This window comes from Dryobates pubescens, chromosome Z, assembly GCF_014839835.1.
Source record: "Dryobates pubescens isolate bDryPub1 chromosome Z, bDryPub1.pri, whole genome shotgun sequence".
NCBI classification, from domain to species: Eukaryota; Metazoa; Chordata; class Aves; order Piciformes; family Picidae; genus Dryobates; species Dryobates pubescens.
In genome coordinates this window covers 11,497,705-11,619,871 of record NC_071657.1, presented here as the reverse complement: position 1 = coordinate 11,619,871, position 122,167 = coordinate 11,497,705, and the positions used below count along the sequence as shown (strand labels likewise).

The following is a 122,167-nucleotide window of genomic DNA, read 5'->3' as shown; positions in this document are numbered from 1 at the left end:
ACAGAGCACTGTTGACATTCCCTCATTTTACATGATGTGTTCATAAAGGTTCCTTTCAGTTTATAAATATATCAATCTCACACAAGAAAATGCTGAAAGTATTTGTAATGCCATGCTGTGTTGTTTTGTTTTGGTTTTTTGTTTTTGTTTTTTTAACATGGCAAAAGGTGGTTTGGGGAACAAATGGCAGGATAAAATGTTTTTTTCTATAAAAAACCAACTGTCCTGTGTATTTTAATAACAGCTGTTGTTTGAAAAGCATCTTGCTTGTGGCATTGCAGAAAGGATTCCAAGTGTGCTCAGATATCTAGCATTACAGCTTTCAAGTTAAGTTTATTTTCTGTCTGTGTAGTTCACAGATGATTATAATTTTTTTTTTTTAAAATGCTGCAATAGATTTTGTTTCTTTTTGGTTAGTCTGCTGGAGGTATTTACATTTATCTTTTTTTCCTGACTGTAGTTGTTGTAGGACGTCTCTTAACAAATATCGTTAGAGCTCTGCTGTCTTAGGTTTTCCTGTGTTCTTGTTCATGGTTTCAGGTTTTCTCTTGTCTTTGATAATTGCCTGGCTAGTAATGTCTTACCTTTTTTTTTTTTTTTTTCAGCATATATGGCTATCTAAGCAAAAGCTTTTTATATCAAAAGTAGTTTAAGAGGATGCTATGGTTTAACTCTAGCCAGCAACTAAGCACCACACAGCAGCTTCCTTACTTACCACCCTCCTTCCAGTGGACTGTGAAGGAGAATCTGGGGGAATAAAAACTCCATGGGCTGAGATAGAGACAGTTGAAGGAATGGTGGAAAGATAGAAGAAACAACAGTAGTAACTCTAATGAAGTCATATACCACCATTGTGGTAGCAGGTGGCACCTTGTGTGTTCTTCAGCTCTCATCAATGCCACCACAGAAGGGTGCTTGAAGAGACTAGGTAAGGCGGACAGCTGTTTAGTTCCTTCTATCTCCAAGGCAGCTATTACCAAAGGCCAACTTGTATCCTTCTGGGTCCTTGAAAAACCTTCTTCTGAGATAATCTATACCAAGGATGCCTGGGGCCTCTGAGCAAGTCACAGTGGGTTGTTTATGCCACTCATTCCTGGTTAGACTCATTTCAGATCCCAGTACACATAGCTGCTGTCATCTCTCTGTCACCCCAGAAATATAGATGTGTTCAACCCCTCTATTACTTGATGGTATTAAGGTGCAACTGTACACCAGTATCTACTAGGAACGTTCCTCCTGTACTGGTGGCAGGGCCCCTCTGACCATGATCAGAATTACTCACTGTGAAAATGACTTGGAGTCATTTTCCCCTTCTTTCAAGAGGATCAGAAGTAAAATCAGTCCTTTTACTCTGTTTTGGGAATTTCCACTGGAAACTGGAGCATTGCTCCTCATGGAGGAGTCTCCCTTTTTGCTAGAATCAAAGTGGGTTTTCCATTCCATTTCCTTATGTTATCTCAGTAGTCATACAGGTAAAAAACACATGGCATCCCTCCATATTCTCTCCCTTGAGCAGGGAATCATCCATTCCTAATAACTAAGATATGGGACTGTACAGGTGGGGAGTAGGCCAAATCCTCTTTGAATTGCTGGAACTCCTGGGGCAGCTGCTCCATAGCTGAAATGCAGGGGTATACAGAGGAAGAAAGTCTTCCCTTGTATTGCCAGAGCTGGCTGGCCAATTCATCCACCCTTTGTGCCTGGCTGTTCTTCCAACAAACTGCTGCCAATGAGTTGGCATATGACAGTGGTGCACTTTGTAGAAACTTCTAGCACATGGGTAATGTGCATTGGACTTCATCTGTATGTGTAAGCAACTGCTTGGCATCCTGATTGTTACAAATCACCTCCAGCACAGCTAATTCCTGCAGGTGGTCCACGGTAGTCTACTTGCTTAGCTGACATGTAGCATCTTCCTTGAAAGGATGCCTTTCCTTCACACTTGACAGAAGTCACCCCTGGAGGTTGAGGGCTTGTGTTCATTTTCCAATCTCTTTGTCAGTGTCCCCTTCCCTAGACAGGGATTCCAGCTGCTTGGCTTCCCTGCCCTCTAATTCCAAACTATTGGCCCCATTATCCCAGCATCAGAGCAGCCAGGGGATAACGGGCTTCCCTGGATGGCAACTGAAATCCTTTCACATGTCTTGCAGCTCACCCAGGCATGGGGATCACGTAATTACTTCTGCCTCTTATTCCTGTTCTTGTGATAGCCCTAGTTCATCATCATCCCTCATGAGGCAGATTGATCTTCCTGTGTATTTATTTTTCTGGATAGGAGCAACTGCTGCCAGCAGAGACTGTGGCTGCAGTGCCTGCTGCTGGGGCTTGAGAAGCTACAGCACCTGCCAGCCTGTCTTAGGCCCAGAAACCTCATCCCAATGTCTTCTCTTCCCCTTGAGGGCATTGAATAGTGTTGAAAAGCACTCTGTAGATGTGAGACCCAAGCACACTGCAGTCATTTTTCTTTCTCAGGAACTGCTGGATTGACAATATCCTTTTCCAAATATTTTACTAGAGTATCAATATCCTGCACTTATTCAAGGTGAAATTCCAAAACACTGGAGGTGACCTCTGTCCTAGGCACTTGTCTGTACTCTCACACATACCTTGCCACTCATAACTATCCAGCCTTGGGACAGATCTCTGGGTGGTATTCTTGAAAAAAAATCTTGTGTGGGCCTGAACAAGACCTGAGACACAGTCAGGAGACAGAGCATCATGAGTATGCTGGCTTGGAGACACTCCAAGGATATCCAAAATTCTCAAAAGCAGAGAAAGTCTCCTCCCATCTCACTATAGTTTGGGTGAGATTATTAATAAATGACAATGCCACATAAAAACACTGGCTTAACTCCTTTTACAACAAGATGACTCACCTAGTGGATGAAGGAGTTGCCATGCCCCTTGTCTACCTGGACTTTAGTAAAGCCTTTGACACTGTCTCCCACAGCATTCTCCTTCAGAAACTCTTGGCACAAGGCTTGGATAAGTGCACCCTGCATTGGATTAAAAACTGGCTATATGGCTGGGCCCAAAGAGTGGTGGTGAATGGAGTTAAGCCTGGCTGGCACCCTGTCACTAGCTGTGTCCCCCAGGGTTCAGTACTGTGGCCTGTCCTCTTTGGTATCTTTATCAATGATCTGGATGAGGGGATTGAGTGCACCCTCAACAAGTTTGCAGATGACACGAGGCTGGGTGATTGTCAAAATGCTAGAGGGTAGGGAAGCTTTACAGAGAGACTTGGACAGGTTAGACTGATGGGCCAAGGCTAACTGTATGAAGTTCAACAAGGCCAAGTACCAGGTCCTGCACCTGGGTCACAGCAACCCCATGGTAAGCTACTTGGGGATGTGTGGTTGGAAAACTGTGGCTCAGATTGGGACTTAGGGGTGCTGGTTGACAGTTGATTAAATATGAGTCATCAGTGCCCAGGTGGTCAAGAAAGCCAATGGCATCCTGGCTTGTATTATTAACACTGGGCAGCAGGATCAGGGAAGTGGTCATCCCTCTATACTCAGCACTGGTGAGGCCACACCTCGAGTACTGTGTTCACTTCAGGGCCCCTCAATATAGGAAGGACACTGAGGTGCCTTGAGGAGCACATGGCCTGCAAGGACCATCTGAGGGACCTGGGGTTCTTCAGTCTGGAGAGGAGGAAGCTGAGGGGGAGGCCTCATTGCTCTGCTCAACTACCTGAAGGGAGGTTGGAGCAAGGAGGGGGTCAGCCTCTTCTCCATGGTGGCAAGCAGCAGCACCAGAGGAAGTGGTTACAAGCTGCACCATGGGGGGGTTAGGCTGGATATTAGGAAATATTTCTTCACTGAAAGGGATATCAAACATTGGAATGGTCTGCCCAGGGCAGTGGTGGAGTCACCATCTCTAGAGGTATTCAGGTGGTCTACAGACATGCAGCTTAGGGGCATGGTTTAGTGTTGATTTAGGCTGTTTTTTCTTATTCTGTTACTTGTTACCTAGAAGAGACCAACACCTACCTCCCTACAAACTCCTTTCAGGTAGTGGTACAGAGCACTAAAGTCTCCTCTCAGCCTTATCCAGATCAAACTATTCCAGTTTCGTCAGCTGATCCTCATAAGATGTATTCTCCAGACCCTTCACCAGCTTCACTAGCACCCCCAGGTCCTTTTCTACTGGGCAGCTTTTCAGCCACTCTGCCCCAAGCCTGGAGTGTTGCATAGAATAAACCAGGTTGGAAGAGACCTTCAAGATCATCACGTCCAACCCATCAACCAATCCAACACCGCCCAAGCAACTAACCCACAGCACCAAGCACCCTGTCAAGTCTCCTCCTAAAAACCTCCAGCGATGGCGACTCCACCACCTCCCCAGGCAGCCCATTCCAATGTGCAATCACTCTTTCTGTATAGAACTTTTTTCTAACATCCAGCCTGAATCTCCCCTGGCGCAGCCTGAGACTGTGTCCTCTTGTTCTGGTACTGCTTGCCTGGGAGAAGAGACCAACATCCGTCTGTCTACAACCTCCCTTCAGGTAGTTGTAGAGAGCAATAAGGTCACCCCTGAGTCTCCTCTTCTCCAGGCTAAGCAACCCCAGCTCCCTCAGCCTCTCCTCGTAGGGCTTATGTTCCAAACCCCTCACCAACTTTGTTGCTCTTCTCTGGACTCGTTCCAGCAAGTCAACATCCTTCCTAAACTGAGGGGCCCAGAACTGGACACAGTACTCGAGGTGCGGCCTAACCAGTGCAGTGTACAGGGGCAGAATGACCTCCCTGTTTCTGCTGGCCACACTGTTCCTGATGCAGGCCAGGATGCCATTGGCCCTCTTAGCTGCCTGGGCACACGAATGGGGTTGTTGTGACCCACAACACTTGGCGCAGTACTTGTCCTTGTTGAACCTCATACTGTTGGCCTCAGCCCATGAATCCAGCCTGTCCAGATCCCTCTGTAGAGACTTCTTAAACTCGAGCAGAACAACACTTCCACTCAATTCACTGTCATCTGCATACTTACTGAGGGTGCACACAATCCTCTTATACAGATCATCAATAAAGACAGAACTGACTCCAGAATTAAGCCTTGAGGAATACTCCTCCTGATGAGTCACCAGCTGGATTTAACTCCGTTCCCCACCACTTTCAAGTGGTGCAAGTGAGTACAAGGATATCTATACAGAATATAGGAATGGGTGTAGTAGCATACATAGGTGAAACAAAGCACGGGAGGTAGAGGCAGAGGGGAAAAGAGACTTCAGAGAATTGAATCCTCCAAAAGACAAACACATTTGTTGTCAATCATAAACCCAGCTCAGGCACTGAAAAATATGATAGAAATTGTAGACTGACAATGAGGGCAAACCATGTAGGGAAAACATCGTGAGCTGCTTGACCCCAGGAGAGCTCATCTATGGAGTGTAATACTTTAGTCACAAGTTAGAGATAATTCCCACTCCTTAATATTTGATGCTTAATCTAAGTCACTGTATCAGGGTCATGGGTTTAGGTCCTGGATTTTTTAAAAGTGTTTGGGGTTTGTTTGTTTGTTTGTTTATTTGTTTGTTTTGTTTTGTTTTGTTTTTTAATTTCCAGTCTACCCCAAGTACAGTTATTCAGTGCCTGTCTGAGAGGATCTTAGCTTTTAATTAAAGCATTGAAAGTTTGCATTATGTTGTTGAAAAGCAAAGGCGTATCTTCTGTAGTACCTGCATTAAATGTGCACAACTACAGCACATTTTTTCCAAGTTCTGGTTTAACTATTTCTCTTGTGTGTGCATATTACTTGTATGATGAAGGGTCTCTAATCAGTTTTTCTTAAGGGTTTGCTATGTTGGATGTTTTTTTTTTTCCTTTCTAGATCTTGGTCTGGAAAGCCACGTTATTCCATGCCTGAAATCTGTTTTAGAGAGGATCTTATAAAAGGCTATAAATATCTGAGGGGTGGGTGTCAAGATGAAGGTGACAATGTCTCTTCAGTGGTGCCCAGTGATGGGACAGGGAACAATGGGTGCAGCCTAAAATACATGAGGTTCCACCACACTTCTTTATGGTGAGGGTGACAGAGCACTGCAACAGGCAGCCCAGAGAGGTTGTGGAGTCTGGTTGTATGGAGACTTTTAAAACCCTCCAGGATGTGTTCCTGTGGGGCCTGCCTAGGTGATCCTGCTTTGGCAGGGTAGTTGGACTTGATGAACTTTGGAGCTCCCTTCCAACCCCTTATATTCTGTGATCTCTGGAGGTCCCTTGCAACCCCTAACACTCTGTGATTCCATCATTTTGTGACTGACTGCAGCATATTGCATAACGCTGCAGGCTTGCACCAGTGTAGTTTGAAACAGTTTCTATTTCTATGCTACCGTTGCAACTGTAGTACCTAGCACATACCTACAGAATACACTTGCAAGCACTGCTTGGTGAGTTATCACTGCCTGTAAAAATAAAAATTAACCTACTTTTAAAATAACAAGCAAACAACCAACCTAGGACTGTAACACAAAATTACACTGAGGGCTACCTCAACAGCAGGAGAAATTAGGATAATTCTTCTGTTAAGTACTACAAATTCTCCTAATGATCTGGAAAGAACTGTCTGTAGCTCCATAAACTATTTCAGCCACTCGAGTGTAGGTAGGTGCTTAGAGGGAGGGTTGTGGGTGCTTTCTGACTTAAAAATGTTTAATTAATTGACACAAAATTTAAATTGTCATAAATCTGACGATGTCACTGGCTGGATTTTCAACATTTCCAACTTGTTCTCCTCTTCCCTCTTATTTCCAGTTCTCTCATAAGGAAAGTTACCCCAAAGAAGTATGAGATTTAACAGCAGCAATACGGTGTCTTCAGCAAAATATCATTGCTGCACATGCAGAATTTGGCTCATCTGCTCAACCGATGTGGAAATAGCTTGTGAATTGTGTAACTGAGGTTCCTTGTTTTACAAAGATGTGAAAGTAGTTTTTATCTTTTTAAGAGCACACCAAGTTTCAGACAAGAGTTGGCTACTTAAGTACTCTCTTCTCTCACATCTATTAACTGGAAGCTGTTTCTACATGTTCATACACGAAGCCTGGTTGTGCTACACATTGTTTTCCTTCTTGTACATGTTCTCAGAGTGACTGGACAGCTTCAAATTCTCTCTTGCAAAGGCTCCCACTACCTTTTCAAAAGCATAAAGTGCTCACACTCCTCCTGTATATGCTTCAACAATCTCTCTTAGAACCTGCATTTGTCTATTGTATACTGAACTAGGTAAATATTTGGTAGGAGATCTAGCCCACTTGTTGAGTGCTTTCTGTTTCAACAGTAACCAACCATGCATTACACCATTTGATTTCCTGAGTTTAAGCACTTCCCAGGATAAGATCCTTCAATGTTATTTCAACCACAGGGATAGAAAAGTGAATATACAATGGATACTGATGCTAAGACTTCTTGTAGTATAAATGCGTTTTACTCTCTCTGCTCTGGGTTGGCACTGTTGCTTACTCAAGATGACCTGGGCTAGTATTTCCTGCAGGGCATCATGTATACACTTGTAAAATTCCCAAAGAACTTCCTGAAGCTCTGTATTCATCACTCAGAACAGGACTGGGATTGCTGTTTGTGTAAATCGTTTTTCTTTGAAGAAGGTGTTACATTATTGTGTATCTTTTGTCTTTGGTTGCTTGCTCTGTGGGTTTTAGATTCCCCTAACTGCATTACTTTTCACTTTCCCCCCCCCTTCATTTATTTTTATTTTGATACAGCAGATTTTAGTCAAGGCCCTAGACAAGTATTTTCACAGACATTATTGTCACTCATGAGCAGGAAAACAGATAAAGAAGAAATTACTTCTGGAGGGTCTAACACAACTGTAAGATGTCAGCAAAAACATCCTGTCTTGCCTGGGACATCTTGGTCACTTACTGTCTCATGTAATCTAACAGGAAAATAGCTGATAACTTTGCAGATCAATTGCATGGAAGCAGAGCTTGATTAAGAAGCTGAACGCAAGCTGAGAAATCCTGTTGACCAATCTTTTATATTTTTTTTCTCTTTTAAAGTCTAGGACCCAACCTAAATAAATACATCAGTAAACTGAAATACATGTAACTTTTCACTTACTCTCCCAGTGATGGGTCTGCACCTTCAGCTTAAATGTAAAACATCCCCATGTGTTTTAAAGACTGCTAGGAATTGTAAAATGACTTGCCTGGATCTTAATGCTATGTTAATGCACAGTGTTACATTATTGAGACAATTATAAATTGGAGTGTTTGATTTATGTGGCTGTAGAATAGAATAGAATAGAATAGAATAGAATAGAATAGAATAGAATAGAATAGAATAGAATAGACTGGGTTGGAAGAGACCTTCAAGATCATTGTGTCCAACCCATCAACCAATCCAACACCACCTAAACAACTAACCCGTGGCACCAAGCACCCCATAAAGTCTCCTCCTGAACCCCTCCAATGACAGCGACTCCACCACCTCCCCAGGCAGCCCATTCCAATGGGCAATCATTCTCTCTGTATAGAACTTCTTCCTAAATGTCTTCCTAATGTCACAGGTGAAATACTTGTGCTTCAGATGGATATGAAATATAAAATTCTGTAATTGTAATTAGACAGTGACTTGATGTACTACATAGAAAGGAAAAAAAAAATACTCAGCCTAGTGCAGGACTATTGCTCTCTACAACTACCTGAAAGGTGGTTGTAGCCAGGAAGGGGTTGGTCTCTTCTCCCAGGAAACCAGCACCAGAACAAGGGGACAGAGTCTCAAGCTGTGCCAGGGGAAGTTTAGGCTCGAGGTGAGGAGAAAGTTCTTCACTGAGAGAGTAATTCGTCGTTGGAATGTGCTGCCCAGGGAGGTGGTGGAGTCACCGTCCCTGGAGGTGTTCAAGAGGGGATTGGACGTGGCACTTGGTGCCATGGTCTAGTCATGAGGTCTGTGGTGACAGGTTGGACTCGATGATCTTTGAGGTCTCTTCCAACCTTAGTGATACTGTGATACTGTGATAAACATGCAGTCTTCATTCCTTTCCCACAGACTTACATTATTTGAATCTCAGGTTTTTCTGCTGTATAGAAAATTCCCCAAGAAGGAAAAACGAGGATTAAGTGTGGCAGTAGCTCATTAACTACCCATTAGAGATACATATTAGCCATATATTGCCAACATCAAGGTTTCTTGTGGGAAGAAAGGAAGGGAGGTTTTATTTGTTTGCTTCCTGTACATTTTTCTAAGTAAAGATTATGGTTTTGTACAAAGTCATTTTGCCTACAGATTTAAAGGTCACAACTGGCAGTGCGACATAGGACAAACTTTGATTTTTTTGCCTAATTTATGGGTATTTTATGGATTTAGACAGGTTCTATTTTTCTGTTTCCTTCTTAGAAATAATATCATGGGAGTTCTGAGAGGCATATTGCACATGCCGATTGCAATGCCTCTTTTGCAACTCTGAATTGTAACTGAATCACAAGGCCAGAAGGGTAGGTTAGAAAAAGCTGCTACTGGTGCATCATATGCTTATTAACTGAGTTGTCAAGGTTAGTTTTGGAGGAATATTCTAGAATCCAATTTGGCAATGCATTCCTCAGAAAGAGAAGCTACAACAATAGCTCTGTGTCTTAAATACTTATTAGAGGTCCAAGTGTTCCCTTTATAGTATCATAGAATCATTTTGGTTGAAAAAGACCTTAAAGATCATCAAGTCCAACCATTACCAGTCTCTATTAAGTCTGGTATTAAACAACATCCCTTAGCACCACATTTATGCATCTTCTAAACACTTGCAGGGATGGGGATTCAACCAGTCCCCTAGGCAGCCTGTTCCAGTGTTTAAGAACCCCTTCAGTGAAGAAGTTTCTTCTATTATCCAATCTAAACCTCCCCTGATGCAACTTGAGGCCATTGCCTCCTATCCTATCGCTAGTTACTTAGATAAACGCCTACAACCTCCTTTCAGGGAGCTGTAGAGAGCAATGTGGTCTCCCATCAGTCTGGTCCTCTCCAGACTAAACAACCCCAGTTCCCTCCAGCTTCTCCACATAAGAACTGTTCTCCAGGCCCTTCACTTAGTTTCATTGCCCTTCTCTGGACACACTCCAGCAGCTCAAGGTCTTTCTTGAACTGAAACTGAGGGGCTCAAACCTGAACACAGTACTCAAGGTGTGGCCTTGTGGAATGAGCTTGCTACAAAATATAGTGAAGCTAACATCAAAAGAAGGATAATACAGTTGGTGGATTTAGGTTTCTTTCTGTACCCATCAAAGCATTTATCATTAATTGTTGCCTTAGATGTAAATTTTTACTACATTTTGTGCAGATGTGCTAGTGAGGCCAGCACCCCTGTGGATGAGCTTGAGAAGCCTGGCAGAGAGGGAAGCACTAAGCTTGTTGCTCAGTTCTTTCTCTTCTGATTTTAGCAGATAAGAAAGAAAAAGCTGTCTGCTCATCTCTCTGGAGTTAAGAAAATCACACACTAATTTTTGGTTGTAAATACCACATTAAGGGGGAAGTGTTACTCTTCTTTTTTTTCTTTGCTTTTCATCTGTGACTCTCTGCCTCTCTCCTTTTAACTATTTCTTTCAGTCAGCATAGCCCTCACAATAATGACACAGCTTGTATAGAACAGCATGGCATGGAACAGTCAGAAGCAATGACTGGTCAGCAGTCTTCTTGTATGATAATCCATGATCCAGCAACATTAGGACACTGCTTCATAAAGTGACTGACACAAGTCCTTGAAAATTGGAGCAGACTGGGAGTGACAACAAAGCCTCTGTCACGGAGGTTTGCATTCCATCATCTCAGATCCATTTCTGTAGTACAAATCCTCAACACATCTACCTAAGAATACTATCCCTGTTCCACAACTAAGTGGGAGCGAGAAGCAGAAGGAGGCAGAATGGTGTTATCTTATCAAAGGTCACAGTGAGTCTGCGGCAAAGCTCACTTTGGGCTCCTACTCTATGCTAAAGCTAACAGATAGCAGCCCTTTTGCTCTGTTGAACTGCTTTTCTGATTAGCAGCAACTGTCAGCAGGCTTTATCACCCACCATGCTCCTGCTATGAGATGTACATGGCGTGCTCTGGTGTCTGTTTCATCCAAGGCATATCCTCCAGGGAAACTGCATAGAAGCATTCTGTATTAAAAGTTTAGTTTCAGGTTTCTCTCACTCTAATTCTTTTGGAGAAACTCCCATTGTCTGGAGTTGAGCTGGTGGCAGAGGGGAACCTGAGAGTACAGACAGAAATGCAACAAACAACTTGAGTGTTAATACTTTGTGGCAAAATTCCCTACAAGAGAATGCTTTTCTTCTGTGCAGTATTTACTGAAGCATTTTCATTAGAAGCTGAAAAGGGTCAACCAAATTATCAGTTATTTCTAGTTCAACAATTGCTGCTGCTTATTCTGGAAATTAAGTGGAAAACCAGCAACCAGTTATTAATCTGATTAATTTCTAAATAAGCAAGAGAGGCAGAATGTAGATGGAAGGATCCTTCCATCAAGTCGCAGTCACTCTTTTCACTGCCAGCTGGAAAGAAGTGTTTGCTTGATTGATACTGTTGGAAAATGCAACTGCACTACATTTATTCACTCTGGATGAAGATGTTTGCTGTGCGTCTAAAAATCTGTTTGCTGGAGGAGCCACTAGTATCAAATATGTTGTCTTTCTGTATAAGTAGTGTAATCTGTGCCAAACATCCTTACACAAAGAATGTGGTTTAGACAACACAGTGACACTCCCTCCTCAGATGGCTGAGGAGAAGTTTATCCTGCTTGCCTTTCTGATTTTCAGTTACCTCTCTGTAGACATCTCCAAGGAAAAACTGCACAGGAAACTTAGAAGTGACTGTGGATTAAATCAGTTATTTTGACCATCACAACTGTATTCTTATCACCAAGAAGAGAAATGCTACAGATGCCTTCTAGGTAGTGATATTTAATGCTATTAGAGACAAAGGAAACACTGTAATTACAAACTAGGCCCTTTGACAATGAAAAGATTGAAAACTTTATCCTATCCAGACCAGAAAAGCTATGTGGACATTACTATGCATTTCCATTAGACAGATTTTTGCATGAAATAAGATGCATTTGCCTAAGCTGTAAGGATCAGCATCTTGGGACACTGGCCTGTTTTACCCTTCTGATAGTTTAATTGTCTTTCTAAACAAATTAACTCAGTACTTGGGCAGGTGACCCAAGAGCAGAAGTAATGAGTGACTCATTTCAGTGGCTGATTCAAATCTGGGTTCAGACGAAGGCTGTTGGGAGTCTGTTGTGAATAATAATTTCTTAAACTTTCCCTGATTTGATTGGTAATAAATGAAATTAATTTTCCCCAAATTGAGTCTTTTTGCCTGTGACATTAATTGGTTAGTGATCTCTCCCTATCTTTACCTCAACCCATGCACTGTTTGTTCTATTTTCTCTCCCCTGTCCACCTCAGGACGGGGAGAGAGTGGCTTTGGTGAGCACTGGGTTTCTAGCGAAGATCAATCCACCAAAATGTGTTAAACAGCAACTTATTGGCCATTTAAGATATACTAGACTGGAACAAAACAAGGTTTGTTCAGGTCTAGGTCCTGTATTTTCTTCAGCTGATACACTTACATGTTATTTTATTTAAAGCATGGCGTATTTCTTCAGGCTTGTTGCCAAAACCATTTTCCATGTGAGTTGTTTATAAACAGTTGCTCCTACTACTTATGAAAAAACCAGTTTCTTAGTGCAGTGATGAGTGGATTTACAAGTAGGTGGGTTGCTACAGGAGAGAAAAGAAGTAATTTCCCAATAATTCTTAATATGTGGTGCAGAAAAATTACTCTTGGAATAATTTCTTACAGTGATGAACCACTTGCCATGATTGACAATGCATGCCTCCAGTTTCAGTAATTTAAGATAGAAATATGCAGCCCTGACATCTGTAATATGCTATTACAAAAGCAAGGTTGCTTGTGATATAACTGGTCACTGCTGGAGAATCCTATCCAAGATGAGGAAGGGTAGCAGAAGCTGGTTAAACTTTTATACATGCATAAGTAGGCAGAGCAGGAATTAAAAACCCCGCCACAAACTGACTTACACAAACGAAAGTAAGTCATTACACATAATAGTCCATGAAACTGATTTTTGTTTGCATTGAAAAGAGACATAAATTGTTTGATCACACAGTAGACAACAGCAGAAAAAGATGTATATGCCACTTAAAGGCAGTCTTGATGGAGAACTTGACCGTGTTAGCATTAGAAGGCATCAATGTAAAGCCAACCTAGCACAAAAGCAAAACTTCTCCAGGAAGCTCTTTAGAGCAATGATGCCTAAATCTCTGTGTTAGGCTTCCCCTTCTTCATCTCCTTGGTACTCCTCTACGGTAGTTGTGATAACTGCACAACTGCATCTGCAGACAAACACAAGTTTATGGAGCTTTCAAAAATTTGGGCTTGCAGACCTGAGTAAGAACTCTTAAGGTTTAGAATTACCATCTTATAATGCAGAAAACTGTTCAGGCAGCGCTGCCTGGTTAGAAATAAAGTTTTGGGATTCACCTGCATTGTGGCAAAGGCCTACAACGAGAAAGTGTTGCACAATTCCAAGTACCGAAGGCTGGCAGTGTACTGCTACACCATTTTCATACGTATGTAGAACTGAAGTGCCAGCTTCAGGCAAGCCTGAAGACGCGCCGGGCAGATCTGCCGAGCAGCTCCCTCTTGTGTGTGAAGGGACGCAAGACTCTTCCAAACGCTGGGCATTGCCCTAGCGGTCCCGAGGATTTCCAGTGGCCACCTTGCTTTGCCATCAACCAGGAGGTGCCCCTCAGCCACGTTTGCTCGGGCAGGCAGGGGGAAGCACAGCTGCCATATACAAACAGAAGTAACTTTCCCGCTGCCTTTCCCAGGAATCATAAATAACCCTTCCCTCCACTTCTCTGGGGGTGAGGGCCAGGCGCTGCAGATAGCAGCAGCCCTTATCAGCTGTGCCACTCGCCAGGCCGGTCAGAGGCGGTGTCCTGGGGAAGGAAAGGGGTTGTGCCAGGGGAGAGAGAAATGTAAAAAAAAAAAAGAAAAAAAAGAAAAGAAAAGACAGGGGTTTTGCGGGTAAGGGCTCTTGAGGGAGGAAAGGGGCCTCGCTGAGGGAAAAGCCGTAGGGCCCAAGAGACCGCGGTGGCGCAGATAAGGGCCGCCCGCGGGTGTTTCCTCCCCGCCGAGAGGCAGGCGCTAGGGGGAACACGACGCCCTCGGCCCAGGGGCCGCAGCCTTTCGCCCTCCCCTCGGGCTTCCCTCCCACCCTCCACGCCGTGGGGAGGATGCGGAGGTACCGGGGCAGAGCAGCACCAAGGGGCGCGGCGGCGGCGGGGACATGAGCCCGAGGGGCGCCCGGGCCTTGGGGCCGCTTCTGCTGCTGGCGCTGCTGGCGCTGATGCAATGCGCAGGGCGGCAAGGGGGTAAGTGCGGCCGGGCCTGGGATCTCGGGCCGTGAGGGCGGCGCCCGACGGGCGAGGCGCGGAAGGGCCGGAGGGCGTGGGACGAAGGGAGCGGCGGCGGCGGGAGGACTGTGGCCTGACAGTGGTCGCCTGGGGGCATCGAGGGTCCAGCGGTGACGGCGACGGAGGCCAGTCTCGGTGGCCGCGGGTGGGCGGCAGCCTGCGGGGCGCTGTGCGCTCGCACCAGCGGTGCGGCGGCGGCGGCCTCGAGTGCTGGCCGGGTAGAGGGCCCGTCCCGGGCTGGAGCTGCGCCCGGGCCGGACCGAAGCCGTCAGGGGTTCTCCGTGCTGGAGTGAAAAATCGTATGTTACTAACCAGAAATAAGTTGTGGACTTCCTTCAGTAGTAGAAACGAAGAGGGGGGGTGGGTGTATTTATTTATTTATTTATTTATTTTAATCTCCCCGAGCAGCAATCTGAGGACACTCCCATGCCTTATCAGAGGATTGAGGTATCATGAGAAAGTTCTTAGCGTGGCTGTTTTTAAACTTAATTTTCAGATCTATGCCGGCTGCCACTGCATGATGACAGTTTTTGATGACAGCCTTTGTTTTCTGTTGTTAGTAGGAACCCATACATAAAGGGATACTAAAGGCATCAAGAGCCAGGAGCCTTTGATGCTTCCCGTGAGCCTTACAGCAGACACAAACACACTGGGAATAGAGCTGAAACATTGTGCGTGTGGAAGGGCAGTTTTATCATATCGATACATTTGAGGGGGGGGGGTGGGGGGTGGGAACCAGCTAGAGTGTTCAGTTGACTTCTCCTTCCAGTCAAGTTACACATTCACACATCGTGTTATAGGCAGGCAAAATTTTGTCTATCTTAATGCCATGTGTGCATTAAGAGTTGTACTCTGCAAGACCCCCTCTGCTAGAGCCATCCTTATCCTTATCCTGGAGAAGAGGAGACTCAGGGGTGACCTTATTACTCTCTACAACTACCTGAAGGGAGGTTGTAGACAGACGGATGTTGGTCTCTTCTCCCAGGCAAGCAGTACCAGAACAAGAGGACACAGTCTGAGGCTGCGCCAGGGGAGGTTCAGGCTGGATGTTAGAAAAAAGTTCTATACAGAAAGAGTGATTGCCCATTGGAATGGGCTGCCTGGGGAGGTGGTGGAGTCACCATCACTGGAGGTTTTTAGGAGAAGACTTGACGGGGTGCTTGGTGCCGTGGGTTAGTTGTTTGGGCGGTGTTGGATTGGTTGATGGGTTGGACGCGATGATCTTGAAGGTCTCTTCCAACCTGGTTTATTCTATGTATTCTATGTATTCTATGTATTCAATCTCAGCTATCTTAGACTGGTAAAGAAATCCTGTAGTGTTATGTCCAGCACCATGAGACAACATAAGCTTATGCAATATTAGTTATTTATTTAGAAATGTAAGAAGGGTAGAAGCATGTACATGCTTTGTGCCAGAGCAGGGCAACAAAGCTGGTGAGGGGTTTGGAGCATAAGCCCTTTGAGGAGAGGCTGAGGGAGCTGGGGTTGCTCAGCCTGGAGAAGAGGAGGCTCAGGGGAGACCTTATTGCTGTCTACAACTAACTACCTGAAGGGAGGTTGTAGCCAGGTTGGTCTCTTCTCCCAGGCAGCCAGCACCAGAACAAGAGGACAGTCTCAAGCTGTGCCAGGGGAGGTTTAGGCTGGATGTTAGGAAGAAGTTCTTCATAGAAAGATTGGCCTCTGGAATGTGCTGCCCAGGGAGACGGTGGAGTCACCATCACTGGGGGTGTTTAGGAAGAGAGGGATGGGGTGCTTGGTGCCATGGTTTAGTTGATTAGATGGTGTTGGGTGATGGGTTGAACTAGAGGATCTCAAAGGTCCTTTCCAACCTGGTTAATTCTATTCTAGTCTATTCTGAGGTGTATCATTTGGAATCCCAGTGCATATGTGATGATGGCAAAAGCATCTTGCAAAAAAAATGGAGATGTGGATAATACACTATAAGTGAATACAAATAAGGACATAAGTTCATATTTTATAATGCTTTAATGTGTATTTATAGCCATACCAAATTACAGTAAATTGGACTGTGTGTCAGATGCTACTAAACTACTTCTAATATATTCTCTAAAGTTAAGTAATTTTTTTCCTGCCATCATCCTTGCTTTTATGAATAGCAGTTATGTAAATTTTGATGATACAGGTTACAAAAGATTGATAAGCTGCCCAAATGTCTATGTGTAAATAGTAGAAACAAAATAGAACAAATGAAGAAACAGAAATAGCAGCCAGAGGGGAAAAAAATTAATAAAAGAACAGGCTAATAGTACTGAGTAGAGCTATTTATTATGTATCTCATTAGCATTAGTAACTGCTGAAAAGTTGATTTGCTTGCTGTCAGAGAACAGATGGATGGAGGAAACATGTTTAGTGTAGTTACTTTGTTTAATCTGTTCTGTTTATTTTTTATCTGTGCTCTCCAAATATTATTGCTGAGGTTTTCTTGCAAGTTTGAAAATGAAAACAAAGTGGGAGGAGGTAGGATTTAATTCAGTGATCTCCAGATGTCCCTTCTATTCTGCTTCTATAATGGATATTATCTCCTCTCTCAATTCTGTGCTGGTTACTTAGACCAGACCACATTTTCTGGTTCCTTAAAAAAGTAATTGTATCTTTTTGTTCTTAAAGCAATTGTGAACAGATCAGTTCCAGATGTCTGTGCAACTTGCCACATTCATGCTACATGTCATCAAATTGATGGAAAAAGTGTTTGCATCTGTAACTATGGATTTGTGGGCAATGGAAGAACCCATTGTCAAGGTAGGCTGCCCATCTATAAAATGGCAAGAAGTGGTGTACATTCATAAAATGTTCTTTCTTGAGTGATATTACTGAGTTCTTCAAAACAGGATGAAAGTTTTGCCATTACCTGGCAGAACTGCTTAGTTTCTTAACTGCTTAATTCAGTCTCTTTACTATATAATAGTAAAGGATTTAAATTAATTTTGTCTTAGAAAGTGTAGGTGTTTATCACCATTTACTTTTAAAATACAGAATATTGGAATTGTTTATTTATTTATTTTTTCAATCTTAGCTTCAGGAAAAAAAAAAATTAGCTTTATTAAACTTTACAAGCTATGCATCACTGAGCTGAAAACTGGACAGAAACCTGACAATTCAAATTAGCACATTTTTGCTGATTTTTCCAGTTCTCTCAGGTTACTGGATAACTAAAAATGAGTAAGTTGAAGGTCTGTTTTTAATGAGTGTACATGTGTGCAGAGATTTCTTAAGTGCAAGTATCTGTTGCATGAAGAGTATTGTTCAGCATTGTTTTATTGATGTAGCTGGTAATATCCTTTGTGAGTACTATCTCAAACATGACAAACCAATATGTAAGTCAGAGGATGATGTCAAATATCTGTGTCTGAGTGTATGTAATATTTTATCACTGTTTAAAGGAGAAGGTCCTCCATGTGTGATGTCTTCCACACCATCCCTTTCCCTTTCTTCACAATAACTGGGAACTGTTGGCCCTGCCTATACTTCAGTTGTCTCATTGTGGGAGAAGACAAGATGCATATTTTGCTGTGTTAATTCTCCGAGTGAGTTGGGCAAGATCAGCACAAGCTCCATCGAGTGATGCTGCCAGTGCAGGCCATAAGGAAGGGCAGAAGCAGAGAGCAAGGTCCTCTGGTTTCATCAGCTCGTAAATCAACTCAAGCTGTGTCATGAAACTTTATTCCATTTCTCTGTTGGGGTAACAACCTCTGTTGGTCTAAATATTCCAGCTTTACTAGCAGTATTTACCTCCCAAATACTTCAGAAAATAAAAAAGTTGTAAGGGGAAATCTGGTTATACAAGAATGAGTGAGGAGGGGAAGATATTTAACTTAATCTCTCTCTGATGTCTTTTAAATGTGCTGACAGATAAAGATGAATGCCAGATTGGAGCCAGCAAGATCTGTGGAAATCATACAATGTGTCATAATACACATGGAAGTTTTTACTGTGTTTGCCTTGATGGGTATCGAGCCTCCAACAACAACAAGACATTTATTCCCAATGATGGCACAAACTGTACAGGTAGACATCCCAAAGGCTCTTGAGCACCAGGAATCCAGAAGTTAATTTTCTGCTGTACAATTTTAATTTTTTTTTCTCCTGTCACCTGTGGACTTTCTAAAGCTACATCTTAATTTCTACAGCTACATCTTATTTTCTACAGCTATATTAGAGCACTTTCTGCTGTGGATGCAAACACATATTTGACATCTGGGTGCTAACAGCTATGAATTAATTCCATTTTGCATTCTTCACTGTGTTGCAGATCATTTATTCACAGCCACATTCAAGCAAGAATCTTTCCAGAACAAGAAACTATATTAAAGAAAATATTATCCAGTTCCTGGTTATAGCAAAGAACTATTGTAGTTCATTAAGATATTTGCAAATACAGGGGTTTTCCTACTGTAGCAGGAGATAACATTGGAAAGTATTTGTCATGTAAAACAAAAGCAATTTGAAAGGTGACTGTCTGCAAAGCTGAGAGTCCCCTCCTTCCAGATGCTTGAACACTAGGCAATGATAAGCTCCCTTTTTTCCCAGAAGAGCCATAGAACCCTTCGTGGAATGCTGTGTTTGTTTTAAGTTTGGGTCCTACATTATTTAATTTAAAACATGTAATTTTCTCTGAATTTTTAGATATAGATGAATGTGAGGAGTCTGGGCTGTGTGGTCACAATGCAAGATGTGTGAATACTGAAGGAAGCTACAAGTGCTACTGCGATGATGGTTATAAGCTAGAAAATGGAGAGCATTCTTTTCTTCCACACCAGAATATAGTTTCATGCAAAGGTAAGAGTCTTTAGATGGTGATTTTTACTAGCAAATGAAATCAGATCTTTCATGAATCAGTAGTACCTCTTTTAACCTCTGTTTCTGTGTCTGCAAGGTACAAGCTCTCTCTGTGGACTTTGCCTGCTATATGGTTTTTTTATTCTTGGATTCACTTTGGGTGGTATAGTTGACACTGGATATGATTTCTAAAGGCTCTCAGCAGTGATTAGGTGTGCAGTCAGAGAGGCTTAGTAGTGCCATGAAGGCGAGGTAGTTAGTTTCTGATTAGGAAGAAGTGTGGTGTAATCCACTTGCTTATATAATCACACTGCATGAAGAGGAAGGGAAGAGAGAATAAATAGCTGGTCAGAGAGGTCAGATAAATGAAACAAAACTAGGGAAGAGGAATAATAAAATAATAGTTTATATTTTTATTACATACTCTGCACCTACATAAATAATCTGTTGTGTTTTTCTTGCCATAACAACAGTAATTTATTTAAACTAGTCTTCTTTTCTGCTCTAGTGTGGGTTTTAACAGATGCAATGGGTAGCAGTATAAGCTGTCGCAGTCAGAGTATGTAATGAACCCAGGCATCCCAGCTGGAAGGAGCTCCCATTTCTGAATTACTGCAAGAACTGTCCATGAAGCTCACTGCCTGTAGTTCATCCATTTTTTTCCAGCTGGAGTGCTCCACTTCATTTTGTCAGAATTGCTGATAACCCTGCTTATCTCTGTGGCTTTTCCCTCCACATGCTGTGGTAAAGTAGCGTGGGGTTGCTGAGTAAAACAAGGGACCCTGGTCATACTGAAGAAATACAGCTTTTATATGTAGGGTGGTTCAATGAGATTGAGGAATTGAGGGGCAGGTGATTTCATTTCAGCCTGTCTGCAAGGCTTGACCTCTCCTGTGCACAGGGAAATAAACTTGGGCCTGAAATTTTCTTCCAGTGTTGAAGGATTGATTATTCAGCCATTGCTGTAATGACACTGGTACATGCAAAGCACCATCACGTTGCAGTGTCTCTCCTCTTTGGTATTGTGAATGGCTCCCGCTGTACATTAGTAAAGATGTAGCTCAATACCTGGATCCTTGTGTTCCTCCAACTGTGGCCTGTACAACTCATCAACTCTGTCTATGTCTTTAGCAACCCCTCAGATGCATCAGAATGAGTGTAATTTGTGCTGTAACGATCCAGTTTTCAAATGATTGTCTACTGTGAGATCTGTGATGATCTGGATGAGGGGATTGAGTCTGTCGTCAGTAAATTTGCAGATGACACCAAGTTGGAAGCAGGTGTTGATTGGTTAGAGGGTGGAAGAGCTGTCCAGACGGACCTTGACCGGCTGGACAGATGGGCAGAATCCAACAGGATGGCATTCAACAAATCCAAGTGCTGGGTGCTGCACTTTGGCCACAACAACCCCATGCAGTGCTACAGGCTGGGGTCAGAGTGGCTGGAGAGCAGCCAAACAGAAAGGGACCTGGGGTGCTGATTGACAGCTGGCTGAACATGAGCCAGCAGTGTGCCCAGGTGGCCAAGAAGGCCAATGGCATCCTGGCCTGCAGCAAGAATAGTGTGGCCAGCAGGAGCAGAGAAGTCATTGTGCCCCTGTACTCAGCACTGGTTAGGCCACACCTTGAGTCCTGTGTCCAGTTCCAGGCCCCTCAGTTTAAGAAGGACATTGAGAGTCTTGAACATGTCCAGAGAAGGGCAACGAGGCTGGGGAGAGGCCTTGAGCACAGCCCTATGAGGAGAGTCTGAGGGAGCTGGGGTTGTTTAGCCTGGAGAAGAGGAGGCTCAGGGGAGACCTTGTTGCTGTCTACAACTGTCTGAAGGGAGGTTGTAGCCAGGATGGGGTTGGTCTCTTCTCCCAGGCAACCAGCACCAGAACAAGAGGACACAGTTTCAAGCTGTGCCAAGGGAACTTTAGGCTGGAGGTGAGGAGAAAGTTCTTCACAGAGAGAGTCGTTCGCCATTGGAATGGGCTGCCCAGGGAGGTGGTGGAGTCACTGTCCCTGGAGGTGTTCAAGAGGGGATTGGACGTGGCACTTGGTGCCATGGTTTAGGTCTTGGGTGACAGGCTGGACTTGGTGATCTTTGAGGTCTTTTCCAACCTTATTGATTCTATGATCTTTTAACCCCATCTCTTCACAGAAATTGGATGTGGTTCCCCTCCTGAAATGAAGCATGGCTACATTGTGGGAAACTACAGCTTGGTACCAGGAAGTGTGGTTCATTATGAATGTGAAGAAGGGTTTTACAGCAATGAGGAAAAGTTGTCATACTGCACTGCAAATGAAACTTGGCAACCTGCCACTTTAAGCTGTGAAGGTGAAAACAGTTTTAAATCTTTCTTAAACTGCTCCTTTAGGAGGTTTATGCATGGGGAGGTGTGTTTGAGGAAACAGTCCACTTTCACAGTCTGAAGGATAATGTTTGAAGATCTGGCTATTTGTGAGAAAAAGAAGAAAAGAACAGCTTACACAGATTTTATCACCTCTTCTTGTTAGTGTAATGACAATTTTGATTCAGGTTCTTGCATTTTACAGACATGGCAATATATCCTCGGGCCTGTGAAAGAAGGCCTAGGAAATAACTACAGTTCTGTAGCATTTCAGAAGAAAGGCCACTGAGTTGGATGGTATTAGTGACTGCTTATGATAAGAAAAAAAATATCTGTCATAATTTATGAAGTGTAAAGCTTCCTGTGAGCATCTTTAAACCTTTCACTTCCTTGGGTTTCTAACTGCCCATTCATTATTATATCTTACAAATGCAGTGTTTTGTGTTCCTGTGAATTGGTAGAAAGTCTGTGTATTAGTTAAATGACAATTGGGGTGCTAGGTTTACAGTGTATAACAGTTACACAGGGAGAACTGTCACCCTGAAAGTTACTACTTAATGAGGAGAGTTCCTTCTCCCAAAATACAAAAGCCATCTTTGTTTCCAATTCTTTTCCTGTTTTCTTTTTTCTTTCTTCTTGTTTCTGTGTGCATATATGGGGAAGTGAATAAATTAGAGTAAGGATGCTAAATCAGCATGGCTGGGAAAAGTGAAATATTAAATATCACTAGAAAATTATTAAGAAAAGATAAAACAACTTAATAATAAATTACTGGCATAAAAAAATAAAACATTTGAAATGATTTTTTTCCCCCAAAAAGATAAATAAAAGAGAGTGAATTTGAAAACTAAAAGGAAGTGCCCAAAAGTCTCAAGAGGTCCTTAAAGAAAGCTTGTGGAATTAAGTCCTTGAGACATTTGGGTTTTATTAATATTTTTTAGTGACTGCTTTTTTTTAATGTGATTCTTTGGTAAATTTGTACAATCAAATGGTAGGTCAGAGTTTCTGAGCACATCTCTGGTGGTTAATTGAAGTAAAATACAGCAAACACTAAGAAATAGCACTGGAGTCTCAAATGACAAAGTGACTTCCCCATTGTATTGCAGCTCTTTTCCTGGATTTTATTTGGGACTTTCTGTGAACCTAGAAAGTCTGATTTTATTTATTTAAACTATTAGTAAAGGCACCTTTAAATAAATCTTTTAACTCAAGTTTCCCTGGTAAGTCTTTTTTTTGCTAATTTAAGAATTTCTCCTGGCCAGGTGTAAGACCTTTTCCAGGAAATATGATGTTTGCCTTTTGTCTTACTTCATATGGTGGGAGTTTATATAGTCATGATGAACTGGCCATTGAAAGTAGCTCAAATTGGTAAGATGTATGGCCTGACATCAGCAGGGTACTGTAAGTGGAGCAGATCCCCTTTGGTTTTTATTTAAACATAATTCTATGGATGTGAATATGTCTTTGAAGAATATAGCTTCCCTTGAATATGAATCAGAGAATTGTCTTGAGGTGAAAAAAACAGATCATTTAATGGGAAGATGTGACCTATGGGAAGAGTTGTAGTTGAACTGTTGAATGTGAGTGTAGTGTCATGCCAGTATGAAAGCCTTTTAGATGTTTGCTTATCTTAGAAAATGGACATCATATCAAACAAATAGCTTTCTTTGTGCTACTTGAGTTCTTTGGTTTTGCATGAGTAAATGACTACTTGGCATGTTTGTGAATAGAGGCCAGCTTTTGCAACATATTTTGGACACCCTGTAGACTCTTGCTTTGGCAGGAAACTTTTGTGTTGTATGTTGTAACCTGTTGTACAGTTTTGCATTTCTCTGGTCCTTCTTCACTTTTTAAAACTGCTTCCTAAAGGCAGTTTCTGCTTATCTGCTCACTGCAAATAATAACAGAGCCAGCTTTCCAACTATAATTGGGTTTCTAAAAGCAGAACAATTTTAAAGATTAAAAACCCCAAAACAATCCAGGACACTTTCTGTATGCTGGCAGCGAGGCTCTGAAAGGAATCACTGATTTAGCATGCCATACTGAGTGAAAGGCAGAGAGAAGTAATTTCATTTTGCAAGCATTACTGAAGTAGCTACAGCTATGGCACTTTCACGCTGGGGATGCCCCAGAGAGCACAGGGGAGTGTTGAATTACCACAGGACAAATGGTGATGTAGAAAGAAGTAGTCATGAGAGTGAAGCCTTCATTATTTTTGCTGATTGACAGTCTTCATCATATCTTCCTCTTTCTTCCTCTCCCTAGGTGTAGATTGTGGGGTTCCACCTCCTGTTTTAAATGCACATCCAGTATCTGTAAGTGGGACCACATACCAGAGTGAAGTCACTTACAATTGTGCTCATGGCTACTTTATTGCAAGTGGCCATCAGACTGCAGTCTGCAACGCCAGAGGGCAGTGGGATGGTGCTGATTTGGTGTGCAAAGGTAAGTCAAATCTGCCTATAGATTTAGTTAGCGCAGATACTGTGTCAGCCACCATAATAGCTACCAGTCATTAACTAGGGTGATCCTGGGCATTCAGCTTACAGAGTCTCCTGTCATGTGAAGTTTTCGCAAGACAAAAGCTGTATATTAAACAGGTTTTCCTTTTTTAACTGTATTGCTAATGAAGTTGCAATGAATTGTCAAAAGTTAACATTCTGAGGACAAAATCACAATGTATGTCAGGCACTGGGGTTACCATGAGATGAAAATTCAGCCTGAATTGCTGACCTCTCTCTAGCTCAGTATCTGCTCTGTGGTTTAAGGCACTGCTCAGAAATTGCACTACTATTAGCAGCTAGCATCCCCCTAAAATGCCCATATTTGGGCAGTTTCCTGTTGCAGATTATGATTACTCAAGCATGCTGTTGTTATTTGACATGAGTCATAAATCCCTTCTGTTATTATGATTTCGAAGAATGCAGCCGAAATGTTCCTTGATAAGAAGAAGCACAAGGGTACATTTAAAACAAAAAAAATATTTTGCCCAGGAAAATTTCTAGTATATTTTTACTCTGAGCTCATACAAATAAATAATTTCACCTAAGGATAATGGCAGTCTTTAGTTGATACATTGGCACAACTTCACTTTTCCAATTCACTGGATGTTAAGTGTCTTTTCAGCTTGATCCAGCAGCATCCTCTGTTCATGGCAATCAAATGTAGGAATTTTTTTGAATGTGCAGTGTGAATTTACAACCACTCTCTGCTTTTAGAATCTTCTTTATTCTTACTCTGGGTCACCAGTCTAGAAAGTTTTCTGTGTTGCACAGAAACATACTTCTGCATTTCTGCTTTTCAGTCTGATTACAGGATGACTGTGGGCAGACAGCTGGCATTGGGAAGCAGTGTTTTTGTGTAGCCACTTACAGTCCTTTTGTAAGTTAAGCTGATACTTTGCATGTCCATTAGTTATTCTAAATCTTGTTCTGGTGGTTTATAACATTGACACATATTAGGATATGCACTGGTTAGGCCACACCTTGAGTCCTGTGTCCAGTTCTGGGCCCATCAATTTAAAAAGGGCATTGAGACTCAAACATGTCCAGAGAAGGGCAACGAGGCTGGGGAGAGGCCTTGAGCACAAGCCCTGCGAGGAGAGTCTGAGGGAGCGGGGGTTATTTAGCCTGGAGAAGAGGAGGCTCAGGGGAGACCTTCTTGCTGTCTACAACTACCTGAAAGGAGGTTGTAGCCAGGAGGGGGTTGGTCTCTTCTCCCAGGCAGCCAGCACCAGAACAAGGGGACACAGTCTCAAGTTGTGCTAGGGGAAGTTTAGGCTGGAGGTGAGGAGAAAGTTCTTCACAGAGAGAGTTGTTAGCCGTTGGAATGTGCTGCCCAGGGAGGTGGTGGAGTTGCCATCCTTGGAGGTGTTCAAGAGGGGATTGGATGTGGCACTTGGTGCCATGGTCTAGTAGGCATGAGGTGTTGGGTGACAGGTTGGACTTGATGATCTTTGAGGTCTTTTCCAACCTTGTTGATTCTATGATTCTATGATATGAAAAGGAAGGTAGTCATGATGGTGGATTTATTGCCCATTACATGTTTATTTTTTCCTTTAAGATTGTAGAGGTCATGAGTTTATGAACTTTGTATTTTACCTCTTTGAATTATTTCTCTGAGTAGAATTTCAGAATCACTTAATTTTATTTTATTAAGCACTTGGTTTTTTTCTGTATAGGCTTTAGCAAATGTAAGATTTTAATTCTTACACTGTTTCTCAAAGTGTTGCAGAATCTTTTATTGGAGTGTACTGTTCATTGTGGATTTGAAGGGGAATTTTAACCCTAGATAGTATTCTTCCAATTACTCACTTCACTCTTTATATTCCTTAATTTTATTACAAAGCCTCTGAAAAAGCTTAAACATGTGAATTAAGTTTTAAGTGCATCACCCATCTTTCTAATTAATTCTAAAGTGGTCATCAGATTTTCCCATAGAAGTCCTCTTTCCCCCCCACCCCTTGAATTAAATCCATTGGCAAAGGAGTAGAACCTACTTGTTCCCTTCTTTTTGCTCCCTGGAGGTGTTCAGAGCCAAGCTGGACAAGGCATTGAGCAACCTGGTGTATTGGAAGATGTCCCTGACCTCCTAGTTTCACTCCCCTTGCTGTGATCTGTAAGGTCCTTTCTAGCCCAAACCATTCTGTGATTCTTCTACACCACTCCTTGGAGTGTGTGTTATTTTTCAAATCCATAGTTGCTAATAATAGGTAAAATACAGGAATAAACTACATGTAGGGAATAAGAGAATACAGTGGGAAGATAGATCCACTTGTAACAATTCACTTGGATATCCTTGTTCTCCATTTTGTAAGAGAACATTGATTTAATCTATGGTTCATTTTGATGAATTAATGCCCCACCCTGCTAGAAGGTCTGCAGTAAACAAAATTCTGGGTTCTAAAACAGCTGGCCTGACTTCTAGGAACATTTAAGAAGTGGGAAAAAACCCAAACAAGTGAAGTGGTACTTGCTGGGACGGCTCATCTCTCTTCCTTAAATACGCTCACCTGTTCTCATTTTCAGGTGTTTTCATCCTGTTTGTTTTCTGTTCCAGAAATAGACTGTGGCAAACCTTTGCTGATTCCACACACAGAAATGATCTGGGAAAACTCTACCACTCTGTGGAGCAGAGTGTACTATCGGTGTGAAGCGGGATATTATTTCAGTGGAGACAGGAATTTCTCAGAATGCACGAAAGATCAGTTGTGGGAGAATATTACGTACGTATGCAAAGGTAAGTGTTACTCTAGGAAGGAGGTGTTTAAATGCATTCTCATTCCAGTTCTGAAGGTAGGAACAGGAGAAAGGAATAATGCAAGCAATCCCTTTCTTATGTAGGGAACAGGGTGGTATTTTTGGATGGAAAGGTCATGGAAGCGCAAGTTAACTATACAGAAATTTCTAGTGGCTGTAGTTGATGCCACAGATCTTCTATAGCTGTCTTGCTTTACAGCTGAAAGTGAAAGGGACTAATGCAACTGGAGTTTTATTGCTACTCTGAGAACTTTCAGCTTTGCAAGCCATGGGAATGTTACCAGATGAGCAGAAGATACTTAACAAAGCTTTGTTTTGGGCCCAATACTGTGATGAAATTAGAGGAAATGGAATTAAACTCCTCTTGTTTTTTCTCTCTCTTTATTTTTTTCCCCTCATAATCCTCAAAGTAAAACTTAGACATGACTATCTTTCCAGCTTGGATCTAGTTGTCTGAATTTCAGGATTTTCTTAGAAGAGTATGTCCTGAGAAGGGAGATCTATAATGAAGTTGTTGTCTCACTGTGGTCTTGGAAATGGGATGTACTAACACTTCAATAATAGCCAAAAAACCAGCAGATGTTTTGGACTGTGGCTATTGTGCTTCTTAGTGTTTTGTGTCTTTAGAAAGAGATGTCACAAGGTAGCTCTATGGCCATCTTTTGCTCTTAAGAATGAGTGCTGTCTTTTGCAAACAGTTGTGTTCCTGTAGCTTTGTAATACCCAGACATTTTTCAAAAGCACTAAAAGCAAGCCTGACTGCTGCCACTTCACAGACAGAACCTTCATGCAGAGATTTGCCACTTGATGCCTCTCCTGCTTCATTTGATGTCCTGTGAATATGAAAGGTGTGACGTCACGTAAAACAAGCATGTAAAAAAGCAGTTCTCTCACTTTTTATAGTCCCCTAATACAAATGGAACTGCTATTGTTAGAAGTCATAATTAATATTTAATTTAGGCAGCAATTTGCATAGTTGTACTTTCTGAATTGGTTTTGAAGCCAGCGTTGTGTAATTAGGCTCAGTTAATTAAGTGGTGTTGTCTTTGCAGTGCCAACAGTTCTGTTCTGAGCACTATGGAGGTTTGAACCTGCAGACTGCACTCACAGGATTACCATGGGTTTCAGCAAGAGCTTTATCAGAGGCCAACCACATAGATTCCAGCTCTCCCTGTTGGAGCAGAGGGTCAAAAAAGTCACAGTTATGGTCAAGTAGAATGGGAAAAACCTTTTAAAAACAGTCCAGGCTTCTTTGGAGGAAAAATAATGATAAAAATCATGAATAGAAAATAAGTACTAAGGACTTCAGCTTCTTCACTGTCAAATGAAATTAAATTTGTATTCCAGTAAGGAGGCTTTTCAGATATATACTATCTAAAGGGTGTGTGTAATTAATCAGTAATTGCCATCTTAAAGGTCTCTTCCAACCTGGTCTATTCTATTCTATTAAAATGAGAGAAAATCATGTACCTTTCTAGCATAACTTATGGTAGAAGTTAGAAAACCATCTGTATTTTCCTTCTGCCTGCAAAAACCTCATTAGAAGTAAGAGTTTCCCCTGAGCATGCTCCCTTTTTGGCAAATAATCACTTTGTTGTTTCTCAGGCAGTGATTGCTACAGAATGTGTTGTCTGTTGCATTGCCTGTTGGGGTCTACAATAACTGTGTGTGTGCATGTATGTGTAAGTAAGTACATTGAATAGTACTTGATTTAAATATTTAACAATTGCTTAACAAAGTTACTGAGTGATGTTGATTGGGTAAAGCTGTCATCAGTGAAGTGATCAGCTGGACCACAGTCTTCATTTCCCAACCCTTGATTTATATGCATGAGCTCAGAGACTGATGTGCAAAGAGTGTATCAGCAGCTAAATACCTGCTGTCCAGTATGCTGTGTGTCCAGTACTCCAGTGTGTGAGACTGGACACCCTGCACAGCTAGTCCTGGAAAAACTTTTTTCCCCTGTCAGGTAGAAATTTACTTTCATTGCTGTGTATTCCAGGCACATACTGTGTTGAGTTCTTGTGGGATTTCATGGTAAATCTGCGAAGCTCTTATTTTTTCATAGTAAAACCAAGATGCCCTTATGGGAATAAGATTTTGCTTTGCTTCAGAGAAGGGCTTTGGCTCTAAGGCACTCACTAAGCATGCAGTGGTGGACCACAAATTTATCAGAAACAAGAAGCTTGGTTTTTTGTGTTGTGAATTTCAGAGGTGAAAGCTTTTTTGGTAGTAATAGTTACCCTACTGGGAGAGGGGTTACTTTGTGGCTCAAAATGAGATGTAAGGTATTATAAGCCTTACAATTACATTTTTTGAATTACAGTAAAAAGTGTAAAATGAAACCTTTCCACCCAGGGTTTTCTTTTTGAGTGGATTTCACAGATAGGGATTGAGTTTTTATTTATCATGGCAGTAAGGAGTCCAGAAAAGATGTGAGAGGTGCCTTGGCCATCTCTCTGAGATGGTTGTTCCTGAATCTGCTCTTCCATTGTCACAGTGTGCAATGTATGTTGTAAGCTGTTACCAGTCCATGAAGAATGACATAATTGTGGGAAGGGCTGGGAGAGAAGCTGGAGGTTGTCTGAAATGAAAATGTGTAACAGAGTTGAGTTTTCCTTTCGTTGGGCTTGGATGCAAATACTTGGTAGTAAAAGGTTGTGAAGGGCTAACATAGATGTGGAATTAAACTCCTTCCCCTTTGTAGTATGTATAGACTGTGTATGTGCGTGCCTGTAGGTATGTACACATGCTTTTGAGAATTTACTTCTTGGGCACCCAGGGGAAGCTGACAGTGCATGAAGTGCTTACAGGGTTGCCTTGCTTTTGATACCATGTGTAGCTCTAAACTTGCAATGTTTTCCAGTCTTCTTCACCGTTACGAAGGGGTCACTTGATGCACAGAAGGGGCAGCATCTGATGCAGTTTCCTATATAAACTGGGCAATTGTTAGAGGTGTTTTGGAAGGAAATAGTCCCTTTACCTGCAGCAGCTGTCTTCATCCTGTTAACAGTCTCCTTTTCTTCTCTTCATCAAGTCCCAAGTTCTAGAGGTATCCTTGTTTTGGATATTTCTTTCACAGTATCTGATCTATCCTTTCTCTAGCAATTGGCTTTATCCCAGCTGGGTTGGCTGCTGTTCATTGTTCTGATCTTAGACAACAAAGTCTCTAGAAAACTCTGTTTTCTTTGGAGATTGTTAGTTAGTATTCATTCTGTTTAGCATCTATTGGTGTGTGCAGCAACAGCATGATGTCTTAAGAAAGAAAATGTGTCCGTTTTCCTTCTTTTTATCCAAGTAAAAGTCTGCATTAAAGAATAACTTAACAGTACTTAAGTCTCCAGGGCCACTATTCACTTTATGTATTTACTCAAGTGGGTTTTTTTCATGTATTAAGTAAAATACTGTCCTTGCAAAAGAAGCAGGTGCTGTGCATGGGTGGGAAATGTCCATGGATATGTATAAAGGGTTGGAGGAGGAAGTGGTTCTGACCTTCTTAGAGAGGTTATTTGGTATTGGTAAAGCATTCCAGCACTCAGGCAGGGGCAAATAGCGCTTGTGGTCAAAAGGGAAATTGACCTCTGTGGCTCTTTAATGCCCAGTCTGACAGCACAGTAACTGGTCAGTTGTGAGAATCTTCCAAAGCTGTGTGTTGCATGGATCGTAGAGGAAAAGATGATGCAGTTGCAGTGTATTGTGAACCTGGAACTCAAATAGGGAAAAACTTATTCTTCACAAAAGTGCACATTGCATCAGATCCTGAACTCAAAGCTTTTGTGTCGTAGACATTTTATGCATGCTCTTTATTTTACATTAGCTCCTACTAAATGCAATGTGTACCGAGTTAAGCTTTCACTAAAAGTTTTCTGCTTTAGAATGCCAGATTTTTCTGTCTTGTGACTCCCCATCTATAAATAAAGTTTAGCTGCATGTCTTGACCTCTGGAGATTTTGTTGAGATAATTATTGGAACTTGGTAACATGGAGTACCTTCAAAGCATCAAGAATATAAGGCGTCAGTGGCTTTTGAGCCATTTCCCAGAAAATAGATGCTGTACTCAAACAGTGAAAATCCTGACAGCTGAAGGAGATGGAGAATACTTGCTAAACACATGCTTCAGAGATTTGTAGGTTTTGAAGGAAGAGTGGTTAGATGAACCAGTCCAGAGGAAGCACCGTGAATTGTCCTCATTAACTTTACAGCATTGCAGAAGAGGAAAAGAATGCTTCCCTAATGCAAAAAAAAAAACCCCACCACAAAACACCAAACAAACAACAAAAAAGCCCCCCAACAAAACAAACAAAACATAAACCAACCAAAAACCAACACATAAGCTTGGGAAAAAAATCAGAAGCAAAATTTGAATCCCGTCTGGAACAAACAGCAGGATCATTCTTCAGGTATACTTTTACTCCAGGTGTAGAGCAAAGATAATTCCACGCAACTGATAGAGTCTAGTTACTCTCTTAAATCCAGGGTTGTTTTCCCTTTCATTTCTCTTTCCCTTCTCCTATGCTTTATCCCTGTTCTCAGTGACTGATTTCCCTGCTAGCTAGAATTCACTGGGATGTCAGTTTTTACATCTTCACTTGCACAGTAAGAGATCGTACAGAAAGGTAACTGTGATGTTCCTGTGGTGGCAGAATCAGTAATTTCCACACAACAGAGAATGAGTTAACTCTTCCAGTTTTTATTCCCAGCCATGTGTAAATAGTTAATGTCAACAGTTAAGAGCTTAATAGAAAGTGTCAGTCACATCTGTGGGCATAGATTGAAAAATCTGTGATTCTGTAGGAATAAGAACTTTATCAAACAATTAGGATAATTGCAGCCATTAATGAAAAGGATCTGATTGGCCTGAGTTCCTGTGAAGGCCTAATTTGGTACGTTACATTCAGACATCTAATAATACAGTATTTCTTCATTTGCCTGGAAAAACACAGGTGGAGTCTTTGTTATGGGAGGTGTTACTTAGGTCAAAGTTATGGAACCAATGACAACTAAAACAGACCAAAAAAATACAGCTTTCTGCGGGGCTATTTAGTCTTTTGTTCATTTGTTTGAATATGAGTTAGTAGTTATCAAGTTCCTGATGGCAAATACCAGTCTTCAGTCTTGAGAAACTCTTTCAGCTGGCTTAGAGTGGATCATGTGCATTTCTAACCCCAGCCCATCTAATCCTGTCTACCCTGTCACCCTTGACAGATACACCTTTCCTTTTCACTATGCTCACAGTTGCATCTCTTAGGTTTTTCAGTCTGGTTCAATAGATGGATTACTCTGCTTCTTATTGTCTCTTGGTAAGACTTTTAGATCAAAGAATGTAGTAAATCATTAGCTATCTGTCTGCTCCTTCCTTCATGTCTGTCTCTGCAGCTCTGCTGTTTCTTTGTGGAAATTGTGCAATCCTAGTTAAAGTAGAAGCAATTAAGTTACTCAAAATGTGAAAAAGTCATAAAAATTTACCATGCCATCCTAAAAGATAAAAATACTGGAGAAATTTCCTTACCAAATAAATTCCATATAAACTTGTGAAAGCTACTGTGTTAAGAGGAGTTTGCCTGTGTGATATGGAACAGGTGTCTTGAAGTAGTCAGAACAGAAGTTCTCTGAAACACTTGCTCTCATTTCTGTGCCTGAATGTGTGTTGCATGTTAGTAGCAGCTGGCTTTTACAGCATCATTCACAGTTTTCACAGATTTGAGCAGGCAAAATATAGGAAAAAAGCTTATATTTGGATCATTTATTTTCCTTAAATTGCATATATGTGTGGAGATTGGTGAGGGGAGCTCTGTAAATGAATTTCTGTGTGTGGATGCTCTTTTAGCTACTTGAGGAAGATGTAGTGTCAGACTTGGGCTGGATCTGTCTGCTCTGTGGTAAATACTGGGGCTTTTATGCAATTTCAAAAATACTTTGTTGTAAGATATTTCTCAAGCTGAGAGCAGCTGTAGTCAAGTACTCTTTTCCTCAGGACTAGTGGATTGTACAGGAGGAAGTAGTCATGTTGCTTCAATGATTGTTTAGACATTGAGTTGTCTGTGTTGAGATCTTTTTACTGAAACCTGAACTCATAGAGGCTGGTAAGCAGAGCATTAAGGTTGGTCCTCACAGCACAGAAGTAAGGCAGAAGAACACTACAGCACAGGCACTTGTGCACTGGCTGTAATTACTGTCAAGTTTTTAACACACATGTGCATATAGAGAAGCCTACCTTCCTAGCAGGGCTTTTAAAAGTGGAGTAAAGAAGGCTGAGACCTTTAATCCTTAGTTTTCCTTTGCAGAATTAGTTTCCTTGGCCTTCTTACCCTGATTTCTCCTCCTCTGACATTCAGTGGTGCTGTTCAATCAGTTTGCTTGCTCTTCATGCACCTTTGTTCCTGGCTGCTGACAGTAAGGTGCTATTTGCAGCTCTCTATCCTCTCTCAGATTCAGCTTCAGTATTTGACTCTTCCATTTTCCATCCATCTGCTCTGATCTCCAGGCATTTGCATACCATTTCCAGGACCCTTTTCCTTGGGAGTGGGAAGTCGATTGTGAAGGTAATCTGGAGGTCAGCAGAGTAGCAGTGGCATCCAGTGGCCTTCTCAGTTAATAACAAGTTGAAATTTCTGGTGCTGAAGTATGGGGAATGTTGAAGCATGGGAACATTGAGTGGCTTCTCCCCATCTCATTTGTGAGTCTGTGTAAAAGCTGTTAATCAAAATGAGTTAAGTTGAAGAGGAGCTGTATGCTGTCTCCACATTGAGGCCAGGCACATATAGTGTGTTTCACACTGGGAATTCCCAAGCTCTGGAAACTACTATCACTGTTAGATTTCAGAGGAGAACCAACCTGTCAGAGAACTTGTTTCCTTCTAGGTGTGAGAATAGGTTTTTCACAGGTACCCTTGTGCTGTTCCTGGATACTGTTTTTACAGTATGGGATTAACATTAAACTGAGCATGTAGTTTAAATTTGCTTATCAAAACAAAGAGTGTATGGTCAGTAAGAGCAAGGGACGAAAAGCTGTCTCTTCAGAAAGCCCAGTACTTTGTTATGTTGCTCATTCTGTGCATGTTAACAGTTTTTTGTTCTCTTTCACTCCTCCTCATTTAGAGTGGAATCTGCTGAGATAAAGTCTGCCAGCTGTTCAGTGGATGTGTCATGACTGCATGGGGCTTGTTCTTCCAAAGATTCAGAAAAATTGGTGTAGGTAGGGATGACAGTGCTACTAGTTCAGCCTTACTGCATAAGATTTCTTTCCTGGACTGCATACCTGGCATAATCACTTTCTTGTTGTTAGCCACTTCATTTTGATTTATTTTTTTTACTGATCATTTTATAAACTCACAAATCACATGCCTGATTTTTCTTGCTGAACAGTCCTGGAGGTGACTTTCTGTAGATTTTAATTCAGAACCCATGTATGTGGCAAACATTTTTTACCTGGCTACTCTCCAATGAGTTTGTTTTGCTGTTGGTCTTCTAATAAAAATGTTTCTAATTTAAAGAATACAGCAGCCAAATATCTTTGCTCTGTGTTGGTACAGGAGCATTAATACTGTGGAGTTTGTAGACACTACTGTGAAACATAGTAATACTAAGCAGCACTAAAATGCTGCTAATCACACTGCTGCTTTTGGGGGCATGCAGATTAACTTGCTCTGGAGAAAAGGAAGCTGTCAATACTATTTCTGTATTTAACAACAGTTTGGAATGGGAAAATTAAAATTAGTTGAGAGAGAAACTGCTCTAGCAAGTGAGGCATCTATTTGAGCATGTGGAGAGGAAGACATTAGAAAACAGTTTTATAGCAATTTTAATAATAGTAAAAAAAAAAAGGAAAATAAAAAAATGCTGCAAAATGCATAACCAGTTGCATGTTAGTTCTAAATAACCACCTACATAAAGAAATTTTGGAGATTATGAATGTGTTCCTTTATTTCAGTCATAACTTCATGTCCATGTGCTAAAATGAGGCCCTTGTTGAATGGTAATGAGTTTACATACTGAGGAAGTGTGTCCTGGGCTATACTTACTTTTACAGAAGGGCATGGCACTCATTTTTTGTGTGAATATTTCTGAAATACCCACCCAGTCCTAAAAATCCCTTTTGTTTCTTCAGCAGCTAGCTTTCATCTTACAATCTACCTCTATATGAGTTTGGATTTGTATCACCCTGATCTTGTAGTGAATGTAGTATGAAAATGTGGTGGTAGGACAGAAGACAAAGAAATAGCTGTTTGAAGGTTGGTGAATGAATGGGGAGCAAATGTGTTCATTATTGCGTGAGTTGCGACCAGAAGCCTTGTTCTTAGCTCTGGGAGGGTATTTGATTATCTTGTTATGTTAAGGCAACTGCTCTGTGTCCAATACCAGCAGTAAGAGAACTGCCTAAAATTAAAGAAGGAATGACTTCATCTTCTTGGCTGTGCTTTTCCTCTGAGGCATAGCCAACTCTAAAAAGTAAATTAACACAGGTATGTTGAGGAGTGTATCTCTGGTTGCTACAGCTGTGCTCCCTGCATGCTTAGTTCTGTGAGCTTCATTCTTTCAGTGCAGTGATTGTTTTGAAAAGTGCTTTACTGTGACTGTGTTATAGAATGATTTTATTTACAATAAACCAAGGAAAATTGTTGACACTTTTTAAAAAACAACCCAAGGAAATAATGAACCAAAACATTAATTCATCTAGAAAGAATTTATTTTCCAACCTAACACAGAAGCTTTCTTACAACACTAATGCAGGCTTTTGTATTTAAAAGAGCATTTTCCCCCCCCTGTGTTTTTTGACTTGTAGCATCCTTTTCTTACAGACAACACTTTTAAACCTGCTTGACTTTTTTAGTTGCAGTTTAATGAGACTTCTAGTCCATGAGAACAAATGGACAAATCTTCAAGTTGCTTTGTGAGTGGCTTATTCTTTAAAAGAGAGACCATTGCATGTCCTAAAATCCAGATGCTGGCACCCAGGTTCAAGGATAATGTAGAACAAGTGTCAGAAGCAGTGGGATTGGGGCATTGTTTTTTAATCCTTGTTTTTGGTGGTGTAATACTGCCATAAGCACACTTTAATGAAAGACTTGGACCAGAAACACATGTACATGGCACAGGTTTGATGTTTTATGACTAGGAGGAAAGTTGGAAGCAGAAAAAAAAAAGTTGTCTTTTGCTTTTTTGCCTTAATTGGTCAGCTGGTGTGAGAGATTTTCATATTTAGTACAGTATATATTCTGAAGATCCTTGTGTAAGAAACAATGCTACTGTATATGTAAGCTTCTCTATATAGGATAATATTAGTGGTCAGATGGAGTTACTGAGGTTGTTCCTTTGCTGTCAGGAAACTGTAATGTAGTTTTACTGTGCTCTTCTAGGTCTGTAAAATAATGAGAATTAAAATTATTTGACATTGAAATGCAAGCCTAGCAAAGTATTTTGTTTTCATTAGTCATAATAGTTTACATAATGCTTGGCTGTCTGTTGAGGACTTCACAGTCATTAGCTCAGAACGTGCTTCTTTAGTTAGCCTTGTATTTTAATTTGAGGAGCTGACACAGTTGAGGGAAAACTTTACCTGACTTTTGCATACCTTATTTTTCCAGTTTGTTTATTTTTTCCTTTTCTCAGTGTTTTTGTTTGTTTTTAGTAAGATCTGCAAGTGAAATAGTAACTATTTTCATATTCTGTAAATGTTTTTGGTCACAGAGGAGGAATTCTTCAGTAATTTGTCCATATTCAATGAAAGCTGTGTGAAGTGGCAAAGGAAAACTGGAAGACTGGGAGCGCAAAAAACATACACAGTAAGTGGGGCAGCATTTGGGATCAGGACGAGCTTTGTCCTGGTAAATTCGAGTCAGTCAGCAGCGGAGTTCTGTTTTGTGTGTTTTGTTTGCATGGTAATTTGTCTCACTCTTGCCTAGAAACTTAGCCGTGGCTGGGTTAAGAAAGGAACAAATCCTTGCCTTGAAGTCAGGGTCTCATTCTAGTGAGTCAACTAAACATCTGAAACTCTAGTTTTTCAGCACAAGTTTGTGTTTTAGTGACATTCTGCTGTAGAGCTCAAGGTCACGTTGACATAGAAAACATTGCAAAACTCGGGCTCTGTCCTGTCTCTGTTGCAAAGGTTTCAAATAAACAGTGTTTCACTTGCAAATACTGGATATAACTTGTTCTAGAAGTGCACAGTATACTGAAATACTGTGCTTTGCTCAGGAGATTCAACCATCTTGTGTTTGAACATTTTAGAAATGCTTATCATGGAAATTGAAAGCAACTTTGGTAACTACATTCCCTCCCACCCCCATCTATAAACATAAGATGGAGAGAGTCTAGCAGAGAGCCATTAAGATGATTAGGGGACTGGAACACTTACCTTATGATGAAAGGTGAGAGACCTGGGGCTGTTTAGCCCAGGGGAGAGCAGCATGAGGAGAGATCTTGCCAATTTTTATGAATATATAAAGGATGAGCATCAGGAGGATGGAGCCAAACTCTTCTCCATGGTGTTCAGTGATAAGGGGCAGTGGGCACATACCAGAGCACAGGACGTTCCACATAAACATGTGGCAAAAACTCTTCCCTTTGAGGGTGGCAGAACAGCCTGCCCAGAGAGATTATGGAGTCTCTGTCTCTGCAGGCATTCAAAACCCACTTGGACATGTTCCTGCATGGTTTACTCTTGGCGGTCCTGCTCTAGTAGAGCAGTTGGACTAGATGATCTTCAGAGGTGCCTTCCAACCCTTAACATTCTGTGATTCTGTGATAAGAATAAAAGTTAAGATACAAGTTCTCAGAAACAAGTAATTTAGTGTTACTGAAAGCCAGAACCATGTGGTAAGAATTCCTGTATTTTCAGAATGACAACATCCCAAGAAAGGTTGTTTTTCTGAGCATGTAAATAGGGAGAAACAAAAAAGTAGTTTAGTGTCTGCAGGGTGGGTAGATTACTGAGAAAAATACATTGCAAGGTTGAGTACTAAGACCATTTTGGGAGAAACCCTGTTTTTCTCCTCTTGTGTTATGAACCAATGCATTTTTAGTTTGAATGCTTTTACTGAGCATTGCTGAGGTGGAAAAGACAAGTTGCCAATTCAAAACCAGTGTTTTCATGTACCCAGTGGCAGCTAGCAAGCTGTGGGCCTCTAGTGTAATGTGCTCTGTGCACGTGGTTTTGCCCAAATTCAGATACTTGAATAGTCAAAGCTGAGGAAAGCTGAGGATGATGTAGGCCTGGGGTGTATGCAGTAAAGTTCAGAATAGAGTCTGGACTTACTTGAGCTCTACTATGTAGCTTCACTGCATACTTACAACAGGTTTCTTTTTCACTGCACAGGGACAGTCTTAGGGAAGCCTGTCTCTTACTGTCATTTGGCATTCAGTCTTGCTACTGCTTCAGTAGGGCAAGGGTGGGGGCTGGGGAGGGGGACTAGAAAAAATAAATTAGCAAGCAGATGTAATGTCCAAGAAAAAATATTTGCTTATGCCTTACTATTTGTGTTAGAGGTGTTTGCAGGGTCCACTTTATAAAATACTGCTATTTGTTGTAGAACTACCTGGAAAAAAAAAAAAGATTTGTAATTTTAATAGCCAGAAGTTAAATACTTAATTTATTAAGCCATTTTGTTGTACCAAAACAGGCACAAGCCTTTCCTTTTTTTCTTTCTTTCTTTTTTATTTTTTTTTCCTCTTCATTAAGTTGATATTCTTGAACAGATGTAATCATGAGTTCTCAGAGTTTAACTGAACTGTTACACTAAATTTTGGAGAGCCACAACCAACTGCACCTTTGTTTTTGTTACTTCTTCAATAGTTTCACATACTGGGCCAGAGGTGGGATGAGAAGATGTTCTCAGAAGATGCAACATTTAACATCACTACAAGTGAAGATAATCCAAAGGTGTGTTTAGATCTCCACTCTGGCAGTAACTACGTGGTGAATATTACTACCAACTCTTCCACAGGCACCACTGTCTCAGTTGCAGTAGCAGTTCAAGCAAAGGGTAGGTTGTGTTTTTGTATTGTCTGTGCTCATAGAATAACTTAGTGTGTGGTAGAGTTCCTTGCTCTGAGTCTAGCAGACAGGGCAATAGGCTGTCTCCTACACTGTGTAATTCTTTATGCTGACACACCTGTAGCCACCATCAGCCATTTAATCTACAAGCAGACAGAGCAGTGGCAGTAAGTGCCTTTCAGAAAGATTTGGCAAACTTGCCTTTTCAGGGTTTTTTCCTCTGGGTGAGGCAGGGTTGGTGCAGTGGCATTGCTGGCTACATGCAGGAGTTCCAGCTCATGTTACAGGGCTTGCTGGTTTCCATTCCTTGTCTTGAAAACTGATGCTCTGCCTGTGGGAGGGTTCCTCACTGCCAAGCTGTGTGATACTAATGTAAGTGATGTGAACATCTTAGCAATATTTTCTATGTTTAGCAGTGATGTACAGTGTTCTGGCTGTTTTTCAGGAGTTGTAGAGAAGGCATGTTCTAACAGCAGGTTCCTGTGGTATTTTGGTCATGGAAACTAAGCTTGCCTTCTGACATACCAGTCAGATGAGATGAGAGAGACCATGACAAATAATTGCCTTTGGAATCCATGATAATGATTTTGTTCACGTGCTTTTTCCTAAAGGGCATCAACTGTGACAAACTGTTCACTACTAACTTTGTTTCCACTAAACCACTAAATCTTGCTGTCATTGTAACCTCCCCAGGTCTGGATAAACAAATCCTATCTGGATATCCTGAATAGCATGCTTGGGATTTTCTGAAAGCCATTCTCTCTGAAAAACTGTTTGTGCTTTATTTGCTGTGTTGGTTCATTCAAAAAGGAATGGGATTCTACCTCCTTCTCAGAAGAGAATAAAAGCAATTTCTTTTCTTGTGGGTTTTGTTTGTTTGTTGATTTCTGGTTAATCTCATTCAGTTAAGTTGAAGTTTTTGTAATAAATTGTTCCCTTTCTAAATTGTCTTTACAGTAAAGGAAGCCTTCAATAATGTTTTAATTTTTAATGATACCTGCTTGAAATGGCAGAGAAATATCAGGGGAACTGAGGTTGAAGACAGATACTTGGTAAGTGGCAATCTGTAGTTTGAATCTAGAAAATAATTTATATCAATCACCTATGTGAAAAAAAAAATGTGATTTTTCAAACACTCATTGCTGTCAAATGTTCTTCATGCTAACAGTGTTTCTCATAAAACCCTGATGAGTACTTCTGCATAGCAACCTTCGAGAAAGAAGGCAAACCACCATGCTCTTTTTGTAATTTCCTGTTTCTTGCTAGTTTTTTCTCCTATCTGTACTTTTAACTTTGTCACGTTCAAGCTTTAGACAACTCTCTTCCAGTTCCATGGAGTCAGACTACTCTGTCTTGTCATGTGCCTTCAATCTTCCTTGTCCCATTTCTACATGAACTGTCTCTGCCAGGACTCTTGACCACTCTGCTGTTGTCTTGAATTTCCATGTGCTAAAGAGGTGCTCAAAGATTATCTGGAGGCATAGAGTCTGTTTAAAGGAAAATTAGCACATGATGGAGTAAGCATTTAATTTTTTCTTAACATGAGGGGCTTGAAGTTGCAGTTTCATGGTCGTTTGGGTCATCAAAAGCAAAATAAACACGTGTAAAATCCAAACAAGCAAAAAAAAAGCCCAACCCATGGATCTGCAAATTTGCTTGGAAACAGCTGTCTGTGGGTGGATCCTGAAGGGTATTTGGCTTTTTGACATTGGTCCAAATGACTTGATTTTGACTGGATCCTCAGGCTCCAACCAGAAAAGTCTTCATGTGAATTTACTTTTATAACTCATCACTTTGCACCGTGAGGACATACCACAATGAAAGGGCACTATTAAGGAAGCTCATATGTCAGCAGGCAAGTAACACTTGAGGAAAATTACAGTACTAAATAAAGAAGATGATAGGCTAGGAGGAGGAGAAGTGAAAAAACAATGTCAGAGCTGATCAAGAGGGACTGCAATTCCTGTCAAGTTTTTGGAAACACATGAATTTGAGTAACTGTCAGTGCCAGCAGATTTGGCAGTCTGTATGCAGCAATGTGTTTTTCTGATGTTTCTTCTGATTTAGAGCATGACATGAGTAAATGCAAATGATACATTAAAACATTACAATTTTCACAATGTGATTGTTTGGTTGCAGTTTCATTTGCAGGGCCGGCGCTGGTATCAGAAAGAGTTCTTTCATGAAATGACTTTCAACCTTACCACACACAAGCAAGCTCCAGAAGTCTGTTTTGATTTGCAGCCAGGCACCAATTACTCTGTTAATATTTCCATGGTAGCTTCAAATTTTTCATTGCTTGTTTCCATGACAACAGAAATCACAGGTAGGTGCTGCATTTATGTTATGTATTTACAAAAGCACCTTCTAAGTGCAAGGGGCTGTAATGAAGCAACATTGTTGATCTCAGTATGGTATGGTGGATTGTCAAAGTGCTCTTTCCATGCTTGAAATTGTTCATTGTTACTTATTTTCATAGATCTATAAGGTTGAAAGTCCAACAGAAGAAGGGGGAGAGAAATAAGGGTGCAGTGTTTTGAAGTCTCATTTTGGGAATGTCAGCAGGGAACAGGTAGTTTGGTGGGTTAGACGCAGGAAGATGAGTTAAATTCCTTGCCCTGTTAAGAGGCTAAGGCACCTTTTCAGTATGAGTTCTTGCCACTGTGAAGCAGAGAGGTAATGGCACAACTGCATTTTGTATGGGTATTTGTTACAATAGATATCACTGAAGTCTGCAAGAGACCAAAGTACAGAATACCTCAGACAGCTACCTTCATCTCTAATTGACTGAGTACAGAACATAAAAGGCATTTGAGCAAATAATCACATTCTATAGGGAGAATTTCAGCTTCACTGCTTAACAAAATATTTGTGTGGTACTAAAATGCTGTGATAAAAAACATCCTTCGTTTTAAAACTCATGTTTTTTAAGAATAGTTTAGTACCACCCCTATACTGTGAAACTTCTTTATTGCTGTTAACACTGTGAAGCACAGTTTGGTGCTGCTGTTCTTCCTGTTGGGGCTGCAAGTTGGATTAGGTAAGAAACAGAACGCTCTCTCAGTGTCTGTAGCTGTTCATCCACTAGATGGAACCAGCTGTCTTCTGACTGCTCTTTGAGGAAAGGATTTGTGGTGTTTTTGAAACGGATAGATTTACAATTTTTTGAGTTTTATTTCCTGAAGCCTATTGTTCAGGATATGCAATGATCTGGGTTACTTTTTTAATTAAAACTAATTAGCTGCTAATTTATTTTCAGAATTTTCCTCTCTGTCAATTTATTTTCAAAATTTCCCTGTGTCACTCAGAAGTAGCATCCATGAATTCATGAGTACATGCAGCTTTGTAAAAACCTTAAGGGAGGTTGTAGAGAGGCGGAGGTTGGTCTCTTCTCCCGGGCAACCAGCACCAGAACAAGAGGACACAGTCTCAAGCTGTGCCAGGGGAGGTTTAGGCTGGAGGTTAGGAAGAAATTCTACAGAGAGAGAGTGATTGCCCATTGGAATGGGCTGCCCAGGGAGGTGGTGGAGTCGCCATCACTGGAGGTGTTCAGGAGGAGACTTGATGGGGTGCTTGGTTGCATGGTTTAGTTGATTAGGTGGTGTTGGATGATAGGTTGGATGCAATGATCTTGAAGGTCTCTTCCAACCTGGTTTGGTTCTGTTCTATTCTATTCTATTCTATTCTATTCTATTCTATTCTATTCTATTCTATTCTATTCTATTCTATTCTATTCTGTTCTATTCTATTCTGTTCTATTCTATTCTGTTCTATTCTATTCTGTTCTATTCTGTTCTATTCTATTCTATTCTATTCTGTTCTATTCTGTTCTATTCTATTCTATTCTGTTCTACTCTGTTCTATTCTATTCTAAAAAGAGGTAATCTGTCTCAGAATTTGTTTGACTGAGGTAATGTTTAAATACATACTCAGTGTAAAGGCACAAAGCTTTATTCTGTCATCCTGTGGCATTTCCTGAGCTGTGCAGGATTGCATCAGGCTGCTTACTCAGCAGAGCTCTAGAGAAGGCTTTGCAGCAGGTGCTGTGTGAAGTGGTATGTGTGCCTTGGCAGCTGGCGAGTTTTCTGCTCCACTAAGTTAGTGCTTAGCAAATGCACATGCGTAGCCCTAAAAAAGTTCTTTGCGTGAAGTTAGGTCATTTCCATTTTGAAAGAAGAGCCATTTTCTGTCTGGTAGTTAGGGATTGTTTTTTCAGTGGGTGACATTAAGGTAGGTGTTGCTCTATCATTAGGAATCGTCACCCAGAACTTGCCGTGCACATACTCCATACTGTACTTTAAAGTGGAAGCCAAAAAATGAAAGTAGGGTTTTTTGGTGGTTAAAATTAAGTGAAAATTAAAAAGCCAACATCAGTCTTTCTACAAAGCTCACTAGACAATGACATGTAAATATGACATTAAATTTGCAGCAATTTCAGCTTCACTAAGATGAAAAGGATACAGTTAAAATAATTCTTCTGGCAGTGCCCCTTTGACTTCCATGCCTTGTGTTTCAAGAATTGCAATATCTGTACAAGCAACTTAATTTATATAAAAGCTGTTTATGGTTTTAGAGTAGGTGTATAATTTGCATCTCCATTTGTCCAGTTATTCTGTAATCACACACATTGATAAATCACACAGTGGCATTTCTGTGGTGGGTGGAATGATCTCAATTTATCTGCCAAGTCTGAAAGTGAAAAGTGTTTTGTCTGAAAAGTGTTTTTTTGTCCCAGGTGGTTTTCTGGCTAAATGGTACTGTATAAATGCAAGATGTGCTTTAAGCACAGAGGCTGTTTAGTGTTAATGTACTGGAGGCAGCCTCATGTGTTCTCTGCGGTTTCCTGAGGCATCCTTTAACAAATGCAGAGTCAGTTGGTCTGTTTTCCCCAGCTGCAAGCAAATCCAAATGTTGTATCTCCTTGACTTTCACACATCTCCTGCATTTTGAGAGTTCAGGAAATCTTAACTGTGGGGTTTTCAACTGTTGTGAAGAGACATTTCCCAGAGGACTGGATGAACATTGCCTAACAAAGTTAACTTCCTAGCAAGGACAGTCATCTGTTTAGATTCTTAAAGAGTGTTTTAGAATATCCTAAGCATGTAAATGCTAGCAGTTATTTTTGAATGCTTTGGGAGGGGTGTGTGGGGGGTTTGTGTTGTTGGTTTTTTCCTTTCTTTCTTTTCTTTTTGTTCTTTCTTTCAAAAATGAAGATTTGTAAATGTGTGTTAAGGAAGTTTCTTCTATATCCTGAATATATATTTATATTTATGTGTCTCCTGAATAAGGATTTTTATATCTGTGGTATTTCTAAAGAAAAAAAAAACCAAACCAAATAAATCAAGTACTTGGGACTTAAACTCCTGGTTTTCTCCCTGGCAAGGGAGAAGATAGTTCCATGCTGAGCACAAAGTTAGGTTTGTCTTCATCTTGTGGATGGTGAATACAGTTTACCAAATGCTTCATGGATCATTGAAATTCTGCTCCTTTCATACTTCTAGTAACAGATAATCTCTGCATAGGCTTTTATGCCTCAAGCATAAAGCATCTGTCAAGCTGACAAGCTCTCAGTACCTATCTACTTGGAATAGGAAATTGAGTCCATTAGGACAAATAATTAGACAGTGATTGCCTTGTAGTTGTTAAAAGATGGTAGCAAGATTGTCTTTTAGGGAAGAAGGGAGTTTGTGTCTGTTTCCAGGGAAGGAGTGTCTTCTGGGTGTACTGATCAGTGCTGGGCCCTGTGCTTTTTAACATCTTTATTGATGATCTGGATGAGGGCATTGAGTCCATCATCAGTAAATTTGCTGACGACACCAAGCTGGGGGCAGGAGTTGATCTGCTGGAGGGTAGAGAGGCTCTGCACAGGGACCTCGACAGGCTGGACAGATGGGCAGAGTCCAACGGCATGAGATTGAACACATCCAAGTGCCGGGTTCTGCACATTGGCCACAGCAACCCCATGCAGAGCTACAGGCTGGGGTCAGAGTGGCTGGAGAGCAGTCAGGTGGAGAGGGACCTGGGGGTGCTGGTCGATGGTAGGCTGAACATGAGCCTGCAATGTGCCCAGGCAGCCAAGAGGGCCGATGGCATCCTGGCCTGCATCAGGAACAGTGTGGCCAGCAGGAGCAGGGAGGTCATTCTGCCCCTGTACACTGCACTGGTTAGGCCACACCTTGAGTACTGTGTCCAGTTCTGGGCCCCTCAGTTCAGGAAGGGTGTTGACTTGCTGGAACGAGTCCAGAGAAGAGCAACAAAGTTGGTGAGGGGTTTGGAACACAAGCCCTACGAGGAGAGGCTGAGGGAGCTGGGGTTGCTTAGCCTGGAGAGGAGGAGACTCAGGGGTGACCTTATTACTCTCTACAACTACCTGAAGGGAGGTTGTAGACAGACGGATGATGGTCTCTTCTCCCAGGCAACCAGTACCAGAACAAGAGGACACAGTCTCAGGCTGCACCAGGGGAGGTTTAGGTTGGATGTGAGGAAGAAGATCTATAAAGAGAGAGTGATTGCCCATTGGAATGGGCTGCCCGGGGAGATGGTGGAGTCACCGTCATTGGAGGTGTTCAGGAGAAGACTTGATGGGGTGCTTGGTGCCATGGTTTAGTTGTTTAGGTGGGTTGGATTGGTTGATGGGTTGGACACGATCTTGAAGGTCTCTTCCAACCCATTCTATTCTATTCTATTCTATTCTATTCTATTCTATTCTATTCTATTCTATTCTATTCTATTCTATTCTATTCTATTCTAGTTGTGATTGCATGACTTAGAGGTAGCTCTGTTCTGTTTGCCTTTCGAAGATCATTTATTAATGCATGCTCAGGCAAGGCATTGTTCTTAATTTCATAATCTGTTTACACTTACAAATCTACAATGACTGAAATTTGTAACCATTTTCAAGTGTTTGAAAAACAGAATAGTAGAGAAAGAGATAATGCTTTTGCTTCTGGTATCCACAGTAACAGTTAACTTCTTCAGTTAAGCTGCATTAGAACACCATTGGTATGTGAATCTGTTAGTGAATTTTCCTTTAGGATAGAGCCATTGTCATGGAGGTGACAAAATTATAGTCTTTATAGTGAATACCTAATTATTTACAGTGTCTGGCTAGCTTGGTTTGATTTAGAGCAGACCACTTGGAAATAAGACATCATACTTACAAGACAGAAAATTTTCTGGATACTAGAAAGAGATCTTTTGTGACTGAATTACATTTCCTTCTAGAATAAATCATGCTGCCATTTCTTGTATATTTCTGCTTTGCAGTGGGTTTGGATATGTTTGACTTCAGTCCTGTGTACCTCTGGCAGTTGTAGTTCCTGTCTTTCTTGTCTGCTGTGGTTTTTTTTGTTTGGTCCAGGATATACCTGCAGGCCCCATATTTGTGTGTGTATCCTTTCTTTCTTCATGTGAACATGGAATACAGACAGTAGACTCACAAGTAGGGAGTCTAGAAAGTGAGTTTACTTAGAGGAATGAATTCCATCACACACTAAGTATAATCTTCTAAAGCCCTTCCCCTATGTATCGGTATGTGAAAAATGCAAATCAGGATGCGGTGTCTGATTTGTTTGCCCACCCATGGGTGTACACACACATAAAAGGTACATTATGATCATGCTCAGTTGTGTGATGGAAAAGGTTTACACTAATTCTTTCTTAAAATAGATTCTTTAAGGTCTGGAAAAGGCAGGAAAAGACCTACTTTCCAATGAGGAAGTGAAAGACTAGATGTGGTGATCTGCCAGCTCCTATTCTGACAGCACATCGTCTACCTTCAGAGAGACAGTGCATTGCAGTATACAGCTGCAGAGCCATGAGTATTGCAAAGGGAGCTTTGGGCTTATGTAATGGGGAAAAAGCAGTGACTGAAATGTGAGAATAATTTATTTTGTTTTAATACAGGGAGGAAATTGCCTGCCAGTCCTGTAAACACTCCTGTACAATATGTTCATGCATGCACTCTCTCTTGATATGCACAGACTATTGCAATGTGTCATATTTCTGTTCATATGAACTCTGTTTCTCCATTATTTTTCTGGCTTTTTTCATACATCTCATTATCAGTTCATGCCCAGCTTTTCATCCACAAGGAGATGCTGAGGGAGCTGGGGTTGCTTAGCCTGGAGAAGAGGAGACTCAGGGGTGACCTTATTGCTCTCTACAACTACTTTAAGGGAGGTTGTAGGCAGGTGGAGGTTGGTCTCTTCTCCCAGGCAACCCAGCACTAGAACAAGAGGACACAGTCTCAGGCTGCGCCAGGGGAGGTTTAGGCTGGATGTTAGGAAGAAGTTCTATACAGAGTGATTGCCCATTAGAATGGGCTGCCCAGGGAGGTGGTGGAGTCGCCATCACTGGAGGTGTTCAGGAGGAGACTTGATGGGGTGCCTGGTTGCATGGTTTAATTGATTAGGTGGGTTGGGTGATAGGTTGGACGTGATGATCTTGAGGATCTCTTCCAGCTTAGTTTATTCTATTCTATTCTTACATAGAATACATAGAATAAACCAGGTTGGAAGAGACCTTCAAGATCATTGCTTCCAACCCATCAACCAATCCAACACCACCTAAACAACTAACCCACGGCACCAAGCAACCCATCAAGTCTTCTCCTGAAAACCTCCAGTGATGGCAACTCCACCACCTCCCCAGGCAGGTCTGCACCACAGACTTCACATCTTTGCAGTTTCAGCATCAGGGAAATCTGGAGCCATTTCCTTGAACTGCAGTGGCTCTGAGAACAGACATTGTACAACTCTTGATGGTTTGAGTCGTCATAATTGACCAGAGCAGTCAGGTCATGACAAATCACTCCAAGCAAACTGGAGCTATTTCCCCAAGTATGCACAGGCCTAATGCCATGCAAAAGTCTACCTATGCAAAACACACAGTTCAGCTCCAGCCTGACCTTCTATTTAATCTGAGTAAATGGCTACACAAGGTGCAAAGAGACTGGATGGGGCACTTGGTGTCATGGTTTAGTTGATTAGATGGTGTTGGGTGATAGGTTGGACTCTATGACCTCAAAGGTCTTTTCCAACCTGGTTAATTCTATTCTAATTCTAATTCTTCTCCAGAGGGCTTCTCTCAATCTTTTAATCTCCTAGCCTGGATTACAATCAAGAGTTTCCCGGACCCAGGGGCAGGACCTTGCATTTGGCCTTGTTGAACCTCATGAGGTTCACATGGACCCGCTTGTCCAGTTCCCCATGAATGGCATCCTGTCCCTCAGGTGTGCCAAACCATACCACTTAACTTGGTCTCATCAAGTTCAATATCTTCCTAAAGCTGAGTTGTCTACTGCTCTGCTTTCTGTTTGGCTAAGCTGCTGCTGGTGCTGTCTTGCTTTGTTTTTAATGGTGCCTGTGTGATACAGCAAGGCCTATGAGAGCAGTTAAGAGTAACAGTACAACTAAAATCCATCTGAAACCTCCTTCCATTGTGATGAAGCAGGAAAACACTTCCTGTTACACATTGCCAACCAAATTCTACCCAGCTTCTCTCCTTTCATGACACCTTTCTCTTCCTGCAGCTTGCTCCCAGGTGTGCCCCTTGTTCAGTGCCCCGGGCCCCTGTGCCAGGAGCTACTTCCTGGTTTGTGGCTCTTGCTGTATGAAAATGCCAGGGCCAATGAGTGCTTCACATTTTGCATGAAAGCTGCTACCAGCAAACTTTTCCATTGCCCGCCACTGCAATCAATCCAACTGGTTTCTATGCTGTTCCCTTTGGGTGGATGTTTCCCAGCAGAGAAAAGAGGAAAAGAAAGAAGGGGTGAATTTTCTCATGCCTCACAGCTGAAAAACCATCAAAATGTCCTATCTCTGGTGTCCAGGTGCTGTGTTAGTGCCTTCACCAAGGTGCATGTGAACAGCTGTTTGTCCCTGTGCCACCTGCTATATAGCCAGCCCTAGGCCCTGTGCAGGGCAGGGTGTGAGGCAGCCCTGCATGGGCAGGGTGTGAGGCAGCCCTGCATGGGCAGGGTGCACAGGCAGGGGAGGGAGAAAGCTCTGCCCCTGCAGGGCTGAGTGCTCAGCCTGCAGCTCCAGCACAGAAGCCTACCTGCCCAGACAAGGTCCTAACATTGGGCTTGGGAAGCAAGGATGGAGCAGTGGGGCCTGTTTGCAGGACCCCAGCACAGACCTCTGTAGCTGAGCTTAGGAGGCTGCCTCACCAGCTCCACCCTAGTGCAAACACCCCAAGCAAATAGCACCCAGCTCCCATTCTCCTGGAAGACCCTCAGCACCTCTCACTGAGTCTGCAGCACAGCAGGAATGAAAAGTCCAGTGTTCTGTAGCTTGTATTCTACATGTTAGGCTTTTGCTCCTAGAGATTGTAAGAGAAAAGGTGCCCTGGGAAGAACCAGAGGAAGAGACAGCAGATGGGAAGCCCTAGAAATGTTCATGTAGAGATGGGCAGGAGATGTGGCTTCAGGGGGCTCACATGGCAGCAAAATTTGGTGAAACAATCAGGTGCAGAGCAATCAGAAATGGGATGATAAAGTAGCCTGTGCCAGCTTTCCAGTTCTATTCTGTCTCTGCTCTGACTCATGCCTCTGACATGGACCTGAAGTTTCCACCTGCTGGGTAAGGCACTCCATGTGTGGCTAGGGGGAGCTCATATCCTCAAGGAGGCTCTTGTTTTCCATTTCCCTCTTCCCAGACCTGGATGACCTTCCCAGGGTTGTCTTCAGTGCAGGGCCTTGCTGCACAGCACAACAGTGAGCCTGTTGTGTCAGGTCCCCTGGGGAAAGCCTGGGCAGGCTCAGCACATCACACCTGATTGGAGAAACTGCTAAGGAAGTCCCAACTTCTGTCATTATTGTGACATGAACAGTTCAGCAGCTGCTTTATCTTCTCTTGCTTTCCATTTTTTCTCATAAGCTCATATATGCTCCCTGTTCACAGAGGTCAGCTCTTTCTCTGTCAGGAAAACTCATGAGCTGCCTGCTGGCAGACACCAAGCACAGAGCTAAGGACACAGAGATTTGGGTTTTTCAAGGCTCCTAGGAAAGATACTTTTAAAGATTTGCTTCTGACAGATGCTGACTGCCTCCATCTCTCAGCAGGTTTAGGCTGTTCCTAGCCTCCTGAGACATCACATTCCTTACCTCATGACTTTTGGCATTAATAAACTGCAGAAGAGAAGGCTTTGGGGAGATTCTGCTGATGTGCCTTAAGTTTGGCAAATCAGCACTGGCTTTCTTTTAGATCTCCATAACCTTGAATATTCTTTCTAATGGTGCTCTGTAGCCTTGTTTTTTGTATATAAGAACCTCATTTGTTATTCTTCAGTCGGGTGCCAGCAGCCCTGCAATGAAGCTCCTGTTTGTCCTGCCCGTGACATGACACAGGAACCTCCACCCCTTGTCAGCCTCACTGCAGTCCCTGGGGCTTTGCAGAGAAAGGGACCCACAAAGTTCTTCCCTGAATGGCATCCTTTTCTCCTTGATGCCCAGATGTGGTCTGCCACTTGAAGCAGCACCATCTCAGACCTTGCTCTGACACAGAAATGTCTGATGGTGCACAAGCTGGCTTCACATCTGTGGCATCGCTGTGATTTACTCTGACTAGTGGGCATGGTAGCAGGAGGCCTGAAGACTGAGGGATCCCAGTTGAGATCCCCTAAACCATATCTCCCTGCTTTCATCCTTCCTTCCCTAGCAACCTTTCACTCCAGAGACATCCTGCCTTGGGGAGCAATTTCCCTCAGTCTCACACAGCGCAGGAGGCAAAGTGCAGCACTGCCAGCAGAGCTGGGCCTGGCTGGTGGCACAGTGCTGGGTACTTGTTCCCTTTCCATTTTACTCTGCCTTGTAGACTTCATACCTTTGCTGTGATGAACAGGGTGGTGTGGCGTTTGGCCACAGAGCAGGGGAACAAAGGCTGCAGTAAGCAGAGGGAGTCACATGGATGGGATTGCCAGACATGGCCAGTCTGTAAGGAAGATTTAGTCATTTTCTGTGCATGTGTTCTTGATTTATTCCATTTCCACGTTGAAAGTCTTCTCCCTCTTCAGCAGTTATTTACCAATTTTGTCAGGTTTTCTATGAAGCCTCATTCTCTCCTGCTGAATTAATGATTTTTCTACGTTTCATTATACATGTGCAGCTACCCATATTCCAGCTGTATGGATGTCAGCAAGATTTTGTCTGTTGGGCCTGACGTTCAGCAAATCTGCACTGGCTTTCTTTTGAATCTCCATGACCTTGATTATTCTTTTTAATGGTGCTCCATAGCTTGCCTTTTTTCCTTTTTTTTCCTTTTTCCCACTTTTTTAATCTTTTAAAATGTTTTTTTTTTCTTTTTTTTTAACCTTTTTTCTTTTTCTCTTTTTTCTTCTATTTTTCTTCTTTTTTTCTTCCTTCCCAAACCTTCCCCCTCCCCGAACCTCTCCTCTCCTCTTTTTTTTCTCCCTTTTGTTTTTTCATATAAGGACTGCATCTGCTATTCTTCAGCTGAGTACCAGCAGCTTGATTACACTAGTTTTCAACAATACCTAGCCATATCTGTGCTAGGGTTTTTGGACTTCTGGTGTAGATGATATCCCTGCTTGGCACCCTGCCCCCTCAGTTGTGCACAGTGAAGCTCTTCTTATTTTTCCTCCTATGCTGATAGTGGTGATTTTCATTATCACAGCACTATTCTTGTTTTGTGCAGCTGCCATTATTGCCATTGAAATTAGATTCAGGAGTGTTCGTTCAGTTTTGGCCTTAATTCAGATTCCCACTAAAACAAATTAGAGCTCTGTACCCATAGTGAAATCCAATTTAAGGCACTGGATATTGCTAGCTTACTGTGAGCAGTAGCTAAGGCATTTGGCTTCTTGAAAGTGCTTTTTGGCGCTCCTTTGTTCATACCATTTTATTTCTTGTAGTGGTCTGAGTGCCTGGAGTTTTATCTTTATATTCTCCTTGACTATTTAAATTATTTTAATAAATACTGTTGCTGCTTTCAAGAAGTCTTTCCTGTCTCATTTCTCTGTGATCTGCTGTCATTTTGGGGCACCTCTATTTTTCTCTGCTAGCAGATATACTTCAGTAGGGGGGTTTGAATTTGGGCTGTCATGCCATTGTGCTCAGTTTTCCTCCATGATTTTCTTGACCAGACTATGTTGTCTGCAGATAGCACAGGGGCTTGAGGCTCAGTTAGCAGGAATATTGGGGGGAAAAAATAGTTAGGAATCCTCATGCCTGAAATATTTCTAAAACCTCTCTGAAGCACTGCTGTCTGTTCACTTTGTAGATCCCCCTTTCCCAGATGTAGAATTTGTTGCAGTCAAAGGTTCTGCACCCTTGCTCAGACTCCGGAAAGCAGAAGATCGAAATGGACCGATCAGGTTTGTGTCTGTGCACTCTTGATGCTTTCATAAAACCCCCCAGATTTATGTCACTCACATATTGCAGCTTTTTGTGGGGATTTAATTATTTTTATTAGCAATGGGAGAAGACAACTTAAGCTGTAACTCCTAGTTTCTCCTCCCTTAGCTTCAAGCTCCTTTGGCTTCAGACTGGTCCCTGCTTTCTGAAACAAAATCTTGGATTTGGTAGTTCTTGAGTTTTTCACTGTTGGTCTGGAATTTCCTTTCTTTCAGCCATAGTGGAGTCACAGTGGATTTTATGGATGGAACCAAGCATAGCTCTGCCCATACAATTTCTCTTTTTCCAGCAAACTGATGCAGCCAGCACATACTTATTTTTTTTCCCAGGAGCCAGAGGAAATGCCATTTATTCATATTCTGGAGTAGTGTTTTCATATTAGTGCCTTACTACTAAAAATTATTTACACCATACTAAGTGCTGTTTATGATAGAAGGAAAGGGTAGTTGTAACTGAACATAACAACCTTTCAGGAAGTGACAAGTGTAGCAGCCTTAACAATTAACCTTCCTATGGTTGGGTAAAACAGATGAAACATTTTTTGAGAGGTCTGAAGACAGACATGATTAAGTTTTAACAAATGATATCTATCCTCTCCTTTAAACAGAAAAAGCCTTGTTTCAGGCCAACAAATAATTTCTAGAGGCCAATGGTGTATTGCTTCATAGGTGAAGTATCTGTTAGATGAGAGGAGCAAGAGGTAGGCTGTAATGGCTCTGTTTGATGCTTTTCTGAACATGAATAAACACAAAGTTGTGTGCATGTAACGAGGAGAGCCATCTCTAAGCTGTGTGCAAAGTCTGTTTAGTTTGAAATACAGTGTAGCACACAGAGGAATGTTATGGTATAAGAAGTGTTAGTACTGGGGTGCATTCATAGTAAAAAGCAGTTAGGAGGCTACTAATAGACAATGTGAATTATTAAACGTTGCATGCTTGGTACATTGAAATGAGGGCTGATGTTTGCTCTTCTTTTTTTTTGTCTCACTCTAGTCTTTATCAAGTGATTGTACTTCCTCTGGGTTTGCAAAGCACTTTTATTTGTGACTCCTTTGCTGCTGCAACTTTCTTTAGTAACACCACTGACGGTAAAGGATATGTGGCAGCTGAATTTCGGGCGAAGGATGTCGCTGATAACATGTCAATTGCTCTTGGAGACAGACATTACTACGGGAAGTTTTACAATGCTCCTTTAAAGCTGGGAGAAGAGTATTGTGTTTTTTTGAGAATAATAAGTGAGTGGAACAAGGTAATGGATGTTTTAAAACCTTTTCTTTATGCCTGTTGAATGAAACATTGCTGGGGATAAAAAAAAGACAAAAATGTAGCTTTGTGTTAAATGTTTTTTGGTGTTGCAAGGGGCTGTTAGTTGACAGAATTAGATTGTCTGAAGATTTTTAAGTTACTCTTGTAATTCCTTACAGATACTAATGTCATAATAATGTTGGAGCAACTCTGGTTACCAAAAGGCAAACAATGGGAAAAAACTGAACGTGAAGGACCATTGTTGCGCTTAGTAATTGAGGGCTTATTGATTGGACCAGAATTTACTGACAGAAATCAGTAACAGAACCTGAAAATTACTCTTTATCAATGAAAAATTCACTCAGTTTAATTTTAAATTGAATATTCTTATATCAAAATATTTCAATTCTCCGAATGACAAGGAAAAGTGTCTTGTGCATTACTGCTCCTGTAGCAGTGAATGTCAACTCCAGCTCCTTTGGGAAAGACTTGTGGGAAAAAGTATATTGCTAGCATATTTTTTTTTTCTTCTGCCATTTAAAAGTACACATATTTCAATTGGAAACAAAAACTTTCTACATTGTACACTTACATGTTTTGTTCTCCAGTGTTTTGCCTCCCATGATGCCATTATGCCGCTAGTTTTCCAGTCATTATCTGTCTTACAGGTCAACAGCTTTTAATTTTTTCGTAACATTCAGCAGTAGGAAGTTTTTCTCATGTAGGCCAGATGACAGATTTTTTCATGTGCATAGGGTTCCTGAATGTCAAATGTAAAAATGAAACAAAGCAGCCCCTACTAAAATAAAACCCCACCTAAACAGTACTTCACCCTGCCACCCCAAAGAATTAAAATAGCATTTGAGGGCTCCATGTGTGCTATACAAAACAAAGAGGCATCAGTGGAAGCTGATCTGTGGGTCTCTTAATAACTATCTTCTGCAATTTTGGAATCTTATGCCCAAATCTCAGTAAGTTAAACCATCTTTGATTAAGAAATGTAACTCTGTCTCAGTCCAAAGTGAGCAAAATAAGTGTATGTAATATCTGCTACTTGTATCCACTAATCTGTGCAGCGTAAGTCTTATGAGGCATCTACAATAGTAGTCAAAGAAGTTTTTATAGCACAGATAAAGTGGTTTCTGATGCTGGCACAAGTCTGTTGTTTATCATACATTTTTTGTTAGTTGTGTGAGGGTATAAGAGCAGAAATGATATTTGAAAAGCATTCAGTTTAATGTTAAGTCAGCTTAAAATATCTGGGAATTTGGACAGCAAATGTATTCTGAGGAAAAAATTGACTGTATGTGGCAGAGCTGTCAATGAGTCAAATGTATTCAGTTTAGCCTCTTTAAGCACTCCTAAATGCATCCTTGAACTCCATTTATGTAATCTTGGATTTTATACATTGGTTTTCCTAGCTCTTTCCCTTCAGTATTTCCTGACACTGGGGAACATGCCCTGGTTTTACTTGTGTTGAGGCTTTTCTTGCACAGAACACTGCAGATTGCTTATGCATCTCTGCCAGCTGTTTGTTAAACTGCTCCTAAGTTACTTTTTTCTATCATATAGATTATTTCCTTGTGTTTCATCTCTAGCAATGCCACCTGTATTTTCCAGGCCGCTGATTTAATGGAATAATGCTGTTGTTATTTAGAGAAGTCACTCTTTGCTTCCTTCCATTTTGAGTGCATCAGCTCCTGTATAATAACATTCTCCTGTATGAGGAACACAAAGTTACATATCTTCATAAATCCATATTAGGACTGCAAACACCAAACAGCTTTGGTTCCCACCTCTGCTTCTTTGAAATGGAACTCAGACCTGTGGCTCAAAAGTACTGGTTTGTCTTTAATTCCCATGCCCTTCTGTTTTGTGCAGGTGCTGGTATTAAGTTCACAGTTAAAAATTAGGGTTGTTCAATTTCTGAAAAGCTGATTACTGAATTAGCTAAATTTGGATTCAAGGTTTGATGTCTAGGAGTCTGCTTTGTAAAAAAATACGCCCTTTGATCAGCCCTGAGTTATTAATACATGTGAAATCAGCATTTTTGTAGTGTATTTTACTTGCAAACAAAATTCTGTTTGAAAATAGACACATTGGAAACATATGCCATAGATTCCTAACCCGTGTTCCTGTTGTATTCTGGCATCCTCCAGAGTCCCTTCTGGATTCAGCCCACTTTGTGCTGAGAATGGTACAGTTGATATCATACATGCTGCAAAATCGTGGTGTAGTTGTGACTTCTTACTACCCCTATTTCTGACATCCTTCCTCTGTGGCAACATAAAATTGTGTGGACACAGTTAAGACAAGTAAGCTGTTCTCTTTTACTGGGTCCACACTCATTCATCCCTTGCTCACATTTGGAGGTCCTGCGAAAGGTACCTGCTGCACGTTTTTTACTTCCTGTTTATTTTTCAAGATGGAGGATTTAAAACATGCTTGATTTGGGCAGGACATTCAAGTGAGTTAAAAGACTACTGTCGTATCTGAGGAAATCATTGGGGATGTACAAGGAGTGGAATAGAAGAGGAGTGGAATAGAAGAGGAGTGGAATAGAAGAGGAGTGGAATAGAAGAGGAGTAGAATAGAAGAGGAGTAGAGTAGAATAGAATAGAATAAGAGAAGAGTAGAATAGAATAGAATAAGAGAAGAGTAGAATAGAATAGAATAAGAGTAGAATAGAATAAGAGTAGACTAGAATAGAATAAACCAGGTTGGAAGAGACCTTCAAGATCATCGCATCCAACCTATCATCCAACACCACCTAATCAACTAAACCATGGCACCAAGCACCCCATCAAGTCTCCTCCTAAACACCTCCAGTGATGGTGACTCCACCACCTCCCCAGGCAGCCCATTCCAATGGGCAATCACTCTCTCTATGAAGAATTTCTTCCTAACATCCAGTCTAAACCTTCCCTGGGAAAGAAGTTAGGAAGTCAGAGGTAGGGGAAATTAACATTTTTCGTATAGGTGGATTTGGTATTTGGAATATAGGGAACATGGAGACCAAAGGAGGATTTGAGAACATAGGAGAATTTGCTGTCTTTATCATGAAAATTTTGCTGAAGTGGAACAAATTGTCCACCCTTGGAAGTGTCCTTCTCTGTGAGGGATGCTGCTAATAAAAACCCATCTGGTACCTATTTTAATCTCTAGTGATTGCTTTATGGATTCCATGCTGTGCAGAGAGCCCAGGCACATAGTGAAGGGCATGAGCTTAAAAAAAACAGTGCAGCTTTTGGGAGTTTGAACTTACTTGAGATTAATTTCTTAAGCATAGCTGTTGTTCAGGGTTACCATCAGGGTGGGATTTTTTTGCCATTTATTTATTTATTTATTTTTATCAGTTTGTGCATATAGCTAAAGTAAGAGCAGGTGAGAAGGGTAAGAAAGGTGAGAAGGCATGCATTCTTTTCAGGAAAAAAATGTGTGCTCTTTTTGGAAAATTGGAAGCAAAATGAGCCCTACTATGAGAAAGGTCTGTTAACATTAGCCTAGTGAAGAAATCACCTGAGAAAGGTGTATGTGCAAGGTGAAATGTTTTCTCTTTTCTCCAGAACTCTTTCAAGTGTGCACCTGTGGAGGGGGTTTCTACCTCCAGTTTAGCTACCTGTGAATATCCAGGTTGAAATACAGATTTTGAGATCCATGGATACTCAAATATTTGGAGGAGTAATTCTACTGGTAACTTCCCAGAAAGGAAAGGATTGGTACTTTGAGTATGAAGTGCAGCTCAGTGAATTTTACTAATGAGATTCCTGGAAGCTTTGTGATTTATGAATGAGGTACCTGAACTCTGCCTCAACCTATACCCTCCAGCATTACAACCAAAACCAGGTCAGAAGTGTTAACAGCTGTAGATACCCACAAGTAAGGTCTGCAAGGAGAAACACTATCAGCAACACACAGTGGATACCACAAAAGCAAGTGATGAGTGCTCAGTAGTGGATACACTGAGGTGCCCATCTGCCAGCCTGACAGGGAATCATGAGAAGTCTGCAGGCTTCTGAGCTAAGGTGCTGCAACTTGTCAAGAGCACAGGCTGCTATCCACTGCTGCTCTCTTGTGTGGGCATGAATGACATTGCCAAATAGAATCTGGGATGGTGCTGTCATGAGAATTTTGACTTTTATGACAATAGGATGTTCTTCAATGACTATAACCTCTTTGGGAATGATGAGATCTGCCTGTCTGGAAGAGGCAAGAGATTCTTTGGCAGCAGGATGGCCAGTTTAGTGAGTTAAGCTTTAAACTGAGGGATTCAGGAACTGGGATTAAAAGTGGCAATGTTCACATCTTCACAGCCAGCTGGGGAATAAGCCAGAGCAATGGCAAATGTTCCTTGGCTGCCTTCCAAGAATAGAACCAGAATACCAACTACCTCAAGTGTATTTATACCAATGCATGCAGCCTGGGGAACAAACAAGAGGAACTGAAGCTTCGTGCCCAGTCATAACGTTACAATACTATAGAAGTAGCTGAAACATGGTAAGACAACTCAGGCAACTGGAGAAAAACAATGTGTGTCTATAGGTTGTTTGGTAAAGACAGGGAAGAAGAGGTGGAAGAGTAACACTCTATGTTAAGGAGAAGTCAACTACAGCAATTGTGGAAACCCTGTCAAATGCCTCTGAGTCAAATCTGCAGTTTTGCCTCAAAGGGGGATCTTAACAGTAGGTTCCAGCTCAACAGGACCTGGTACTTACGGGTGCCTTCAACTCCTAGACATTTGTTGGAAGAACAGTGCAGCAGCTCACATATCATCAACCAAGTTCCTGTGCAGAGGACTGTCTCTTCATAGAAATGTTAGATGTGCCAACCAGAAATGAGGCACTAATAGATGTTCTACTTAGAAGCAAAGGTTTGGCTGCACTGATCACAATATGAATTATATTGCCACACCAGCTCAGTTGGAAGCAAATGAAGTTGTATTTATAAGCAAAACTACACTCTACAATGAAATGCAATCAATATGTTCAATATATACAGCACAAGAACCCCCCTGGACAAACCAGGGGAGCCAGCAACAGCTCCCCCCTCCCTACTCACCTGTGCACACAGTAAAGGAGAGAAAAGAGGAGAGTTGTTTGTTAAGATACTCAGCCACAACAAAGAACACAGGCAAGGTCACCAAAGCCAAGCAGAAGCAGAAGTTAGTGTCTCCCAGATTGAGGAAGCCAAAAAGAGAGAAAGGTGGTTTACTGATCTAAGTTTTATGTCTGTTATTTGTCCCATGGGATTATTAGAGTTTATAATTATTTTTCTTTTTTACACTCAACAGTAATTTATTTACATTCTACCACTTCCTGTTCAGGACATGTGGAAATTTTTCCAGGCAAAGCCTGAAACTACTACAATTTTGGAGTCTGGGGTACTACTGTGCCCGCTAAGGGCTGTGGATTTTAGATTTTAGAAAGGTTTAAGGTTTTAGAAGAGCAGACCTCAACTGGGAGAGATTCTGTGGGAAGCTTCCATGGAGGATAAAGGAGCTAGTGAGTGCTGGGAATTTTTTCATAAATTCTCTTCTGGAAGCACAAATATGATTTATCCCTTTTAAAAGTAAGGGAAGCAGGTGGAACGTCAGGCCTCTTTGGCTTGACTGCTAGATTCTGCTCCAAACCAGAGATGGAAAAGCAGATGAATACCCATTGAAAACTACAAGGGCATTGCCAGGATGTGCAGAGATGCAGTTAGAAAAGCAAAAGTTCAGCCTGAATGGAAGTTGGCCAGAGATGTCAGAAACCTCAGGAAAGGACTCTTCAGGTATATGAACAGCAAGCAGAAAGAGAAAGAAATTAATGGCATTTTGTTAAACAGGAGATGGAGGTGGATCACAAGCTCAGTAGGAGTGAAGTGTGTGCTGCAGTGGCAAAGAAAGCCAGCAAGATACTGTGTTGCATCAACAAGGGCATCACTAGCAGAGACAAAGAAGTCCTTGTCCTACTCTACGAAGTGCTTGTCAGGCCACATTTGGAGTGTGTTCAGCCTTGATAAAAGAAAGCGTGGGGGAGACATACAAGAAAGCAGTGGAGGGGCTGTTTCCAAGGGCATGTAGTGATAGGACAAGGGGAAATGGTTTTAAACTAGAGGAGGCTAGATTTAGATATTAGGAAGATGTTCTTTACTCTGAGGGTGGTGGAACACAGGAGGAGATTGCCTAGAGAGGTGATGGAGGCTCCATCCTTGAGACATTCAAAGTCAGGCTTGATGGGGCTCTGAGATGTAGACTCTGTTTTCACAAGGAGTCATGTGAAGATAAGGGGGAATAAGTACAAGTCCTGAGAGGTCCCTTCCTTCCAACCTGTCATTCTATGGTTATATATGTGTGTATGCATTCTGTGAACATCTGTGGAAGTCATTTAGCAGGAAAGTAGCACAGTAATTAAACAATGGACAATAGAAGTTCTTGTGTATGTATGAGCGTGAAGTGCTGTTGGGAGAAAGCTCTACAGGGACCAAAGTTTACTATGAAAACCCCCAAACTTGTTAAACTAGTCTGCAAAAGCAGACCTCTGATAAAAGATTTATTCACCTAATGTGAACATCAACTACTGTCAGTATTCAATTAAATTTGTTAAAGATTACCAAGCTTATCATAAATATCATATATGAAGTTATAAATGGAAGAACCTTTTATCTAGTATTTAAAACACATGCCATTAGGTACCGTATTTTAACACAGAAATTCTACTTGGGAGATAAATTCAACACAGCATATTCTACCTTATCTTAGCATTCCATAAATTCTGATTTCCTATCCAAGCAGCTTCAAAGATCCTTCCATGTTACTCACATGCCCAGGTTATGGAAAGAAAGTAAGAGTGGTGATCTGTATCTCTAATCTTTCCTTTCTAATCTTCTCAGACAAACTAGAGGCTGCTACCAGGGGAACAAAAAACTTCGTTGTGAAGAGTAACAAATACAGTGTGTTGTGGATGGCTGCTTTTGCAGAGGGTGTTGGTGATAATAAATGTCTGTCATGAGAAACAGTGATTTTATGTTTTCATTTTCAGGTGAGAACTCAGTCCTGTGCTGTTTGGGCACAAATTGAACGTAAGTCCATTTTCCCTTTGATGAGTAAACAGAAGTTGTCATGGCTTTGCTTGGCAGCATAAACTACTACTAACTGGTGTGTCTTCTTTCTTCATTTTCTGTTAACTGTTGGTTGAGGATTGGAAAGGTTAGAGGCCACAAATTATGCCTTGCATTTCAGTATTCTATTCAGATGGATTCAGTAATCCGGTCTGAAATGGATTATCTGTTTTCTCCATGGCTTTCAATATTACTCTTCCTATACAGAATCAAAGAATTGTCTGGGTTGGAAGGGACCCCAAGGATCATCTAGTTCCAACCCCCTTGCTATGGGCAGGGACACCTCACACTACATCAGGTTGCTCAGAACCACATCCAGCCTGGCCTTAAAAACCTCCAGGGATGGGGCTTCTACCACCTCCCTGGGCAACCTGTTCCAGTGTCTCACTACCCTCAATGGTGAAGAACTTCTTCCTAACATCAAATCTGAATCTACCCATTTCTATCTTTGTTCCATTCCCCCAGTCCTATCATTACCTGACACCCTAAAAAGTCCCTCACCAGCCTTCTTGTAGCCCCCTTAAGATACTGGAATAAGGTCTTATCAGAGCCTTCTCTTCTCCAGACTGAGCAGCCCCAATTCCCTCAGTCTGTCCTCATAGGAGAGGTGTTCCAGCCCTCTGATCATCCTCGTGGCCCTTGTCTAGTCATACTCCAGCATGTCCAGCAATAGGGGCTCCAGACCTGGATGCAGTACTCCAGGTGGGCTCTCACCAGAGCATATATATCACAACAACTAAATCTGTACAGCAGGTGTTGTGCACACAGAATTTGAAGGTCTGTCTTCAAATAGTTCTGTATTGACTGAAAGATTATTACCAAAAAAAACACCCACCCCAAAACCAAAAAAAAAACAACCACCCAACCAAAAAACCTGAACAACCCATATTTTGTAGCTTTTAGAAGCTGAGGTTTTTTTATTTTGGTATGTTCAAGTGGTCCTTGGAGAATTAAGTCATTGGATGAACTTAGGGAAATAAAAGACACCATGCAGAAATAAAAAATATGACTTATTTTTGTACTGGTAAGTAGTTCCTCAGAAACATGAGAGCATAATTTCAAAAGCCAGTGACTTCCTTCAGTATGGTTTTATCTTCATTTTACTTTTTGGCTGTAAAATGTTTCCAGTGAGTGAGTTTAGGTCAGGGGAGTTTGGAATTCACTGAAGTTTCTCTCCTTTCCGCCATAGTAGAAATTGCTGTTTTCACCCATTTTGAAAAGCAAGCATTTGCCTCTCCTGCAAGGGGAAGTGGCACCACTGGAGTCCCCTACAAACTAAATTTTGCTTTTGATTTGAGAGATTGATGAGCTGGAGTTAAGAAATGTAATGCCACTGCAGAGCGAGGCAGTGCTTTGGAATGATAAGTGTCCTCTCCTGAACTGATGATTTGTCAGCTTACGGAGCATACTCAGAGGCTGCCTTATGTATAAGTGGATTTTGGTTTTGGGATGAAAAGACTGAGCGTTGGAAGATGGGAGTAGGGACGGGTCAGACCTGTGGCTTCCTGTTGTAAAACCATTTGCTTTTTATCTTGAATAGGCTTCTAGCCAGGCAGTGTCCTTGGCCTGATGTACTTCTGCAGCTGGAGAGGCTTAGAGTATTTTTGTCTCACTGAATCCTTTGAGGAGTATTTCGTAATTCAGCTTGTGTGGAAGGCAAATCTGTAAATTAAATCTAAACCAAATGGGCCTGTGTCAGATGCCATCTAGACAACACTGCCCATTACATGATAAATAATTGTCGTAAAAAAATGTTTAAAAAGCTGTTTAAAGCACACTTCCTTCCATCATGTATAAGTAAAGTGAAGTGTGAAGGGCTCTTACCAAATCCACTCTACTCTGTGTAGAGAGACAGCTCTGTCATATTTAAGGAGGGCTGACATCTGCTCTGGAGATGTGTAGCTTGCATATGGAAACTGATGTTATAGTGATATAAGGGCAAGTATAACTTTTACCAGAACTGAACATGCTTGTAGGTTGAAGAGATTTTTCTTGTAGGATCATTGTCTGAAATTCCTTATTTTGCCAGACTTAGAGGTTTACAGGTGAGAGGCACTACACAGGTACAAGGCTTGTACTGAGCATTCCTAGGGCAAAGCTTGTAAAGTGGTCAGTTTCTTCCTAAGGCTCTGTATGATTTTGTTGTGCTTCAGATCAGTTGTTGAGAGTGTTTCTGGTAAATGCCCAGCCAGTGATGTGCCTGTTCACTCAGGTGAACCAGCAAGGAGTTCAACTGAAGTTATCAGATGTTACTTTTCAGATGTTTAGGATTCTTATTGTGGAACATATGCAGGAATTTGAATAAGTATCATTTTTGGAAGAACTTAAAGTTTTGCTTGAACATTAAATATTCATAGTAGTAAGAAATAAAAGCAAGTAGAGTTGTGGAATCTGGCAGGAGTAACATCCAGCATCCTAGGAAAAGGGAAAGGAAAAGGGAAAGGAAAGATAGTAGTAAAAGGCAGGACACTGAAGAAAGACTTTAGAGAAATACACCATTTATTTTTACATCCTTAATGTGCTCTTAACTACTAAATAGGCAGTTCCATTACTGCTTGGCTGAGTGGTTAAGTCCAGCATCTGACTTCTGTTTCAGTACTTCCTCTGTGAGCAGGCTCAGTTGTTCAGTCACCAGACTGAAGCTATCATATTCCCTATTTATTTGTTTGCATTGTTTGTTATTTTCTTTCAGATTTATCACCCACTCTGCAATACATGCCTGCTGTTGGAGTGGGGTCAGTTGCTGCTGTCTGCCTTATACTGTTCCTGTCATTCTCAGCAGCACGGTATGTATTGTTATTAACTTTGTAGTCCTCCTGCCCAAGGCTTACATATTTTTATTTTCAGGTAGTTTTGCTCAGCTTCATGCTTGGTTTTGGCCTGTTGGGTGGCTAGAAGTTATTATCAATTCCTGTAGGAGCAACTAACGCTGGTCATTGGTTGACCTGAAGGGGACCAACAAGAAGGATGGAGAAGGACTGTTTACAAAGCCCTGTAGTGACAGGACAAGGTGCAATGGTTTGAAATTAGACAAGACCAGATTTAGGTTGGATGTTAGGAACACATTCTTTGCCATAAAGATAGTGGAATACTACAAGAAGTCACCCTGGGAGGTGGTTGAGACCCCATCCTTGGAGATACTCAAGGTCAGACTCCACAGGGCTCTGGGCAACCTGATCTAGTTGAGGATGTCCCTGTCCTCTGCAGGGGGGTTTGGCTAAATGACCTTTGGAGGTCCTTTCCAACCCTGACAGGGCTCGTTGCAGGAGTAAGGGTGTCCCTGTGCTGCTGGTGTAAAAAGCTCCTCAGTTATTTCAGTTTCTCTGTCAAGAATGTGACAGGGAGATATAAATATGCTTTAAAACTATGTCAAATCAATTATCATCACAGTAATAGAGCTATTTAAGACAAGAGACAGTACTGGAAGAATCATGTGAATATGAACCTGTTGTGAATGAGTGTAGAGAAGTTTAGGTCCTGAACTTGCATTTCAGTCTTCTTTTAAAAGAAGAACAACAAAAAAAAAACCCCACCTCAGGTGACATCCATAAGTGGGCTTGAGTACACTGAGTATGTTTAACAGGGGTCATGCAGTGATGTGGTGTAATGTTGGGGGCTAGGACTTGAAAGTTCAATGAGTGTATTTTAGGGTTTTGATCCTGTGTACAGAGAAATTATTGAATCCATTCTCCTGCTTTAGAGAACATCAAACAAAGCCCTTGGCAGGAATTGAAACTGCCCCGTTCCAGTAGGAGGCAGAGAGGGGAAAGCCCAGATGTCATTTGTGATTCACAGTACTCAACAGAAGGAGCTGTAATATTCATAAATAACAAGTACTCTTTGAGTTTTAAATATGCATCACCTTAATGCATTTCTGAGTAGGAATGTAATATTTAAAAAAAGATGCAAAGTCAGCCTTCTGTCCTGTCCAGTTGTAAAGCCATGGTCCTGTTTTAGGCACTGTACTCCAAGAAGGATGTGGGCCAGCAGGAGAAAGAGACAGAGAGACTCGACAAGAGAGGCATGAGATCTGTCTGATCCAGCTGTGAGTAGGGTAATCCTCTAGTGGATTGCTTAGCCTGGCAGAGAAGAGACTGCCAAGAAGGATGGTACACAAATATACAAAAAGCCATTACAGAAGGACCAACTTCCTCCTGTCTGTAGTGCCTGCAGTACGTGTGCGTGGGCAGGATACCTGCGTGCTTCTGGACAGTAGGAGAGGTAGGCATGGGAACAGATTGCTGTGAGTGCTGTGAAACTGTGGCTTCTGGGTGGTCTGCAAAAGCAGGTTAAACAAACATTTGTCAGGAACAATGCAGCTGCACTGATCTTGCCATGGTGTCAGGTGAATGGCCTTGGATTATTTCTTGGGGTCCCTGTAAGCTTGCTGGTTCTGCAGCTTCTGTCACAAAGAACCACTGTATTCAACTGCTCACCGATTTGCCACATGTCTGCTGCCTCAGAGATTGTGTTACTGCAGTGGGACAGATTGTGAATTCCCACTGGCGTGTTTGCTGACAGTAGTTTCAACTGTTCTCCAGCAAGTGGAAGTCTCACAATGATTCCCAAAATGCACAGCCTGACTGCTGATGTTCCTTGACATTATTAATGCATTTCATTTTAAATATGCAACAGCCTGTGGATGTGTGCCTTGTCACACATTCACCTTGCTTCATTTCTCCTAATACCTTGCTTCATTTTATGTGGGATTCCCATTGAGTGCACAAGGACAATGCTAAAGCTTCAGCTTTCCAAAGATCTACCTGTGCTGGGCACCAAGGTGAACATAGGTCAGGCAGTCATCAAACCCTGTGGAAATGTTTCCTGCTAACCATCTTGTGCTGCTATAATGTTCAGAACTTAATACCAGCGCTGTAGTCTTTAAAAAAAATGTAGCAATTCTGTCATTTATCCCATCAGTGTGAGTGATGCAAGTTCTGTCAGGTCCATGCTAAAGGATTTTTTTCTCTCTCTTTTTCCAGCTCTTATCTTCACAGCGCAGTGCACTCCCCACCTGCAGCTTCGGCCTGTGAGGCTGTACGTTTATCTGCTACAGTGGACATGGCGCAAACAGGGGTTACATCATCATTCCTGGAGAATGAAAATGTCTCTCTTCTCTGATGTGTTATCCCCTGAGATGCACTCTTCTTACCAAAGCCAGCATCTGTTGGGTGTGGACGTATCTGCACAGCACATATGGACTATAGCATGGACAGTTGAAATACGTTTGTTACTGGAAGTGGGGTGTTCATTGTCTTCCCTTGTGTCCAGATGGTGTGGTATGTAAGGCTTCCCTCACAAACAGGTTTGTGTCAGAGACTTTAGCATGCATCCCATGTGTTGGCCACAGGCTTTCAGCTATTTTAGTCACATGAATGCCTGGTAACAAATGTCTGTGTTGTACTTTATTACATAAGTAATCCCCTGATCCAACTGGGACTGTTTGAAAATCAACTGCTACTTTGGATGAGAAAAAATGCAGTTCAAACCTTGTATCAGATAAAGTGTCCTATGGTGTTTCCAAGTGTAAAGGTGGGAAGATTTTTCAGCAGTTGCTTACAGGTAATGGTTCTTCACTAACAAGAACAGAGGTGTTTAGCCATTAAATAGTCACATTTGAATAGTATTAGCAGCAGATCTGCTCCAGAGATACAGTAATCATTGCTCATAGCAATTAGTAATAATTGCAAATAATACACCAATCTGTAAAATGGTAGTTTGCCAGAAAGCTCAGTAGCTTTAGTGGCAGGTGGAACTAATTTAAATAGGGAGCTACCTGTGTTAAGTGCTGTTATGTTAATCTCTGTTCTGTAATTACAGTTGAGTAAACCCATTAAATCATTGTCTGATTAATGAGCTGGTGTGTAACATTTGGTTAGAATCACTGAATAAAGTACAATTAACCAATTTCCTATGTCATTTTCCCTGTTAATATTTTCTCCTTTGATTAATTCCACTCCTGTTCAGAAGTCACTTTGAGATATGTAAACAAAATAATTCTGTTAGGTGGTAAAATAGAGCAGCAAGAGTTTTGGCTTTCTCTCAGTTCTGTCACTTTTTTCCGAGTTATGTTTTGTGTTTTACAACTCTGAATCTGTGATACCTCTTTATTGCATTTTAAATGCTGCCTTTATAATTGTAGGTGTTCTATCTCTCTTAAGTTGTGTGATTTTTGATGTTTCAAAACAGTGTTTTAAAGTGGAACAGCAAACCTCACAGTTGGTAGGAGACAGGAATTACAATCAGAGTTACATGAGAGAGCTCTTAACTGCTGCATCTTTTCCCAGCTTCAGGCAGATACGGTTTCTCTTACCCAGCGTTTCCACTGCCAACTAGATTGCCCTTCAGTTTTCAGGAGTTAGGAGCCAAGTAAGATCACCTCTGTCTACATGAGTGATCAAGAGTTGGTAACATTTTCCTTCACTGTTTGAGAAAGAGCAAATTCATTGTTCATACTGGGCTACTGCTAAATATTTCACCGTCTCCTGTGGAACTCGTTCTCACACATTCTGCTCAAGGTTCCCTCTTTCAGCGGAGTAGGTTGTAAAGGTTTGGCGTAGCAGTACAAACTGCACCACTTCATTCTGCTTCGTTCTCTTGCTAAACTGGTCCTGAAAGAGAGATCATGAGCAGCTGTTCCTGAAAAAGGGAGAGCTGGAGAGGCAGGAAATTGTTTAAAGAGACAGGCATGCCATCCTCTGTGAAAGAAAATGCCTTTGGCCTTTTACTAGGACCAGCAGTGTTCCAGTCTGTAATGCAGGACTAGGAACATCTTTTCAGTGATGTCTCATCTGATGTCCCATCTTTTCAGTGAGTATAGTTGGGAAGTATGAGGTCTTCATGTGACCTTCAACAAATAATTTCTTTTCTGTGTGCCTTGTCTTTTCATAACATAAAGTTTTCAGAGTGTCCACACTTCTACTGCATTTAATGACTTACTTGGACTTGTCTGCACAGCAGAACAGTGCAGCACAGTAACAATACCCAGGAATGGATTGAGAAGGAAGAAGCTATGAGACAGGAATCCCTGCCATCTTAAGTTCTCCAAAACAGCTACAGTCCTTCAAGTTTCCTTCTTTCTCTCTGCCTCCTTTGTCATTCTTGGCAGATACACCTCTGGCTGTTGGCCTGTCTTCATCTGTCATGTACTTCTCTTTCTTCCATCTACATCTGTTTCTGCTTAATATGGGAAGCATAAAGAAATAATTTAGCCTTGCCCTCCTCAAAAATTGTGCAAATGTTAACAGTTTTATTTATTAGAGCCTCTCTCTTTCAGAAACCTTACTGTGTTTCCCCCAAGCTTTCCAATTATACTTCTAAAAGTATTTTTTAGGGAAAGTCAAAAGGTTTAAATAGTAGTAAATTAAGAAGTAGCTAGAATAGAAGGTTTCAGAAGTTCTACTTAGGGCAACTATTAGAGGACTGAACAAAAAGAGTAACATGAAACTGTAGTGTCTGTACTTTTGTCTGTTACAGATACAAACTGCCTTCTTCTGGACAAATTTCATGTTATTGAAGATTGTCCAATTCTCCAGTCTGTCTAGATCACTCTGCAGGGCCTCTTGGCCCTTAAGAAAGAGTCAACTGTACCTCCCATTTTGGGATCATCAGCAGACTTTCTAATGATGCATTTAATTCCTCTGTCCCAGTGACTGATAAAAATATTGAACAGAACTGGCCCTAGGATTAAGCCCTGAGGAATGCCATCCAGATGCAGTCTCATTCACTACAGCCCTCTGAGCCCTGCCAGCCAGCCAGTTACTCCCCACAGTACACCATGAACCCTCTTATCTCACAACTGGACAATATGTCCAGAAGGAGGATGCTGTGAGGGACAGTATCGAAAACCTCACTAAGTTCATCATAACTACATCCACCACCTTCTCTTCATCCACAGGGCAGGTGATCTTATCATAGGATTATCAAAAGAGTTAGGCAGGACTTTCCCTTTGTGGACCTGTGTTGACTGGCCCTGATCATCATAGAATCATAGAATATCCATAAGATATAACTAAGAGTGTCCAATTCTGGGCTCCCTGCTTTGAGGGACAAGGAGCTACTGGAGCGAATCCGGCAGAGGCTACAAAGATAATCAGGAAACTGAACCATTTCTCTTGTGAAGAAAAGCTGAGGAGCCTGCAGAAGACTGAGAGGGCATCTTGGTGCTTATCAATATCTAAAAGCTGAGTATCCAGATAATGAGGTGTGGTAGGTTGAGAGAGGGCTTAGCTCTCCCTCCTCCACAGAGTAAGAAACCACAGCTAACTCAGTCGAAGAGCAAAAGCTATATATTTACAAGCATATATGGAAAGCAGGTTATATATAACACAATATATACAGGTATTTACAATATATACACAGAAATACACAGCAAAGACAAATAACACAACAAAAATCCCTCCCTCAGGGAGGGATCCCCTCTTTGGAACCCCCTCTCTCCCCCCCTTACCTCCCTTTTTCCCCAAAAAGGGGTTAGAGAGAGAGAAAGGCAAGTTACTAAGGAAAAGAGTTGTTAGCAAGCTTCAAAAGCCCATGCAGGATTAGTGTTTGCTTATCTGAAGGCCAAGTCCAGCAGTTCGCAGAAGAAGCAGGCAGGGAGAACAGGCTGAAACACCAAACTCCCCCAACTCCCAAACCGAACTGAACTGAGGAAAAAAAAATTTTCCAACCGCTTCACAATCTAAAGCTGAATTTTTGTTTATCAACCAATGAAATTCGTTTAGAATATCAGAATGTTTTGGTTCTAGTACCAAAAACATTAGCCAGTGTGTTCCAGCAGTGTTTGTTCTTAAAGGCACAGCCTCAAACGACCACAGTCCACCCCTTTCTAAACAATTTCATTGGCTGTTCGTACTGTCCATCCAATCCAGAACAATATTTACAGTTCGTAAGTTAAGTTCATCGTCCATTCCGGCTATACTCAGATGTAGATGATTCAGAAGTCCAAGAAAATCCAAAATCAAGAAAATGGAAAACAGTTTGTCTCTCCGCAGACGAAGTGAAGAAAAAGGGAAACAGGGACTCAGGGACTCTCAGTTGACTCAGGGCTCTCAGGGTTCTCAGGGTTCGTGCACCGTAGATTCCTCAGGGACTCTTTCCTTTGGACGCGCTGTAGCTGTACAACATTCTGAAATTAAACTCTCTCAGCTAAAGTTAAATCTCTTTGTGGAATACACTGAATTTGACCATTCTCTTGCATTACCCAATAAGTGTGACCCGGACCTTCTGCTGAAACCACCCCTCGGACAGGTTTAGCCTCTCCTGAGGGCGAAAATACCCAAACAGTTTTACCTAACAGATTCTTTTCCCTAACAACAGGAACTCTATCACCTTCTACTTTCTGTAGCAGATCAGAATGTGCAGGTCCAGCTCGGTTCACTGAACCTCTACTGTTCACCAGCCAGGTTGCTTGTGCTAAATGTTTCTCCCAGTTTTTCAAAGATCCACCTCCCATGGCTTTGAGAGTGGTCTTCAACAAACCGTTGTAGCGTTCAATCTTCCCTGCAGCTGGTGCATAGTAAGGAATATGGAAAATCCACTCAATACCGTGCTCTTTTGCCCAGCTCTTTACAAGGTTGTTCTTGAAGTGAGTTCCGTTGTCTGACTCAATCCTCTCTGGAGTTCCGTGTCTCCACAGGATCTGTCTCTCCAGACCGAGAATGGTGTTGCGTGCAGTTGCATGTGGGACTGCGTAAGTTTCCAGCCATCCAGTGTTTGCCTCTACCATAGTAAGCACGTACTGCTTACCAGAACGAGAACGTGGTAGAGTGATGTAGTCAATCTGCCAAGCTTCACCATACCTGTATTTGGACCATCTGTCACCATACCACAAGGGCTTAATTCTCTTTGCCTGCTTAATAGCAGCACAAATGTCACAGTCATGGATGACTTGTGTGATGGCATCCATGGAAATGTCTATGGATCTGTCACGAGCCCATTGGTATGTTGCATCTCTGCCTTGATGTCCTGACGAATCGTGAGCCCACCGAGCTAAGAATATCTCACCTCGGTGTTTCCAGTCGAGATCAAGTTCAGAGTCCTTGTCTACTTGAGAAACTCTTGCAGCTAGATCTGCCTGATGGTTGTGCTGCTGTTCCTCAGTAGCTTTGCTCTTGGGAATGTGAGCATCAATGTGTCTCACTTTCACTGGAATTCTCTCGATTCGATCAGCAATGTCTTGCCACAGTTCAGCTGCCCAGATGGGTTTTCCTTTCCTCTGCCAGCCATTCTTTTTCCAGTTCTTTAGCCAACCCCATAGAGCATTGGCTACCATCCAGGAGTCGGTGTAGAGATAAAGCTTTGGCCATCTCTCACGTTCAGCTACGTCGAGAGCTAGCTGGACAGCTTTTACCTCAGCAAACTGACTGGATTCTCCTTCTCCATCCTTCGCCTCTGCAACTCGGCGTGTTGGACTCCACACTGCAGACTTCCATCTTCGCTTGTTCCCGACGAGACAACAGGAACCGTCTGTGAACAAAGCATATTTCTTTTCATCATCAGAAAGGTCATTGTAAGGAGGAGCTTCCTCAGCACGAGTTACTCTCTCCTCTGGAGGTTTAGCACAGTTGGTATCTTCAGGCCAACTTGAGATCACCTCCACCAGACCAGGTCTTTCAAGATTTCCCATTCGAGCTCTCTGTGTTATCAGGGCCATCCACTTAGACCAGGTGGAATCTGTGGCATGATGTGGTGTGGAACCTTTGCCTTTGAACATCCAATTCAAAACTGGCAATCTGGGAGCTAAGAGAAGTTGTGACTCAGTTCCAATTACTTCAGAAGCTGCTTTCACTCCTTCATAGGCAGCTAGAATCTCTTTCTCTGTTGGAGTGCAATTAGCCTCTGAACCTCTGTAACCTCGACTCCAGAAACCAAGAGGTCGTCCACGTGTCTCACCTGGAGCTTTTTGCCACAAGCACCAGGTTGGACCATTGTCACCTGCAGCCGTGTACAAAATGTTCTTAATGTCTGGACCATCTCGCACAGGTCCCAGACCCACTGCTTGGACTACTTCTTGCTTTATCTGGTCAGCTAGCTCAGTCGGTAGAGCATGGGACTCTTAATCTCAGGGTCGTGGGTTCGAGCCCCACGTTGGGCGCCAATAAATGTGGTAGGTTGAGAGAGGGCTTAGCTCTCCCTCCTCCACAGAGTAAGAAACCACAGCTAACTCAGTCGAAGAGCAAAAGCTATATATTTACAAGCATATATGGAAAGCAGGTTATATATAACACAATATATACAGGTATTTACAATATATACACAGAAATACACAGCAAAGACAAATAACACAACAAAAATCCCTCCCTCAGGGAGGGATCCCCTCTTTGGAACCCCCTCTCTCCCCCCCTTACCTCCCTTTTTCCCCAAAAAGGGGTTAGAGAGAGAGAAAGGCAAGTTACTAAGGAAAAGAGTTGTTAGCAAGCTTCAAAAGCCCATGCAGGATTAGTGTTTGCTTATCTGAAGGCCAAGTCCAGCAGTTCGCAGAAGAAGCAGGCAGGGAGAACAGGCTGAAACACCAAACTCCCCCAACTCCCAAACCGAACTGAACTGAGGAAAAAAATTTTCCAACCGCTTCACAATCTAAAGCTGAATTTTTGTTTATCAACCAATGAAATTCGTTTAGAATATCAGAATGTTTTGGTTCTAGTACCAAAAACATTAGCCAGTGTGTTCCAGCAGTGTTTGTTCTTAAAGGCACAGCCTCAAACGACCACAGTAGGCCAGTCTTTTTTATTCAGTGGTGCATGGTAACTGAACAAGGGTCAAAGGACACAAAGTGAAATACAAGGAGGTAAAAATACTTCAAGGGCAGCACTGGACAGCACTGGAAGAGGCTGCCCAGAGAGGTTACAGAGAGTATTGTGGGTCTGGGTTTTTTTTTGTTGTGGTGGTGGTTTTGTGTTTTATTTAGTTGGTTGGGGTTTATTTTGTTTTATTTATTTATTTTATTTTCAATCCTCATTTGCAGTCTGTTAATTCTTAAAACCTGTCAGAAAATCAGTTCAGTTGAAAGTGTCTGTCAGAGAGGATTGTGGAAGTGTTTTTTTGCTAGAAAAACTCTCCTCTTCTCCTATGAGGAGAGGCTGAGGGAGCTGGGGTTGTTTAGCCTGGAGAGGAGGAGACTCAGGGGTGACCTTATTACTCTCTACAACTACCTGAAGGGAGGTTGTAGACAGGCAGAGGTTGTTCTCTTCTCCCAGGCAACCAGTACCAGAACAAGAAGACACAGTCTCAGGCTGCACCAGGGGAGGTTTAGGCTGGAGGTTAGGAGGAAGTTTTACACAGAGAGAGTGACTGCCCATTGGAATGGGCTGCCGGGGGAGGTGGTGGAGTCACCATCACTGGAGGTGTTCAGGAGGAAACTTGATAGGGTGCTAGGTTGCATGGTTTAATTGGTTGGGTGGTGTTGGATGATAGGTTGGACACAATGATCTTGAAGGTCTCTTCCAACCTGGTCCAGTCCTATTCTATTCTATTCTATTCTATTCTATTCTATTCTATTCTATTCTATTCTATTCTATTCTATTCTATTCTATTCTATTCTATTCTATTCCTAGGCAAAACCAAAGCATGTTTGTTATGGTTTTCTTTCAAGTGTAGTCAAGAAAGAAAGCACTGAGGAAATCTGTATTAAAGAAAAGCAGGGGCAGTCTCTGAACTCATCTCTTTGAACTGAAGAGAAAAACATTAATGCAAGAGGAAGCTTCCCTTAAGCGGGTCTTACCCAACAGCTGCTGGTCCAGAATGGTGACCTGTAAGCAGGAGGAGTTTACAGGTGGACTCAGGCTTCACCAAGGGATATATTCTCCCAGGGGCTCTGGTGGTGTGGGAAATATGGGTGCAGTGCAAACAATATTCCTGGAGGATGCAGTGCATGGGAGAAGGTTTACAAGCCTGTTGGAGTCAAATATGAATAGAAGAGGCAGATAGGTTTATGCAGGTATGCATCGTGAACTGGACAGTGAAGATTTTAAATGTGAAGCAAGATAATTATTAGATTAATTCAGTTAGCCTTTGAGTCTCAGAATTTTACAGTGGACATTTAAAGGTGGCCTGTAAACCCATTCTCTTTGTGCCACATTCATGCTCCTATATACTTCTGTCCTTCCCAGGAACTGTATTGCAGGTACCTGTGCCTCTAAAGCTCTGTATTAAAGGCTGCTGATTACGGGTCCTTGTGTGTTAGCTGCAACTTACTGTTGTTTTTGCAGTTTCTATGCTAATTCTCTTTTGTTCTGGTTGTAGCAAAAATCTGCTGCTTTTTAATGAGAAATGAGTAATCTGGGAGAAGTTTTTACTTCAGTCTAAGCTTTTCTACCAGCTGTAGAAATCTGGCTACCAGCTGCTGAGAAATCACAAGCTACAGATACAAGTCTTAAAACTGCAGAAGCAGCAGGTTGCTTTCCAGCCATTTTTGGCTGCAAATCACTACGATCAATCCTTGTTTTAGCAAGTAAACAAGCAGGTTTCAAAATGGACATAGATCTTTCCCTTCCTGCCTGTGACATGCTTTATCCAATAATACCGGTCTTTGATTTTCACATTGTTGCATCTTTATCTTGTATTCATTTTCTCCTATGACATAAGATATCTTTATTTCTCTTTTGTCTTTTTCCCAATGGAGTCAGCATCCTGTGGGAGCACATGCTTACATTTTTTCACTCTTTGTAGGGAGGGAAGAGTGATGCCTCTTTTCTGTTGGAAAATGAAGAATAATTCATCAGTTAAACCCCTAAGAAATATGTTGTACTTAGAAGGTCTTTCAGCCTGAGGTAGAGATGAGAATTTCAAATGTTCTTGCTGTGGCATTTGATCTTTTGCACTGCTCCTCTCAGGTTTCAAACCAGGGCAGAAAAAGTGCTTGGATGCACTTTAAATCTGGAACTTTCTGTCCAGCAGCAGATAAAAACAGAAGGAGATAAAGTGCCTGTTAATGTCATTTAAATCCTTGCCTCGCAGTCTGAGACAAACAAAACTTTGGTGATTCTTCAAAATAAATGATTGACCTAAGAAAAAAAATCATCCTAGGGATCATTCATATTTTGAAGTACAGTGAAGAGACTTGGGAACACCATCCCAACACGAGTTGTCTCTTTTGCTGTTGGAATTTTTCAAAGGAATTGTTTCCTCCACTACCAGCCATTAGAGCTGCCCTTAGCATGGTTCCCTGCAGACTCTCAGGATGTTTGCTGTCACGTTTAAAGGTCATAGAATCAATAAGGTTGGAAAAGACCTCAAAGATCAACTCCAACCTGTCACCCAGCACCTCATGACTAAACCATGGCACCAAGTGCCACATCCAATCCCCTCTTGAATACCTCCAGGGATGGCGACTCCACCACCTCCCTGGGCAGCCCATTCCAATGGCTAACAACTCTCTGTGAAGAACTTTCTCCTCACCTTGAGCCTAAACTTTCCCTGGCATAACTTGAGATTGTGTCCTCTTGTTCTGGTGCTGGTTGCCTGGGAGAAGCCACTGCCTATCTAGTTTTTGCATTTCTCCATGAGATTCTTCACAGACTGTCTGTGACTCAAGACAGCACTCACGGCCGTTAATCTTTCTAGCGTGATTGGCAGGAAGACTTACCAGATACTTGCTTTTGAAATAATCTTCACCTTGATTTTAATCAAGGCATCAGCAAGTGAAATGTGGAGCAAAGGAGAGAACCACTCTGTTCACTCCAGTTTCAGGCTGCCAAAGGATGCCTTGCAGACACCAACTTTCTTGTGTGTCGGCAGGGAAGCACTGCCACAGTTAGTACACAACCAAATGAAGGGGAAGTGGCCTGACACCCATTAGAAGAGTTCTTTTGTATAATTGAGCTTTTAAAGAAGTCCAGTGTTCATGTCAAGACTGAGCATTTCTGTCTAAATAGGTCTCCTCCTGAGAGAAGATTGCAGGTCGTCTGCAGTTTTGAAGCTGCAGTTTCTGGAAGGGCTGTGACTGGCTCAGAGTCTTTGCCTCTTAACTTCTTCAGATTTCTCTTCAACAGTCTGTACTCTTCCCTCCTCAGTTCACCTGAAAAAAAAATAAAATCAGAAAACTTAGCTTAAGAAGGAAAAGAATAAAGTGGGTAAGACCTTAAGGTGCTGCTGAGGTAAATTAAGGTTTCCACCAAGGCATTGCTGGAATGTTTTGTGTGGGAGGTAAGTCTGGGGGATGTACCCTTGGCTAAAGGAAATCCTGTAGCATTTTTAATGTGAGACGTGGATATGTGTCTGTGGCCAGGATGCTGTATTTGCTGCAAATGGCTGTATTCACTTCTGTGTTTTTAAACTGCCTCTTCTCCTTTGTACTTGGGGAAAAATCCTGTCAGTACCCAATGCTGTTTCTTCTCTTTGAACAACAAAGCTTCTTTTATAGTGTTTCCTCTGTTGGTTCCTGGGGTAAGTTATCTTAAAATGCATCTCATTGGGATGAAGAACCTTGTCTCTGGTTCTGAATATAGATAATCATCCCACTCCCACATCTCTCAGCCTGTTTCTGCCTTCATTACCTGTTGTTTATACAAGATCTGCGTTTGTCCTGAAGAACTCAAAAAAACATTTTAACATAAGAAAATTTGAGGAACAGAGAAGTTAGAGGTACTGACTGCCACAGAGTGAATTGGTAAATATATAAAACTAGAACTGTTGTAGCTTGACTCAGTTTTGTGTTGTGAACACTGAGTTAGACAATGCCTCAGCTTTCTCTTCTGATAACTGTCTTTCATGGCTTAGAAGGTGGTTCTGCTGTATGTACCTGTCTGTGATCAAGACCTGGCTTTCAGTATGGTACAGACTGGTTTTACACTGCTTTGGTGAGTGAGAAGATGAGAATTCATTCTTTATTTTCTGGTTTGTGAAAATTATCTGGGTGAATTTTACACTGGAGGGTATTATATCTATGGAAGAAAAATACTGAAACATTGTGTACTCCATAGCTGCCCTCTGGGCAAGAGGAGGAGGTCATAGGCCTTCAGTAGTAGCCACATAAAGAAGCAACAAGTGGAGCAATCTCTGCAGAGGTAGCAGCAGCAGTCAGTATTGCCTGCACAGCTGCCCTCAGCCATAATGTGGTCTCTGCAGCTTCAGTTGCTTTACTTGTAAAGATACCAGCTAAACCCACAGTATCCTGGTTTCCACAACTCCAAAGAGGTAGTGGTAGGGAGAGCAGGACAGTACTGGCTGTGGGACTTCAGTAGAGTTACCTGTTCTCTCTGAATCTCTCTGTCTGCTAGTGGATGGTGACAGATCAGAAGCATCCACTTGCAGGGCCTTAGGCTTTAATCTGTGATCTGAATACTGTGGTTACTGTGTGAGAAACCTCTGAAACTCCGGTGGGCCCGAGGAAGAGGCAAATTTAGTGAAACTTCACTTTTTCTTCCTTCCCATTTTTATAACACCTCATTGATGGCTGCAGAACAGTGCTAAGCTGGGGTTGACAATCATCTTTTTGGTCCACTGGAGGAAAGAACAGTCACCCCTGAAGGAAACTTTGGAGAGAGGGAAAAGAGACTTTATCACAAGAGCAGGAATAAGGAGGGAAAAGACTTGTGCAACGGATAAAGGAAAAGAAAGCAGAGAGAATATGGGAAAAGGTGAATGCACCACTTCTGCTTTTTGTGCTTTTTTTTGGTAACAACCATCTTTGTCACAGTACATAATTGCCAGCTATGTTTAGCTGTCAGTTTGGGGGGGATAGGTCATCTGCAAGTCAGCACCCTGTGTGCAGTGATTGCAACATCATGGTCACACTGGGTGTGCTGTCACTGGCAGCAGGAGAAGCACTGTATTTTCCTAGCAAAATGTTTCATACAAAGAATTATTATTAGAAACAGCAAAATATGTTCTTTCCATGCTGAGATCCTTGTGATCCTTTTAAGGCAAAAAAAAAAAAGCTTTCTGCTGTTCCTCTTCCCTCTCCTCTTCCCTCTCCTCTTCCCTCTCCTCTTCCCTCTCCCCTTTGCCTTTCTCACAGAGTTGTGTGTGTGCCATTTTCACACCCAAGCACACACACAGTGCTTGTCCTCTAGCAATCTGCAGATACAAACACAGTCGTGACCTGAACTTGGTCAGGAACTGCACACCAGCTGTACAGGAAGCACAGGAAGACCAGCTGCAGCCTCTGACACTCATGGGACTAATGTCATCTTGTCTTATTGTGTTCCCATGTGGAACTCCAACATCCCTCATCCATTCTGTGTCTGACCCTGTGGCCTCCTCACCTTTCATAACCCATGTTTTTTTTAGTGAGTTTTAAAGCACTGTAAATTGAAATACAATATCTCCTTTTATTTTGCTTTTGGGTTGGGATTTAGTTTGTTTGTTTGTTTTTGGAGGGGGGATACCAGTGAACCAAAAAAACAGCTCCTGCTTTGGCACTGCTGATCTGTAGCGGCCTTGTCATAGTGTCTTTCTGGGGCAGTGAGTTTGATTTAACCAAGTGCTGACATATGGATGATTAAAGTCTAGTGCAGCTGGGTTTCACACTCATTTTTTTCCCAGCTTTTAAATGGTTGTTGGCAGTCACACAGCCAAGAGCTTCTACTTTCTCTTGTACAGCACAACAAATAATTTTGTAACAAAATTCCTCTTTTTCCTATGAAGGAACAAAAATTGTACAAAAAGGCTGCAGAAATAATTAATTAAACAGACATTTTGTCATGCACCAACTTTATAGGAAGTCCAGTAATTTATAACCTTTTTTTGACAGTGTTCCCCATGTAGGAGAACAGCTGCAGAGAGGAAGGTATCCTTCCATAACTTTGTGGTACCCTTTTCACCTCTGTGCTCATCAGAGCTTTAGCCTTACCCCAAATCAAGTCCTCAGACTGAGCTGCTCTGGCAAGCTTATTTTTTTCTCTAAGGAAATTAGGTGCTAGCAATTCTAGGAGGTAGGCAAATGCCCATACACCTTTACAAATTAGGTTTCCTGAGGATGGAAATGTCTGGAGGCATTCTGGATGACCGAGAGAGGCAAGGGCAATAGCTATTCTAGCTGCATTTCCCTGACACTGATAAACAAGCTTTCCCTTTACATAAGCAAGCTTTTGACTGCATAAAGTTACTCTCAAGGCCTAGACTCATGTTAATTGTAGCAAAAGAAGGGGCAGTTTGGATTTCTAACTCCTCCATTGATGTTTTTATGAGCACATCACATCACCACGTCCCTAAAAACAGAGCTGCACTGCTGAAAACTGCACTGCTTTTGCCAAGGTTGCAGTTGTAGCTGGGAGAGCTCCAGGTTATGGTATGCCTCCAGGTCATTGCCAAATGAACTGAGCTGAGATCCTTTGGTGCAGGTTTTTCAGGGAGGTGGGAGGTGGTTTATATTTTGTTAATCAAGGGGGAATTGCATCTTGCCAGGAAATGCCTGAAGGTGCCCCCTGCAGATTCAAAGGCTGTCTCTTATTTGAGAAGCACAAGATCTTTCCACTCCAGTTTGCCATGGCACAGATCCTCTTTGATCACCTGTGGAACATGTTTCCATCTTTGCTTTCTCTCAATAAAGTGCTGAAAGTCACTATGGTGTCTACAAACAAGAGAAAGTCCGATGGGAACTGAAAACAATGGTAACTGGTATAGGTAGCGCACCCATGCCAAAACAGTAAAGGTCTAGAAAATTCTAGCATGACATGTGAAGAATGACTTATTATTTATCAGCCAGTAGGAAAGGGTCAAGCAAACAAGGAACAGCCCTAAAAGTGTGGGCCAAAGCACATCTACAGAAAGGACACTTCCCTTCAGCTCCAGTGGGATGATGCCCAAACCATAGCCATGTTAATATGCCATGTGTTTGGTTGCAACTTCTCTACAGGATGCAGAACTGTACCTGATGATGCTCTCTTGCTAGAGGAAGGGTGGTAGAATACAGCAAGCTCAGTCGATGAGATACTCTTAGCCATTTTCACAGATTGCACCGGACTGGAAAGGACCTTCAACGTTCATCTTGTCCAACCCCCCTGCACCACACCACCGGGCAACCTGTTTCAGTATTTCATCATTCACGTTGTAAAGAACTTCCTCCTTATGTCCAACCTAAATCTACCCTGCTCCTGTTTAAAACCATTGCCCCACCTCCTATCTCTGCAAGCCTTTCTAAACAGTCTTTCCCCAGCCTTTCTCCAGTCCCCTTCAGATGTTGAAAAGTAGCTATAAGATCTCTCCAGAGCCTTCTCTTCAGGCTGAAAAGCCCCAGTTATCCCAGCCTGTCTTCACAGGAGAGGTCTTTCAGCTCTCTGATCACCTTTGTGACCCTCCTCTAGACTCACTCTAGCAGGTCTGTGTCTCTCTTGTGTTGGGAGCTCCAGAGCTGGAGACAGTACTCCAGGTGGGGTCTCACCAGAGCAGAGTGGGAGAAACACCTCTCTTGACCTGCTGGCCAGAATTGTTTGATCCAGCCCAGGATGCAATTTGCCTTCTAGGCTGCAAGTGCACATTGTCCAGCTTCTCATCCACCAATACCCCAAGTCCTTTACTGCAGGGTTGCTCTCAATTTCATAATTCCCCAGCCTGTGCTGATATCAAAGATTGCCCTGACCTAGGTGCAGCACCTTGCACTTTGCCTTATTGAACCTCATGAGGTTCTCCTCAGCCCAGCCGGTCCAGGTCCCTCTGGATGGTATCCTGTGCTTCAGTCTTATCAACTCACCACTCAGCTTAGTATCATCTGAAAACTTGCTGAGGGTGCCCTCAATCTTGCTGTCGATATCACTGATGAAGATATTGAACATTGGTCCCAATACAGACAAGAGGGACACCACTTGTCACCCATTTCCATGTGACCACTGCCCTTTGGATGTGATCATCCAAACAATTCCTTATCCACTGGACAGTCTACCCATCATATCCACACCCCTCCAGATTAGGAGAAGGGTGTTGTGGGGGACTGTGTCAAAGGCTTTCCAAAAGTCCAGCTAGATGACATCTGTTGGTCTTCCCTTGTCCACTGATGTAGTTACACCATCATAGAAAGCCACTAGGTTGGTCAGGCAGGTCTTGCTCTTGCTGAAGCCATGCTGACTGTCTCCAATCACCTTCCTGTTCTCCATGTGTTCCAGTATAGCTTGCAGGAGGAAGTAACCTGTAAAAAAAAATAATAAGGTGAACTAAAGAGTACAGGTATTGTTAAAGTGCATAGAAAGTGGGGGGTCCTGTGCCAGCAGAGCAGTCACTGTAGTTCCATGACCCTTCAGCTTTCATTCCCTTAAGGAAAGTATTATATCCTTGCTGTCTCCACTCCTCTGTGCAGCATGGGTGGTGATGAGAGCTCCTCACTGAGTTCCTGGCAGGGTTAAAGCACTCCTGTATGTGTAGTTGTTGGTTTTTTTCCACAGAACAAATACTAGCTTGGGAACATTCATGTAATCTTTATTGTTTCAGTGCTGCAGGTCTGGCAAGAGCACAAGCAAGATGATGAGCCCACTGGCAGCAATAGCTGGACACTAAAATAGGCTTAAGAAAAGATATATGGCTCAAAACTGTTGAAAGCAGCACTGCTGGCCTTCTGGGCTAGGATGTACAGGCTCATCACACAGGCATGTGTATGCCATTTAGAAACACAGATCATTGCATTTTCAGCATCCAGCAAAGAGACCATTTTTTAGGAAAACCCTGTTAGTAGCCACAAGCTGTGTGGTGCAGATACAGAGACTCCTGAAGTGTTTCTTCTAAGACAGACCCTTGTCCAGGACCCAGAAATTGTGTCTTTCCCTTGAAATGTACTGCATCAGTGGAAGCTCAGGTCTGAAAAAATGCATCCCAGCAGACTCTCAGCACAGTCATAGATTTTTTTTGCTGACAAGGTAAGAATGCCTGGAACTACTTGTGAAGGCCAGTAGAGCCTGATCAGCTCTGTCAGCCTTCCTGTCAAGTTTCTTTGCTGGAAGACAGTTGGTTCTTTCATATTACCCTCTCATCTCATACCTGGTCTCCCTGCCCCCTTCAGCTGCTTCCCATGAACTAAGAGGAACCAGCCACATCTTTATGGTTTGGCCTAACAGAAACAGTTTTCTAACAAACAAACTGTACTGTGTCCAGTTCTGGGCCCCTCAGTTTAGGAAGGATGTTGACTTGCTGGGACGAGTCCAGAGAAGAGCAACAAAGTTGGTGAGGGGTTTGGAGCATAAGCCCTACGAGGAGAGGCTGAGGGAGCTGGGGTTGCTTAGCCTGGAGAAGAGGAGACTCAGGGGTGACCTTATTACTCTCTACAACTACCTGAAGGGAGGTTGTAGAGAGACGGATGTTGGTCTCTTCTCCCAGGCAGCCAGTACCAGAACAAGAGGACACAGTCTCAGGCTGTGCCAGGGGAGGTTCAGGCTAGATGTTAGGAAAAAGTTCTATACAGAAAGAGTGATTGCACATTGGAATGGGCTGCCTGGGGAGGTGGTGGAGTCGCCATCACTGGAGGTTTTCAGGAGGAGACTTGATGGGGTGCTTGGTGCCGTGGGTTAGTTGCTTGGGCGGTGTTGGATTGGTTGATGGGTTGGACGTGATGATCTTGAAGGTCTCTTCCAACCTGGTTTATTCTATGTATTCTATTCTATGTAAACAAACACACATGTTTGAAGCTATTTTGAAGCCATATGAACTCCCATTCTTCCTTAGAGAGTCCTTAGTCTTATCACTACACCACCAAATCTCAGAAAAGCTTGCAGATCTGTATCTGTGATGTTTCTAATTTCTGGCTTCTTTTTCTTTTTTCTTTTTGTTTTTTTTTAATGAAAAAAGATATTTGTATGGTTCAGGAGATGCCACTGGGTAAGCATATCCAGCAGATCTGCAGACAGTTGGACTGCTTAATCCTGAGTATGGATGGAAGAGGGTTTGTAGCTAAAGCTGTCAGGAGAGAAGCCTTGATCATCCTCCAACTACAGCCAGTCTTTCTACAGCATGGAAGCCAAGAGCACATTGATTCTACCTTCCTCCTAAGAGGCTGTTTACAAAGGCCTGTAGTGATAGGACAAGGGGCAAAGTCTTCAAACTACAGAAGAGAAGATTTAGGTTGAATGTTAGGAACAGGTTCTTTACCATGAGGGTAGTAGAACACTGGAACAGGTTGCCCAGGAAGGTGGTTGGAGATATTCAAAGGGAGGCTCGACAGGGCTCTGGGCAACCTGATCTAGTTGAGGATGCCCCTGCTGACTGCAGAGGGGCTTGGACTAGATGACCATCAAATGTCCCTTCCAAACCAGACCATTCAGTGATTCTATGATTCCTCAGTTTATCCAGCATCACAAAGAAGATGCTAACTCTGTTTCAATAATCTCAAACCATAACCCAGTAGGGGTTTGGTTTGTTCTGACCTTTTTATTTATTTTTCTCAGAGCTCAGCCAACATTAAGTTGTATCTGACAACAAAATCTCTCTGGCAATCCCATTCATGTGACTCCCTCTGCTTACTGCAGCCTTTGTTCTCCTGCTCTGTGGCCAAAAGTCACACCACCCTGTTCATCACAGCAAAGGTATGAAGTCTACAAGGCAGAGAAAAATGGAAAGGGAACAAGTACCCAGCACTGTGCCACCAGCCATGCCCATCTCTGCTGGCAGTGTTGCACTTTGCCTCCTACAGGTTTGGCTCCTGTGTGAAGGTGAACTCTGCTTTAGAATAAGTTCTTTCTCTGAGGGAAATTGCTCCTCCAGGCCAGGATGTCTTTAAAGTAGAAATGCCCTAGGGAAGGAACTCAGCCGAAACTCGAAGGAAGGAATGAAGCAGATGTGGTTTAGGGGATCTTGACTGGGACCTCTCAATCTTCAGGCCACCTGCCACCATGCCCACTAGTCAATCACAGCCACACCACAGACATGAAGCCAGTTTGTGCACCATCAAATGTTTCTGTTGTCAGAGCAAGGTCTGAGATGGTGCCGTTTGAAGTGGCAGACCACATCTGGGCATCAAGGAGAAAGGATGCTGGGCAGGGAAGAGCTCTGAGAACAGCTTTGTGGGTCCCTTCCTCTGCAAAGCCCCAGGGGCTGCAGTGAGGCTGACAAGAGGTGGAGATTCCTGTGTCATGTCATGGGTAGGACAAACAGGAGCTTCATTGCAAGGCTGCAATGTTTCCCTTGCTCAGATTGTGAGGAGTGAGAAACCTTTTGAAGCATAAAAACAAGGCCACAGGAAAAGCGTCCTGCTGGCATCTCAGCTTCACACAGCTGCTTCCCATCTGAGCACCACCCTTGAGCAGTTCCATTCCCACCTGCCCTTCAGCAACATCAATCAACCCTGTGAGGACTTCCCTTGGGAATCTTGTCACAGTATTTACCAAAGGTGCTCTTCTCCTGACCTGTGCAAAGACTTTTCAAACGTGGATCTCAAAACAGTGAAACAGAAAGGAGCCTTCGGGATTCAAGGGTAGATGTAAAGTCTGTGTCCCAATGAGATCCCTAGGCAAGGTCAGTGACCTATCAAATCCTGTTCTTCTTCAGCCTAGTTTAAGTTCTACATCACCAGGTCAAATGAATGGGAGCACCTGCAGGCAGAGATGTAACTGAAAAGTGCATTTGTGTAACCATGCACAGGAAAGAGTCTAAATGGGAACAGCATGGAAACCAGTTGGATTGATTGCAGTGGCAGGCAATGGAAAAGTTTGCTGGTAGCAGCTTTCATGCAAAATGCCAGGCACTGGCATTTTCATACAGCAAGAGCCACAAACCAGGAAGGAGCTCCTAGCACAGGGGCCCTGGGGCAAGGAGCAAGGGGCACACCTGGGAGCAAGCTGCAGGAAGGGAAAAACAGGGTGCACTGCTCTGCACTGAAGTGGGGTGGGCAGAACATGAAGGCAAGCAGGCTGGGAAGATCTAATGACATGGGAACTGCAGCAAGTGCCCAGGGAAGTTTTGCCCCTTCCCTGCTGGGGCTCCAAATCCCACCTCTGCTCTTCTGAGCTGCAAAATGGCAAAACTGAAAGCTTTGAGTGAATATCAACTATAGAGCAAGGCAATGTGTAGCAGGAAGTGTTTTCCTGCTTCCTCACAACAGAAGCAGGTTTCAGATGGATTTTAGTTGTACTGTTACTCTTAACTGCTCTCATAGGCACCATTAAAAACAAAGCAAGACAGCACTAGCAGCAGCTTAGCCAACCAGAAAGCAGAGCAGTAGACAACTTGGCTTTAGGAAACTATTGAGCTGCTAGTCATCACCTTGATGAGACCAAGTTAAGTGGTATGGTTTGACACACCTGAGGGACAGGATGCCATTCATGGGGACCTGGACAAGCTGGACAAGAAAGCCCATGTGAACCTCATGAGGTTCAACAAGGCCAAATGCAAGGTCCTGCCCCTGGGTCAGGGAAACTCTTGATTGTAATCCAGGATAGGAGATGAAAAGATTGAGAGAAGCCCTCTGGAGAAGGACTTGGGGGTACTCGTGGATGAAAAGCTGGGCATGAACTGCCAATGTCTGCTTGCAGGCCCAGCCAACTGTATCAGAAGAGAGTGCAGCCAACAGGTCAGTTAACTGGGTTAAAAGGGTTCCAAGGAGACCTTATTGTGAGCTTTCAGTACTTAAATGGGACTTAAACCAAAAATGGGAACAGTATTTTTTAGCAGTGCTTGTTTCAACAGGACGAGGTGTAATTGTTTTGAACTACAACAAGGTAGCTTTAGACTATTTATAGTGAGACTGATTGCCCAGGTTGTAGAAGTCTCATCCTTGGAAACACTCAAGGTTGGATTAGATAGGGCTTTGAGCAACCTGAACTAGTTGAAGTTGTGCCTGCTTACTGCAGGGGGATTGGGCTAAATGACCTTTAAATGTCTCTTCCATCCCAAACTATTCTGTGATTCTAGGAATCACTGAGAAAATGTCAGAAATCAGAATTAAGGGAGGAGACAGACCTTTCAACAGGCAGGCCTCAAAAAGCCCTGGTGACCCACATCTGATCACAGTATCTGTTATTGCAGGTAAGGGTCAGGATTGGTGCTTCATGTGAAGAGCCCTGCTGCCCAGGCATACATTTGAATTTGAAATGAAATTCAAATCAGAAAGTCTGTCCTTGTTGTTGTCTGCCCTCTGTGGTATTAAGGGATAATGATTTCATGAGTCAGGTGAATGAAATCAGTTTAACATTTATCCACTAATAGTTGATACCTGTCTTGTAAAGAGTATACAAGGCATAGTTCATGAATACAATGGACCAGGACGTGTGGGAGGGCTCCCTTCCTGAACATACCTAGCACAGCAAAAGGTCAGGAGATGATAGAAAAGGGACAAAAATATCCTTCAGCTTTGAAGTGGCTTGGAAGAAGTTACGACTTTGAGCAGGAAGCCAGGGCGATGTGTGCAGATATATCATCACAGTCCGATCTCTGTGTTTCTTAATTTGGTGAAGGAGTAAAAAGGTGTCATCTGGGAGAGTCTTGTGGATTTGGTAATTGTATCTTGTATTGGTTTGGGAAAAGATGCTGAAAAGGAAGAAGGTAACTGTAACCGCCTAAACATGAGCCAGCAGTGTGCCCAGGTGGCCAAGAGGGCCAATGGCATCCTGGCCTGCATCAGGAACAGTGTGGCCAGCAGGAGCAGGGAGGTCATTGTGCCCCTGTACTCTGCATTGGTTAGGCCACACCTTGAGTCCTGTGTCCAGTTCTGGGCCCCTCAGTTTAAGAAGGACATCGAGACACTTGAACGTGTCCAGAGAAGGGCAACAAGGCTGGTGAGAGGCCTTGAGCACAAGCCCTATGAGGAGAGGCTGAGGGAGCTGGGATTGTTTAGCCTGGAGAAGAGAAGGATCAGGGGTGACCTCATTGCCCTCTACAACTACCTGAAAGGTGGTTGTAGCCAGGAAGGGGTTGGTCTCTTCTCTCAGGCAACCAGCACCAGAACAAGGGGACACAGTCTCAAGCTGTGCCAGAGGAGGTTTAGACTCGAAGTGAGGAAAAAGTTCTTCACTGAGCGAGTCATTCGTCATTGGAATGTGCTGCCCAGGGAGGTGGTGCAGTCACTGTCCCTGGAGGTGTTCAAGGGGAGATTGGATGTGGCACTTGGTGCCATGGTCTAGTTGTGAGGTCTGTTGGGACAGGTTGGACTTGATGATCCTTGGGGTCTCTTCCAACCTTAGTGATACTGTGATACTGTGATACTGTAATACTTTGAAATATGGTGTAGACAAATAGACTCATTTTAAAATGTCTTGACAAGTCTGAGTAGAAACTCCACAAGTGCTTTACAAAGGTTAACATAACTTCAAAATGCCATGGAGAGATTGAGCAAATTCTAGCCCATAGCACTACATCATACTTAGATCATGACTGTGATCAGTCCTCATTCATGCCAGAGCACAGTGACAGAAGATCAGGAGCATGCTGCATTCAGTGGAAGACTCTCTTTGCCCTCAAGTTACTCAGGTAAACAGGGCCAGCAGACTAAGCTCCAACTGTGTCAAGGCTCTTGGCTCTGCAAGCAATTTAAATGTTAAGTGAAAGAGACCAGCAAAACCTTGTTGTCTTTCCCAAGGGCAAATAAAAGAAAAAAGGTTAATATTTCTTAAATCCTAATTCAGATTAACAGAAAACAACTTCCTCCTTTTTGCCTCTGGTACACGAGGAGTTAGATCAGACCCCTGTGAGTGGCTGCTCCCAAGTAATTGCTTTTCAACCGAGACCTGCAGAAGTCTCACGCAGCGCAGCAAGGGGTTAAAGCACCTCGCTCTGACCCTCCGTGTTGCCCTGCATGCTGTGTGGTGTGGGGGTGGGTCAGCGATCGCCATGCAGCAGGTACCAGCCGGCCCGTTTCTGCAAGCATTTGTCTCTTCTGCTGCGGCGGCAGCTGGCCAGACCACAGGATACCCAGTGAGACGGAGGCTCACCAGAAGTGCAGGTCACGTTTTCAGCTCAGGAGAAGGAATAGGGTAGAAGAAAAGCTTGCTCCATCTCTTAACCAGTCCCAGTCAAATCAAGCAAATTAAATTCCTGGTTGACCTCCCTTCCCTTGCAAATCCTCCAGCTCCGGTGTGGTGCATAGCCAAAACATGTCCATGTTACAGCTGTTGTTTTTCATGTAGCTTTTTTTTACACACTGGTATTGTCTAATGTCTTTAAATACTGAATACTTACACTCAATGTTGTCTAATCAAACACATACTTTTGGACAGTGTTGAAGAGGCCTTGATGTCCAGCACAAGACTGTGTTCCCAGATGGCATTCTTCACAGACAGGCAGATTAAGCCAGCCTGAAACAACCCATCTTTGTCACCAAGGGCACTTTTAAAGAGCAGCAGCCCTTGCCAGGATGGCACTGGTAGGACTAATCTACCAAAACAAAAACCTATTTTTATGCACTCCATTCACAGAACATCATCTGTGCTAAAAGGATGTCTGTTGTTAACAGGGGTTACTACAACACTGAAATAAAAACGTCAAGGCACGAAATGCACATTAAATACAGTTAGAAGTTTCAACAGCCGGTGCTATTTAAAATCATTTAAAGCACAATCAGCTATGGAAGTTAGGTTGATCAATGGGTACTGTAACAATGGAGTCAAATGTCAAAAACCCTAAGAGTACCATTTTCACATTTGAATTTGGTTTGCAATGCACTCAGTATATTTCTGCCTGATAAATGATATGTTAGCTTCACCTCCTCTGATTGTATAGCTCTTAAGGGTACAAATAACAGTCCATCAAAATGGCTAAAAATTGTCCTGGGCTGTTTTTAAATTAGAATAGAATAGAACAGAATAGAATAGACCAGGCTGGAAGAGATCCTCAAGATCATCACGTCCAACCTATCATCCAACACCACCTAATCAACTAAACTATGCAACCAAGCACCCTATTGAGTCTCCTCCTAAACACCTCCAGTGATGGTGACTCCACCACCTCCCTGAGCAGCCCATTCCAATGGAAAATCACTCTCTCTGTGCAGAATTTCTTTCTAACCTCCAGACTAAACCTCCCCTGGTGCAGCTTGAGACTGTGTCCTCTTGTTCTGGTGCTGGCTGCCCGGAAGAAGAGACCAACCCCCGCCTGTCTACAGCCTCCCTTCAGGTAGTTGTAGAGAGCAAGAAGGTCTCCCCTGAGCCTCCTCTGCTCCAGGCTAAGCAACCCCAGCTCCCTCAGCCTCTCCTCATAGGGCATGTGCTCCAAATCCCTCACCAACTTTGTTGCCCTTCTCTGGACACGTTCCAGCAACTCAACATCTTTTCTAAACTGAGGAGCCCAGAACTGGACACAGTACTCGAGGTGCGGCCTAACCAGTGCAGTGTACAGGGGCAGAATGACCTCCCTGCTCCTGCTGGCCACACTGTTCCTGATACAGGCCAGGAAGCCACTGGCCCTCTTGGCCGCCTGGGCATGCTACAGGCTCATGTTCAGCCTACAATCAACCAGTAATGAGAGAAGACAGCAGTAAATGAGGACAATTTGTAATTCAAATTGGGAAAGAGTACCCCCAACAAAACACAGACAAACTGGAAAATCAGAGGGAAATGTATGATCTTTTGTGGAGTTTGGAGAAACCAGAGAGTTTTTATACAGACTGCAATCAAACCTTGTCGAAGTTTAACCCACTCACGTTAAATGACAGAGCAGAGAGGTAGTTATACCAAAAGTGTTGAAAAAGTTATAGAAAAGGTGATACTGAAACAAGAGCACAACGATCATAGAAAAGCCTCTAATAAAACACAAAGTGCAGGAATGGACCAACAATATGAATCTCAAATTTACCTGCTGCTGAAAACAGCAGGATAGCTTCCTGTTACAAAATTAAATGTATAGTGGTGTCACAGGTGATTTGCATATAAAATAATGCTGCAGCAGCCAAGGGAAATGCATCTTTGAAACCCAAATCTTCTCCAGGTCCATGCTGAAGTTCAGTTAGAGTCTCTGGAGCAGCTTCCAAAACCAGTCAAGGGAGATAATACTTGGTAGTTTTGGAAAAGAGACAGAAATTTTAGACCTATAAGATACTGGTTAGGCCACACCTTGAGCACTGTGTCCAGTTCTGGGCTCCTCAGTTTAGGAAAGATGTTGACTTGCTGGAACGTGTCCAGAGAAGGGCAACTAAGCTGGGGAGGGGTTTGGAGCACAAGCCCTATGAGGAGAGGCTGAAGGAGCTGGGGTTGTTTAGCCTGGAGAAGAGGAGGCTCAGGGGAGACCTTATTGCTGTCTGAAACTACCTGAGGGGAGGCTGTAGCCAGGTGAGGATTGGTACCTTCTTCCAGGCAACCAGAACCAGAACAAGAGGACACAGTCTCAAGCTGTGCCATGGAAGGTTTAGGGTGGATGTTAGGAAGAAGTTCTTCACAGAAAGAGTGATTGCCCATTGGAATGGGCTGTCTCGGGAGGTGGTGGAGTCACCATCACTGGAGGTGTTTAGGAAGAGACTGGATGGGGTGCTTGGTGCCATGGTTTAATTGATTAGATAGTGTTGCATGACAGGTTGGCCTCAATAATCTCAAAGGTCTCTTTCAACCTGGCTTATTCTATTCTATTCTATTCTACTCTACTCTATTCTATCCTACTCTACTCTACTCTACTCTACTCTACTCTATTCTATTCCATTCCATTCCATTCCATTCCATTCTATTCTATTCCTGTAGAAATCATTGCTAGAGTTCACCATTAGTGAAGGGGCACCATGTCCATAAAGATGTCTCTGATGAAAGATCATCCTTTGGCAGAGAGGTCTGTAATCTCACACACATTTACTGGACACTGAAAAAAAAGCTGCACTTTACTGATTTCAAAGGGTTGTGCAGTAAAAAGGACAGTTTAGATCCCCCCAAAAAGGTCTTTAACAAGTGATGCAAACTGGTTCCTCCTGTCTGCAAGCTGAGTCATAAGGTATTTTACCTGTGAGTTCCCTACTGGACCTCAACAGCTGCCTCTGAATTGCAGTGTTCATTCAAGGCTGAAGTATTCTGACCACCAGTGAGCTAGAAATGCTTGTTATCTTTCTGTGGTAATTATCCATTTCTAAGAAGGCTGGTAGCCAAAAGACCAAAGGGAGGCATTCAGAAAACTAAAGCATTATTTGAAAGCTTTGAAAGGGATAGGACTTGGAAAACTGTTTCCCTGATAAAACCCCTGCACATCATGGGTTAGCTGCTTCTGTAAAACTCTGGACAAACTGTAATGCTGCCAATAAAATTTATATGCCCACTGAAAAGTAAGTAAATAAGTTTGTTGCACAAATCATCTGTAGTGATACCCCCAAAATATTTCTGTTGAGCAGACCACTGTAACTGTACTTGGCAAAAGGAATCTCTCAAAGAGCTTTCCTCCTCTGGAAGACATATTTTAGATTTTGTCATCCAATTGCATCAGTTTATTAAGTTCAAACTGGTGCTGAACATGTTTTCACTACTTAGGTGTTCTACACTCCTTTGTATCTGAAGGGGGCCTACAAGAATGCTGGAGAGGGACTTTTTAGGGTGTGAGGGAGTGATAAGACTAGGGGGAATGGAATGAAGCTGGAGGTTGGGAGATTCAGGCTGGATGTGAGGAAGTTCTTCCCCGTGAGAGTGGTGAAGCCCTGGAATGGGTTGTCCAGGGAGGTGGTTGGGGTGCTATCCCTGGAGGTGTTTAAGACCAGGCTGGATGAGGCTCTGGCCAGCCTGATCTAGTGTGGGGTGTCCCTGCCCATGGCAGGGGGGTTGGAACTAGATGATCCTTGTGGTCCCTTCCAACCCTGACTGATTCCATGATTCTATGAAAAGCTAAAAAACACTGAAGTTAGAAAAAAACAGAGAGAGAGAATGTTTGTCATGAGCAAGAATAAATATTCCAGCTGTACCTCAACTTTATGATGGACTAATTTGAGCTGCTGTGGCTCAGTTGGTAGCGCATAAGACCCTTAATGGGAAGGTCATGAGTTCAAGCCTGCTAGTGGGCAGTAGTGTCCTCCCTACTCTAGTCATGAGGTCTGTGGTGACAGGTTGGACTCGATGACCATTGAGGTCTCTTCCAACCTTAGTGATACTGAAAAGAATATAAAGTCTATGAGTGGGACATCAGTCATTAGCTGGTCTAGTGCTATGGCAACTACTCTTTCTGGAGTGATTTACAAGGGAGATTTGCTAGAGGCTTTAAAAGAGGAAGAATTTTACCTTTTTCTCCAGGCAAATGGTAACAGTGTATTATTAGTGTTTCATGGAAGATCAGCTTTGTAATTTTCCTGTGTCTTTTGTTAAACATATTCCTACTCAGAGTGGAAAGGAAGGGCAGCGAGGCTGGTGAGAGGCCTCGAGCACAAGCCCTATGATCAGAGGCTGAGGGAGCTGGGATTGTTTAGTCTCAGGGGAGACCTTCTTGCTATCTATAACTACCTGAAGGGGGGTTGTAGCCAGGCAGGGGTTGGTCTCTTCTCCCAGGCAACCAGCACCAGAACACGAGGACACAGTCTCAAGCTGCACCAGGGGAAGTTTAGGCTAGAGGTGAGGAGAAAGTTCTTCACTGAGAGTTGTTAGCCATTGGAATGTGCTGCCCAGGGAGGTGGTGGAGTCACCATCCCTGGAGGTGTTCAAGAGGGGATTGGATGTGGCACTTGGTGCCAGGGTTTAGTCATAAAGTCTGTGGTGACAGGTTGGACTTGATGATCTTTGAGGTCCCTTCCAACCTTGGTGATTCTGTGGTAAGAAAATACACGGAGCCCAAACACAAACTTCCTTGGTTCCTGGAGTGGCAATAGAAAGCAATATTTTCATTCCTTCTTACCAAAACTAAACATCAGTTATTAAAAAATTAACATCAGAAAGGACCAAACCTTCAAGTTATTCTGTCAACAGGAGGAGACAGAAACTGTAGGAAAAGAAAGTGCACATTTAAATAAAATAGTTTCTTAGAACAATTGTGTCAGGGGGAAAACAAAGACCCTCTTGCACACTGGAGAGTGTTTATTTACAATTTCATTGGTTTTTATTATTAAGTACAGAGAGATGTGAGGCCTACACCAAATTCCATTTCCATGCTAAAAGCCTTGAGTTAAATACAAGGTTTGCCAAATTAAGTCACTCAAGCCTGCGAATAAATAAATATTTACAGACAGAAAAACAAGCAAACGAAGCAGATTTCACTCCCACTGCTTTCCCTGGAGTTTTAATGAATGATGCTAAATTTTTTGTTATGTGACTCTAGATTCTCATTCTTGAGACTGTGGATATTTCCCCCTATTTAAAATATGTCATGGTGGACTTCTTTCATTCACTTCCAAGGCTATTCAAATATTGTCTTTTGACAGAGAATGCAGAAATTAAGTGCAAGTGAAAAGGACATTGGGAAAAATCCTCTGCAGGTCTGGGACTCTTGCTGGTGGTGTGTCTTAAGAACACCTGCATCATGTAAAACTCTCTCTATCAATACAGACTAGAGGATGAGGTGATGGAAAGCAGCCCTGTGAAGAAGGACTTGATGGTGCTGATGGATGAGAAGCTGGACATGAGCAGGCAGTGTGAGCTTGCAGCCCAGAAGGCAAATCACATCCTGGGCTGCATCAAAAGAAGTGTGGCCAGCAGAAACAGAGAGGTGATTCTGCCACTTTGCTCTGGGGAGACCTCACCTGGAGTACTGGTATGGAGCTCCCCATACAGGAAGGACATGGAGCTGATGGAGAGTGTCCAGAGGAGGGCCATGAAAATGATCAGAGGATTGGAGCACCTCTGCTATAAGGACAGGCTGGGGGAGCTGCCTTTTCAGCCTGGAGAAGAGGAGGCTCTGGAGAGACCTAATAGCAACCTTCCAGTACCTGAAGGGGGCCTACAAGGAGGCTGGAGAGAGATTGTATACAAAGGCCTGTAGTGATAGGACAAGGGCCAATGGCTTCAAACCAGAGAAGAGAAGATTTAGATTGAATGTTAGGAACAGGTTCTTTACTATGAGGATGGTGTTACACTGGAACAGGCTGCCCAGGAAGGTGATTGTGGCCCCATCCCTGGAGATATTCAAGGTGAGGCTCGACAGGGCTCTGGGCAACCTGATCTAGCTGGGGATGCCCCTGCTTACTGCAGAGGGGCTTGAACTAGATGGCCTTTGGAAGTCCTGTCCTGAAGGGTCAACCCCCAAATCATACCCTAGCCAAGACAACAGGCTAAGCACCTGTGAAGGTGCTAACCTGGCCAGTTCCTGGGGTCCAGATGGTCAAGGCAATGTACAGCAAGTGTGATTAACCTTGTAAGCACCTGTGAGTGTGCAAACCTGGACACTTCCTGGGGTCCAGACAAACATGTACCATGTGTAATGAGCTTTGTGACACAACTGTGAACTGTGTGTGCCCCTGGCCATGCTTGGGTATGCCCCTTGCTATAGGTCTAGTAATTAGGTTTCTGTGTTACCAAAGGGACAGTATTTCTGTGTTACTGTCTTGGGACAGTATTTAAACCAGCCATGAAGTTAGGCAACTTGCCTTGTTCTCACCGAGCAAGCAACAAGAGACAAATGCTGACAGAGTAGCAGCTGATGGGCTTGCACTAGCAGACCGATTACACCTGGACCTTGTTCTTACCACAAAAGCAACAAGAGCCAAATAGTGCTGGAGTAGCAGCTGAAGGGCCTGCACTAACAGGCAACAACTACACCCAGGTGTGCACCTGGACCAAGGCAGAAAGGGGAAAGTTGCAAGAGAACTGAATCCCAGAAGAGCCACGGAAAGGCTACAGCCTGGCAACTGAGCACACAAGAGAGAGAGGCCCCCTAGCCTTCTTTGAGCCAAGGTCAAGCTCCAGACCATAAACTGGGCACGATGAGAGGCTCCCTAGCCCTCTCCAAGCCAAGGGCAACTCGAATCAGAGTCAGAGCATCTGGGAAGATACCAGACAGAGGAGCAAGTTGTGAGTCCCTGGCTAATCTGCTACAGACTCCCATTCATAGGAAACCACAGATCACAAAAGTTTTATCTCCAATTTCTGTGACTGCATAGGGAATTCTTAGGTCTGTGCTTGAATTGTTGCCTGTCTTTATATGTGGAATGTAACACCCACTGAATAACAGAACCTGTAAATATACTTTGCAAATAAGCCACTGTGGTGTTTGAAGACACATCTTATTACAGGTCCCTTTCAACCCAGACCATTCTATGATTCTATAAAAAGCATCAGTTCCTGGTCAGTAAGGGAGATGTTAACAAAACAGCAAATCTTCAGCTTCACAAATAGAAATAAGAGCTTGGGAAAACATTTCTCTACCCAATATCCAACTATCTGCTAAATAATCTAATGATAACCAGCATAAAATAAATCAATGACTTTGTTTACACTCTCTATGGAGGTAAATTGTAGGAAACACTGGGCAAGTTTTGGTGTCAGTTCAAAGGGCAGCAGCAGTAGCCAAAGCCCAGCAGATTTCCAGGTAGCTCTGACTTACACAGTGTGACCTGAGTTCAGGCTCAAGACAGGCACTGCAGTGTTACGAACTATACAAACTACAGGTCATGCAAGAGGCAGCAGCCCCTGTTCCAAAACCAGCCTGCCTTTGCTAGCAGCCTTCCAAACAACATTTGGCATAGAATGATCCAAAGATCAGCAGTTTGGTCCCAGGAGGGGCATCTGTGCAGTGCATCACACTGTATTTTGGACAGCCTTTCCTGTCTGCAGACAGTCAAGTGATTCAACCACATGCCTTGTGAGGATAAAGAGAAATACACTGAGAAAATGAGCAAGTTGCCAGTGTCCAGGACAGCTCAAGTCTATGGCTGCTAAACAGAAAGAAACTTCTTCTGCTAGAACAAACTGTTAAGAGTCCTGTAACTTTTAACTCAAGCCAGAGTGTTAGCAGCCAGACTCATGTCTTGACTCTGGTAAAGAATCAAAACTCCCAGCAAAAATCAAAGAACTAATGTTTTAAATCAAAGAAGTTGTTTCAATGCAAAGCTGTTGTGCTTACATTAAGTTTAGAACAAGAAAAACCTAAATCCTTTCTTATAAATCCTGGGATTAGCATGGAGGTCAGATAATCCTTAAGGTACCCACTGAGTAATCAAGGTAAACCAAAAAACTTACTCTCTGCAGAAATGGAGATTTAAAGTGAAAATACTTGCTGAAGCAGTTGTAATACTCCTTGTGATCCCTTTTCAGTTCTGTTTGTATTAAAAGGCAAAGAAATTATCACCTCACAGCTGTCAGCAGACCAAGCCTTAGCAAAAAAATTGTGAAGTATCTAATTTACCTTGTGGTGTATCTACGAAGGCCATGAATATGAAAGCTCCATAAACAGCTGGGAAAAGCCTGGAGTTTCCTATTTTGTTGAACTTACTGAAGGAAAAGAGTCAGCAGATCTGATGTTTAACCTTTGTCTCTCAGTACTGTGTTGTCAAAGAATAAAGTAAGGAAGAGCTCTAAGTGTGGCCAGGCTGCAATGTCAGCAGTGGTTTAGCAGACGTGGAGCAGCTGTGTCCACACCCAGGTTGTTGGCTGAAGATACTCTCCTGTGCCTGGTGGGATGGGACGTTGTCCCAAAGTGTATACTCAATGGAACCAGTTCAACAGCAGTGTGTGGTCACAGCATGAGAGATACTAACACAGAAAGGGCCTAGGCTTGGAGGGAGGATTTTGGTTTTGCCTCTCTGGCTTTCCCATGACTTACTTCATTCCTATGCCTCACCAGTGCTTCCATCATGCTGTTACTGCTTCCCACAGGGAGGGGAGTGAGCCATCTCAGTGTTTATGCTTCCACATTAAATGGCCTATTCTTTTATATTTCCTGACATGAAGACAGGGTTGTGATGGTTGCATCTTTAAAAGTGTTTGCTCAACAACTTGCCTGCCAGTGGCAGATCCTCTTGTAGCTGCTGCTCCTTCTCACACACCTGATCCACTGGATCAGGTTTATTTCTTCAGTGTTCTTTCCAGTGCCCAGCATCACAGCAGATACTAGCTAACAGCTAGCTCTCAGATGACTTTTCCAGATTTCTAGCTCTCCTCTGTCACTTCATTTCCCCACCTTATCCTGACACTATCTATTTTAGCTTGATCACATTATGGTGTTTGGGGACTGGCATGTAGTCATCTCAGGAGTAAATACTGTGACTTGCAGAAAGCACCAAGGAAAACAGAACCAGGGCAGCCACTGGTGTGTGCACTCATGGTAAGTATTTAGTAAGAGGGCACAGGCAGCTCTGAGCATGTGCATCAGGGAGCAAAGTCACTGTGTCATCTGCCTTCTTGGAAGGCAGCCATGGTTTCTCCCCTGCCATCCGGGCTGCGGAGGATATGGGTTTGATTGTACATGTGCGAGAGCAGGAGGTACCCTTGGGAAACTGATGCGGTGCTGGAGATACTCCCTTTTTCCAGGCAGAAATGCATCCTGCTCTTTTGCCCTTCTCTGATTCAGCCTCTCAGCTATGCAAAACAAACTCCTTAAAAAAAATAATTCCAAACAAACCAACCAAAAAAAAAAAAACAACAGAAAAAGACGGGAAGAGCAGCTGCCAGAGTAGCAGCAGGTTAGAGTATTTTCGCTCTTTAAATACAGCTCTGAAAACTCCTCAAGGCTCCTCTGTCAGAGGCCACAATAATAACATGATCACCTCCTGAAAATAGTCTTAAAATACCTATGGCAATCCAGGAACCTGTTGTGCCTTTAGTGTTGTGCAAAAAAATCATGTGTGGGGGAGTGGTTCTACAGCAAGATGGATTTTCTGCAACAGAAATGCTAAGGGAGACGAAGCAAAGGGAATTTTCATTTTTAACAGCAAGATGAAGGTAACATTATCCTCTTGGAGAAAAGGACTACTCATAAAAGCTGCAGAAGTCCAGGTGCAGCTTTTAAAGGTCTCCTGTAGGAAGAAGCAAATTTACTTCCCCCCCCCCCCCCATATATGGAACTTTTTGCACATTTCTCAAAGAAGGGTAGAATTCAGTCTGTGTAGCCCGTTATTCTAGCAGCTTCCAGATGACCAGTGAATGGAGAGTGCTGGAATACAATGATAGTCAAAAGCAAACCAGACTTGAATGAGGAAAGAGTCTTTCCTCTTTTTGAATGAGGAAAGAGGCTTTTTTCCCCTCAATTCATTGTTCTTTGTGAGCATCTGACAAGGAACTGGAAGAACAAAGTCTTTGAAGAAGGTGAGCATGCACCCCAGCCTGAAGAGAATGCATACATATATTCTGTATCTATGTCGTGATCCTCTCTAGAGATTTGCAAAGACAACAAGCAAACAAAGCCAAACCAACAAATGCACAAAATCCAACACCTTCCCTTTCCCCCCAAACAAAACCAAACCCCAATAAACCAAAGTAACAGGGACCCTGTGAGATCTCTAGACCAACCTCCAGCTTCAAAGCAGTGTCAGAAATGAAATCAAATAAGGTTGCTCAGGACTTTATCTAGCTAAGGATTGGAAATCTCTACAGAGAGAAGTGGTGTATCCGCTCTCTGTTTCTGTGGGGAGAAAAAGCTTTCAGGTGCCTCCAGTGTCTTTGGCCTGGCTCATCTCACTGCAGGCTGGGGCACAGAGCTGATCCTGGCCCCACTGGCATCAGTGCCAGGGTTCTGTCTGCCTGGGGCAGGTTGCCCTTCGCTCCTACTTCAGTGTAGGGCACCCTGCTGGCCCCTTCCTCACCTTCTCCTAGCCCCTCCAATGGCATTCTGCTTTTGTGCACATTGACTGTACTGCTCCCATTTGGTGTCATCTGCAATTCCCATTCTGCTCCCACTTGGTGTCATCTGCAATTATGCAGTATTTGCAAGGAATGGTTTTTTATATGTTGTTGTTGTTGGTTTGGGTTTTGAGTGTTTATTGAAATATATTCAGGCCTAGTAACCTTCTCCAAACACCTGAAAGGAAAGAAGAAAAAAGAAATAGGAAAAGAAAAGAGAAAAAAGAAACAAGAAAAAAAAAAAGGAAAAAAGAAGGGAAGGGAAGGGAAGGGAAGGGAAGGGAAGGGAAGGGAAGGGAAGGGAAGGGAAGGGAAGGGAAGGGAAGGGAAGGGAAGGGAAGGGAAGGGAAGGGAAGGGAAGGGAAGGGAAGGGAAGGGAAGGGAAGGGAAGGGAAGGGAAGGGAAGGGAAGGGGAGGGGAGGGGAGGGGAGGGGAGGGGAGGGGAGGGGAGGGGAGGGGAGGGGAGGTTTGGGAAGGTAAGGAAAGGAAAGGAAAGGAAAGGAAAGGAAAGGAAAGGAAAGGAAAGGAAAGGAAAGGAAAGGAAAGGAAAGGAAAGGAAAGGAAAGGAAAGGAAAGGAAAGGAAAGGAAAGGAAAGGAAAGGAAAGGAAAGGAAAGGAAAGGAAAGGAAAGGAAAGGAAAGGGAAGGGAAGAGAAGGGAAGGTTTGGGAAGGGAAGAGAAGGGAAGGTTTGGGAAGGGAAGGGAAGGTTTGGGAAGATTTGGGAAGGTTTGGGAAGGGAAGGTTTGGGAAGGGAAGGTTTGGGAAGGGAAGGGAAGGGAAGGTTTGGGAAGGGAAGGTTTGGGAAGGGAAGGGAAGGGAAGGTTTGGAAAGGGAAGGTTTGGGAAGGGAAGGTTTGGGAAGGTTTGGGAAGGTTTGGGAAGGGAAGGTTTGGGAAGGTTTGGGAAGGTTTGGGAAGGTTTGGGAAGGGAAGGTTTGGGAAGGTTTGGGAAGGTTTGTGAAGGTTTGGGAAGGGAAGGTTTGGGAAGGTTTGGGAAGGTTTGGGAAGGGAAGGGAAGGTTTGGGAAGGGAAGGTTTGGGAAGGGAAGGTTTGGGAAGGGAAGGGAAGGGAAGGGAAGGGAAGGTTTGGGAAGGGAAGGGAAGGGAAGGTTTGGGAAGGGAAGGTTTGGGAAGGGAAGGGAAGGTTTGGGAAGGGAAGGGAAGGTTTGGGAAGGGAAGGTTTGGGAAGGTTTGGGAAGGTTTGGGAAGGTTTGGGAAGGGAAGGTTTGGGAAGGTTTGGGAAGGTTTGGGAAGGTTTGGGAAGGTTTGGGAAGGGAAGGTTTGGGAAGGTTTGGGAAGGGAAGGGAAGGGAAGGTTTGGGAAGGGAAGGGAAGGTTTGGGAAGGGAAGGTTTGGGAAGGGAAGGGAAGGGAAGGTTTGGGAAGGGAAGGGAAGGTTTGGGAAGGGAAGGGAAGGGAAGGGAAGGGAAGGTTTGGGAAGGGAAGGGAAGGGAAGGTTTGGGAAGGGAAGGGAAGGTTTGGGAAGGGAAGGGAAGGTTTGGGAAGGGAAGGTTTGGGAAGGTTTGGGAAGGTTTGGGAAGGTTTGGGAAGGGAAGGGAAGGTTTGGGAAGGTTTGGGAAGGTTTGGGAAGGTTTGGGAAGGTTTGGGAAGGGAAGGTTTGGGAAGGTTTGGGAAGGTTTGGGAAGGTTTGGGAAGGGAAGGTTTGGGAAGGTTTGGGAAGGTTTGGGAAGGTTTGGGAAGGTTTGGGATGGGAAGGGAAGGGAAGGTTTGGGAAGGGAAGGGAAGGTTTGGGAAGGTTTGGGAAGGTTTGGGAAGGTTTGGGAAGGTTTGGGAAGGTTTGGGAAGGTTTGGGAAGGGAAGGGAAGGGAAGGGAAGGGAAGGGAAGGGAAGGTTTGGGAAGGTTAGGGAAGGGAAGGGAAGGGAAGGGAAGGGAAGGGAAGGGAAGGGAAGGGAAGGGAAGGGAAGGGAAGGGAAGGGAAGGGAAGGGAAGGGAAGGGAAGGGAAGGGAAGGGAAGGGAAGGGAAGGGAAGGGAAGGGAAGGGAAGGGAAGGGAAGGGAAGGGAAGGGAAGGGAAGGACTCCTTTAACTTCATTTAGGATCAGTTGCTTATTGACATCTGTGGTGGTGGATTTCTGAAAACCCTTATGTGTTCTGGACAGAATCTTGCCAAATCCCTAGGTACCAGACCTCTATCCACAATAAACTAAGAGCAGCTTGGTTATATTGAATTTGTGCATGTTAATGAAATGGCCCCAAGAACTCTGTGCAATTTGGGGAATTTTCTTCCCTCTCCTAAACAAGGAAATCTGCTGCAAGCTGGCATTACTAATTTAAAATTAACATTCCTAACAAGCCTCTCTCCCAGTCACAGAGATCTTGTGAGAGGAATTATTGCAGCTAATCAGAATTTCAGGATATGGAAGAATGCAGACATGCTCCTGGCTTGGATGGGAGCACACTGCACTGGGTTAGGAACTGGCTGGAGGGCCGAGCCCAGAGAGTGGTGGTGAATGGTGCCACATCCAGCTGGCAGCCAGTCACCAGTGGTGTGCCCCAAGGATCAGTGTTGGGCCCCATCCTCTTTAGCATCTTTACTGATGATCTGGATGAGGGCATTGAGTCCATCATCAGTAAATTTGCTGACAACACCAAGCTTGGGGGGAAGAGTTGATCTGCTGGAGGGTAGAGAGGCTCTGCAGAGGGACCTCGACAGGCTGGGCAGATGGGCAGAGTCCAACGGCATGAGATTGAACACATCCAAGTGCCGGGTTCTGCACATTGGCCACAACAACCCCATGCAGAGCTACAGGCTGGGGTCAGAGTGGCTGGAGAGTGGCCAGGTAGAGAGGGACCTGGGGGTACTGGTCGATAGTAGGCTGAACATGAGCCTGCAGTGTGCCCAGGCGGCCAAGAGGGCCAATGGCATCCTGGCCTGCATCAGGAACAGTGTGGCCAGCAGGAACAGGGAGGTCATTCTGCCCCTGTACACTGCACTGGTTAGGCCACACCTTGAGTCCTGTGTCCAGTTCTGGGCTCCTCAGTTCAGGAAGGATGTTGACTTGCTGGAACGAGTCCAGAGAAGAGCAACAAAGCTGGTGAGGGGTTTGGAACACAAGCCCTATGAGGAGAGGCTGAGGGAGCTGGGGTTGCTTAGCCTGGAGAAGAGGAGGCTCAGGGGTGAGCTTCTTGCTCTCTACAGCTACCTGAAGGGAGGTTGTAGACAGGCAGAGGTTGGTCTCTTCTTCCAGGCAACCAGCACCAGAACAAGAGGACACAGTCTCAAGCTGCACCAGGGGAGGTTTAGGCTGGAGGTTAGGAAGAAGTTCTACACAGAGAGAGTGATTGCCCATTGGAATGGGCTGCCTGAGGAGGTGGTGGAGTCACCATCACTGGAGGTGTTCAGGATGAGGCCTGGTTGCATGGTTTAGTCGATTAGGTGGTGTTGGATGATAGGTTGGACGTGATGATCTTGAGGGTCTCTTCCAACCTGGTCTATTCTATTCTATTCTATAGACTAGTCTGGGCAGAGGGCAAACACTAGGAATTTCTCATCTTACCTTCAGAGCCAGGACAGGTTGATCAGGGCTTCATTCAGCCCAGTTTTGAAAGCTTCCAGGAAGGGAAACCACACTGCTTTTCTCAGCATTATGCTCCACTGTTTACTGTCCTTTCTAGCTGGCCAGAATTTCCTTTTCTGTGACTTTATAGAGTTGGCTTTGCTGCACACTGCTGAAACAAGTATGGCTTCATCTTTTGATAATCCTCTTTGATAATTTATGCTTAGCAGTGGAGGCAGTAATGCCTTCCTTCGACCCTCTGGCTGTATTTCTGCCTGTCCAGCCCTCATGAAGTCATTAACCTTGAAGATATTCAAGAGAAAACTCATCTGAGAATCTGGATAGCAACATTACGCAACCTTGGCTAGAAGTTCCTTTATTAGTAACATCCCTTCAGAAGAGTAGAGAAAGCGCTCATATGTCAAAGCAATGCTGTTCCTTGCTGGAAGCAAGGGCATATCACATCTCCAAGTTTTAGTGTGTCTTGTTTTTGCAATGTGCTGTCCCTCACATGCCGTGAACCCCCAGGGAAAATCTCCCAACTGTCATTGTCAGCCCAGGACATGAGGTCAAATAGCTTTTTTTATTATTGTAACTTTCCAGAAGTGAACATCCCCTTGGCCTCTGTGGTGCCTGTCTAAGGCAGATATCCCTTTGCTGTTCACAACCAACCACAACCACTGCCTCTCTGTGATCAACTGACTTGGGTGGTGATGAACTAGCAGCTGGCACTTCTCCTTTTCTGAAGTGGCCACTGGCTTCTCGCTGATGTCTTGATTTCTGGATCACTGAGCATAGGGAGTGGAAGGAGACAGCTTTCATGGAGAAAACTCACACCACAGGCTTGCAGTTGTGCATTTGTGTTGGCACTGGGGGACACCCAGGGAGATCCTAACTGATACTGTCACAGAGGAAATTGTACAGGTATCTTCAACCACAAGCTTGCCTGCTGCCTTCTTGCACCCTCAACAGGCAAAGGAGTAAGGTGCTCAGGGGAACACAAGACTTCTACAGGCACAGACAGCAATCCACTAATGAGCTGAGCTCCCTACTCTCTGTGGGCTGCCAGCCTGTCCCTCTAACATTGTCTCCAACATAAATATCACTCTTCAAATCCCACAGACTCCCTCGTCTCTTTTACTAGAGGGCCTTGGTTAATGAATTCTCCATGGGCTTGTAAACATTTCTGCGCCTCATTATTCACCACTTCTGGATAGAAGCCTGCTTGGAGCTTCATTAACAAAGATTATCATTGTGAACTGTGACTGATTTCTCCCCAAACACTTCCATCTCTCATGATCATTTTTAAGTTTAAAAATAAACACCAGCTGCCCCTCTTTGCTGGAGCTTGTGTGAAGTACAATGGCAGCCTGATAGGATTTTTGCTGGGCTGATCACATGTTGGTTTGTGTCAGAAGTTGTAAAAGGGGATTTATTTTGCTCTAAAGATCAGAGAATAATTTCTTTAAGCTTTACAGGAAACAAAAATCAAGCTTGTCCTTATGCTGCCATACTGACTCATTTGCAGGAACAAGTTTTTGTAAACTTACAGAAATGGAGGGACTGAAAAGTAAACAATTATTAACTTGCTTAAAACAGGGAAAACTGACTTGCACTGGTTAGAGCTGCCAATAGTCATTCTTAAATTCCAGCTTGCAGCATAACCACTATCCAAATCAATCAGACTGTGCAGTCCCAGTTTAGCTCTAGTTCTCCACTGCCTGTAATTCAAGGAGTGTTAGGTTTGGGAAGATAGAGAGCTCCACATTGCCTGCAAAAGCCTGGCTAATAGTAACTGAATTATCTGTATTTAAAGTTACTATGAATGGGATGAATTATACCAATAGAGAAGGCAGCTTCTGTTTTAAGATCCACACATTCCTAGTAAGTCTTCAGCAAAACCTCTATGGCTTAAGGTGATTTTCATATTCACCTGACAACGTCAGAAAGAAGCCTGAGGCTTTGAGTTAATTTCTTACTGGTGCCCACTCAAAGGGCACCTCCACAAGCCTGGCATTCCTTGCAGTAATTTGGTAGCCACAGCTTTGGAGAAGAGAAGAATAGAGTAGAATAGAGTAGAATAGAGTAGAATAGAATAGAATAGAATAGAATAGAATAGAATAGAATAGAATAGAATAGAATAGAATAGGATAGGATAGGATAGGATAGGATAGGATAGAATAGACCAGACCAGGTTGGAAGAGACCTTCGAGATCATCGTGTCCAACCTAACATCCAACACCACCTAATCAACTAAACCATGCAGCCAAGCACCCTACCAAGTCTCCTCCTTAAACCCTAAAAGGTAGAAACAATGAAAACAGCAAGCCTGTGTTTTTCTTTTCAGAGCATAGGTAACTTGTTTGGTTAGACTGAAATAACTAGGCATGACTGGAATGTGTTGTCCTCCCATGTTTGTGATAAAAAAATAGGTGTATTGGAAGTCTCATCTTGATACAAGGCTGACTGACATCTTCCCACTACAGGCAGGGCAGGAATGGAGGTCAGGGAATGACACTCCTAAAGACATTTTTCTTATGCAAGTGGTTATTTCAATGCTTTTCAAAGACTTCAGTGATTTTGAAGTACCAAATAAAACCAGTGCATTTAGTTGGCTTTGCTATTGCTTTTTCAGACTATGTTGACATTTTGCACAGGAGCATCAGACATCTGATTTCCTGTCTTGACTGCAGCAGGATGGCAAGACAAATTGGCATGATTGAAATAGATGTAGAAAGGCTTCTGCAAAGAGGGGTAAAACTGGAGAATATTTGCTGTTTCTTTGGAAACTGAACTCCACTGCCACCTCTTTCTGCATCCTGCTTTTGTGGAGATGACCACTTGAGTTTGGTAAATGTCTCACTGTACATAGGGCCCAGTGGAAAAAGCCTGAACTTCACTTCTCCAAAATCTGTGATATTTAATTTCAATTTCCTGGTGTTTACAGATGTAGTTTTCCCCACTTGCAAACATGACTACAACAAGAAAAGCTTGTTCTTTCCAACTGCTTCATGCAGAAAATAGAACTATATTAACATAAACCCTGAGAAGAAATCTAAAGAAGAAGTATTGTGTCCCTTACTTGGCACACGTGAGGTCACACCTCAAACACTGGGTTCAGTATTGAGCTCGTCACTTCAGGCAGGACATTGAGTTGCTGGAGCATGTTCAGAGAAGGACAGTGAAGCTGGTGAAGGACCTGGAGAACAAGACTATGAGGAGCAGTTGAGGGATCTGGGGTTGTTTAGAAGAGGAGGTTAAAGGAAGACCTCTCTGCTTTCTACAGCTCCCTGAAAAGAGCTGTAGCAAGGTGGTGTTGATCTCTTCTCCCTAGTATCAGATGATAGAACGAGAGGAAATTACCTGAAATTGCACCAGAGGATGTTTGGCTATTAGGAAAAAATTATTTACTGAAGGAGTGGTCAGGCATTGGAATAGGTTGCCCAGGAAGGTGATGGAGTCACTGTCTCTGGAGGTGGTCAAGAAATGTGTGGACATGGTGCTTCAGGACATCATTTTTATGGCCTTAGTGGTGCAGGGTTGATGGTTGGGCTCAATGGTCTTAGAGGTCTTTTTCCCACTGAAACAAGTTTGTGATTTCATAAATCCTCCTCCTAAAGTTGCAAGCCTTTCACCTTCTCGGGGTACCCTTCATACATTCACACTGTAAAACTCATGCTGGATATCAAGGCTTTGTGCTGCAGGATGGCTGTAGCAGAGCAACCTGCTTCTCTCAGTTGCTCCTTTCTTACCAGTTTCTCCTGCCACATGCCATCCTTGAGCTCCTTTGCAGTACCCCAGCATATGCAGAAGCAAATCTTGCCAGCTACTGACAGGTTCTGTTATCTGGGCACTCAGCAGAATATATGTAGGTGGTATAAGCTAACAACCCTTCAAATTTTAAGATATTCTTAAATTCCTTCTCTTGTCTCTCAAATTGCTTTTCACCATTTTTTCCTATCATTTTTCCCCATTTTCTTTCATTTGCTGGAAGTGAAGGTGATGCTCAAGCACATTCAGATGATTAGCTGGCTTGGACTTCTGCACCTACTAAAACTGCACTTCTCCACTCTGTGATATTACTTCCTATTCACAAAAATAATCAAAATAAAATCATTTTCAGACCATTTCTTTCTATCTAGCTTCCCCTCTCTCTGAAAGATGAATCTCTGAATTTCTTTTCCCTCTGAAACCCTTGAACGTGTCCAGAGAAGCACAACGGGGCTGGTGAGAGGCCTTGAGCACAAGCCCTATGAGGAGAGGCTGAGGGAGCTGGGATTGTTTAGCCTGAAGAAGAGGAGGTTCAGGGGAGACCTTATTGCTCTCTACAACTACCTGAAAGGTGGTTGTAGCCAGGAAGGGGTTGGTCTCTTCTCTCAAGCAACCAGCACCAGAACAAGGGGACACAGTCTCAAGCTGCGCCAGGGGAAGTTTAGGCTCAAGGTGAGGAGAAAGTTCTTCACTGAGAGAGTCGTTCACCATTGGAATGTGCTGCCCAGGGGGGTGGTGGAGTCACTATCCCTGGAGGTGGTCAAGAGGGGATTGGACGTGGCACTTGGTGCCATGGTCTAGTTGTGAGGTCTGTTGGGACAGGTTGGACTCGATGATCTTTGAGGTCTCTTCCAACCTTGGTGATCCTGTGATACTGTGATTTCCTGAGGAAGTAGCTGGAAGAAGTTGTTTTCCACTTGGACCTCAGTACCTAGGCATTGGTGTTCTTTGAGACTGGCAGGCATCTTGGGTGAAGCTGTTTACACCAAGGGAAAGGCCAGTGCCTCCAGTCTAAGTGTGCTCAAATGCTTTGCTTCTCTGGCAGGCACTGGGGGCTTGGCTCTCAGTACCTCCCAACTCAGTGCAATGAAGCCGATTGTTTTTATGCACGTATGCCACATTGCAGGCTTGTAAAGGATGTCTGAAATCTTGCTGGTTTGGTTAACTGGGAAAAGAGAGAAAGGCTGATGCAATTCCGAAGTGATGTCTCTGGAAAGCTGGTGAAAATTTAGAGTCAGGTCTCAGAATATCATCTAGTCAAACTCTTCCACATGACCAAGATACCTGGGTGGCAGTGACTCTGAATCTCTGTAACAGGCAGAACAGCTTTGTTTTGCATGCAGGTTTGGATAATGTTTGGGGAGGATGCTGGGCTCTGTTATGGTTCTTTGCAGTACTTAGTGGGAAGAGTGACCAACGCTTCTTCTAGGAACTCTGAGATTTCAGACAATGGTAGCACCATGGGACAATCTATTCACTCCTCAGATGTTGAACAAGCGAAAAGCTAGTCTGGTGATGTTGCTGGATGTGGGCATAAGGCTGCACTAGCAAACATAGGTGAAGTTGCAGTCTTGCGTCAGTCCATCTTCTCCAGCCAGAAGGCCTCGTGCACTAGTCCCATCTTTCTTAAAAACTGGATTCCAGTCATTGCAGCCATTCCACCATGTCTCTAACTGCAATGAAATCATGACCCAGGATCCTTGCCCGGATGTCTATTTCTTCCTTCATTCTCAAGGCTGCATGCATTGGCCTCCAGACATTTCAGAGGGATAATCGAACATGCAAGATTCTCTAGAGTGTTGCAACAGGGTTCCTCATCATCATACACACCCCTGACATGGATGGTATTCTGGTTCTCCTCTTGGAAGGCAGCTGAGGAACATTTGTTGCTGCTCTTTTTGCCTTGGTTTATTCCCCAATTAGATGCGATGTTGTGACTGTTGACATCTCAGACCCTGTACCCTGAGTCACCTGTTGGCCAGCCCACTGCCAAAGATTCCCCTGCCTCTTCAAGTATCATGTATGCCCACATGGAATAGTAACAGTGATTAGTAGTCAATCTCTTGATAAGTTGTGGCACCTTCTCAAAATCACTTTACTTGACCTGTTGGCCACACTTCTTTTGATGCAGCCCAGGATATAACTGGCCTTTGGTGCTCTGATGCACATTTCCAGCTCATGAACCACTGCAGAACCTTGCATTTGGCCTTGTTGAACCTGGCTCACTTCTCAAGCTTGTCGAGGCTCCTTTGAATGGCTTCTCATCCCTTGGGCACATTAACCACACTACTCAGTTTGTTCTTTTTTCTTTTCCAGGTACTTTGCTCCACCACTATATACCTTATTCATGTGTGCTGGGTTGCACCCATCCTTGATGTGGGCTGAAAAATAGAACCCAGCCCGCAGGTGGACAAAAGAAACTTGATCCAGCTGGGCAGAGAGAGACTTGGTTTTCCCCCTCCCTCTGTCCCCTGGGTTAAAGGTAGTCTATTCCACTCCACCTTCCTGTCCAGCAAGCCTATAAAAAGGGCAAACATCTTTTACTTCTCTCTCTCCCTCTCCCTGCTTCACCTGTTCGAGGGAGGTCGTCTGGTGCTGCTTCCTGCACTGACCACGTGGTAGGAACCAACTTTCCAAGCTGCATCCCCACTTTCTGAAGAACTGAATCCACTTACATCCAGGGAATACAAGGCCATCCAGGTTTGGTTTTGTATATTTTCCTACTTATCCTTGTCCCTTACCTTTGTAAACCCTCCCTGTTATTGCTATATATATTGTTTAAAAAATTACCTCTTTTACTTCCAAACTGATTCCAGGCTATTTCTTTCATGAATTTACCTCTCCTTTCCCCCACCCAGTTTTGTTTTACCTTACCTTACCTTACCTTACCTTACCTTACCAGGAAAAGTAGAGGGAGGAATCTCAATCTGTTACCATTTGGACTTTTAGACTCTGGGTAAAGCTCGAACTGGCACATCATGTACACTTGTCCTTAGCCAGTTGTGATTTCAATTTATAAGGTAATCACATCAGCACAGGCATCACCTTGACGTGCAGCCATTGCAGCTACCTGTGGCATGCAGGTTTCTTGCAGTAATGTGGTGGTGGCCCTTCAGTAAAGGTAACAGTGAGAGAGAGAAGAAGCCATCCAGTGGTTGTGTTTTACCCTTACACTGGTCATGTCCCTGATAACCTGTGGGGAAATATTCACCCACCTGTGAGGACCCACTTCCTCTGCCTCTCTTTGGACTTGACTGCTTTGGACTTTGCTGATGCTAGCTTTTGGCAGCCTGGGGCAGCTGCTTCTTCCTAGAGGAGTGTAAGCTTTGCCAGGAGTTAAAAAATGGAAATACAGAAACTGGGCGATTTCAACTGGGGAAGAGAACTGAGGTTATCAGTTTACAAACCCCAGCCTCAACACTGTCCCATTTACTACTCTGGTACCAACAGCACAGGAACACAAACCTCCCAAAGCCACAGGCCCAAACACCTCCTAAAACTGTATACTGCTCCAAAGGTTTTCTGAGAGGATTATCATAGTAACTACCTACTGTCACCATGTAATGGATGAAATTGTCCTGCTTCAAGGGCAGTGGGACTGGCATTCTAGAATGCTATGTGCTTAGCTCAGTTGGTGCTCCTGACCTGTTGAAGCACACTGCCAGATTGCTATAAAGACAAGGAATCAGCCTCAGCCTCACATACAGGCATTTGAAGTTTCATGGATATCACACTGAATATCCATGGATGGTCACACTGCACAAGGGTACATCTAGCTAACTGAGCCTTCTGCAGAGGGTGAAGAGGCATGTCTTAGCCCATGAGACCTGTGGGGCTGAAAACCATGTCTTCAGGCAGCAAAGACCTGCAGCTTCCATTCACACTGCTGATGCAAACCTGTGGAGATTTGGTTCAGCTGCATGACCTATGTGACTGGGAACATTTCTGACGGGAGTCTCAAGCACACATTGGGTCTGGAGGGCATTCTTTTTTAACAAACACACAACCAAACGAACAACAACCAAAAACAACCCAAACCAAACAAACACAAAAAGAGAAACCCACCCTAGTTTTAATCTTTCTGATAAGAGCCTGTGATTTAAAATTCCTGTCTTTCCCCAAAATTTTAGTGATTCTTGTGAATAAACCCACCCCTTCCCACAGGCTGTTTTCCATTTATTTTTTTTTTTCCTTTTCACCTTAAAGACATAACTCTGTGGAGGTTTGGATTGAGGATGGGGGGGAATTTTTCTTATTGCACCATACAACTTGGCAACTAACTCACACCCAAGTATATATGGCCAGGAGGGAGCTTGGGGCCAGCCAAATTGACGGGAATTTACGTCACTGCAGATGAATTGGCCCTGGGCACTGTTTCCTTAGAATTTTCTAATGAAAACCAGACACTCACCTCAAGTAGACTTTATCAGAGGCATAGCTATATGAATTCATACTCCTAAAGCTGAAGGTGGGGAGGGTTTCCCTTGAATTCTGTCAGACAGGGCAACTGGCATTTGGGTGCGTCCCTGGAGTAGACAATATGAGTCAGTTGTTTGATCTGCCCTGGTTCTGATCCCTTTGCCAAGATCTCATTCAGTGACTGCCAAAATTGATGCAGAATTAAAATACACTGATGCAGAACAAACACCCAGCAATCAGTGATACCCAAAGGTATGTTAGATGTATGGAAAAACACCTCAAATAACACTTCTCCCAGTTGAACATGAGCCAGCAGTGTGCCCAGGTGGCCAAGAAGGCCAACGGCATCCTGGCCTGCATCAGGAATAGTGTGGCCAGCAGGAGCAGGGAGGTCATTCTGCCCCTGTACTCAGCACTGGTTAGGCCACACCTTGAGTCCTGTGTCCAGTTCTGGGTCACTCAATTTAAGACGGATATTGAATGAGACTCTTGAATGTGTCCAGAGAAGGGCAATGAGGCTGGGGAGAGGCCTCAAGCACAAGCCCTATGAGGGGAGGCTGAGGGAGCTGGGGTTGTTTAGCCTGGAGAAGAGGAGGCTCAGGGGAGACCTTATTGCTGTCTACAACTACCTGAAGGGAGGTTGTAGCCAGGAGGGGGTTGTTCTCTTCCAGGCAACCAGCACCAGGACAAGAGGGCACAGTCTCAAGCTGTGCCAGGTGAACTTTAGGCTTGAGGTGAGGAGAGAGTTGTTAGCTGTTGGAATGTGCTGCCCAGTGAGGTGGTGGAGTCACCATCCCTGGAGGTGTTCAAGAGGGGATTGGATGTGGCACTTGGTGCCATGGTTTAGTAGTCATGAGGTGTTGCGTGACAGGTTGGACTTGATGATCTTTTGGGGTCTTCTCCAACCTTATTGATTCTATGATTCTATGAGTCTGGGTACATTTTCCTTCCCCCAAGGCAGGTCACTATTCTTCCTAAAGACAAGGCATCAAGCACTTCTCTGGGATTGAATATGACTGCCTAGCTTCCTGACCTTTTGTTGAAGTGGCAGTACCTGCTGTCATTTTCCTTTACGATGTTTCACATGCAAACATCAATTCACAGGGGGTCCCACTCATCCTCTTCAATACTCACGTTAGCTCTCAGCTCCATGTGTCTGTACTGCTCTGTGTGTTTGACTGCTTTCATTACCAAGTTATTTGGGGGGAAAAGGGAGAAAAAAATGTTTATTTTTTTTTCCTTACTCATCTCTTCATGTTTCTCATTTACTACACCATTCTTTCTTGCCAAACACCTGCAGAGCTTTTATTTGTAACCTGTTTGGGCAAACTCTTTGAAGGCTTTTTGCTTGAGCCCTCCTGAAGTGATTCCCAGCCCTACCTTCATCTTATTTTGCAAACAGATCAGTCAGTGTTTTACACATGGTCATACCAATTCTAGTGCCATGACCTACCTAACAAAAAGAAACCTGCTGCTTACAGATAAGTGACAGCACTTATCTTTAAAGGAGGAGGCATTTACATTTTATGTTAAATCCCCAGAAAAATGATAGCGCTGGACAATGAGAATGAGCTATGAAAATTAAGCTAAGGTATCCTTGAGAGGTGGGCAGGATCACTGAGCTTCAAAAGCAAACGGATGAGGACAAAAATCACATCTGCTGTCCATTCTGCTTTCACTGTCACATTGGGACCAAAACCCTTGTTTGGACCCTGTGATAAAAAGCAAGTGGCTATGTTATGGTGGCATTCCCAGGCTTACCACCTAGCCAAACCCTGCTTCTGAAACATCCTAACTTCCACTTTGGTCTTTCCCAGTGCAACAGCATGCATGGTGTTTGGACAGCCCTGCTATAACTTAATTACCAGCCAGTTCATAATTACATTGTAAGTTTGCTCTGCTTCCTGTACCTGATTTCTAACAGACCCGTGTAACACAAGCCTAGACAGGGCTGACATCTCTCTGGCTTCTCAGCAGTTAGCAGGTTGAATCAACAAAGCCTGTTTACTCTCATTATTCTGTCCAGTGGTTGAGCTACTCTGTGAACGCTGTGACAGCTGATATAAGCTGAGCACATTGTCTGCTGGGGAATGCATGGAGAAGGCTAAGGTGTTTATTTGCATGAAAAGGGTAAGAATTGCCATGGCCTGGGACCTCATCCTCTTGAACAAATGCAAAATGCCAGTCAGCACTGGCTAAACATGTTCCACAAGGGGGAAGTGACAATGATTCTTTGCTAGTGCATTCATCCAGCAGTAGACAATAAATGAAAACTCTCCCTGTTTCATGTCCCCTTCTGCACATGGGGTAGCTAATGGAGTTATTTTGGTTTTCTTGCTCTTACATGCAGGTTTACTCCCTAGTGCGAACCTCTTGCTGTGCCTGGATCCATTAGCATCCCCCCTGGGGCATTTAGGTAAGATTATCTGCATGGTTTTCATTGCTTTACTTGCAGAGGGCAAGTAGGAGTGTCTCACTGCCGTGTTTTATCTGTCATTGGGAGTCCTAGCCCAAGCCCATACCAGTCAGGAATGGAAATGCTGGTCAGGAGGTGGGTTTGCTTCCCTTTGCAGCCAGGTCATGTCTGTGCAGAGTAGGGTCAGATGCACATGATCTGTGTAGTTCTGCAAGTGCCATGACTGCAGAGACAGTGGGTACTGGGCAATACCTTCTTCTTGTTTTTCTGAGCAAAATAATGGCAGTCTGTGAAACAAAGGTGTTAGGATGATGATCTTGCAACAGACAGTCCTGCATTGACTAGTAGATTGAGTAATTCTTTTTTGTAGGCTTTCATGTAGGAGGAGGTGTCTCACATTTTGTGGCTATCAAGCTTAGAAATACTCAGTGTGTAGTGGCAGAGACCCTGTGATGCAGGCCACACCCTATCCCTTTTGGGGGTTTTCCAGGGTTTTGAAATTTGCACAAACCAAAGGACAAAAATGGGACAAGCTCTGGGGTTTGAGAACCTGCTGGGAAAACAAAGAAGTTCCTTCAGAACAAAGTAAACAGGTTTAAATCATGGAGGAGCTATGACCCTGGGGCAATGATCTGCAAGCCATTGCTTTGCAGACCCTCCAGCTCCTGTCACCTTTGACAAATCATCTGGGTTTCCAAGAGAGAGGGTTGAAAGGCAATTTGCACTGAAAGCTCCCCTTCAGCAGGGCCCTTTCCTGAACCTCGCTGCTGAGGGCTCTGTGCCATCTCCCTGGTGGGCAGAGTTACTGTAGGTCCTGCTGGCACCTTCAGGCAAACCACAAAACTGTGGCAGGTATTGGTGTTGGGGAAGGATGGTCCTACTGCTCCTTAGGTGATACTGACCTCCTTTTCCTGGCAATTACCCACATGGGAATCTCCTCTGATTTCCTCTCTGCTTCACTGGTAATTACTTAACAAGGAAAGTGCGCCTCTAAACAGTTTGCTCCATGCCACAGTAAACAGCTTTGGATGCTAAGTCGATTCTTTTCTTTCTTCTTTTTTTTTTTCCTCCAGCAGCTAGAGAAGCAAAAAGAAGAACTCATTCAGAGTGACAATGAAAGTCTATAAACAGCTGATTTGGGGGGAACAAAGGACCTGTTTTCTAGAAGCTATTTTTTCTCCATGGGAGGACCGTGACCTAGGCATGGCAGAGAGCTACACACCCTTTCTTGGGTGTTCCTAGGGAACTGAACTCATCCTGTTTGCAGCTGGATTTCTTCAACATCTCCTTTAGGACCTACCTTTTGAGGTGACATGCCTGGGAGAGTGAAAGAAATGCCCTGTGGCTAGCAGTAGCCAGCTAGCCTCTCTTGTCATCTGAGCAGTGCTCCTTGGTGCTGTAGAAGAACACTGAACAAATGGTTGCTGGTTTTGCTTTCCCCAATCTCTTCCCTCAGTTCCACGTGTGTCCCATCAAGTATGGGAGCTGGTGGTCTCTCTTGGACGGGGACTGACTGTTACTTGGTGCCATACAGCTTTATTCTTTGTCTAGAGAGGATAGTTATCGCTACAGCATGATTCAACAACATTGTAAAGGGAGTTGATTTAGTTGCTGACTCTGGTTGACCTTGTAAGTTATTCCCTAGCCTCTAAACTCATAAGCAGATAAAAGGAGAAAGTTGTTTCTCTCAAACTGTTAAAAAACCTGTTGATGATACCAGACATTATTCTGGGGGGAAGGCACGGGGTGGGGGAGATGGGTCAGGAGGAAAAAAAATGGGTTAAAAGAGCACAGACTGTGAAAAGCCAATGTATTCAGTCAATGACTTATTGACAAAATCTCAGTAGACAAACTGTCTGCACCAATAGTTACACTTGGGTGGCAGCCACAGTCAGCATGATGAGAAGCAAGAGAAGGAGAAATACGTGATGCCTGGAAGAGAAATCAAACACACCTATGAGAACTGAGCAAAAAAGACCCCAGAGTTGTGGGATACCCCAGCCAGGGGAGTTTGTTTTCACTTTAGCACTGGGTAGCTCTCAGCTGCAGTGACACATGCATGTGAGAGAGAAGCTAGCTGGAAATAAAGACCCTATATTGAACCCTTAGAAACATACAGGTGACTGGGGAAAGGCTGAAATAAGTCCTTATTTGCCAGAGAGAGATAAGATGAGCACCATCTTCATGTGGTTTTCAGTTATATATGAAGGCACAAATCGATTCTTCCCAGGGCTATTAGAATCCAGACAAATAATCAGCCTCATGTGCCACAAGCATGACCTGTGATGGTAGGTGGAGAGATGCTCTCTGCAAGGGCACACAGAAAATCAGTCCTAGAGCAGCCCAAGCTACCAGGAAGTATCTTTCTCTGGCAGCTTTTGGGTATGCTTATACCAGCTTCTGTCTGATGTGGTCTAAGGACATCACATTTCTACTCAATGCTTCACATTTCTACTCAATGTATGGTTGGGGTTATTTTTGTTTGGGGTTTTTGTGTTTTGGTTTTTTTTAATGGTAAGTCCTTTCCAGCTATATCTTACTGTGATTACCTGGGACCTAGCTGAATGTGAGAAAGGAGTGCATTGTTATGAAGCCTGGTCTCTAATCACACACATTTTGCTTGGGGGTGGGGGGAAGGCAAAAGAGCTCCTTGCCTAGGACAGCATTTGAGGAGCTGGTGCCTGCTGGGTTTTTCCTTCCCTGTGCAGTGCAGCCAGGCTTTGTCTTCGGTGCCTGTGAGGGATGGTGCCAGACCCTGCATGCACATACACAGCTGAGCAGCCCTCTGCATGGCAGAACTATCCTCTTGCAAGGGCTTCCACTTGATGTTCTCATCCCTTGTAAAGTCTGTCTGCCTGAGAGGGTTCACCTACCTGCATTTGTCTTTTGAGGGGAATTCCCAAAATCTGGGCTGTGCAAATGTCATGGGACTGCTGAATTCTGCCTCACAACAAATCCAAAGCAGTACAGTAAGATGGAGGTGTGTGTGGACCCAGCTGAAAGAGAGCGTGGCCTCTGGAGTCCACCTTTGACCTACTGTGTTACTATGCCAAGAATGTTATCAGGGAAGACAGCAGAAAAGGCATCTTCCTGTTTTTAATCCTGCAGAGGGTCAACTCCCCTCATCTCCACAAATCCCTGCTTTCTAAGACCAGATACCCTGGGGAGCTCTAATCAACACTACAGAAATCTGCTGCTGTCTTTGACAACAGGCTGAAAACAATTCTCTCAAATGTCAGCCTGGGTGAGGATGTGCTTTTCCTGAAGGGATGGTGCAAATAAGTGGCAGGCATCTTGCATCACCCAGCAGAAAACATCTGCAGCTCTTGCAAGAAAAAAACAACAAACAAACACATCCTGTAACAGAGGGCCAAGAAAAGTGATAATTTCTCAATCTCCTCTCATTTTTCAGTTTAGAGGAAGTCCTCATCCATGCTAATATCCAGTCATGCTGCAGATTAATCCTGGCTGCCAGCATATTAGCATGCTTCAAAAGTAATCCCATCAGAGTCAGCAGAACTGTTCTGGAGGTCAGACTAGTGCAGATGACACACTGACAGCATGCCCTGCATGCTCTTAAGAGTCTACCCATGCATCCCTATACTAGATTATGGAGTGTCTTTGCTTGGGATATTACTTCTCTGAAGACAGGTAAACCTATTCCTAGTAGATCTGAAGACAGTAGGTTAATCTATTTCTAGTATGCATTTTGTGGAAGGTGTTAGAGGGAGAAGCAATCAATCCAAGGCTGGAAACCAGAGTTGGAAGATGCAATTGTTCCTCAGAGGTCAAGCAGAAACTGCCTTTGGTGGGAAGTGGGTAGGTACACAAGCAAGAGCTTCCCAGAGATGGATGCTCCAGAAAACTCCTGCTTGTCCAGGTCTTGGTGCTTACCATCCATCTGTACCCACAGATGGCTTCATTCTCATGGTCAATCACTTCCATGCCCCTCTGCATTACAGGCTGGGGTCAGTGTACCTGGAGAGCAGCCAGGCAGAAAGGGACCTGGGGGTACTGGTTGACAGTAGGCTGAACATGAGCCAGCAGTGTGCCCAGGTGGCCAAGAGGGCCAATGGCATCCTGGCATGCATCAGGAAGTGTAGCCAGCAGGAGCAGGGAAGTCATTCTGCCCCTGTACTCTGCACTGGTTAGGCCGCACCTTGATTCCTGTGTCCAGTTCTGGGCCCCTCAGTTTAAGAAGGACATTGAGACTCTTGAAAGTGTCCAGAGAAGGGCAATGAGGCTGGGGAGGGGTTTGGAGCACAAGCCCTATGAGGAGAGGCTGAGGGTTGTTTAGCCTGGAGAAGAGGAGGCTCAGAGGAGTCTTTATTGTTGTCTATAACTACCTGAAGGGAAGTTGTAGGCAGGGTGGGGTTGGTCTCTTCTCCCAGGCAACCAGTATCAGAACAAGAGAACACAATCTCAAGCTTTGCCAGGGGTGGTTTAGTCTCCAGGTGAGGAGAAAGTTGTTTACAGAGAGAATTGTTAGCCATTGGAATGGGCTGCCCAGGAAGGTGGTGGAGTCATCGTCCCTGGAGGTGTTCAAGAGGGGATTGGGTCTGGCACTTGGTGCCAATGTCTAGTCATGAGGTGTTGGGTGACAGGTTGGACTTGATGATCTCTGAGGTCTTTTCCAACCTTATTGATTCTATGATTCTATGATCAACTGACTAAAACCTGGAAAATAAAGTGTATTCCTTGATTTTTTTCTGGAGAGGTAGTTACTACTTTCTTTGTTTTATTTATTTGCTTTTTTTTTCTCAACCCAAATAATATGAACAATCATTCAGACAGAGGGTCTTAAAAAATACTTTGTGAGGATTTCTGGCTGGTGGAAGTTGCATAGCTACTCTGTGGGTTTGTGCTCCTTGCACATGTTTCTGTATTTTCAGTTGGTGTCCTCTGATTTGGACCCAAGCATGCCTGAGCAAACATAATTGAGGGCAGTGAGACACTGGAGCTGGATGAGGCTTTGAGCAAGCTGTTCTAGTTGGAGGTGTCCCTGCCTCCCATGGTGCAGGGGTTGGAGCTAGATGACCTTTAAGGCCTCTTCCAGCAGAAGCCATTCAATGATTCTGTGATTAATTTAGCACAGCAACAGCCATGTGGTGTGTCCCCTATTCTGGCCAGATCAGATGGAATCTGGCACCTGTAAATGGTGACACAAAGCTGCTGAGCATTGCAACTGCAGCACAACTGCTGCCATATTCTTCCTTCAACTGAAAAACCACACAGTGGCAACAGCTCTGAAGTACACAACCTAGATCAACCGCACCTTGTCTGTGCCTTGTAAAAATGTTGCTGGTCTATCTACCTATTTTATAGCTGATGAATAAGGTGGAGGTAGGTCACAGAGCACCAAAAAAAATCCTCACTGAGGTCAGTTGAGGCATGGGAAAACATACTCTGTCCAGTTCTTGAACTCTGTAACTCTTCCTGCCCTTGGGGTTGAGTGTTTCTTTCATGAGTGGACTGGTGAAGTCGGAAACCACCCATCCAGGCAGGAAATCCTATCACAGCCCAGCTGCATTTCCCTCTAAGAAACACTCCTCTGGCTGCTCTCTGCAGAGTGGCTGCAGATGTGCTGTAACTCTGAACTGGCAGTTCCTGCTGGAGGATGGATCTGCAGAAAACACAACTTTTTCAGGCTATCTGTATGCATCTGGCACAAGTGGAGTCAGGTGAGCCCTGTTCAAGTGCTTTGGGTTTCCCTTAACAAAAGCAGGGTAAGACAACCCAGGTGGGTGATCATAGTTTTGACAGGATATGTGGGTGGTGGTGAACAGATAATCCAGGCAAACCTTGGGGTGCAGGAAGCATTTTTCAATCTCTCGATGTCTCAAAAAAATTTCAGGTGAAGTCCTGTCAGTCATTAGAGAGCCCAGATGGTATGAGGGCAGCAAACTTGAGATGCCAGTCCATATCCAAACCAGGGCATTACAAAGCCTGCAGGCTTCTGTGCTGGATGAAAAAAAGGTGCCTGTGAAGCTCTAAAGCTCTCTCCATCCACTTATCATAGATAGCCTCCACTTTTAATGTCAAAGTAGAAAGCCCAGTACCGAGCACTGACAATTGGAGCAAGAGAGCCAGACAAGGCTGATAATAACCATCACAAAAGTTAAAAGCTTTGGTTGAGCTTCCAGTTAAAGGACTGGAAGTTATGCCTGATAGAAGCAGATCCCCTGAGGTTAAACATAGAAAATAAGAACGGCTTTCATGCCACCACAGAAAAAATAAATCATACTAAGGTTTTTAGTAACATCTCTGATGAGGGTGATAAGTTCAGCTGGAGTCCTCTGGCTGTTGCTGTTGTTCCATGATGATGCCCAGTGCCAGGTGTCACATTCAGCCAAACCATCACCTGGTGCAAGTTGGTGTTCCCCCACTGCTTCAGTGGAGATAAATGTCAAGATGTTCAGGGTCAGAGGCAAAGAGCTTGTGCTTTCCTCTAAATTGAAGGCTTGCCCTGTGGTGTTGGACCAGCTCATGCAAAATGGGTGAGAAAGCCAAGTGTGAAAGCAGCTTCCTTAATGCCTCTTTCAAGTTTCAGTCCCTGCCTCACCACCTGTCCAGCTGGTGCACTGCATGCACCAGTGCAGGTTGTAAATGCAGTGTGAACTTCATGTGACATGCTCTGGTGCACAGGTTTCTTTGGAAGAGACAGATCATGGGACCACAGGGAAAGTCCGCTTAGGGGATCCTCATAACGCAGCTGCAGTGTTCTTCCTCTCCTAGCTGTCTGAGCATGCATGCATTTTGGTGTGGTCCCAATGAGCTCTTATTCCCTAAAGGGCTGTAAGGAAGCATCACACAAACACTTCTTGTGTAGTCTGGGCTAAAACAGAGCTGAACTGCTTACAGCCCTCGTTCACTGAGCAGGATTCCCTGCTCTGCCAGATGCTCTCGTGCTCCAGAGACCTGTTAACAACAACTTGTGGAGCTGGGTTTCCATAGCCCTGTCCACCCTCAGACATCACTGGAGGAGTTTCGTGCCATACTTACAATAGAGACACAGTAAAAGGCTGGTAGGAACTGGATCCATGCCAGTCTTGTGCTCCCTGAGCAATAGTCATCAGCCGTCAGGGTGGCAAGGTTAATCATTACTGTTCCTTGTTTTCTCCATGCCAGAAATTTTAGGAACTGATGGACAATATCAGCAGCTTCCAGACCTGTCCATGCTCAGGCTTTTGCAAGTGCATCTGGAAACTGAGAAGTACAGTATGCATCTCAAAACCATCCAAAAGGCACGAGCCTCTCCAAGGCAGTGCATGCGAGCTTGCAGAGCTTCACTCACAGAGCAGCCCAGGTCTTTGCACTTGTTTGCTTTGTGGATTTCATCAGAAACATGACGTACAGAGCAGACCAGTTCGGGTGTCACTGTGAATACTGAGAATGCCAGGAAAACTGGTCTTGATGCCACCTTAAGTCACCTGCAGTTTCTGTTCTGTGCAGCTGCCTAGGACTGTAGCCACATCCAGCAACTTGTTTCCTAGTGCAGTAGAGAAGACCTCACTGGGGAGTCCTGGCTCACTCTGGGCTGGATGAGAATCACTGCTCTGGAGTTGACAAGCCCATTCCCAGTTCTTTGAGTTGTTCATTCTCCTCTAAGCCCATAATCACCCAGCCACAATCCACCTCCTTGCAGTACAGTCCTATGGGAGCAACAGGCACCATGCACTGCACTTTCACCTTCCTCCACCACTATTTTTCATCAATCATCCAGCTGCAGATGTGCTAGGGGAATTTAAAAAGAAATAAATTTAAAAATTCTTCTACACACACTTGGTTTTATTTCTAACCTTTGTTTAATGCCAGCTTAAATTCACAGAGATCACTAAGTTAACAGCACACTAGAGCAGCTCTCAGCAACTCCATTGTCCTTTGTAGGCTTCAAAACCTGAAACCCTGAGGTATTATAAGAAAAACAAGATTAATTGCAACCATAGTGTTTGAGAGTAGGAATGTCCTCTTGTTTGTTTATTCTGTTCAGGCTTGTCAGTTAGTAAGATGAATTGAACCCACTGGCTGCATTCCTGATACTTCCACAAACACTTGCTGTATTTGGCAGGTCACTGTCATTATCCTTCATCCCAAGCTGCAAAATTATGAGCATTTCCTTACGATGCTAAAAGTAGCTTTTCAGGACAATTGGGAAGAAAAACCATTTCAAATGAACTTCTGGGTGCTGAGCTGCTTGACTCTGCTGGAGGCAGATCCCTGCTTTACCTGCAAGCCCATCTGGGTGAGATGTGCAGTCAGCCCCCTCCCCCCCCCCCCCCGCCACCTCCTCCCCCCCCGTGCTCTCTGTGAAGAAACTCTTTGGAGAAACAGAGAAGTAGTAACAAACCAATTAAAAGAAGCAGCCAAGCGAGCAAAGTCATTAGGGAGAAAATGAGAGAAGCAAATGAGTGATCAGAGAACTGCAGCAAGCTCATGTTAGTGTTCACAGCGTGCCAGACCAGGGTGTGGGTGTTGCAAATGTTGGCTTTCAGCCCTCAAAAAAACAACAATGCTATTGGCAGATTGAGAGAAGTAACTGAGAGTGCAAGTCCCAAGACAACCAAACCCCTGTTTACTGGCACATTTAAATAAAAGACAGCTCATGGTAATGGTAGCTAGCTCGGGAGAGCACTTCGTGCGTTCAGCGTTGAGCATGTGGTCAGATGTTTTGCTGAACTGAGACCAGTGCTAACCTCTCTCCACACACAGAGGTGGCTGTTCCTCTTCAGCCCCAGCACTGTAGGCAGTTTGGAGATGATTGTTTTGTCCCTCTCTGTGATATATTAGTATTGTGGCTAAAGTGGGGACTTCCTTCTGCAGGGTCAGCAGCTGCAGCTGTACATAGATGTAACACACATTAGCTGCTGTAAGCACGGAAGAGCACTCAAAATAAATTAACATATCTGTGAGGACCACAAATGCTCCTAACGTTTGTGCTTTGCTTTGCTCAGCTCTATGCAATTCAGCATAAAAAGAGTTCAAAAGCCATGTCAGGTTAGATAGGCAAGTTAAGGAACGGTAGGATCTGGAGTTCCCCTGGATTTCCTTGCAGTTCACAAAAGCAGAACTGAGGCCTCCTGAATTCACACTAATTAAAATGGTTCAACCAGGGAGAAAAGATTAACCTTTTTGTGTGTGTGGCTCAGCACTGAGGGTGGAAATTGATCTCTGCTGATCGAATGGGCTGTTGCTAAAACTGTCCAGAAAGTAGTACCCTTTACATACAAAATGCTCTTCCACCTAGGCAGTGGTAGCCCCTGGGGCACTTTTCCACAGAGGATGGATCTCACTGAAATTGACAGGGGTTCTAACCAAACTGTAATGTGACAGGTCTTGGTCCAGGACCAACCCCTGCCTTGCAGGAGCATGCCCTGGCAGCTTGGTGGGGAGAGGGAAAGTGTGTGCTCAGTGAAAAAAATGGGCTGTAGAGGAGGCAGAGTAAGTCTGCTGCTTTGCTGCAGTTGGCCTGGGCACCATGGGCTGTTTGAGGGAGCAAGCATATCCAGGGGCTGCTCTGGGTGGGTGCCAGCTGGATGGATGAAGGGTTGGATGGAGGAACCTGCAAACTCCAGGCCTGTCAGCCTGACCTCAGTGCCAGGGAAAATTATGGAGCAGATCATCTTGGGGAACAATCACAGTGCACTTGCAGGATGGCCAAGGGATCAGGCACAGCCAATATGGATTTAGGAAGGGCAGGTCCTGCCTGACCAACCTGATCTCCTTCTATGACCAGGTGACGGCCTGGAGGATATGGGGAAGGCTGTGGTTGTAGTCAACCTGGACTTCAGCAAGGCCTTTGACACCATCCCCCACAGCAAACTCCTGGCAAGCTGTCAGCCCATGGCTTGGACAGCAACACTCTGTGCTGGGTTAGGAACTGGCCGAGCCCAGAGAGTGGTGGTGAATGGTGCCACATCCAGCTGGCAGCCAGTCTCTAGTGGTGTCCCCCAGGGATCAGTGCTGGGCCCCATCCTGTTCAATATCTTTATTAATGAT

At 43.4% G+C, this 122,167-nt stretch overlaps 1 protein-coding gene and 1 non-coding gene across 2 annotated transcripts; both read left to right on the top strand.

Annotated features, from left to right (window-relative positions):
• The first annotated feature begins 16,622 nt into the window (after window positions 1-16,622).
• On the top strand, window positions 16,623-66,406 carry SUSD1 (sushi domain containing 1). Its single transcript, XM_054178978.1, has 16 exons — window positions 16,623-16,632; window positions 17,081-17,212; window positions 18,323-18,478; window positions 19,097-19,249; window positions 21,392-21,568; window positions 23,847-24,026; window positions 26,640-26,819; window positions 36,526-36,620; window positions 38,630-38,819; window positions 39,788-39,882; window positions 40,970-41,156; window positions 52,072-52,165; window positions 53,198-53,453; window positions 60,472-60,511; window positions 63,243-63,336; window positions 65,533-66,406. Exons 1-16 carry the CDS (start codon window positions 16,623-16,625, stop codon window positions 65,669-65,671), a joined length of 2,178 nt encoding a protein of 725 aa, XP_054034953.1. The 3' UTR covers window positions 65,672-66,406.
• Window positions 66,407-71,572: 5,166 nt separating this feature from the next.
• TRNAK-CUU (transfer RNA lysine (anticodon CUU)) lies at window positions 71,573-71,645 on the top strand. The gene has a single exon. It is a non-coding gene; the product is annotated as a tRNA-Lys (tRNA).
• Window positions 71,646-122,167: the final 50,522 nt, after the last annotated feature.

Excerpts from the sequence above, each read along its gene's own strand:
- SUSD1 (XM_054178978.1), top strand. Across the intron at positions 18,479-19,096 it reads TGATGGCACAAACTGTACAG|ATATAGATGAATGTGAGGAG; the intron begins GTAGACATCCCA and ends CTGAATTTTTAG. Across the intron at positions 36,621-38,629 it reads GAGCGCAAAAAACATACACA|TTTCACATACTGGGCCAGAG; the intron begins GTAAGTGGGGCA and ends CTTCTTCAATAG.